This window comes from Staurois parvus, unplaced genomic scaffold, assembly GCF_062004578.1.
Source record: "Staurois parvus isolate SC_StPar_1 unplaced genomic scaffold, SC_StPar_1.0 ptg000734l, whole genome shotgun sequence".
NCBI lineage: Eukaryota > Metazoa > Chordata > Amphibia > Anura > Ranidae > Staurois > Staurois parvus.
The window spans coordinates 1,990,288-2,134,466 of NW_028318530.1; the positions used below are offsets into that span (position 1 = coordinate 1,990,288).

The following is a 144,179-nucleotide window of genomic DNA, read 5'->3' on the forward strand; positions in this document are numbered from 1 at the left end:
GCTGCTGGGTGTCATTCAACTTGCAAGTGAAGTGGCTGCTTGTGAACATGGAGTATCTGCTGGGGACAGTGCTGGGGAGAAGGTAAGGTTTGCAATCAAAGCTATTTTTTTTTCTTTCTGCAGATATGAGGAATAGTGGGAATATGATTACAATGTACAAATATATCAAAGGTGAATTCAGTAACTGTAATAAACTGTTTACTCTAAGGTCCCTGAAGGGGACACGCAGCCACTACTGCAGGTTAGAAGAAAGGAGATTTAACCTCTAATTGTGGAAAGGGTTCTTTACTGTTAGAGCAGGAAAAATGTGGAACTCCCAGGAAGTGACACTAGCTGACAGTGTTAACAGCCTCAAAAAGCTTTTATATGTCGCCCTCAGGTAGCAGAATATACAGAACCATGGGAATTGTAGAGAACAAAAATCACACATGTATACACACACAAGTTGAACTTTATGAACCTGGGTCTTTTTTCAATATTTCAAACTATTGTATGTAGAAATCAAATTGCTTTTCTATGATAGAGTAGAATATATGTTGCTGTTACAGATTTTGCCTATCTTCCTGTCTAGTAAAACTGTTGTCAGCAAGACAGGAAGAGTAAATCTCTTTAATGAACCCCCAGCTAGCAGTAAAAATCCAAGAAGGGTACTAATCCTTCAAAATGTTTGCAATGTTAACCTAAAGGTAGTTTTTCAAATGACTTTAATAGCTTTGAAAGCTTCTTCTTTCGTTTTGTTATTTTATTAAAGCCCAACTCTATATTTTTTTTAAGTATATATTTCTGTAATTACCTGTTTGTACATGTCTTGACAAGGAACATACTGACTGAAGGAGACAGCAGGGGGTTGAGCTTATCAGTGTGTTGCTTTTCTGTCACTGCCAAGCCACTGGCTGGGGGTGGGGAGGTGACTTACTGTAAGGCCTCACTCACACGGGCATACTATAGGGTATGCCCATGCCATGGCTGTGTTTGCCCATGCAGGGTTGCACAGGTGTTAAAGTGTTACTAAACCCAGGACCCTGCATTCACTATATCTGGTCTCCCACAGTACACAGAACATGGAACTGCAATTATTTTAGAAAATATAAACTGCTAAATACCTTTTCTCATCAGCAGTTAGAGCAGTCTTGTGACTTCTATCAGTGTTCAGCAGAGCACTGGTAAGGCTTGTAGGAGGAGTTTTCTTTCTGCTCTAGGAGGATGCAAAACCCCTGACCTCTGTCTGGACAGTGCTGATTGACCCTGTGCTGATCACATGCACTCTCCCAAGAAAAGAAAAAAAAAACTCTCTAGCAATACACACTAAAGTGACCAGGGGATAAGACATGGACATTTAAACAAGAGGAGGGGCAGAGAAGACAGGATCAAGCGGCCTTTTTACACAATGCAGAGGATTAACCTCTTAGGTTCCACAGTGAGTATAACAAGCATGCTTTACTTCATATACAGACTGATTTTACTGTTGTGGGTTTAGTAACACTTTAAGTGCATCCTCATGCAGACAGTCCTATTGCCATCTATTGGGATGCAGCAGCTGCAGGCACACAGATGCTGCTCCCAAATTGGCATGAATGTGTGTGCACAGCATCTAATGCAGTCAGCGCAGGGCTTGCACCCACACCCACATGGCTGTGAAATTGGGAGCAGTGGCTGTGTTCCAATAGAAAGCAATGGGTCTGTGTGCAGGGATGTACAGAACACCTGTGTACCCGTACGGGCAAACATGGCTCTTGCATAGGCATATGCTATAGTATGCTTCTGTGAACGAGGCCTACTGTTTACCTGCAATTGGGATAGTCAGGCCAATAATTTGGAACTGGCAGGGCTATTTGTATCTCAAAACTGGATGTATAGAAATACAAATATTTTGGCATGTAAAACTATTCCCGTATATTTATTTGTCCTTTGTGTTTAGCTGTTTGAGGTTCATCATTAGGTTTGTATGTTTTTCTTATTGTTCTGTCATTTTGCTTGAGCCTCTATTCTCCTCCACCACCAAAAACGTAACCTAAAGTTATGTAGTGTCTGCATTTAATGGATGAGATTATGTGTGTGTGGCACAGGTCACTAAAATAGGCATTTCCCTGGGAAGTCTTGTTTGTTACCTAATATTGTTTCACTATACTGTATAATTCATGGTATCTCTTCTTCTGCAGTGCCAATGGACATGACAAAGTGGTGATATAGTGGGCTGAACAGGGGCAGACTGACCATTTGGAAACTCGGGCTCTGCCTGAGGGCCCGGGGTCAGTAGGGGGCCCCATGAGATGCCCCTGGCACGTTTTTCATAGGCTTTTTTGAGTTTGTGCAAGGACACAGGGGCCCCATGATCCCCTATTGCCCAGGGGCCCCATGAGTTGTCATGGGGTTGAACCAACTGTTATACAGCCAGTCAACTAATTGAAATCAACTGATTTGTTTGCTAAGAATACTGAATTTCCTGGGAGATAACATTGCTTTAATGGCTGAAAAAAAGGTCTTTTAACCACTTCCCGTCCGGCCCATGTACATAAATGGAGCCCGCATTTACAGCCTGTGCGCGATTGCTGTACGAGACCTCTGTGTGAGGTCCTGATTCGTGTGATCACTAATTGGCCAATCAGTGATCACATGAATAGTAGTAAGCAAGATGTCACTTGCTGACATCATTGATTACTACTTGTGAAATCTGTGAATGATCACAGAGGTCACATGGTACAAGGCTGTTCACAACAGCCTTGTACCATGTGACAAGCTGTGACCAATCACAGCTCCCACAGTATTTCTCAATGGCTGCAAGATGCAGTCGGAGAAAAGGCGAAATTATTGCTTTTACAGCCTTTATGGATGTAAAAGCAATCAGTGTAAATTAAAAAAAAAAAAATCTTAATCACCCCCCACAAGTAGTACAGTGTCACTATGGTGACACTGTACTGCTAGGGTGACAGTATGTTTTAAAAAAAAAACAAATAAAAAAAAAAATTTGAAAAATTATAATTTTTGGTTATAAACTAAATTGGGTTATTTTTGTTTGCTAAAAAGATAACTGAATATATTTTGGCCAAGATGTATGAAGAAAGATTATTTATTTGCCAAATTTTATAAGAAAAACAACTTTTTTCAACATTTTTGGACTTTTTCATTTATACTGTATAGCAAAATAAAAATAAAAATCCCAGTGGTGAATAAATACCACCAAAATAAAGTTTTATCTGTCTCAAAAAAAATGCTAAAAAATTCATATGGGTACAGTGTTGCATGACCGCGCAATTGTCATTCAAAGCGTAATTGCACTGAAAGCTGAAAATTGGCCTAGACAGGAAAGGGGTGAAAGTGTCCGGACTTGAAGTGGTTAAAAAAGGGTGCGTGTGGATCTAGATGGTGGGCTCTGTGAAAATAGGGACACAAATAATTGTCTAGATTGTATAAATAGAAATATACACAAACAAAAGTAGAAAATAAGTAATAGGAAGATGTATACCTTCCAGCATGTCTGATACAGCATCATCAACATGTTGACTCCACAGATAGTGATCATATTCCCTCAGATTACTTAAACCCCCAAACAGCAGGCGAGTTGGAACTTCACATGAGGATTGTCATCAAATTGGAAGCTATGTATGGGCAGAATAGGGAGAATAATTTACTGTGTGGGTTTATTATCTAAAAAGTGCGCAAGGTATCCATAGTCATTTCATTGTGAAAGAAATGCTTTTCTAGTCAGCTGCTGTAAAGAAACAAATAAAGAAATCAAATTATGAGATTACGTATTAACATAGCAAGATCTTTAAATAACAGTCCAAATGTGAAAAATTACATCTAATATACTTTTTCCTTTGTTAGAAACAGTAAAAGGTGTGCAGTTAAAAAGATATTTCAAAATCTTTTATTGTGCTGACACCACATATGCATTTTACTTTTTTTTTTTTTTGTACAAATCAGTGATTGTATTAATTATAACATTAAAAGTGAAGACTAATGTAAACCACAAAATCTGCTGCAAGAAACTTGCACAGTATTTAAAGCTGGATCCTTGGTGGATATATTAAACACAAATTAATACTGCTCTCTATACACAATACATAATTTATACATACCTTTTACAACCTAAAGGAAAACACTGTGTGTACCTGAATGTGACCTGCTATCAGTCTCTTGTAGTCCCATAGGGGAAGCGAACATAAAGAATTTTATCTTATTGCAGATACTTACATGGCTCTCTTTTGCAGATTTACAAAGATATTCCTGTGCAATAGCTGGAAATGAGTAGTAAGTGAGAATGCCTTTCTTTGGAGTAACCAGTAGATGAGTCCCAGAGTTGAATATGAAAGAGTACATCCTTGGCATTCCTTAAAGTGTATTTTCACTGTTGCAGCTAAATTGGGAAAACACCTACTTTATATTTGTTATGTTCCCATTCACATAGCATAACATTAAAAATATTTAAAAATTGCTGCTTACTTTTTACAAGCTCTTTTTTAAAGAAAACTAGTACTGAAAAATGATGTGCAGTTCTCCCTTTCTCTAGAGCTGTCTGTACTAAGCTGACAGATTTTATTGTCACTTGTAAATTAGATGTGCAGGACTGTCTGTCCTAACATAAGGTTAAAAATGAGTGGTGCATTATATGCTTTGTTTTTTTTTTTTTTTAAACTGTCCCTGAGTTTGTCTTCTATCTCCATATTGCCATCTATTGAAAGAAATGAAAGCTGCCTATAAAGTCTTCTAGAGGACTCCAAATAATCAACTAAAATGAAATCTGTTTTTAAAATATTTTGAGGTATTCTGTGAAAATAAGAACACATAACAAATATATAATGGGGGGTTCTCAAATCTGACTTCAAAGGTGCAAATACTCTTCAAGGTATCCAGTTTTCTTTGCAAGTATTTTACCAGAGAAAAAACTTCCAATGTGGTCCTAGCAACATCATAATCCATGTAATAGGCTTCCTGTAATTTCACCTCAAACTCTGAGCAGACCACTAAGGGGCACAGTAAATCAATAATATAAGGGGTCGGGCATGAGACAAGAATGTGAAGCTCATGGAAAATCCCACAGATTGAAACTATGTCTAAACCAATCACAAATATTTGGATTTTTGGTTACTTGTAAAATCATTTCTGAGGATATTACAGGACACTGAGCATGCTCATATTCATTATGGCAGGGTTATGCTGGTACCTTCCAGATATAACCCCTCCAAATTAATCCAGGCTCCAGTTTTTGTAGCAACCATCAACCACAAGTAAGGTGGGCAGGATCTCTTCATATTCATAATGACAGAGATGTCCCAAAGCAATGAAATGAGGGGAGGGCACACAGGAACCAACTACCAATTACCAACCCTCAGCGGCATGAACATCCACTAGATAAAACTTAGATGAGCTACTTAAGCCTTATGATAAATAGCCTATGAAGTCCCAACACTCCTAGTAGTAGGGGCTTCCACTAGAAAAGGTGGAATCCCACCCTTTAAGACATAAGCCTGGAAAATACATTGCCAGAACCATTGAGAAATTGAAAAATTATAAACTGCAAGATCATTCTTTTGGCCCTCACGAAGCACAGAGAGGGAATCTGACTACCAAGCATCAGCAGTTGAGTTCAGGTAACACCTGATGGCAACCACATCCAACGTGTGCAAAACTTTGTTCCCTATGGATTCAGACAGAAGGACGGTAGTACAATATCCTGGTTACGATGGAATGAAAAAAACACCTTAGACAAAAAGGACAGCTATGGCCATAAAAACACCTTGTCCTGGTGGAGATACAGGAACAGCTCCTTTAAGAAAAGAGCAGCCAATTCCAAAATTCTGCAAGCTGAATTAATAGCTATCAGAAAAATAACCTTCTGAGTCAGGACTAAAAGAATATCTTGAATGGGTTCAAATGGAGATTTTTGAAAAACAGAAACTTTAAGGTTGGAGCTCCACAGAGTCAACAGGTGAATCTGAGATGCCCCTGTGCTTTAGGTCCCTGGTTTCAACAGCCATGATATCAAAGCCAGCAACTGCAAAGCAGGATGGAAGATTAGATCTTTCAACAACAGATTGGGTTGGTCTGGAAGAATCTAGGGTTTGTCTGACAAAATGTTTACCACATAAGAGTACCAAATCCTCATGGGCCAAGCTGGGCTGATCAGAATCACTGGAATCCCTTCTATTCAAATCCAGCAAAGCAGATGAGGCAGAAGGTGCAAGACATATATTAAGGAGAACTGATCCCATATTGTCACTAGAGTATCCACCGCATGTGCCCGAGGATTGTGGCTCCTGTATATAAACTTGTAGATCTTCGCATTAAACCTGGATGCCAGAAAATCCACATCTGGTATTCCCCAACGTAGACAGAGCTTCTTGAACACCTCTGGGTGAAAAGCCCACTACCCTGGAGACAACTGTTGACAGCTGAGAAAATCCGCCTGCCAATTTTTTATGCCTGGAATGTAAATATTAGACAAAGCTGGAATATAGCATTCTGCCCAAGCCAGACTAAGGTTCAACTCCGCCTGGGTCTCCTGATTTATAATGCCAGCTTGATGATTTATGTACTGTATGTCACTGCTGTGGCGTTGTCTGACTGAACCCTGACAGGAAGGCCTTTCCTGGAGTTCCACCACAGGGACCTACTGTAAACACCAAATGCTTCCAGATCCCTATTCAGTGCAGTGCCTGTAAAACAAATATTACCTCTGAGCTAATTCTGCCCAAATGCAACATCACATCTGGTTCTGCCCTTTCCTGTGCTCAATCCTAAAGCAGAGTAATACAGAGGTGGGAAGGTGCTCTCTGCCTCCTGACACAGCCCAACCTTCCCTTAGTTTCCTTGGTATACACTATCCTGAGCAGCCCAGGAACTAGAGAAAAAACACATAGAGCTGCAAAACAATCCCTCATATCAAAATAGCTCTAATCTGCCCACCAGGAGAAGGGGAACACTAACTAGCACCACCAAAATAAGGAATGTGCTGAGTGGTCCTAAGTAACACCTGACATTTAAAGGACCATGCTTTGACCTGTAGCCCACAGAATAATATTACCAGATGTAGGGGGGGGAGCACTAGCTAGAGTATGGGTACCAGCATAGGGTAAATCCAAGACACTCACCATTCCCACTGCAGGACACTCCTAAAGGGGTCTAATCTTCACCCATCACCGTGAGCTCTGTACCAGGTGCCCTCTGGGACTTGACTTCCCTGCAGGGGATCACTGCCCTGGACCTGTATAGCACCCTACTGGAGGATCCAGTTCTGATCTGCAACTCTACAGGCCGTCCCTGCATGTCCACTGAATGATAGAGAAATATGGATTATTTTGCCCTAAATCTGTATCTAGAAATGTTGAGCTTTAGGGGCAGGCTAGGATATACCTTTGTAAATTCTGGTTACCAAAGAATATAGGGGGATTAGCTCTCCCTCATCCTTGGAGCTACTTCCTAGCTGTTCAATTGCAACATTTAATGAATTGTGCCTTACTAGCTGGTATTTACTCTATTAGCACCATTTTGCTGACATGTACCCCACATACCACGTTACTTAAGGCCCTAGAAGCAGACTCTCTTAAATAATCTCCATAGAACCATACACAATCCTTATTATTGACATTATGGAGAACAATATGATCCTTACTGAACTATAACAGATTTACCAAATTTTCTCCTATTTGAAATAATGAATATTTACAGGAACTCAAACGTTTAGGTACTTTCAACAACTGGAAAAGACATGGGATTACACGCCTCTCCCAATTATATATCTCTATGATGCTAAAATCCTTTCAAGAATTAAAGGATGAATAATTACTCCCATACCAATAGTCAGTTATTTTGTTGCATACTGCTCAGAAACTGATTCAGTTTGGGTGACACCCTGATGCCTCTTGTCCAAGATGTAGGGGCTGTCCTGGCACTCTCATTCATATGGAGGTGTTTTAAATTACATAGGTGTTGGATAGCTTTCCCCATCCAATAAATTCTGTCTTTGAATCATCTCTTTTGTAGGACTTCATATTCTGTATACTTAGCTACTTGGATGAAGAAATTATACCAGCCAACATACAGATGCCAGTGCTCCGATACCGTTTCCACAGGATGACGCACTGATGCCTCTTGTCCAAGATTCAGGGGCTCTCCTAGCACTCTCATTCATATGTTATGGAGATGTCAGATCCCAGCGCTTCTATATTTTTTCCAGGTCTGCAAACATATTGCCCTGAGGAGGTTAGCACCCCTATCTACTACCCACTTAGACTGGCTGAAAGCTGTAAATGAAACTATAGTGAAAGAAAAATGTATCTACTGTATACCAAGTGGGTATGTTCTAGGAAATTGATTAAATGATCAGAGCCCTGGTTAAACACTCCAGGAATAGCTCCTAGATCTCTAGTTTTGGATAGGATATTTGTATAGCCCAGGAAGACTGAGTATTTTTATTTAACTTATGAGCTGTACCTGACATCATGCTCCTCAGGGTTATACTTTTTTTGCAGCCCCTTACAGGTGGAAAATGGTGTCTTATAGGGAGATTAAAGTGACTGGAGTTACAGTATGTCCTGTGGAGAATATGCAATTATTCTTTTTTGATGTACGGCAATAAATAAAACAACTCCAGTCAACAGGTTGCTTTGACAATTGTTTATTAAATGATAACACTCTACAATTCAATTGCATTGTTGTTGGTGTTATTGTAACACATAACACACTGTGGTCTGTTTCAGGTTCCATTGGATGCATCAGCATTCATTTACCTTGGCAACTGTTTGCTTTAGGTATGGAGGTATGGTGTTTCCAATGTTCTAAGAATCCTGGGGGGGGGGGGGGGTTGTGGAGAAAAGGGTTTTTTTGTATGTTTTCTTTTTCTGTTTGTGTAAAAAAAATTTGCAGTAGTAAAAAATGATCTGATTAAGAATAAAAAAAATGTTGAGCTTTAACTAAATCTGTAATAATCTCCCATTGTGTGTATGGGGTACTGTACTTTTGGCAACTTTCTTAAATTAAACGTAAACCAATTCATTAAACTCTCATAAAACATTTACCATGTAAATGTAATTTAAAACTAATTTTCAATCTTTTTAAATCTACAGGTTCTACAGGTTTTATTTTAATTATACCTGGTGATCCTGTTATCATCAGGAAACGCACCCTGAGCAATGACTCATCCACCTTACTAACCGTTCTGTATCAGCCACCCCTCTCTGCCAATCCCTCCACTGGCTTCCCATTGCCCAACGGATACAATTCAAAACATTAACAATAACATATAACGCCATTTATAACTCTGCCCCAAATTACATCACCGATCTTGTCTCTAAATATCACCCAAACCGTACTCTCCGCTCCTCGCACGACCTCCTGCTCTCTAGCTCCCTTGTCTCCTCCTCCCATGCTCGTCTCCAGGACTTTTCCAGAGCTTCCCCCATCCTCTGGAATTTTCTACCCCAATTTATCAGACTATCGCCTTCTCTGCTCACTTTTAGGTGATCTCTGAAAACCTTTCTCTTCAGGGAAGCCTATCCTGCCGTCAGCTAATAATGGAATCTTCTACTCTTCCTACCAGTCCATCCCCCACAGTTGCTACCTTTTGTACCACTAGCCCCTCCCTCCTAGATTGTAACTGTATTGTTGCTGTATTGTCTCCCATTATATTATAAAGCGCTGAGCAAACTGTTGGTGCTATATAAATCCTGTATAATAATAATAATGACATGAACCTGAGTGCATGTACATGTAAAGGCATGAAGAGGCTTTAAAATATCCGAAGCATTTGAAGCAAAAACAAAAGAGAAAAACCATTATCTTCAAAAAGTAATATACTTGGCAATTGTTCTCCGTTACTGACTAGAATAGATATGCAGGTAGGAGCTCAGATTTTTATTCTGAAGTTCCTTATCTGCATGCTTTTTTCAGTATTTCAGAAAGAATTGAAGCCAGACAATTAGAATTTCCAAAAAGAATTCAGCAACAGCAGCCTACATATTGCCTCCATATTGCTGTCCATATTACTGTCAGTAAAGATCGTCTTTAAACTAGTGCATCAAGTCAACTGCAATTTTAGTTATAGCTATAATATCTCCCTAACAAAGTGAGGTTTATCATCAGTGATACTTCTCAAAAGACTCAACATTGGGGCTCCAAAGGCTGGAGCTAAAAGGAAATCTGCCATTGTTAAAAGATGGAGGATGCTACTAGTGTCCTCTGTTTCTAAAAATGTTAGCTGGCTGGTTTGCAACTGACCCTCTAGTTGTAATACTTTGAGTCATTGAGCAAGGATGCACATACGTCCTCATGCACACTGGAAGTTTTTACAGCGGCTGTTTTTGGCTTTTGGCATTTTTTTCTACAGCCAGTAAACTCCCCAGCATGTTATCCTATGTGTCCATGCATACATAGACTGTACTCAAAGTTTTTTGGCAGGGCGTTCTTTGCCTGGAAAAAAAAACAGAACTAGTGGGGTTTCTATGAGTTTTTTAGCTGTAAAAACGGTAATGCTGAAACACACGGCAAAACGCGGTAAAATGCGGCAAACTGGTGGGTTGTTTTAGCAAAAAAATATTTTTTGTTCCTAAAAAAAATGCTAAAAAACGCAAATGTGACAAAACGCCGCTAAACACTAATACAAAAATGCTAATAAAACGTTGCAAAACACATTTTTAACGTGACTTTACACAGCTAACGTTACTAGCATTCTGAAAACGCACAGTGTGCATGGAGACTAAGGATGCCTGATTTTATCTTGACTTACCTGATCTGCATATTTACTAAATGTCAGTGACTTAGAATGCACTGAAGCCACTGAGAGATCATAACAGCCAGGAAAGCAGCATTTTCAGAAGGTCAGCAGTGGTATTCCTATAGATCTTTCATGGCAAGTTTATTTTAAAGTAAAGGCAAAACTTTTTTTTTTCATTTTGGATAAAGTAAGGGATGGTTGTAACCCCTGTCATTTTTTTTAGCCATCTATGTCCCATTGGGGAGATTTCCCTTAAATTTCTGTTACATAACAAAACAGGAAGTGAATGGAAATCCCTCCAAAGTGAAGGAATTCCTTGTTTTCACCAGGGTCCCCAGGAGTACTGACCCTATTGGAAGTTTTCCCCTCTATTACAGTTCTGCGGATAACCCATAATTTGGGATTTTCCTTCACTTTCAGTGATATCGCTAAAAAAGGACAAATAAAAAGGGTGAATTTCCCTAACGGGGACACAGATGGCAATAAAAACCTGACGTGTTTTAATCCCTCCCCACTCTATCCAAAGCTAAAAACGTTTTGCCTTTAGTTATACTTTGAAAGACTGGAAAGTGTAGATTTGCATCTCACAAGGAGAGACATCTGTGATATAAAAAGGCTGTAGAAAGTCTACCAGCAGCAGTAATGCTGGCTCTAATGTCACATGAGGTTTAAAAGGATTCTAAAGCAGTGGTCTCCAAACTGCAGCCCGAGGGTGTGATGTGGCCCTTTGCTTGCCTTTATCCGACCCTCGGGGCACTTTTCCTCAGACTGATACAAGACACTATTCCTTTCCTCCAAACAATGGGGCATAATTACTACTGATGTCAACAATGAGGCACTATTTCTCCCACTGACACCAACGATGGGGCACTATTCCTCCCACTGACACCACTGATGGGGCACTATTTCCCCCCACTGACACCAACAATAGGACACTATTCCTCCCACTGACACCAATGATAGGGCACTTTTCCTGCCACTGACACCAACAATAGGACAATATTCCTGAAACTGACACCAATGATGGGGCACTATTCCTCCCACTGACACCAATGATGGGGCACTATTCCTCCCACTTACACCATTGATGGGGCACTATTTTCCCCCCACTGAAACCAACAATAGGACACTATTCCTCCCACTGACACCAATGATGGGGCACTATTCCTGTCACCGACACCAATGATCGGGCACTATTTCCCCCCAATGACACCAACAATAGGACACTATTCCTCAAACTGACCAATGATGGGGCACTATTCCTCCCACTGACACAACTGGGCACTATTCCTCCCATTGACACCAACAATTGGGCATTATTCCTTCCACTTACACAAATGAAGAGGGGCTATTCGTCCCCCTAATACCAAAGATGGGTTGTTTACTCCCACTGATGCTGGGACAATTTCTACTCCCAATGGCTACAGTCTGGCCCCCCGAAAGTCTGATGGACAGTAAACTGGCCCTATGTTTAGAAAGTTTGAAGACCCCTGTTCTAAAGGTTGTAATTTAAAAAAAAAAATCACAAATCAAACATGTTATACTTATCTGTTCTGTAAAATGGTTTTGCACAGAGCAGCCCCAGTCCTCTTCTTTTTGGTTCCTCTCAGGTGGTCTTGGCTCCTTCCCCCTGCTGAGTGCCCCCATTAGCAAGCCTCTTGCTATGGGGATACTCGAGCAGGTTAGCTCCCGAGCCATGCTCCTGTGAATGCACATTGTCCATTCACACACAGAGTGCTGCTCAGCACCCCCCTCCTCATTGGCTCACTGGTTGTGATTGACAGCAGCAGGAGCCAATTGTTCCCACTGCTGTGTGTGCTAATGAAGAGAGAAAGACCCAGTAGAACCGCGGCATTCATACACATCGCTGGATCAAGATGGAGCTCAGGTAAGTATAAGGGGAGCTGCACCCAGAAGGTTTTTTACCTTAATTCATAGAATGTTTTCAGGTATAAAACCTTTCGCCTTTAGGACCACTTTAAGACAAGTGCTTTAGCGAGATTTTAATTGTAGCAAAGCAATCGCTGATATTGGAATATGTCATGAAAGGCAAGTCTAGTGATATCATAATATTAATAGAACACACTAAACTTATTCTACTAAATATTTGTAATATATAGAAGGAATATTTAAAATCTTTTACATTTCATTTACTTAGGCTAAAGTTAGGGTTTTTATTCAATGTCATTATAGACTATTCTTCTACAACAGATTTCAGGTAACAATGAAGCGAACAGTAACAGTTTATCCCTGAAAATTACTGCACAAGGTAATGTATTTATATCATAGATACTGTATGCTACTACATTCTAGCACATTACAACTCATTGGCAAGTTAAATAGATTGGTCTGTTTAAAGAAGGACAGTATGGTATGTAAATATCACTTGATCTAAACTAAATACTAACTATAAAACATTAAAAAACACTAATTTCAAATACAAAAAAAATTTAAATGTGTGTTATAGTGTTAAATAAAACCAGTAAAAAAAGTAGAAAAACAACAGTGTGTTCAGTGCCAGGGCTTGGGATGTCGGACTGCAGTCCACGGTGTGCTTTCCTTGGTCTTGCCTACAAAAGGTACAGCTGTAATAAAGGGATCTTGGGGACTGCACCTGATGCCAGAGTGCCAGCGCTGGTGATGATAATGGACTGGACTGCGGTTCTTGACATCGGATGGGGAACTGTACTGGAATGGAACAGTCACTGGAGGCAGCATAATCTGGACCGGCTTCAGTGGAATCATCTTATCTTCTGGCTTTGGTCTGATGGCACTTGTCTCTCGGTTTTTGGACAAGAAAGAGAAATTACTTGGATTCTTCATTGTTACAGACATAATGGGAATGCCACTTTGTTTCGGTGCCTTCGTAAACTGTAAAGAGTCGGTATAGTTTTTGTGAGAAGAAGATCGGTCATGTTGGTCTTTTGGTGTTCTTGGGCTCATCAAATTATTTTCACGGTTTAGGAACTCATTGATCTTTGCTTGAGCGTTTGAAATAGCTGGGGTGGTTTTAAGATTTTGTGCTTTTGATTTCTTCTTTTTGTCATCTTTTCTTGGAGATTTTGCAAACTGAATGCCACTAAGCAATCCCTTAGCAGCAGCTCGAGCCAAAATATCTTCAGGAGAGACAGACTGAGAAGGAGCCGTCTAGAGTAGAAGCAATGTAAAGAAAGTCACCTTGGTTATCAGACAAAATAGTCTGCTTCTCAAATATATTGGAGATAAGAACCCATTACGTGGTTAGAGTGTTGAATGTGTGTTGAATGTTTTTTTTTTTTCACAATGCATTTAAGATCATCACAAAACTCAAATATAAAATAATAAAAACAAATGTTTCTCAGTCCCCCTACCCCAAATGTATGAAAGATATTATTTAAGAGGACCGGTCATGATAAAACTAATGCAAGACCAGTTGCTGCCTTGTCAATGTTTTGGTCTCACACAGTGCACACAGTGCAGCCTAATCTCACCCTCTACTTAAGGCAGAAGAATAGGATACAGACAACGTAACTAAAGCTAAATAAGGAGGCAAATGCAAATCATTTATAAGAAATTCTGCACACTTTTGAAGTGATTGAGAATTTTTGCAAAAGCCCAGTTGCAACTGGTTCTCTCAAAGTCAACCTTTAAAAACAATATGTTATTAACATTTTATCATCCCACAGCACTGGATAACCAGGGAGAGCCCCAAGTTTATTAATGTTCATTAGGGCAACCTAATCATTGCATTGCGGTAATATGTGGCAAAACCTGCATGTAAGTTCACCTAAGTACTTTGTGCTGCCATTCATGTTGCCACTGTTACAGTAACAGGCAATGCATCTGCGCAACACACATAGTATACATTGTGGTGTGCCGCATTTATAAAAAGTGTAAACTTTGATTTTCGTGCCATGTATTGGCAGGGCATTAATACTAAAGCTGCTGTCTTAATGCATTGCACAATAATCTATGTGCATGAATGCACTGCAACAGCCTAGAGAAATGTGAATTCTCCCTAAATACTGTAAGGTTTAATTGACACAAATTATTTAAATGTCTATATTGATTTTTTACTTTATTTAATGTCTAAAAGTCTTTGATTGGATGTGTGCCATATACAGTACACCCACACACCAAGTTTAATATGTATTTATAATATATTTACAGTTCTCTCACCTCTCTTGTCATGACAGCAAGAAAACAGCCATTGCAATTATTCGATGGATCCATTTTGAAGAACTTATCACAAGCAGTTTCCATTTCTGCTGGAGGGCAAACAGAAATAACAGGTGGACTCAGCCTGCAAGAAACATCATGACTGGTGAAAAAAAAGCAGAACCGTAATGTGAAAAGATTGTTGGTCATCTCTGAAGTGTTTTAGAATTACAAAAGGCCCAAAGAGCTTACTGCCTTGCGGTCTTTGGTAAAATATGAAGCCAAAGATGCCTGTTTTTGTAAGTACTAGTGGTTATAGAAGGTCGGTATACCCACTGAATTTGTTGTTACTCCAACGGGTGAATTGCAGGCAAATTTACAGTGGTTGAATTTTGGTGCTCACCTATAGTGCCCTGTGTATTCTCCCCCTGGTGAACAAGCTCAGCCCTGGCTGACTTGAGTTTGTTAGGCCCAACCCTAAATTTACTAACCCACAATGCAACATGACAACTAGCAGAAGCGTTTCTTTTCTAATTGATTTATGTGACCTTTAGTGTAATAATAGATATAACACATGCAAGTGCTAACAATGTTTTACCTGTATGGCTTTACTTTGGTTCCATCCATCTTGAACTGAAGGGCCTGGCTGATGACATTTTCATTCTCCTGTTGATACACTGAGCGTGTACAGTATACAATAGTATGCACTTTATTAACTGGAAGGAAAAGACACAACAGATAAACAGAAGCCTTTTTATTGTCATAAATGGAAGGCTGTGAATATGGCATTTGGTCCAGGCCCTGGCCTACTTGTATAGATATCAGTAATAGTCCCTTCCAGTGCCCCATTCCTGGTGTCAGTGGGAGGAACAGTGCCTCATCCCTGATGTCAGTGGGAGGAACAGTGCCTCGTCCCTGATGTCAGTGAGAGGAACAGTGCCCCGCCCCTGGTGTCAGTGGGAGGAACATACCCCCATCATTGGGGTCAGAGGGAGGAATAGTGCCCCATCGTTGATGTCAGTGGGAAGAATAACGCCCCATTGTTGGTGTCAGTGGGAAGAATAGCGCCCCATCGTTGGTGTCAATGCAAGGAATAGAGCTTCATATCAGTGGAAGGAAAAGTGCCCCAAGGGCTGGAAAAATGCGAGCAAAGGGCTGCAGTTTGGGGACCCCTTTGTCCTCTGGATATTTAGGAAGACGAGAAACCCTTTATTTTAAAGTGTACGGCCTCTTCTTTTTTTTTACCAAAACTTCAAGATATAACCTTCTTCCTAGTATTTACAGCATATAGCACTGACCTATTAAGCAGTATTTTATAGTAGTATACTGAGTTAGATAGAACCAGTCACATCAGTCCTACCCTTTAAGAAACTTACAATTTTTTGTTATCTATATCACACTCTTACACTCTTGCATACCAACTAACATGCTAGCATGTTTGTTTGTTTTTTACTGTGGGAAGAAACTGGAGTTGCCAGAGGAAATCATGGTGATCCTACAAAGAACATAAAACATAAAAACATTTGTTGTATTTGAAACCCAGACCCTGAGCAGCAAGAGTTTAATGCATTTTATCAACATTTTGTCCATGAAAAATATCATTTTCATGCTAATCTCTTCAGGAAATTATTTCATTTATATTTATTAAGATGGAATCACGGTGCTGATCCACGTCTATCTTAAGCCAGCCCTGGCTTCCAAACCAACTCTGCAGGCATTTTAGCTAGTTAGGAGATCTTGGTCATATGAGGGATGTCCTAAAAACCATATGCTAGGACATACCATGGACATACCTTGTACACTTGCAGCCTCTTACCCAGTCTTGGTCAAATTGCCACTAAAATTGTCAAGACCCAGCTGTCATTTTGACAGACGGGCCCTTCTCTGTGCTTCAGAATCTCTGTGTAAATGATACCTGCAAATAATGTCTGCATGCATAATTAATGAATATATTGTAAGGATATGATTGTAACAATGTATTCACACTATTTCTTTCATGTGCAGATCAGAGGACTTTCATTTAAGCTGTACATAATGTCAGTTAAAGTAGAATTCCAGTCAACCCTAACTACTCTTAAAAATGTCCCCTCCCCCCTCTTAACGCCTCTTCTGACTAACCTGTGTAAAAAAAGATCTGCATGCTTTCCTTTTTCAAGCTGCTCCAGTCCCATCCCGTGATCTCCCCTGTGTCAGCCAGTGGCAGTTACAGGGGAATGGAGAGAGTGATCGACAATGGCTCGTAATTGCTGAGCGGTGATGTCACCCATAGGCTTACTAGTTTGTGCTCCCTCTACTCCCTTGCAGCCAGAGCTGGCTGACAGAGGGGAGCCGATCACTGGACTGGACCAGAGGAGACAGAAAATACATAAGTCTACTTATGAAGGTTAGTCAGAATAGGTGTTCGGAGGGAGTTACATAGTTAGTCTGGCTGAAAAAAGACAAAAGCCCATCCAGTTCAACCATTAAAAAAAAAAGTTAAAATCCTATACCCACAGTTGATCCAGAGGAAGGCAGAAATACCCAGCAAAGTATGATCCAATTTGCTCCTGCTGGGAAAAAAAAATTCCTTCCTGATCCCCCGAGAGGCAATCAGATATTCCCTGGATTAACTTTACCTATAAATGTTAGTATCCAGTTATATTCTGTGTATCCAAGAAAGAATCCAGGACTTTTTTTAAAGCAATTCACTGAGCTGGCCAGAACCAACTCTTGAGGGAGTCTATTCCACATTTTCACAGCTCTCACTGGGAAGAAACCTTTCCGTGTTTAGAGATTACATTTCTTTTCCTCTAGACGTAAAGAGTGCCCCCTTGTCCTCTGTGATGACCTCAGGGTGAATAGCTCTACACCGAGTTCACTATATGAACCACTGATGTATTATACATGTTGATTATATCCCCCCTTAATCTCCTCTTCTCAAGAGAGAATAAATTCAGTTCCTCTCATTTTTCCTCATAACTGATCTCCTCCATGCCTCGTATCAATTTAGTTGCCCTTCTCTGCACTTTCTCCAGTTCCCCAATGTTCTTTTTGTGACTTGGTGTCCAAACTTTTACTGCAGATGAGGTATTACTAATGATTTGTACCGGGGTAATATGATATCTCTCTCTCTGGAGTCTATACCTCTTTTAATACAAGAGAGGATTTTGCTCGCTTTAGATATCGCAGCTTGGCATTGCATGCCATTATTAAGCTTGTGATCTACCAGAACTCCCAGATCCTTCTCCCCCTAGTATGTATGATGCATGCATATTCTTAGCCCCCAAGTGCAGAACCTTACATTTATCAACATTAAACCTCATTTGCCACATAGTTGCCCAATTAAACAGTGCATTGAGGTCGGCTTGTAAGTTGAAGACATCCTGTAAGGACGTTATTCCATTGCACAGCTTGGTGTCATCTGCAAAGACTGAAATGGCAATTATAATCGCAGACCCTATATTGTTTATAAATATATTAAAAAGTAAGGGTCCCAACGCTGAACCTTGGGGTACACCACTGACACCCCTAGACCATGAAAAGTATGAATCATTAACCACTACTCTTTGAATACGATGTTTTAGCCAGTTTTCTATCCATTTACATACAGATTTTTCCAAGCCCGTAGATTTCACCTTACACATTAGCTGTGTGTGTGGGGAACTGTGTCAAATGCTTTTGAAAAATCCAAGTATACCACGTCCACCGCCACCCCTCTGTCCAAGGTTTTGCTCACCTCCTCATAAAAATAAATCAGACTTGTTTGACAACTTCTGTCTTTCATGAATCCATTCTGTCTGTTGCTAAAAATATTTTTTTCCAGCAAGAACTCATCTATGTGATCTTTTATTAAACTCTCCAGTATCTTCCCAACTACAGAAGTTAAACTAAAAGGTCTATAATTACTTGGTAAAGATTTTGACCCCTTTTTAAATATTGGCAACACATTGGCCTTACGCCAATCCAGTGGTACTATGCCAGCCATTAAAGAGTCCCTAAAAATGGGAAACAATGGCTTTGAAATGACAGAGCTCAATTCTTTAAGGACCCGTGGGTGTATGCCATCTGGTCCAGGTACTTTATTCACTTTTATTCTGTCTAAATATTTTTGGATTATATCAATTGTGAGCCAATGTGGATCATCTGGAGCTATGTCAATACCATGCCCATTATGGACAAGAGCTCCCCCATGCTCCTTTGTATACACAGAGCTGAAGAAGGTATTTAATAAATTTACCTTCTCTTTATCCTCAGTCATCCACTCTAGATTATTTTGTAAAGGGCCTACATGCTCAGACCGAACCTTTTTACTATTAATATATTTGAAGAATTTTTTGGGGTTGGTCCTGCTATCTTTTTCAATCTGTCGTTCGTTTTCAATTTTTGTGGCTTTTATTTCCTTTTTGCATATTCTGTTACATTCTTTGTAATGTTTAAACGATGATAGCGTTCCTTCATTTTTATAAATAATAAAAGCTCTTTTCCTATTATCGATAGCTTTTTTAACTTTGGCTGTAAGCCACATAGGTTTGATTTTTAGCCTTTTAAACTTGTTGCCCATGGGAATATATTTTGCAGTGTGTTCACATACAGTCTTTTTGAAGAACTCCCATTTTGTGTTGTGTTCATCAATGCCAATATTCCCTCCCAGTCTAAGTCTTGGAGAGCAGCTCTCAGCCTTGGAAAATTAGCTCTCTTAAAATTGAGCGTTTTTATTTTTCCCATATGTGCTTGCTGTTTACAGCTAACAATAAAGAGTAGTTAGGGTTTAACAGGAATCTCACAATTGTGGCAAATAAGGAGCTGAGGAGAACAGTGAAAGATGCAATGCAATATAACCAGGGCAGATTTAGTAGCTGTTGGCTGCATACAGAATCCTGGAGTCTCAGAATACTAGGGTACGGTGCCTTTTTTAAGGTTTAAAATGCCCAGTACATGAAAAAGACATGCAATATACTTGTCCTAATCTTGTACAGTATTGACCCTGATCAAACAAAAGAGTGTTAGAATACTGATCACCTACATTTCATAGCATGGTTCATCTCAGACAGCTGCTGTTTGGCCAGATTGTTCAGTCTCTCAGCTGACAAGGACCCTTGCGAAAGATCCTGAAGCAGAGAGGTGTCTGTACAAGAGAATACATACATTTGCTTATTTTACAGGAACATTAAACACAAATGCACATAAAGCATGTTTAGCTGCACCTTTAATATAAGATTCTTATTGTATGGTTAAGGGGTATAAAAATTTGTAATGACACACCTAAAGGTAATCTGTCACAAAGGAAATATGTGAGTGAGAAGTCTCAGGAGGTAGCCAACATACTCCAGCTCCTGAGTTGCGTGTAAATCTGGCCAAACACTGACTGAAATTAGGCTGGTTCAGTAGGGACTGGCCAAATTTTGATCAGTGTGTGCCAGTCACAGCTCACCAGATAGAAAATCTTCTTTGATCAGCGGCTGCAGCTGCTGATTGGTGTTTTCCGATACAAGTCCCACCTGGAAGAGGATTTCTCCATCCATCTTGTTGGCTGAATGAAAAAAACTATCAGTGTATGGCCAGCTTTATTTATGAGGAAGTCATTACAGTGGAGCTAAACAGCTGATGTTTTGCTAACCAGGAACTTGCATGGAGCCTGGAAAACTGAAAAAAGACAGTTTCTTTTTAAGGCTTTTCACAACTGGTTTTCACTTTGGAGCGGAGAACAGGATTTTCTAATCACTACCATTGGGACATTCCCAAGCAAAATAATGAGGGGTGGGAAACAGCCCTATTAAAGGGCTGTCTGAAGGACTTAAGGTCCAAAACTTACATTAGCCAATGTTTGAAAATCCACCTTATAGAATTTTGTAAAGGTATGTTCCATAGGCCCGGTAGCTGCATTACAGACCTGAGATGCTGAGACTTGATATTGAAACATCCAAGAAGCACTTATGCCCTTCACAGAATATGCTCTTACCGGAAAGCAGAAACTTACCCTTGCTGGCTATAAGCCTGAATAAAACAACCTGCCTGACCCATCTAGCAATAGTAGAATGAGAGGCTGTTTGACTCTTTTGCAATCCCTTCTGTAAGATAAACAGTGAGTCCAGCCTACTTAAAGGTGCTGTAGCTCAGAGATGTGCCCTTATAGCTCGAACTCTATCTAAACAACGTAAAGCCACTTCTTTTGGCTTCTTTTTAGGGTTGAGCCAAAAAGACAATGTCTTGATTAATGTGAAATGACAACACTAGGTTCAAATCCTGTGGTTCAGAAAAGGTTTACATACAGAAAGAGCTATGTCCCCCACGCACTGCACAAATGTCTTTACCAGTGAATGCAAAGCCAACAGCTAGATAAGTATAGCTAAAGCCGAAATCTGGCCTCTCATAGTATTCATAGCCAAATAATGACCAACCTTGAATAGAGAAGCCCTAAGATATGCTTTCCATATACAGTTGTGTCCAAAATAACAGCAGTGTGTTGAAAAAAGTGAATAAAGCTCAAAATCCTTCTAATAGCTTTTTTTTCCATACACACAAATGCATTGGGAACACTACACATTCTATTCCAAATCAAAACATGAAGAAAAATATATCAAATTTGTGTTGTTCCTCTAAAATAATTGAAGAAAAGTGAATATAAAAATAGCAGTGTTTGCATTCTTCTTTACAAACTGTTTTGCATGAAGTCAACCAACTTCTGGCACCTGTGAACAGGTATTCCAGCCCAGGATGATTGGACTACATTCCACAGTTCTTCTCTATTTCTTGGTTTTGCCTCAGAAACTGCATTTTTGATGTCACCCCACAAGTTTTCTATTGGAATAAGATCCGGGGATTGGGCTGGCCGCTCCATAATGTCAATCTTGTTGGTCTGGAACCAAGATGTTGCACATTTACTGGTGTGTTTGGGGTCGTTGTCTTGTTGGAACACCCATTCCAAGGGCATTTCCTCTTCAGCATAAGGCAGCATGACCTCTTCAAGTATTCTGATGTATTCAAACTGATCCATGATCCCTGGTATGCGATAAATAGACCCAACACCGTAGTATGAGAAACATCCCCATATCATGATGCTTGCACAACCATGCTTCAATGTCTTCACAGTGTACTGTGGCTTGAATTCAGTGTTTGGGGGTCATCTGACAAACTGACCCAAAAAGAACAATCTTACTTTCATCAGTCCACAAAATGTTGCGCCATTTCTCTTTAGGCCAGTCAATGTGCTCTTTGGCAAATTGTAACCTCTTCAGCACATGTCTTTTTTTCATTTTCAACAGTGGGACTTTGCGGGGGCTTCTTACAGATAGTTTGGCTTCACATAGGCATCTTCTAATTGTAACAGTACTAACAGGTAACAAAAGACCTTCTTGGTCTTCCTGGAGCTGATTGTTGGCTGAGTCCTTGCAATTATGGCTACTCTTCTATCCAAATGGTAGTTTTTCACTTTTTTCCACGTCTTTCAGGTTTTGGTTGCCATTTTAAAGCATTTGCGATCATTTTAGTTGAGCAGCCTATCATTTTCTGCACTTCTTTATATGTTTTCCCCTCTCCAATCAATTTTTTAATCAAGGTACACTGTTCTTCTGAACAATGTCTGGAACGACCCATTTTCCTCAGAGTTTCAGAGAGAAATGCACTGTAACCAGCATGTACAACATTTGCTGCCTTCCTTCCTTAAATAAGGGCAATAATTGCCACCTGTTTTTCAAAGAATGAATGACCTCACTAATAGAACTCCACACTGCTATAATTTTGAAAATGCCCCTTTCAATTAGTGATTCAATTACACAGAACCATCAGCATGCATGTCATGAGTGTTGGGTCTGTTGGATTTCTATTGCTCTACTACACCTGCTAGTAAATTATTTGCCATGTAGAAATATAATTTCTACCAAAAACAGTGACTGATCAGGTTAGTGATGTCTGACTGCTATTATTTTAAACACAACTGTACAATGGTAAACCCTTTGAAAAGACAGCTTTCTGTCTTCTAGAAATCTGTATAACAGAGTCTAAAAGAATGCCCTCTACCTCTATCCTGCTTAGTAATTTTGGCAGTATCTGATGGGAGGAAGAAAAGGCATATATTCGACTAAACTGATACCACAGTTACTGGTGTGTCCAAAGTGAAAGCCCTCTGACTACAAATCTGTCCGGTTTATTATTTAAACTGTAAGTAAGCTTATCCACATCCAGAGTCCCCCACTTGTGATATATCTGCTGAAACACTTATACTTGTAAGGACCATTCCCTTGGATCTAGCTGCTAGTGACTTTATAAGGCTGCCTTCCAATCCTCAACCCCTGCAATGTGCACCACAGAGAAAGCCAGAACATGACATTCCCCCCAAGACAGAATGTGGAATGCCTTGCTGTCTGTTGCATGACTTCTTGTACCTCCATTATGACTTGCATATGCTACAGCAGTTGCAATATTGCAAATCTTTTTTATCTTCTCCCCGCTTGCAGTGGCAGGAATACTCCCTTATTGTGAAGTTGTCTTGTCTCCTGATTTAGGTAATTTTGGGGTCCATTTCGTCTTACAAAACTGAGACTTTTGTTTATTCTAAAAACATGAGATCTGAGCTGAGTGAAAAGAACATTTCTTAGCCCCCAACATAGAAGGCTTACTTACCAATGGTTAACTTTTTTCTATAAGGGCAACAAGGTCCCCCAACAAAATCTTGTGAATGAATGTGTCTAGGCCGTACCAAACAACCTATCTTCCTCAGAAGGCATTTTTTCCAACTGTTTTTTGCAGGGAAGTTTTCCTAACCAGTACTTTAACCACTAAATACACAACAGACATTAGAGCAATGTGGGATGCCTGGTAAACAGTACTTGGTCCCCTAAGGAATTTAAGAAATGTTTAAATATTTTGGTGAGTGTTCTTCTTTAAAGTGGTCTTTTATATTTATACAGCATATTACTAAGGCTCTTCAATATACAATAGTTTCCCTTTGACTGCAATACTGGTATTCAATGTGACCAGACATTTTTTTTGCCTATAAAGTAGGCGAACATACTGTCACCAAGATCACATTGGCCATGAAAGTTACCAAAGAATCCTCCAGAAGGATCCTAGTTCTAGCTACTTGAATCATGGCTTCTGTAGTCACAAACAATACAATTGTGATAATTACCTCCATGTTCATTTAGAATAAACTCCACAGGGTTGCTGACTCCTGATCCAGAGCACTGAGGTAGCAGAAGAATAAGACTGGCCTTTTGTAATCTAGGATCACTGTGGTCAATGTCAGTGAAACTCTCTTTGAGCATCTTTACATCTACAAAGCAAAATACTGGAGTCAGTACAAGTCATGGGTATGATGTACTCTAGCTAGTAAAGTAAACTATAAAAAGAACATAATATATAAAGAAGGTATATGGAAAAAGTAATCCCCCTGGAGGCAAATAGCTACATACAACTAAATACATATAGTACCTAGTTTTACCTTCAAAGCATCTGTATTTCTATTCATCCATTCCTGAGCTTTACAAAGCCCTGTCAGATAGAAGAGCTATGTTGCTGCCCAGACTTTTCTTCACTGAATTTAGGTAATGAGGTTGAGTAACCTTTCTGTCCCCAGCCTGTGACTCGAACATTTGTAAGCACACTGCAGCACACCTGACTGGCCTGTATTGCTGCCCCTCACTCTCCTAGTCTCACCTCTACCATCCAGTGGATTGCAAGAGGCAAATATAAGTCAGATTTAGGAACTTATACATTTTGTATAACAAAATAAATGTCATTTTTATTGTGCTTAACTACATTCACTAGTGTTTTCAAATCTACATCGAGTTGAGCTTTAAAGATGTTTCATCACAAGTTGAAAAGCTTGTTATATCTCAGTGCTGTGCTGTTCTTTAACAGCGTTGTCAGATCGCTAGCCCCTCCCCATCGCCTACCATGATCCAACGACGCTGAATAAAGGAGACTTCTAACTAACAGAACAGAGGAGAGGGCCCTGGAGCACACACAGCCTGCACAGCCCCGTCTGCTTCTGAATGCTGCAGACAGAACATGCATCTCTGTACCTCCTCTGCTCTATTTTTACAAATAAAAGACTGAGCCTACGATCTCTTGTAGGTGCCAACTAATTCAGAGAAGATTGCTACTATGGTAGCTGGCGTTTTGCATTGTGACAGCAGTTGGGGAGCAGTGCCGGTCATTCACCACATACAGTGAAGGAAATAAATATTTTATCCCCTGCTGATTTTGAATGCTTGCTCACTCACAAAGATATGATCGGTCTAAAATTCAAATGATAGGTGTATTGTAACACTGAGAGACAGAATAGCAAGCAAAAATTAAAAAGAAATGCATGTATAACAAATGATGCACTGGTTTGCATGTTCATGACGGAAAAAATTATTTGATCCCCTTCACAAAACATGACTTAGTACTTGGTGGCAAATCCCTTGTTGGCAATCACAGAGGTCAGACGTTTCCTGTAGTTGACCACCAGGTTTGCATACATCTCAGGAGGGATTTTGGCCCACTCCTCTTGGCAGATTCTCTCCAAGTCATTAAGGTTTGGTGGCTGACATTTGGCAACTTGAACTTTCAGCTCCCTCCACAGATTTTCAATCGGATTAAGGTCTGGAGACTGGCTAGGCCACTCCAGGACCTTAATGTGCTTCTTCTTGAGCCACTCCTTTGTTGCTTTGGCTGTGTGTTTTGGGTCATTGTCATGCTGAAACAGCCATCCACGACCCATTTTCAATGCCCTGGCTGAGGGAAGAAGGTTCTCACCAAAGATTTGATGGTACATTGCCCCATCCATCGTCCCTTTAATGTGGTGCAGTTGTCCTGTCCCCTTAGCAGAAAAACACCCCCAAAGCAGAATGTTTCCACCACCATGTTTGACAGTTCTTGGGGTCATAGGCAGCATTCCTCCACCTCCAAACACGGCAAGTTGAGTTGATGCCAAAGAGCTCGATTTTGGTCTCCTCTGACCACAACACTTTCAACCAGTCCTCCTCTGCATCATTCAGATGTTCAGTGGCAAACTTCAGAAGGGCCTGGACATGTGCTTTCTTGAGCAGAGGGACCTTGCGGGCAGTGCAGGATTTCAATCCTTATCGGCGTAGTGTGTTACCAATTGTTTTCTTGGTGACTGTGGTCCCAGCTGCCTGGAGATCATTGACAAGATCCTCACATGTAGTTCTGGGATGATTCCTCACTGTTCTCATGATCATTGACACTCCACAAGGTGAGATCTTGCATGGTGCACCAGACCTAGGGAGACTGACAGTTGTTTTGTGTTTCTTCCATTTGCGAATGATTGCACCAACTGTTGTCACCTTCTCATCAAGCTGCTTGGCGATAGTTTTGTAGCCCAGTCCAGCTTTGTGTAGGTCTACAATTTTGTCCCTGACTTCCTTGGACAGCTCTTTGGTCTTTGCCATGGTGGAGAGTTTGGAATCTGATTGTTTGATTACTCCTGTGGACAGGTGTCTTTTATACAGGTAACAAAATTAGATTAGCAGCACTCCCTGCTTCTAATCTCAGTTTGTTACCTGTATGAAAGACACCTGGTAGCCAGAAATCCTCCTGAATTTCCCTCATGAACATGCAAATCAGTGCATAATTTGTTAGACATGCATTTCTTTTGAATTTTTTGTTGCTATTCTGTCTCTCAGTGTTACAATACACCTACCATTCGATTTTTAGACTGATCATTTCTTTGTGAGTGGGCAAACATTCAAAATCAGCAGGGGATCAAATACTTATTTCCTTCACTGTAGTAAGCTGCTTGCTCTGGGAGAACTTGGCAGGAGAGAGGGCCAGTGGTGGATCTCAGATGAGGAAGACCGAGCTGCTCTGTGCCAAACCATTCCACAGAGCAAGTAAGAATGACTTGTTTGTTATTTTTTTATTGTCTTTAATATCACTTAAATAAAATTAATGATATTCAAGTATGTATTCTTAATTTTAAAAAGTGCCTTCTATTTTTCTCAGCCTCCTCCACATTCCACATTCCTATTTTTCAGCAGTGTGATCTGACTTCCTATTACAGGGTGGCTATACTTGTTCTCCATGTTGCTAATGTATGTAGGAGCGTAGCCATCCTCCCTTGCTTTTTCCCAAGATGGACTATGGGATGTGTAGTGTGTGATACACAGGACCGCAACTACCATTCCATACAAATTGAAGTTAGGGAGAAAAAGAGAGGTTTGCGAGCTCACAGAGGACAAAACAAGGAGGCATAAAACACAGTATGAAGCTATTTCATGAAAAATAGATTACAAGGCCATTGAGTAGTGGATGTGTATAGATTATCTTTGGAGAATAAGGATATTATTCAGTGTTGGCTTTACGCAAATGTGTAAATAAATATTAGAGCATTGTTTATAGCATTTTGCTATAATCAGTGCATTTAAAAATAACTATGCATCCATCCCTTCCTTCCTACGCACAAAATTAAAAATACACTGTAAGTGTCAGTGATGGAATGATATCATGATTGATATATAGTACTTTGCTGAAAATGTACATCAAGCTGTGTTCCTGTAGCATATGTATCTGACATAATATAGTTTTATTTCAGGAAAGACCTACTTTTACACTCCATGTTCTTGAAGATTTCCTGCATTTCTTCATCTCTGGATTCAGACTTAACCCCACATACATATATACTGCACATGCCCTGACTGGTCAGCACGGAGAGGTGGGCGATGGTAAAGTCTGGAAAAGGGTTGGCCACAATAATATCACTGTCCATGTTGTGCAAGGCTTTCACAGTATGTGCTGCAACACTGTGTGACTTGTCCTATAGAGAAAGAACAAATATGGCAAACATGGTTACAGTTGCAAGAAAAAGTATGTGAACCCCTTGGGATTACGTGGAGTTTTGCATGAATTGGGCATAAAATGTGCTCTGAACGTCATCTAAGTCACAACAATAGAAGAACACAGTCTGCTGAACATAATACTACACAAACATTAGATGTTGCCATGGTTTAATTGCACATAACATGTAAACATTCACAGGGCAGGGAGGAAAAAGTATGTGAACCTTTGGACTTAATAACTGGTTGACCCTCCTTTGGCAGCAATAACCTCAACCAACCCTTTTCCTGTAGTTGCAGATCAGACCTGCACAACGATCTGGAGTAACTTTGGACCACTCCTCTTCACAAAACTGTTTCAGTGTAGCAATATTCTTGGGATGTCTGATGTGAATCGCTCTCTTAAGGTCATGCCACAGCATTTCAATCGGGTTGAGGTCAGGACTCTGACTGGGCCACTCCAGAAGGCGTATTCTGTGCTGTTGCAGCCATTGTTTTGTTGAATTACTTGTATGCTTTGGGTCATTGTCCTGTTGCATCACCCATCCTCTGCGGAGCTTCAGTTGGCGGACAGATGGTTGTACGTTTTCCTGCAAAATGTCTTGATAAACTCTGGAATTCATTTTCCCATCAATGACAACAATCCATCCAGGCCCTGAGGCAGCAAAGCAGCCCCAAACCATGATGCTCCCTCCGCCATGTTTTACAGTGGGGATGAGGTTTTGATGTTGGTGTGCTGTGCCTTTTTTTCTCCACACATAGTGTTGTGTGTTCTTCCCAAACAACTCAATCTTGGTTTCATCTGTCCACGGTATATTTTGCCAGTAGTGCTGTGGAACATCCAGGTGCTCTTTTGCAAACTTCAAACGTGCTGCAATATTCTTTTTGTACAGCAATGGCTTGCTCCGTGGTGTCCTCCCATGTACTCCATTCTTGTTTAATGTTTTCCTTATTGTAGATGTGTCAACAAAAATGTTAGCATGTGCCAGAGATTTCTGTAGGTCTTTAGCTGACACTCTGGGATTCTTCTTTACCTCATGCAGCATTCTGCGCTGTGCTCTTGCAGTCATTTTTACAGGATGACCACGCCTAGGGAGAGTAGCAACAGTGCTAAACTTTCTCCATTTGTAGACAGTCTGTCTTACCGTGGACACATGAACATCAAGGCTTTTGGAGATACTTTTGTAACCCTTTCCAGCTTCATGCAAGTCAACAATTCTTGATCATAGGTCTTCTGAGAGCTCTTTTCTGCGAGGCATGGTTCACATCAGACAGTGCTTCTTGAAACCAGTAAACCCAAAACAGGTGTGTGTTTTTTAAGGGCAGGACAGCTGTCAGCAACACATCCAATATCATCACACTGATTGGAGTCAAGGTTGGCTCACTCCTGGCTCCAATTAGCTCTGGGAGAAGTCATTAAGCTAGGGCCTCACATACTTTTTCCTCCCTGCACTGTGAATGTTTACATGTTATGTGCAATTAAACCATGGCAACATCTAATGTTTGTGTAGTATTATGTTCAGCAGACTGTGTTCTTCTATTGTTGTGACTTAGATGACGTTCAGAGCACATTTTATGCCCAATTCATGCAAAACTCCATGTAATCCCAAGGGGTTCACATACTTTTTCTTGCAACTGTATAGAAGATACATCCTAACTTTTGTAGGGCCTAGAGATATGGAATTTTCCTGCAGCACTAAGTCTGCCTCAGCACTCATAGTGTGACATGGCACAGGGTACAAAAGTGTCTTTCAAGCAGACAGAAGTTACCTCCTGAAAAGAGAACTGAGTATACCTTTAATTTTACAGTATATGTGGCATTTAGCCTGGATTCACGCAACATGCATTGTGTGTGGTGTGTAGACATGCTTTAGCCGCTTTCCCGCCACCCTATAGCAGATATACTGCTACAGGGTGGCAGGGGTGCACAAAATTACGTATATATACACGTGATTTTGCATTTCTGGGTACGGGGCGTGAGTGGGCCGCCCATGCACCCTACCCGCGCCGCTATTTGCGGCCTAGGCTGTCAATCACTGGGTCACGCCTCGTTACTTGCTGAGCATTACCAACGGAAGGAGAGAACTGTATGTAAACAACACAGTTCTCTCCCCTGTCAGCTCCTGCAAACTACTTTGTATGGCTCTGCATAGCAGAGCCATACAAAGCAGTGTGCTTACAGTTGAAAACACAGACACAGCCTCATAGTAAAACAGCACACAGTTAACCCTTTGATTGTCCCAGATAATAACCCCTTCCTGCCCATTGCCATTAGTAAAATGTCAGTGCTTTTTATTAGCACTGATCACTGTATTGGTGTCACTGGGGATGTCAGTGACACCAAGTCATTTCTCCCCAGTGTTAAAATGCCCACTGCAGTCTCGCTATAAGTCGCTGATTGCCGCCATTACTAGTAAAAAAAAAAAATCCCAGTATATACAGGTATACCACCATTTGTAAATGCTATAACTTTCACGTAAACCAATTAATTTACTCATATTGGGATTTTTTTTAGCAAAGACATGTAGCAGAATACATTTTAGCCTAAATTTATGAAGAAGTTTGAGTTTAAATTTTTTTACTAGAGATGTATAATAGCAAAAAGTCAAAAATATTGTTTTTTTTCTCAAAATTGTTGGCCTTTTTTTTTATAGCCCAAAAATTCAAAACTGCACAGGCAATCAAATACAACCAAAAGAAAGCTCTATTCATGGGGAAAAAAGGATGTAAATTTAATTTGGGTGCAGCATTGCATAACCGCGCAATTGTCAGTTGTCGTAATGCAAAAAATGGCCTGGCCAGCAAGGGGGTAAATCCTCTGGAAGGCAAATGGTTAAACACACTTGAGTAGAGGTGTGTTGACATTCTTTTTTTACCTGCAGCATTAATGTGTTTTCTTTCCCCAGCAGAAGCCATAATGTTTTATGTTGTTTTCCTTAAAGTGGAACTAAAGTAAAAAAAAATTGTGAGCAGGCAGCCTTTTATTTTATTGCAAAGGATACGTTATGTCTCTTCTGCAAAAAAAACAAACCTAGCTGACTGTTTACAGCCGGGTCAGTAGATGTCAACAGCTGGCAAGTGATCCAATGGTCATATCGCCAGGACAGAGGTAAGTATTTGGTGCACTTTAGTTCTGTTTTAACAAACGCTGTGAAGCGCTAAAGTGTGTTGCAGCATGCGTTAATGTCAAATATTTCATATGCTGCTCCGAGATGATGAGATCGCACGCCATCACTCCTCCATCATATCTTAGGTACTGGATCAGCATCTCTCCGCTAAAGCAAATAACTGTACCAGCAAAAAGAATGCTGCACACCAAGATGCAAAATATTGTTCTTCTTTCATTAAAGCAGAGTTCCAGATGAAAAAAAAATTAAAAAGTCAGCAGCTACAAAACAGTAGCTGCTGACTTTTAAAATACAGCCACTTACTTGTCCTTCAGTCCAGCAATGTCCTCGCCATGGCTGGTTTCACCGACCGTCTTCTCTCCCTGGTGCCGGCATCTTTAATGTGGACACCAGGCTCTGACAGCTTGCGGCTTTACAGTCGGGTGCCCACTGCACATGCGCGAGAAGCGCTGTGCTTTGTGAATGGCCCCGTAGTCTTCTGCGACCAGTCACGTGTCCCAGAAGACTACAGGGAGGGAGTGGGGGAGGACAACTTCCGCTTCTGATCGCCTAGGCATCGCAGCGGAAGTGGGAGCGGGTACCTGTCAAATTTGAGTATCCGTTCCCCCCTGCTCCCAAAAGGATCCAATCCTTAATGGGGAGCGGGGGACAAAGAATTAAAAAGGAACTTCCCCTTTTGGATGGAACTCTGCTTTAAAATAGCCATCAGGAACAGATTCTATTCTGACATGTTTTGCATTAGGCACAGTGCTTTGTCATAAAATTGTACATAGCTCAAAACATGGCAGAATAGAACCTGTTCCCACTGGCTATTTTAATAAAGGAATATTATTTGCATCTCAGAGTGTGGCTAGTACAGTTGGTGTTCCATTACTTTTTTTTTTTTATTTAAGAAAGAAGATACGGATTCCAAGTGGGCTACCCTCGCAGGGGAGAGCACTTGTGTTGAAAGCAATTGGTTGGCTCACATAGCAGTCCACATCATGCCAGGGAAGGCTCTGATTTGTTTCCTCATAAGCAAGGAGGTAAAAGGAATAGGTGGGAGAGGGTGAAGTGGCTTTGAGGCTGGATGGGTTATTATGAGTTCATATCCACTGCTGTGGAGGGGTCTTCCAACCAACAAGCCCATATGTTGCAAAATTTTTCTTTCTACCACTATTCTCATACGTCTCTTGATATAAGGGAAGATTATAAATGCTTCCAAAAGTATTAAGTGAGCAGTTGCTTTCTTCCAATGCACTGCAATTGATTTTACGGCATAGTAGCGTAACAGTACCTGTAGCCTTATAGATCCAATGGCGTATGTGGGGGCCATGCGTTCTACAAACCCCAGTAGGCACAACCGATGTTCCATTTTTACCTAGCTCAAATCAATGCAGCAAGTTAGAGTGAACTGAGCCTAGTGGAAATGTTGAGCAACGTCGCCCAACAGATGTGGTGTAAATGGGCCCCAAAGGCATATGTGGTGCTAAATAAAACCGTCAGTGAGCTTTGACACTTGTGCTCTCCAGGGAGATCTGTTATCTTTCTGGAGACCCTCATACCCAAAAGCCATAAATGTGTGGTGCAGGCCCTCAAAAGGCCCACAGTGCTGCAGAAAATATTTAGGTGTATGGGTACTGAGAGAGAGATTCTAAAACGCTGACATTGTGAAGTAACCACTGAAGCATTAAAGGGTAATAGAAGTAGAACTGATGTCAATGGTTTAAGAGAATTCTACACGATAATAACCCTCCTTCCCCTAGCACATCTCTGTAGGAGGCTGAGGAACCAACAGCATCCCACCAAACAAAGTCAACACGCCAGGTGGGAGGAAACAGGTCTATTAATAATAAAACCAAACTGGTGAAGACTCACATACATCTGGTATATATGAACATTAGTCATTCTCAGTCTGCAGCACCTACATATTTTTCCTTTATGAAAACAAGGTTCACCAATAGTATGTACTCAGTCTAAAAGATAATATTATTGACAATCCAATATTATTATGGATCTGTCAACTGTTTTACATACTAGTTTCTATAGCCTTTAACAATGTTTAATGTGTATCTAAAGCCAAATGCTTTCTTAGTGTTGGATGTGGTAGAGAATAGTATGAACTCCTATCTGGTTTTTATCCCTGTCTGTGCTCCCACTGGGGAGACTAAAGTGTAACTAAACCCAAAACAAAAACATATTATCATTTACTAGTCCATAAATGTGGTTGCTGCATATTTTTTTCCAATATTTTCACTCAGTAATCCTGCCAGTACATTTCCTGTGCTATGGTGACAATATTTTCTCTTGTATTGTATCTATGGAAGAACAATGTAGTCACCCTAGAACATGAAATGTTTAGATCTACAGAACACCTCCCCTTCTCCATAACATGGTAGGTGTTCTGTAGTGCTCAGCAGTGAACTTGGCAGGTCTGATAACACTACTTGAGATTACACGGCAGAGCGCAGAGGTACTTATGAGCTCAACAGATTCCTGTCAGCATGAACAAGTATTTTTGGCACTTATCCAACAGATATTTCAAATTAAATTACATTTAACGGGCCAAAAAGGGGTAAATACAAGAATATAATTGTTAGGGTTTACATACCCTTTGACCTTTTTTGTTTGTCTAGTGACCTTTTCCAAAATGGTGATGGGAAATACACAATTTTACATTTGTCACTGTTACAAAGGCTGAAGGGAAACCTTCCATTGAGGACCTGTTCTAACTCTCTAACAGGGGCTTCCCTTTTGCTTTGGTCTCTAGGACAAGAAGTAAAGTGACATTTCCTACCAATATGCGGAAATAAAGAAAACTTACAGGGGTTTTAACCAATCTGTAATCTATCCTAAACAAAAAAGTTTTAGCTTTAGATATTCTTTAAAAATTGTTAACATTCATACATTCTACACATATCACATTCTGCAATGGATGTCACTTTGCCCTTGTATTTACGCTCAATGCATGTAAACATACAGTACACTCACCGGCCACTTTATTAGGTACTCCTTGCTAGTATCAGGTTGGACTCCCTTTTCCCTTCAGAACTGCCTTAATTCTTTGTGGCATAGATTCAACAAGGTGTTGGAAACATTCCTCCGAGATTTTGGTCCATATCGACATGATAGCATCACGCAGTTGCTGCAGATTTGTTGGCTGCACATCCATGATGTGAATCTCCCATTCCACCACATCCCAAGGGCGCTCTACTGGATTGAGATCTGGTGACTGTGGAGGCCATTGGAGTACAGTGAACACATTGTCTTGTTCAAGAAACCAGTTTGAGATGATTTGACCTTTGTGACATGGTGCATTATCCTGCTGGAAGTAGCCATCAGAAGATGGGTACACTGCAGCCATAAAGGGATGGACATGGTCAGTAACAATACTCAGGTAGGCCGTGGCATTTAAACGATGCTTAATTGGTACTAAGGGGCCCAAAGTGTACCAATAAAATATCCCCCACACCATTACATCACTAACCTGAACCGTTGATACAAGCAAGGATGGATCCATGCTTTAATGTTTTTTACACCAAATTCTGACCCTACCATCTGAATGTCACAGCTGAAATTGAGACTCATCAGACCAGGCAATGTTTTTCCAATCTCCTGTTGTCCAATTCTGATGAGCCTGTGCGCATTGTAGCCTCTGTTTCCTGTTCTTAGCTGCCAGGAGTGGCACCTGCTGTGGTCTTCTGCCACTGTAGCCCATCTGCTTCAAGTTTCGACATGTTGTGCCTTCAGAGATGGTAGTCTGCATGCCTTGGTTGTAATGAGTGGTTATTCAAGTTACTGTTGCCTTTCTGTTATCTCAAACCAGTCTGCCCATTCTCCTCTGACATCAACAAGGCATGTTTGGCCACACAACTGCTGCTCACGGGGCGGACCATTCTCTATAAACCTTAGATATGTTTGTGTGTGAAAATCCCAGTAGATCAGAAGTTTTTGAAATACTCACACCAGCCCGTCTGACACCAACAACCATGCCACATTCAAAGTCACTTAAATCTCCTTTCTTCCTCATTCTGATGCTCGGTTTGAACTTCAGCAAGTTGTCTTCACCACGTCCAGATATCTACATGCATTGAATTGCTGCCATGTGATTGGTTAATTAGCAATTTGTGTTACCAAGCAATTGAACAGGTGGACCTAATAAAGAGGCCGGTGAGTGTATAATAATAGAAATAATCAAGTGGCCAGCCTGATTTCTTAAAATAGAACTGAGCTCAATATTGGATGTACAGTATTCTGAAATATAGCATTCTCTACCCAAGGTTTTGACTTTCTCCTTATAGAAGTGAATTCATTGATGTTACACAACGGGGTTGATTTACTAAAGGCATATAGGCTGTGCACTGCAAGTGCATGGAAAGTGCAGTTGCTCTAGTTCTGAGGGGAACATGCAATGAAAATTAAAAAAACAGCATTTTTGCTTGCACATGATTGGATGAAAGAAATCAGCAGTGCTTCGCCTCACATCAGAGCTTCCCCTTCGGATCTAAAGCAACTCCACTAGCAGTGCACAGTATACTTACCTTTAGTAAATCAACTCCCTAGTGTACTAGACATCAAGGCTCTAAAAGGATAACTAATCCCCCCCCCCGCTCACCCCCCCACACCCAGATGCCCCACTGTGACTGTGGATGGGGTTTCCTCCCCCCACACGCACTGTCAAATTTTAAAATTAGCATGGCTCTGCCCGCACAGCTGCATTATTCATTCACAAAAATCTGGAAATTAAAAAAACTACAAGTCTCATCTGCCATCATGGCAGACAGACTTGTAGTTTGAATGAACTGCAGGCGCACTGATCAGCACACTCATAGTTCATTCACACTGCTTGTAGCTCAGGAACTGTATGCCTGTACAGAGGTACAGGCGGAGAGCTCTAGGAAGTGCCTGCAGGAGCCTGACATTGCATCCACAATTCGCTGATCACAGATCACAGACCACATGCTCTGCAGGCTCCTAAGAAAAAAAGAATAAATGCACATTTTTTTTTACCTGCAAAAATATATGCATTTTTTTTCAAAAGGTGAAATTAGCCTTTAAACAATTTAGGATCAATGAGAGACAACCCTAAGAGTGGCCAGGACCCAGGAGACCTGATTTTGTAGGTGTCCTAATCTGGTGATGCATTGGAAAAATATTGTGAGTACTGGAACAAAGATGTTTGTGACCCCTTAACCTGTGTTCTTGGCTCCTTCCATACAGGGAAGTGACAAACACAGTAAGGTCACGATGGGTCCCTTTTTCTGACATACAAATCGGTATACCTAGCATTGCATGCCCCTACCATCTCATTAATCCACAAAAGTCTGACATCTCTCCTTGAGTCTCATTACACTGTTACAATGCTTTCTTCTACCTGCAGCAGACTGATGACATCATCTCCACCTAGACAATTTCACTTGCCTGGAGTTCAAGAACCGCATTTTAATTATAGTAAGTAAAGTTTAAGTATAAGTTCACCTTTAAGATGTACAAAGCAAGGCTGCTTCCTATACATGACACTGGAATCTGGTGTTTTTTTAGGGTTTTATTAATGCGGATGAGCTGTATAAATATTAATATGTATAGAATTCCAGACAGCAGTTCTTCTGATAAATGATCTTTCATCGTTCTGCTCTTTTACTGAGGTGGTTAAGATTGCTATTTATGTTGCATCCTCATTTGTTATCTGCTTGTTTTTTCTTGTAAAGCTGTAACACTCGCAAATAAAATTGGATTTAAATTTTTTTCTGCTCTGCATTTATTTTGCATAGCTTCCAATAAAATTTGGAATTGCCGAGGGAAGCAATCAAGGTAAGCACTACAATAACTTTTCATAGAGTGTGGGTGAGCAAGTGATCTAAATCCAAAAACAAACATGTAATGTATTGCAGCTTTCCAGTCCTTACATATTCTGGCTGCATTCATTTTTTTTAGTCTTTTTCTCTTTATTTCCTGGTTGCCCTGTAAATAACACACTTCCTGTCCCGGGGTGGCTACATTTACTACCCCACTGTATCTATAGAGGAAGTTGTATTTGACATCCAGGCTGGGTTTCAAATATGTCGGTCTTCGTCATGTGTATTACATGGGAGATGGGGAAGCTAGTAGTTTACAGAAGAAAGATAACATTGCTTTTGCTAACAGTTTATGCCACAGGAAGTGACAAGAACAGTGCATATCTGGCAAAGATAAACAGATATTTTATGAACTTGCTGAAAATGTTTTTTGCCTAAAAAAAAACCTATGCAGCTACTACATCTAAGGACTGGTGAGTTGCGATATAAAACATTTTTGTTCTTGGCTTTATTGGCTTTATCTTTTAAGTTAAAGATTACTGCAAGAGTAGTAGGGCAAGTAGGTTAAAGTTTCCTCTCTCATGCCACTTTGCTCGCTTCTTTTTACCATTCCCACCTGCTTGAGACCTCCCCAATTCAAACTTATATATAAAGTTGGACCTTCTAGAAAGTGGTTGATATCTAATATTTCTAATTTTTTGATCACTTTCCATTCCCCAAACATCAATACATGAAAAAGAGGGAAAAGCACTTGGGCTATGATCATCCCATTGCCATCGGATGCAGCCATGTAAGTAAAATTTCCATCTGCATGTTATACAAGGAAAACACTTATATAATGTACAGTATGTATAAGTACTATTTCATTGGTACTACACCCCAAAATGGCTCCACATAATTTATCCCTCTACCTTCAACTACTACTGGAGATGACAGCTAGGGATAGCCTCCCTCCATATATTGGTCATGTCAAATGCCATGTCTGTGTATAGACATTTTGGTCTATCATTAAAGAAATAATCTCAAGGATTAACAGCTATCAGCTACCCCCCTTGATCCCACCCACTATGTGCTATGATTGCTATTTCCCCATGTACCAAAAGCAAATACATTTATCTCCCACATTTTAACAGCTACAAGTTGTCTGATAGCACTAAAATGGAAGCAACCTGCTCTCCCTCCCCCCATACTGGACCTTTTCAACCAAGAGGTACAAATCATGGTGCTCCTATCAATTAGAATACACAACACTCTCAAAAATATAACAATAATTATGAACCTTGGACCCAAATCTACACATCACTAAAGGAATGGTGAAATTCATCCCTCTCAACTCCTTTTCATGGTTAGACACACATTCTCTTCCTTTTTTCCTCTTTTTCCTCCTAATTTCTATTGTCCTTCAGTATTCTTGGCCTGTCTCTCTGGCAGCAGTGAGTGCCATACATGTTTCACCAAGACCCAATGTATCTTTTCAATCATTTTATATTCTGCATATGTTTCAGCATGTAATTGTCATACAGACAAGCTTACATTATTTATGGACATAAGCCTGGAATTTGTGATCCACACTTAAGTGCTTTGCAGCCTCTACACATCTTGTGGCCCTTCAAGCTCCAGCTGGGCTAGTATCTTAGCATGTATGGTTCCCTATCCTTGTGAGCAAGCCAGGAGTGGTGAAATGTGTCAAAGAAGGTTGGTTTTTGAGTGGAGATATTGCTGTAGGCAGTCAATTCATTAATTATTAAAAAATACTGCAAGAAGAGCTAAGCAGGGTGTGGCTTACATTCTATCATATTCTCAGTTGAGAAAGGAGATGGGCTACTATGGCTGGCGTCCTAGTTGTCCATGTATAAGAGAGGCCAGACCAGAGTGGAGCTATGGGTCCCTGTGTTTTTCTAATTTGAGTACATTGGTAAACTTTTTAAGTTGAGTATTGCATACTTTATCAAAACTGCCATCATTGCACCTTCTGAGTTAGTATGTCTTTCTGTATTTGATAAACTTAATAAAAAAAAACAACTATTCTCACTACTATGGAGATATGTTTCTTTGAGACTGATAAGACTTGGGAGCAATTGTAATAGTTACTTATTGGCCACAATAAGTCTTTCTAGTATTCAAAATAGCACATTCCTTGGCGAAATATTTTCTGGACAACTGAGCAGGGTTGTTATTTCCTTTTATATTTGTCACTTTTAGACTTTTGAGGCGTTACATTGATATTATTAGAGGCATTTTACCATCTTATTAAATCTGGTAGCTAGTTACAATACGTTTAACTTGCCAATTTATAAAATGCATTGAATAAATGCCAGAAGTGACATGCAGACAGTAAAAGGGGGTCTGTAACTTTGCTCCCAAGACATAAACCTGTTAACGTCTCTGTAGACAATACAGTACATGGTCTACGCATATCTTGTGTCTTTATGATGGTTACCATGGTGACGTATTGTACTCCTACACTATCTCAGCCCATGCAGCACTCAAAGTGAAAAACGCTCACAGAAAGGCAATATATTTCATGTTGGCATTGTCCTTCTAGGGATTAAAAGATCAAGCTCCCAAACTGGGCAGCTTCTGTTTCCAGTGATAAACAGCCTGACATAAACATGTTGCTGAGCAACCCTCTCACTGATGCACTGATATTGTGCCTCTGCGTCCACAATCCTTCCAAGTCTGCAGAGAGTGGACAATGTAGTTATAAATCACACACACTCTTCTGGGATCTCTGCAGCTTTTATGTGCGGTTTCCTAAACTAGAGGACAAAAATGCTTCCAAGACAAATATCACTGTCTGGCAGCCCATGTTCGCTGAGTAGGGAATGACGCATGACTATTAAGGTTGCCTAATCAATCGTTTTATGGTCACTAATTGTTAAGCTGCACTTATGCACTTGTACTTGTAATCCTTTTTTGACAATGATCAGCATAACTATTTTCACCATAATCACCTCTACACTTGATTCATCCTTTGCGGAGTTACAATCTATTGTGTCAACACCACAGATAAAGTCTGTGTTGGGGAAAACATAAAGGGCCCTTGTCCAGGGTTCTAACTCTCCTAGGGATCTACAACCTGGACACCTTGAACTCTGTACAGGGACTCTTTAAGATGTCCTGGTTAACCCAAATGCAAACTAGATATGGAATGTATTTTTTTTAAATGTACGTCTACCGAAAACTCTGTTTTATTTTAAAGATTTGAGTAGAGGGGGTACGGATTAACACCCATGTCAAGCCTTTATTGCTTCAGCTAGAGAAAGTGCCAGCAAGCGATTCTAACGGTTCATTTGTTTTTTTATTTTTTGGAAAATAACAAACATGCTATACTTGCCTGCTGTGTGCAGTGGTTTTGCATAGAGCAGCCTGGATCCTTCTCTTCTCGTGTCCCCCACAGGCTCTCCTGGCCCCTCCCTCCTGTCAGATGCCCCCACTGCAAGCAGCTTGCTATGGGGGCACCCGATGCTCCATGTGTCCACTCACACACGGAGCCACGACTTGGCCCCACCCCTCTCTCTCCTCATTGGCAGACTGGCTGCGATTGACAGCAGTGGGAGCCAATGGCTCCCACTTGCTGTCTCAGCCAATGAGGAAGCAGAGACCCGGGACAGCCGAGGCTGTCATTCACATCGCTGGATTGCGATGAGGCTCAGGTAAGTATTGAGGGGGCTGGGGGCACTGCTGCACACAGAAGGTTTTTATCTTCATGCATGTTCTCCTGTTCTTCTGTGCTGCACACAGAAGGTTTTTATCTTCATGCATGTTCTCCTGTTCTTCTGTGCTGCACACAGAAGGTTTTTATCTTCATGCATGTTCTCCTGTTCTTCTGTGCTGCACACAGAAGGTTTTTATCTTCATGCATGTTTATCTTCATTCATGTTCTCCTGATTTGGATCAACTGATCCAGGAGCTATTTTCATCTGACATTAAAAAATATTCTAAAGCTTTGATAAAGGGCAACATTTTTTGCCCCCCGAAACGTGTTGGCTGTCAGTTGTTCTGTTTTTGCTGTCTCCTATAGAATCAATAAAATATCTTTATGGACTCTTTATGAACCTTTGTTCCTGACATGTTCTCTAGCCAAAACACAAAATATTACAATCCAGACACTGATTCTGGGAACAACTGTCTGAGAAGTTAATTCTCCTCACTGTGTAGAGATTTACTCTCACTTCCTGTTGCATCTCTGGGACTAGACTAGGAAAATCTCCCCAACAGAAAATACAGAGCCAAACAAAAAAATGATTGAGCTTTTAACTCTTTCCTACTATATCCAAAACAGAAAAAAGTTTTAGGAATACATAAACCTTAAAGTCTACTTCTGAATGAATGTATAGAAGAGATAACAAAAATATTTTAAATTGTTAAAAGCGATTTCAGAAAATACATTTATTTAAATGTACATTAAAAGATATCTGCATACCTGTAATACAATCTTATAATCAATGAACATGTCCATGCTGCTCAGCTCTTCTTTAAGATGAGTTGGAAACACAAGCAAATCCTGGCAATGCTCATCCAGGCAATACTTATAACCATCCAGGTCTGAGGGAGATTCCACCTGAGTGAATCCTTCTTTTTTCAACATGTTTAATACCTCTGTGAGGCTAATTACAGAAGTACAGATCAGCATTAAAACCAATTTTATATAGAAAACACATCTCAAAGCACACCTGCCATTTGCAGGAAAGCAGGTAAGTTAGGCAGCCAATAGATAAACAGCAAAAGTGAGCAATTCTGATAAAAGTTGTGAAAAGGTGTATAAGAAGACGTGTGACTGTTTCTGGAGACAAAAAAAGATTAATTTTTTATTTTCATTTTATCTAAAATTAACAAGTTGGGGAAAACCATGATGTGCCAGGATGACATTACTAGTATGACTAGATACTGTGGCTTATCTTTTCTATTAAAAAGAATGCATAATAGAAAAAAAGTTTATAAAACAGAAAAACATGAAGGGAAACTTTAAATTGAAATGTCAAAGAATGTAATTATAGATGACTCTAAGGCAGGGGTCCTCAAACTTTTTAAACAGGGGGCCAGTTCACTGTCCCTCAGACCGTTGGAGGGCCGGACTATAGTTTAAAAAAAAAAACTATGAACAAGTGCGGACAGTACAGGAGATGCCCAGAGACTGCAGACATAGTACATGAAATGACCAGAGACTGCGGACATACAACGGCGGTGGGAATACTGGGCCGGTCGCTCCATAAGACGCACAGACATTTCCCCCCAAGTGTGTCTTATGGAGCGAAATAGTGCCCCATCATTGGTGTCAGTGGGAAGAATCGTGCCCCATCATTGGTGTCAGTGGAATAGTGCCCCATCATTGGTGTAAATGGGAAGAATCGTGCCCCATCATTGGTGTCAGTGGAATAGTGCCCCATCATTGGTGTCAGTGGGAGGAATAGTGCCCCATCATTGGTGTCAGTGGGAGGAATAGTGCCCCATCATTGGTGTCAGTGGCAAGAATCGTGCCCCATCATTAGTGTCAGTGGGAGGAATAGTGCCCCATCATTGGTGTCAGTGGGAAGAATCGTGCCCCATCATTGGTGTCAGTGGGAGGAATAGTGCCCCACCATTAGTGTCAGTGGGGGGAGAAATAGTGCCCCAGTGTTGGTGTTAGTGGGGGGAGGAATAGTGCCCCATCATTGGTGTCAGTGTGGGGGGGGGGGAAATAGTGCCCCGTCATTGGTGTAAGTGGGGGAAGGGGATAGTGTCCCAACATTGGTGTCAGTGGGAGGAATAGTGTCCCATCATTGGTGTAAGTGGGGGAAGGGGATAGTGTCCCAACATTGGTGTCAGTGGGAGGAATAGTGTCCCATCATTGGTGTCAGTGGGGGAAGGGGATAGTGTCCCATCATTGGTGTCAGTGGGAGGAATAGTGCCCCATCTTTGGTGTCAGTGGGAGGAATAGTACGTCATTGGTGTTAGTGGGGGGGAATAGTGCCCCGTCATTGGTGTCAGTGGGGGGGGGATAGTGTCCCACCATTGGTGGAATAGTGTTCCATCGTTGGTGTCAGTGGGGGGTGGAATAATGCCCCATCATTGGTGGCAGGAGTGAGGGAGTGGCCGGAGTGAATGAAGGAGCAGCGCTTCCTGGACTGGATCGTCGTGGGACTGGGACACGGAGCCAGGTAAGATACAGCAGCCCCCTGCCCGCCCCTGTACTTAGTGTCCCTTCCTCGCGGCAAATACGCCCCTGCCAGCGGGCCGGATAAATGTCCTCGACGAGCCGCATGTGGCCCGCGGGCCGTAGTTTGAGGACCCCTGCTCTTAGGTGTGTAAGACAGCACAGGACAAGGTACCACATCTTGCAAATCTCACATGACTAACAAAGTTATGTGTTCTTGTCTCTCTGTGGTCACAAAAAGTAAACCCAAACTGGTATTCAGGAAAGTTTCATCATACCTGACTTTGGCTGTATTGATCCATGCATAGAGTGGCACCATTGAAGCTCTTTGTTCCTGTTTCCGTACAGTCTCTGGCAATATATATTCAATGGTCGGAGCTGAATACTTAATTCTGCATTTTGCAAGGGCAGCAGCCAGTTTGGTTTTGTAGCTAAATGAAGTAACATACGACCATATTCATTTTCTTTTACTTGGCATGTAATGCTTCTAAACACAAACCAACTGCTCCTTATGTTAAAACTAACCCTAATGGAATAATTTACAAAATGAAATTGACACTTGAAGAGTACAAGTAATGACCAGTAAGAATAATGCTGCAATGAAAGAAAACACAGGTGATGGATACTTTCTTTGGTCTCTCAAGAGTTTTGTGCATTTGGGAAGTATCCTTTGCTGGCTTTCATTGCAGTATAAGGCTGCTTAACAGTGGGCGAGGTAGGTATGTGAGGATTTCTAAGTGTCATGAGGTACAGTATTATACTCAGTATTATCTCTTTTATATCTATGACATGGCAATATGAAAATATGAAGATCTGCGGCATAAAGTCACTCTGTGGTCATTTTAAAAGTGCTAAACAGGCAGGAGATAAGAAGGCTGACATCCAGAGGTACCTGTTTGTATGATCACATACACTGTAAATTTCGCTGAGAGCTCTAAAATGAGGGTTTTCTAAAATGTAAATAATGTGTCCTTTTGCTTGAGCCTATCCCCTCCTAATTGTGGTCCATGGCTATGATAAAGGACACCAAATGATAATGGTTTAGGAGTGACCAGTATGCTCTATAGCATCTCTTGTCAACCAGGGTTCTGTGGAACCCTAGGGTTCCTCTAGAGGTTGCTAGGGGTTCCTTGAATTGTGGCTGACTGACCTCCAGTCTGATTGTGCCTAGATAGTTTAAGTCCAATGCCACTAGGCAGATCCAGTGGCATGACACCAATTATATTTTCAGCTTTCTGTAAGGTATTCTGACTGCCACTGTATGGGACATACGGTACTTCCCTGTGACCACCAATGTAAGGGGCATTCTTCCCACTGGTCACCGATATAGGGGATATTCTTCTCTTTGACCACCAACGTAGGGGCATTCTTTCCACTGACAGCCAATGTAAGGAGGCATTCTTCCCACTGACCACTAATGTAAGGGACATTCTTTCCACTGACCCCCAATGTAAGGGGATATTCTTCCCACTAACCACCAATGTAAAGGGGGCATACTTCCCATAGACCAACAGAATAGGGGGAATTCTTCCCACTGATTACTAATGTAAGGGACATTCTTTCCACTCACCCCCAATGTAAGGGGATATTCTTCCCACTAACCACCAATGTAAAGGGTGCATACTTCCCACTGACCAACAGAGTAGGGGGCATTCTTCCCACTGATTACTAATGTAAGGGTCATTCTTTCCACTGACCCCCAATGTAAGGGGATATTCTTCCCACTAACCACCAATGTAAAGGGGGCATACTTCCCATAGACCAACAGAATAGGGGGAATTCTTCCCACTGATTACTAATGTAAGGGACATTCTTTCCACTCACCCCCAATGTAAGGGATATTCTTCCCACTAACCACCAATGTAAAGGGGGCATACTTCCCATAGACCAACAGAATAGGGGGCATTCTTCCCACTGATTACTAATGTAAGGGGAATTTTTTCCACTTACCACCAATGTCAGGGACGTTCTACCTACTGACCATCACACGTTTAATATGTAACATGGCAACATGAACTTAACAGAACACTTTAAAACCATACAAAAATATTTAAAAAAATGACACAGCCTACTTATTAACCCATTTGCAGTATAATGTGGGCAATAAAGGCACATACACCCTTTAAGAAAGCATCACAGATTGCATATGATTCACCGAGACTATGACTGTACTTCGTTAGCTCAGTTAACTGAAAAGCTTGAGAAAAGGCATTAAAGTCATCTGAATGAAGGGCAACTTGAGGGGTACATAATTTTGCAAGTTCATACAGGGTCCTGTGTTTTGTTTTGTTTTTTTTGTGGTGCATGCAAATGACTGTCCTCATGAAAGATGAGTCTCTTCTTCCCTCTGGCTTATTAAACATATTGGGACTGAAATAGCTATGTGAATGACACCCAATGCATTCAATAAAAAGCTTTATCTGAACATTATTGTGCTTTGATTATATTTAGCTGTCCACATTATAGATTTCACTTTCACTGCGAGTTTATGGCACATCTTCTACTGGGTAGATGTTTATTACATCCATTAACAATATATATGACTATGGTTCATAAGGGACGCCCACTAGAATAAGTTCTAGTCGAATTAAAACAGAGATCCAGGGAGATAAACACCAGATGAGCATTTGGAAACTGGAGTTTTATTTTATGGTCAAATATTACAGAAAGTAATGGAATGAGAAAATGAAGAGTATAACAAGAAACTAAGACTTGCAATAAGAATCCTCCTTAAGGGGCCCTAACAATAGGAAACAAAGTATGAAGAATTTGTACTTTGAAATAAAAATTTCATGCAGCCAATAAAATAATTCAGTGAACTGCTAATTTAACTCAACACTGCAGCTTGATCAGTGTTACACTTTCAAAGATTTTATGCCGCTGGATTAGGCAGGGACAATGCCTTTACAGGTACTGCAGACTGTTGTCGCTCAAGCTGAGTAACCTGAAAGATAGGCGCATAAGCCCGGGTTCACACTGATGCGGTGCGAAATTTGCACCAGTTTCTGTGCGATTTCTGCACCACATGATAATCGCACCCCGTTCACACGAACCATTGCGGGTGTGTATTTTAAGTTAACAACCCCCCGAAATCAGTTTGCAGAACGTGTTGCGATGTGCAGAATCGGATCACATGGGTGTGAAGATGCAATCTGATTCTTGTGCGGACCAAAAAAAGGGTCCTGCATCTTTTTGGTGCAAATGTGGTGCAATTTGAACCATACAAAATGTATGGCTCAAATTGCACTGCACAGAATTCACATGTGATTTGCACATTCCTGTGTGAATCACATGCGGTATGTTGCACCACACAAGTGTGAACCCAGGCTAAGGGTGCGGTCTGGCGGGAATCACAGCTCTGTACTGCAATGCTTTTTTTTTTTTTTTTTTTAGCAAACTTGTCGCACAGACATTAATTTACTTTAATTGGCCGCCACGTGGTGCAAAGCGGTGCCTCACACTGAGTTGCTGTGCGCTGAAAAAAACGTAGTACATGCACTACTCTTTTTCAGCAAACCGTGCCTGTACACCACTGTAACGCAGCGGTGTGAATGGGGAACACAGGAGGCAAGGGATTTTGCGGTGGGACTGTGCCAGAATAAACGCTCAGCGCAGTCCTACAGCATCTGGTGTGAATGGACTCTAAAAGTGGATTGAGCTAGTGCATTACCATCAAAAAACAATGATAAAACACTGTTGTACTCAGATGTAGCAAAACAGTGAAACGTTTTTTAGTGGCCAGGCTCCTGAGAGGAACATTCAATATTGTAGCCAGTAGTATGGCTCTGTAACAGACTCCTCAGCTCTCCTGGTGTAGAAGGAACCCTCCAAACACTCCTTGCTACATGTGAGCAGGGCCGCCGATAAGGGGGTACCACCGGTCCTCTTGTAGGGGGCCCGGGCCCCATCAGTTTAACAAGGGGGCCCGGACAGCTTCATGGCACATTATAATGTGCAGGCAATGCATGATCAGCTCCTGGAATATGTAGTAAAAAAAAAATTTCCCTGGGCTCCATTATATCATCAGAGGGGCCCAGATAATAGGAACTATTTGTTAAACTTCGTCTCGTAGGGATACGGCGCTGCACCTGTACAGCTCCGTTCCCGGATGGCGGAGGGATATGTGGGAGATGCTCACCTGTTTTGCTCCCTCAATAACTCGTGCCACACTTTGCACAGCTAGGGATCGTGAGTGGCGGCAGCGGTGGCAGCAGGCAGTGCTGATATGTATGTAGAGTTGCCACACAAGGACTTTTATTCATAAGGGTTCCCATACCTGGGTATAGTGTAAGACAGCACACAAGAGGATCATCCATGGCTGCAGAGTGCAGATTATAGCTCTATGAGTGCAAACACTCTGCAGCCATGGATGATACACAGCCACAGCACCTGTCTCACTGTGCTTTTGTGATCATCATCATTATCATCATTATTATTATTATACAGTATTTATAATGCGCCAATGGTTCACTCAGCGCTGATTGTTTTACATCATGATGATCACATAGTACAGGTCCTGTACTGTGTGATCATGATGATGATCACATAAACACAGTGAGATCATTTCTTTTAGGCCACATTTACACTTGTTTTTGGGAGTGGTAAAAACATGACACTGCATTTTTACCGCTACCCTTACGCTGCAAAGGCAGTAGAGGGTGAGCACATAGGCCGTGACTGCAATGCTTTTTGCATAGCATTGCTTCCTACGGTGCCTGGTCAGTGCGGATTTGGTGCAGACTGAAAAAGAGTCATGTCCAATTTCTGAGCTGTGCGGTCCGGTTCAGGTGCGAATTACGGGCTATTGACTTCTATGGGAACCCTTTCTATACCGCACATGTATGAACAGGATTAAACTGTGACCAGAACCTGATGTAAACCTGACCTGAACCACTGAACAACTACTCTGTAGATTAGCTGTGAAACCTGAGCTTCAATCTGCACTGCACATGTGTGAATTAGCATTTACTGAAAGCTGAAAGACTTTGGTTACAAGACCTTTAGCCCTGGTTCACACTGATGTGGTGCGGAATTCGCAGCGTTTTCAGAGCGAATTCTGCACCGCATCACAATCGCACCCCGTTCATATGAACCGATGCGGGTGTGTATGTTAAGTCAACAAAACTCCGACATCGGTCCGCAAAACGCAGTGCAATGTGCAGAATCGGATCACATAGGTGTGAATACCTATGTGATCTGATTCTAGTACAGACCAAAAAAGGGTCCTGCATGTTTTTGGTGCGGTGCGAATAGAGCCATACAAAATGTATGGCTCTAATCGCACCAGATACAAATCGCATGTGATTTGTACAGAAATGCGGTGCGGTTCCTGTGCGAATCACATGGGATTTACTGCACCGCTGTAGTGTGAACCTAGGCTTAGTCCTCAAGCACACTTGACATTTTTACAGCTGCTGTTGTTGGCATTTGATGTTTTTTCTACAGCCAGTAAACCCCCTAGCATGTTATCCTATGTGTCCATGCACACATAGACTGTAATCAACGTTTCTTGGCTGGGACATTGTTTGGCTTGAAAAAAACCCAGGACTAGTGGGTTTCTAGAGGAGTTTTTTTAAAATGCGGCAAGACGCAGTAACATGCTGTAAAACGTGGTAAAACGCTAGTGTCGCGGTATAGGGGCCCTGCCAATTATTCATTCTGCTTAATCCTCTCATTAATTGCTTGTGCCAAACATCCCTAGATTTAATTGCTGTATGTCCTCCGTGTCATCCTGCCAAATGGCCCAAATTCAATTAACATAGTTTCCTCCTCCCTGCCACCTTGCTAAATGTCCTCAAATTCCATTAAACTATTTCCTCCACCAGGTCCTCTTGATGTCCCCAAAAGCCCATTGTCACCTTGGCCCCTCAATGTTATCCCCTCTCCCCACTGTCAATTGACCCCCCTCCACCTCTCATCCTGCCGCACAGGAGAAGAGGTGTGGCTTTCACCACCCCTGTCACTGTCTTCTCCCCCTCCGGCGCAGCCGAAGAGGAGAAGGTAGCGAGGTTCACACCTCTCGGCGGAGAGGTGCGAACCTCCTGTGGGGGTGTTCCAAGCTGCGGCGTCAGGCTGACGCCACCCCAGTCCTGTCATCCGCAGTGCGGGTACGGGAAGTGCCCGCACTTGCGGATGTCCCTGGACAAAGGTCGCGCTCACGAAAAGCGCGGCCCGTGTCCAGGGGGCGTGCCTCGTTGCCAAGCGACGAGGCACGCCAGCTTTGGCCCTCCCCGGTTGCCAAGACGACCGGAGAGCATCCTACATCAGCTTAAGAAGCTGATGCCGGGCGTTCCGGTCATTCTTTCCGCTGTGCAGCCATCAAGGGAGCCCAGCTGCGGCGGGACCCTTGTGGCTATAGTCTGCCAAGACCCCCAGCCTAGGGGGAAATTGCCTGCCCGCCACCTGTGACCCCAGTTTAGGGGGGAGAGTGCCTGCCAGCTGCCTTAGACCCCAGTCTAGGGGGATTGCCTGCCAGTTGCCTGAGACCCCAGTCCAGGGGGGATTGCCTGCCAGCTGCCTGAGACCCCAGTCTAGGGGGAAGATTACCTGCCAACTGCCTGAGACCCCAGCCTAGGGGGAAGATTACCTGCCAGCTGCCTGAGACCCCAGTCTAGGGGGAGGATTGCCTGCCAGCTGCCCGAGACCCCAGTTTAGGGGGAAGATTGCCTGCCATCCTGCCTGAGACCCCCAGCCCAAAGGGAGAGACCTCTCGCCTATTCTGGACCCCAACAGGTACCTGTGTCTTACTTTCTACCCCTGGGAGACCAGGCACCCTGTTGGATCTGTGAGCATATGCTTATCCCTGTTGTACCTGAACTGTTCCGGTGATGACCCCTACCCCCCTGTTGGATTACAACCTGTTACAGAGACTTTTCCTTTGCTCCCGGTACTGGACTACAAGTGTTTTAGCCCCTCCTTGCTGTTCCCCTACTGGCAAGGTCACCCTCCCTGCAGTCCCCCCATTGAGTGACTGTCCTTTTTTGTCTCAATAAACCTTTGTGCGTGTGCCATCTGCTCTGTGTGTTCTGTCCTGCCTACCCTCCGTCACAGCTGCAAACCGGCATTTTTGGACTTTTTTTGAGAAAACCTTTTTTTTGCAAAAAACGCAGTAAAACGCCACTAATTGTGGCAAAATTCCGCTAAACGCTAATGCAAAAAAGCTAAAGAAAGCTGAAAAACTCACGTTTTTAACATGACTTTACACAGCTAATGTTACCAGCGTTATCAAAATGCCCCATGTGCATGAGGAATTATGGACTACACATGGTCATTTTAGACTTTATTGCTCAGATTTTCTATTTTAAGTGTATTTTTTGTCTTATATGTGCTGAGCAATCTCCCTTTCTTAAAGCTACCGCTTTTTTATGTAATGTTTTTGTAGCCTATAGTAGGAGTAAACCAGTGGCACGAATAAACTGTTCTGAATAATCACCAATGTTCATAATTAGGCACTGGGGAGTTGAATCTTTGGCCTATGGAATCACAGGCTGAAGATGGCCAGACACTGTAAGAACTTTCATGTTCCACCCTATCAATTCCCCTATCTATGCTAAATAGCATGGCTGGAGGAATCTTCCATGGCAGCTATTGTTTTCAGACAGCTGGCACCCACGGCTGTCAGAACACCCAAACAGTGATTGCATCTGATTGGATGCAGCCAACAATTTTCCACCTGGCTCCTTCCATTCAGCTGGTTCATCGGGAACTGTCCAAAATTCGCTCTGTGTATGGCAATCTTAAAGCAGAACTTAACCCATAAAAACATCTTTACCTTTCCTTGTTTCTCTCCCCTGCCTCTTACAGAAATGGATGTTCCTCTATTCACTAAAAGACAAAATATTTTTTTTGTGCTGCACAGCAGCACTTCCTGCTTTCTGGCCTAGGCCAGAATGACTTTGTGCCCCACTGCCTCCTGAGATTCTCCATAATTTAATGCAGACCACCAGTGCACTGCAACATTTTGCATATGCACAGATGTACTGCATTTGTTTTGGATAAATTAGAGACCAGTGACACATGTACACACCTGAAGGGCATTTTCACTCATGCGCAAACAAGCCACAGGTCTCTGCAAGGTTCTAAAAATGGAGACATCTGCATATGCGCAAGATAATTAAAAATGATGGTGCTAAAAACAAGCAGAGGGATAACAATATCCCGGGGGGAACTTTAAGGACTTGGTGTTTTACGGAAGACCGAATGCAGTGAAGGTAAGAACAGTATACACTGCTTCTTCATTCTACTATGGAGAGAACCTAGTTTAGGGAAAGTACAGATTTGCTTTAATACACTGCACAACGGGCCTAGAGAAAGCACAGCAAAACTATAATCTCTTTTTATCCATCTCTTTCTCATGTGCATGTAGGCAGCCATACAGAAAAGTCCATAGAAATACTGTTTGTTTATGTAGAATTGGAATGACAGATCCAGTAATACTTGTGCATACAGTGACCGAGGTGGACTGCCAAGTGACGGATGAAAGGATGACTTTTATCACAGAGTAAATATCAGTCTTATTCCTCATGACTTTGGAAACATTTGTCACACAATAAGTCAACAGTGTCTTGATGGCTATAGGAAAAGAGTGCTTGACAGACGTATGGAGCTGCAGCAACACTCATATTTGCCAAATCTATCCTAGATAACATCTAGTCACCTTACTTATCGTAAAGGTGTTTAGAAACGTACATCCTGCTTGAGCTGACTTGGGCTCTAACACAGGGACCATATTTTTCAAACATGCCATTTAGTGTAGTCATGGCTAAATCTGTTGGATGTGGAATCCTTTTGCATAAGGTGATCTTTGGGATTGTGTGGGTGACAACAGAAGTGTGTGCAGCACTATGGCAACTGCAGATCTAAGTAGAGGCTAAGATGGCACCATCTTCGGTAGACAGGAGGATAGGAGGGTTTTGTTTCACTTTATATCTCCATTAGAAAATGCAGTACAGGGTATGAGATCAGTCATTTAGAGATGGCACTGAGTATAATCGTAAATTCCTATGATATTTAGAACCATCTAGTGGCCAAATGTGGTGTTTTCTATTTTAAAGTGATATTAAAGGCTCTCTTTTTTATTTTTTTAAATAACAAACATGTCATAATTCCCTGCTCTGTGCAATGGTTCTGATCCTCTTCCTCTTGGGTTCCCCGCTGCCGACCCCTGGCTCCTCCCCCCTGCTGAGTGCTCCCAGAGCAAGCCACTTGCTCTGGGGGCACTTGTGTCTATAAGACACATACAGCTTGGCTCAGCCATGCCTCTGCTCACTTCTCAGAGGCTGTGATTGACAGCACTGGGAGCCAATGGTTCCTGCTGCGGTTTCTCAGCCAATGAAGAGAGAGAGACCCAGGAGAGCCGAGGCTCCTGTGCACATTACTGTATCAAGATCTGGCTCAGGTAAGTATTAGGGGGGCTGAGGGGGGAACAGCACATAGAAGGTTTTTCACCTCATGCATAGAATGCATGGAGGTAAAAAAAATCTTCAGCCTTTACCACCACTTTAAACCAACAAACGTTCAACCAGCACAGGAAACAGCCTAATACCATTCCTTTTTGCCCTATTCACATGGAATACCCTTTTTGAGTGAATTGCTGTGTAAATGTTTTATAAATACACTCCACGTTTCTGTAAATGCTCCACATAATTATAAAATGACTCTCTAGTTCTGTCTATGTGAGTCTAGCGCTATCTCCTCTAGTATACATTCTGTGATATAAAAATAACTCACCCACACAAAAAGTTTTCTACTTCTCGTACATCTTCTATCACTTCATCATTGTTTGATATGTAGCGTGGCTGAAACTTGTGGTCTTGGAAATCATATAACATAACCACCACTAAACTAGTCATTTCATCTGGCTAAAGTAAAACAGAAACAGATGTCAGTGAAAAGAAAATAATATTACAAGTATCCTCCTGCGCTCAATACAGGCAAGGTCCCTATCTCAACAGCTGCTGTCACTCTACCTTAACCATTAGGTAACCAAATATATACAAAAAATAGTGAAGCGCTTAATAAATAAACATATATAACTATATATATTAAAGTGCCATCAGTGAATATACGTGCTACGTGTTAATAATTCCTTATTAAATGCTGGAGCATTTACAACCAAAATTATATTTAAAGTAATTAAACAAACCAAACTGAATTCCTAATTTATCAGTGATAATAAACACACCAGTGACAAATAATCTTATGACTCCAAGGGGTTCCTTAGTCTCCTTCACTGTTTTAAATGAAAAGTGCAATAATTAAAGGTGAACAAGTGTATACAAATAAACTTTTTTTTAAAAGTGCATATACAGAACATATATATATGTATAAATCATATATCATATATATATAAATAAATAAAAAAAGTCCATGCAAGTGTAGCTTGTGATAGAACAGTGATCTTCACTTCTAGTGCTCAAACACAAATCCTCAAATGGCAGCAGTGCCTGCTCACCTCCCCACACTGACCCTCAAGGGGCCAAAAGGCTACTGATCTCCTCTATGGCCAAACTTTCTCCTCCTCCTCTCGGTAGCTCAGCAGGTGATCACAGGGTCTCCACTTCTCCTCCACTCATATATCATATAGGACACAAAACAGAGCTTCCCATAGTGTAATATTGTTTAATGTAAGCCACTTCTAATTACATAGCGGTTGTACTCACATTGGATTTCCTGTTACAAAAGCCTTCCACCTCATCCCATAGGTGTATCTTATGAACACAGGGGGAAACCAATATGGCCGCTCCGTTCGGACATGCGTCCCACGTGACCGGAAGTGACGTAGTTCCAGACCGGATATGGCGTACCGACGCGTTGCGTCACGTGCGTCGTGACTTCATCAGGGTTCAACCCTGGGAAGCTCTGTTTTGTGTCCTATATGATATATGAGTGGAGGAGAAGTGGAGACCCTGTGATCACCTGCTGAGCTACCGAGAGGAGGAGGAGAAAGTTTGGCCATAGAGGAGATCAGTAGCCTTTTGGCCCCTTGAGGGTCAGTGTGGGGAGGTGAGCAGGCACTGCTGCCATTTGAGGATTTGTGTTTGAGCACTAGAAGTGAAGATCACTGTTCTATCACAAGCTACACTTGCATGGACTTTTTTTATTTATTTATATATATATGATATATGATTTATACATATATATATGTTCTGTATATGCACTTTTAAAAAAAAGTTTATTTGTATACACTTGTTCACCTTTAATTATTGCACTTTTCATTTAAAACAGTGAAGGAGACTAAGGAACCCCTTGGAGTCATAAGATTATTTGTCACTGGTGTGTTTATTATCACTGATAAATTAGGAATTCAGTTTGGTTTGTTTAATTACTTTAAATATAATTTTGGTTGTAAATGCTCCAGCATTTAATAAGGAATTATTAACACGTAGTACGTATATTCACTGATGGCACTTTAATATATATAGTTATATATGTTTATTTATTAAGCGCTTCACTATTTTTTGTACATATTTGGTTAGTGAAAAGAAAATGTATCTCTATATGTATTGCAAGAATACAAATGCAAAGCTTGCATATATCATTGAAATATATCATTGAAATATTGTTATGATGATTTTTTAGTCACAGTTTCTAAATTTAGATCAGGGGTCTCCAGACTTATCAGTATGAGGGCCACATTGTATATTTTATAAATATTGGTAGTCCGAAAAAATCTCCATCAGAGCCCTCTTATATCAGAGAGCCCTTTACATTAGTGCCCCCATCAATATCCCCCATCAACCCCCAGTCCCCCCTTACATCAGGGTCTCCACCACAGTCCCCATTACATCAGAGTTCCCTCTTACAGGGTCCAAATACGGATTGGGGGGGGGGTGTTGAAGCATAGACCATAGAGGGCAGACTCTGCTGACCTTAAACTGATGTTAAAGGCTGTTTTGTTTTGGTTCTCAGGTCCCCCTGCTAGTGCTCCTGGGCTCTCCCTCCTGCCAAGTGCCCCCAGAGCAAGCAGCTTGGTATGGAGGCACCCAAGCAGGCTCGCTCCCGAGTCACTGCTCAGCGTGTCCTTTCACACACGGAGCAGTGAATTGGCCCCGCACCTCTCTATTCTCATTGGCTTACTGGCTGTGATTGTCTAAGACAATGATCGATCGATTGCTTGCAATGGGGCTTAAGTAAGTATTAGGGAGGACTGGGGGAGCTGCTGCACACAAAAGGTTTTTACTTTCATGCATAGAATGCATGAAGGAAAAAAACCTTCACCATTTACAACCATTTTAATCATAATCAATCTGTTCACATTGGGGATATGCCACTGACACTAGCTGAGGGCCAGATAAAATCTTGTAGGAGGCCATAATTTGGAGACCCCAGATTTAGATGCAAGCAAAATAACTCCACTTTACATTCAACCCTCCCTCTTGCCCTCCAGAGCATGTTCCAGCATTCATTTTATACTTTTACCTTATTCCTGTATCTTTTTTTACTTCATGTGACATCATTACCAGGCAGGTAAAATTCAGGGGCAGCTGCTGTAAACTACAGGGTGCCTTGTATCAATTTCCATTGATGTAGGCACACCCCCATAACTACATCTCTCAAGAGCCCTTTCCCTTCACACAGCGTGTGAATGAGATCTTGGGAGTCAAAGCAGCTGCATTATGTTTCTGGGTGAAAAATCAATGTTTGTAAGCAGAGAGAAACAGAGATAGTGGGTCTGGGATAAGTGAAGTTCAGTATTCCAGCAGGGGGAGAACAATGCATGGGATAGCAGTGCAACAGAGGTAGTGTTGCAAGCCTACCACAGAATGTTAGGAGTTCAATTGACTTTTGGCAGGATTTACAAGTATTTTACTGTATTTTCAAGTTTTAAAAATAAAATCATGGGGAAATGTGGATTATAGATGCATTGCACTGTTTTTTTTTATTTTCAACTATACATATATAAGAACTTACCAGTGGCTGGGACTGGTAGAAGCCACTGACCAGCAAAATAGTCTCAAGCAGATCTTGATCTGTTAAAAAATATAAGAATACAAACAAAAAATAAAAAAACACATCAATAAACAAACAGAGTATTGCAGATTTGTAGTGCAAATATAGCTAAAGGGGCAAAAATTATCCATTATACTTCAGAACCTGCTACAAAAGCACAATACAGTATCATGCAATATATATGCAATTATTATATTCAATATAATAAACAGAGTATATATTATAAGTAGGATTACAGAGACAGCTAAAAGACATTATGATTCAACAGCTTCCAAATTTAAAAATGGTGTCAGCAAGGGGAAAGAGCACATTTCTACCCCAAAACTGTAACTACTTCACACAGGCACATCTACTTTAGGATAAATAAAAAAATGTTTCACTGGAAAATCTTTTCAGGTGATAATGAGCAATATTATTGCTTTCACCAATCTATTCTCCCTGTTTTTCACATTTCATGTGCTGTGTATGGTGGAGCTTTTGGGCTTCTTAGCATGTGCTCAGTATTTAGCAGTACTTGTATTTGCTTTCTAGTAGATGTTAGGTTATCATTATTATTATACAAGATTTATAAAGCGCCAACAGTTTGCTCAGCGCTTTACAATATAATGGGAGACAATACAGCAACAATACAGTTCAATACAAGAGGGATAGGAGGGCCCTGTTCCTTGGAGCTTACAATCTAAGAGGAAGGAGCTAGTGGTACAAAAGGTAATAACTTTGGGGGATGGACTGGTAGGAGGAATAGAAGATTCCATTATTAGCTGAGGGCAGGATAGGCTTCCCTGAAGAGATAGGTTTTCAGAGATCGCCTAAAAGTGTACAGAGTAGGCAATAGTCTGATAAATTGGGGTAGAGAGTTCCAGAGAATGGGGGAAGCTCTGGAGAAGTCCTGGAGATGAGCATGAGAGGAGGAGACAAGGGAGCTAGAGACCAGGAGGTCATGCGAGGAGCGGAGAGTACGGTTTGGGTGATATTTGGAGACAAGATTGGTGATGTAATTTGGGGCAAAGTTATAAATGGTTTTATATGTTATTGTTAATGTTTTGAATTTTATCCACTGGGCAATGGGAAGCCAGTGTAGGGATTGGCAGAGAGGGGTGGCAGATATGGAACAGTTAGTAAGGTGGATGATTCTGGCAGCAGCATTCATGATAGACTGAAGAGGGGATAGCCTGTGATGAGGTAGGCCAATGAGGAGGGAGTTACAATAGTCAAGGTGAGAGATAACAAGGGAGTGAATAAGTTGCTTAGTGGTTTCCGAGGTTAAGAACGGTCGTATCTTGGAGATGTTGCGGAGGTGAAGTCTACAAGACTTGGACAGTGATTGGATTTGAGGCTGAAAGGACACATGGGAGTCCAGGATTACACCTAGTACCCTGGCATGAGGGGAGGGACTGATGGTTGTATTATTGATCTTGATGGAGAAGTCAGGGGAGGGGGCACGGGCTGGAGAGAATAGTATGAGCTCAGTTTAGGAAATATTAAGTTATTAATATTGTATGTATAATATGTCACTTAGTAGGTTAGTAATGCGAGAGGAGACTGAAAGGGTGAGGTGAGGAGTAGAAAGATACTTTTGTGTGTCATCAGCATAGAGATGGTACTTAAAGCCATGGGAGTTTATCAAGTGACCAAGGGAGGAGGTGTAAATGGAGAAGAGAAGGGGTCCAAGGACAGCAAACCAACTCCACCACCTTTCTGACCACTGGGTCTGGCTGAGTGGGTCCAGAGAAGGCCTCCATAGGAAAGTGCTGCGGGAGAAGAAGAATCTGATGCTTGAAGCCAGGTTTCTGAGGCATTTGAGTTATCAGTGCAAATTCTAATTCTGCAAAAGCTGGTTCCTGGCTGTGTTATTTGCCCTTTTGCTTTAATACTTTATATCCCTTACCTGGTACAAGAATGCAAATAAGGATGTCTAAAGCTGGCCATACACTAATATTTGTCTAGTTCAGCAGGGACCAGACGAATTTTGATCATTTGTTCCAGCTCAGTAGAAGTCTATCACTTGATCAACTTCTGTCAAAGGGACATGTTGAAAATGTAATTGTTATTCGGCTGTGGCTGCTGATTGGTGTTCTGTAAGTGGCGGGTCCCACTGTCAGAATACAAAGTCCTGGAGAGGGGGATTCCTCCATCCACCTTGTTTCTATGGATGGAGGAATCTGTTGTTTTTTTTTCGATCAGCCTTCTGACTGAACAAAAAAAAAACTGTGCATGGCCAGCTTAACTTTATGCTGATTTTACAAATGTGCATACTTTCCAAAACATTCCATACTCTCCAAGGTTAGTGTAAGAGAGTTCCAGCAAGAAGATTCCCGATCGGGAACACGCATGCGCAAAGAAGATCCTGCAGACGAATTGTCGCTCAGACGCATGCACGCAGGAATGCGCGATCGCACACATGCACGCACATGTGCAGACGCACGGCAAAGATTGGCACCAGACGGGCCATTTAAGGAGCACCTCTGCCCAGATTCAGTGCTGACTGGTCTTCAGCTCCCCCCGTGTCCTGCTTGCTCCTGTCCGTTTACCTTTTTGCTGACCCGGCTTGTTCCTGACCCGACTCTGAGTACTCTCTTGTCCCCGGTTCCTGACTTCGGCTCTGATCCTGACTTTGGCTTTTCTTACTGATCCTGTACTGCGCTGCCCGACTGTTATGACCCTGGCTATCCTACGACTCCGCTCCAGTCCTGTGTCCTACATACATGGCTCTGCTGTGCATCTGGCAATCCACTGAACCTGCCTGGTCTATTTCTACAGTACCCAAATCAGAGGATATCCTGCCTACCAAGGTCATCATATGCAAGAGCCACAAGCAAACTTCTGGCGCTCTTGTCCCCCTGGTCCCTAGACTCCCCCTGTTCCAACCTCAGTGGGGTCAGGGCAAGTGACACAAGTGAGGTCGACTTTGTCATTTTAGTCTCCCATCAGGTACGTGACAGTTAGTGAGTCAAACCTTAATATACCAAGCTGATCAGTGTAGTATCCTAACAACCAGTATCTTCAGAAGGGGACTGGGAATGGTAGCCCCCATGTGTCTCTTAGGAAAGGTTTGCTTTTAAGCCCTGATACCCAACCTGTGGCCCTTTGGCACTTACTGTGCAGCCCTTGGGGCCCATGCAGACAGTGGTCTGTTTTTCGATGCTTACCCAAGCAAGCAATGGAAAAGTATTCTTTAGACTGGAGTAGTAGATAAAGTGTATCTAAATCTGAAAGTAAAAATGTAATATATTGTAGTTTACCAATCCTTGTGTGCAGTTGTTGCATCAGTTTTCTTTTTATATTTCTATTCTCCTTTCTTTTCACCTAGTAAGCTGGCCAATACTACACTTTCTACCTTAGGGTGTCTCCATTCTATTTAGGAGCAGCAGAGCCACGTTTGGACAGCAGCACTGTCAACCTTTGGAGAGGGACTAGCAAATTTTGGTAACCTTGATGAAAATTAAACTTTAACTTCAGGTAGCATGTTTGTTTTTTTTCCTTTCATCTTTTACAATAGATGGTGCTGAAAGAAATATCATATGTGACATAAATCATTTTTAAGATGGCTGTAAGAATCACAAATGTGGAAGCACCGATTTATACCTTTTAGACTGTAAGCTCTAATGAGCAGGGCCCTCTGATTCCTCCTGTATTGAATTGTATTGTAACTGTACTGTCTGCCCTCACATTGTAAAGCACTGCGCAAACTGTTGGCCCTATCTAAATCCTGTATTATATTAATAATAATAATAAAAGGGCTGTAATTGGCATTGTCTCTGACTGTCTCCTGCAGCATACCTCCATTCTCCAGTAAGTCTTATAGCATGTCTGCAGTTATGTCTGTAAAATAAATTGAATAATATATGTGGCCATTTGGTAATGTCAGGGTTCATACTTGAGGCCGTATATGTCTAGTAAGTTGACCGCCACTGCTTTGAAGTAAACTTTGGCTAGAAATCAGCAAACAATTTTTGGCTTCTGGGTTGCTGTTTCTAATATCTCCCCCTCTTACCTCTTCTACTTCACTATTTTCCTAACACTGTGATGGTTAGCTAAACAGTAGTGAGGCTTGTGAACATGGGAGTTGGGGGGTAGGCTAATATGGAGATATTTTATTTGCACCACAGAGAAGCTCATTTGTTTGGTGTTCAAGGATCTGCAGGATATCAGGACTGGTATGCCTGCAATTTAGTGCAAGTCAGAAACTGCTCACTGTGTTGATGTATGTCCTTGGAATATCTCAAACTGTAATTTGTCTCCTTGCTTAGGAAAATCCCATTATGCGTGGCAGTGTTAATTTAGCTTGTGACCAGTGGTAGTTTTTGTTTTCACCTGGTGTGGTTTGTTTTGGAAATACTTTCTGTATTATCAGTATTTACAAAGTCTTATCATTAGAACACAATGCTGATCAAACATACAGTATTGGTGCGCTAGCAACAAGGACTCCATAATTACCAGCAGTAAATCACCTCTTAAAAACTCCTGTTCATGAACTTTTCCACTTATGTAAAAAAGAAGAAAGGTAAAGAAGTCTAGATGGCCCAGCAGGCTGTTAAGACTGCTAAAGCACCTCTAGGTATACCTAGTGAGTATACCCAAAAATAAGAGTGTGGAATACTAGCATTCCAGTTGTAATCAAGCCACTATTCTCTGATGTTTATTTGTAATATAGGAATCTTTGTGTCACTTGTCTTCCTCCACCATTCTCCATTTCACCCTCCAGAAGTACCTGTCCCATCTGAATTATCTGCCCCAATTTTTCTTACCTGTCCTCAACTATGAAACCTAATTTAAATACTCTACAAGTTGACCAGAAGAGTTCTTTAATTTAGTTATATATTTTTCTCTTCTTTCCCCCTTTCTTCCATCCCCTTCATACAGATCACATTAGTTATAATTTCATATGTCTCCTTCCCTTCTCTTTTTTCCCCCTCCTGTTTTTTCTTTCTCCTTTCCACTCTCTTTTTTTTTCATCCACGTGACACATTAAGCTTTTGCTACAAGGACTGTTAGAATTAGTATTGTTTTTTTCGCCCGTATTCCCCTCCCCCTCCTTTTTTTATGGGACTATTTCAATGCATGCAATACAATACTTAAGCATATTGTTGCTTATGCCTAACTGAATGAAAGTTCGTATGTATAAGTTTATGTTCAGCTGTTTTTTTCTACATTCCAAACATGATAGTTTGAGCTTGATTTCACTTTTGTATATTTTAATATCCAGTTCTCTTACACATACTATTGTCCATGTTTCAATACATTGTGATGTGTGGAGATACGTTCATATCATTGTTATACGTATAAAAAATGTTTCAAAAATACTCCACCAGCCCACCAATAAACATCTCCTAATGTATCACACCCTACTTTAATCAGGTTCAAACTGTCATTAGCTCTATATGTTGTACCTTTGTAAAAGGTCAGCCCAGTGCTCTAAACACATTTTTTCAGTTTATCCCCATTCCTTTTTTGGCTGTCAAGTTTTTCACCAATCTATCCATTTTTCAGTTTCTTTACTTTCCATTGGTAGACTATGCTGAAATGAGGAACATTTAGGAGAAGAACGTGAAGTGTAGCAAAACCTAACATCATCATTTGATAGGTGTCTCTAAGTGACTTTTCTGTAATTTTCTCAAAGCACACATAGTTGTTGCCTGACATACAGATGTAAATCTATATTATTCAGTTTTGTGAAGGCAATATGGCTCAATGTATACCTAATGACAATATGCTAAAATTTCCTAAGGAACATCCAAATGAGACACTTTAAGACATTTAAGCCATGAAATGCAGGAATTAAAAGGGACTTGAAATGCACTCTACTAATGCAGTCCTTGCCTTCCTGTCAGTGGCAGGACACTGCAAAACCTGAGGCAGGATTTCTGAGCTCCATTCAGTACAGTACACATACACTGATCTAAACTTAACCTTCCCAACACCTATAAAACCTATTGCAGCTCATCAACAAATTAACTCCTGTAGTTAAAGGTCCCATCCTTTATATCCCCTCCAAAGCTAAGCCCCCAACTCCTAAACCTACTCATATTTACACGTCTCCCCTCTCCTACAGGAGATGTGTATTAATCTCACACTTCATAAGATAAAAAATATAATACAATTCCACTAACAGTGCAAGTGCCACTGTTACACTGTTTAAAAAAACTAGTGAATACATAGTAAAAATGTTGTATACAAAGCTAGGTGCTGGGACTATTATTCTCTATAGCACCTCCAGTTGCAGGCACTTAATGTATTGATATTTTGAAAGTTAATGTGCAGGGTGGGTAGAAAAACAGATTTCATTTTTTTTAATTCGAATTATGATTTGTAACCAAATATGATGCAGCTAGTACACAGCAAATTTTTATTTATGTGAATACACTTCTAATGGAAGAACCATTGTATGAAATATGAATTGCAAAGAGCTTACGTCAACTAAGAATATCTTTTGTCCCAGAAGAAAGACAAAGAACAGTGTTACATTTCACAGGTTTCAAGAACATGTTTTAGGACTCTATACAAGGTTGATCTAAGTAAACAGAAAACTGATTCATTAACAGTGTAAATACAGTACGTGCAATATTGTAGAACTATACTTGTTGCACAATCTATATTGTCAGTTCCACTTGAACATACAGTTCTTTGTAGTGGTTTCTTGTGGTGTTTACCTATCAGATGTAAGAATAGTCCATTGTGTTAATGAACACAGGCAACCAGGAAATAAAGCCTGCTTACCTTTCAAGTTCAAATAATTCATCAACATTTCAATATGAAAAGGGCCAACATACTTCACACAAGTGTACAAGTATACATTTTCAAGACGACATAAGATCACCCACAGGGATCTAAAAGGAAATATGGAATAGAACTCATGGGCTGCTCTTGTTTATATATCTTTTTGCAAATGGTAGTTGCCCAGCATTCAGCTACAACACGTATATGTCTTAGTTTAGTACACATGTATCACATGGAACTAAGGCCTGGTTCACACCTATGTGTTTTCGCAGAAACACACTACAGTCCATTAAATATGGTTTCCTATGGGACACATTCACATCTAGATTTTTTCAGCACTTTTTGGAAAAGGTCAGGGACTTTTTTGGAAGCAAAACAGTGCTTTTTTGGTTCAATAGACTTCAATGGAGATGCTGCAGAAAAGCATACTGTGCATTGTAAACACATTTTTGATGCGTTTTGTGTTTTTTAATCTGGCCAACAACAAATTGGTAAAAAAAAGCATAATAAAACGCAATAATAATAATAATAATAATAATAAAATACAGCAAAAAAAGTGTGAAAAACATGTCACAAACGTGTGCAAAAACGCAAAATTCACCGCAAAAAGCACTGCAGAAATGGATAAAAAGTAAACTGCAAAGGTTTTAACCAAGCATGAGCTACTTAGTCTACACCTGAGCTGTGAACCTAACCCTTAACTTTGACTCAACCACTAAGTTTAACTGTCAACTGTACATGGACCCTACATCTAACCCCTACCTCAGCCTAATCCTTATCAATAATCTGTTAATGAACCTGCCAAAACATGGAAATTGCCACAGTTGCCTTATTTTTGAAGGTGCAAGCTCTGTAATCCTCAGCCTCATCTTTCTTTCATGACTTTGTATGTCAAAGACATGGAAAACGCATGTGCATTTCAGATGTGCTAGTCCTTTAATGGCATATGTTTGTTTCAGAGCAAAGAATCAAAAAGTAGAAGGTGTGAGATAACAGCAACTGAAAATACACCCTCTAGAACAAGCCCTTGAAGTATATATAAACCCTCACCTTGTAAAACAACCCATTCAGTTTAAAATAAAAATAATAGGTGTATAGATAAGATAAAAAATCATAAACACATCCCCCCCTTTTTTATAAGTGATCACAGTCCCTCTGTTCTCAGCTGCATAAGGAGAAACAGCAGCACACTGATCTTCCCAGTGAAAGGCTGTGAATAGGAAGTGTGTTAGCACAAGTCTGATCATTGGAGAAGAGCAGACTTGAGTTCCCAGCACAGCTAGAGAACTGACCACAGTTCTGCTTAGTGCAGTCAGTTTTTAATAGAAAAGCAGGCACCAGAGCTGCACCAGATTTTGCACTCTCCAGTTTTAGTAAATCAACTCCTATATGTCCATGCACACTATAGGCATTTTCAGGAGTTTAGTGGCAGGGGAGTGTACAGGCAGAAAAAGAAACCCTGAAGGGTTTGGGTTTTTTTTTCTGCCTGTAAACTCCCCTGCCACTAAACTCCTGAAAATGCCTATAGTGTGCATGGACATATAGGCTAACATGGAGGTGAGTTAACAGCCAGAGAAGTAAAGCTCCAAACAACTCAAATGCCTGTAAGAGCAGCTTCTTTGAGCTTCAGGGTGCATTAGGCCTAATTATATAACTAATTAGCCTACCAAAAATGCTACCTATATTTCCTGGTGTCCCAGGAGAAAGTTGAGTGACATTACCTTTGCCTAGGCAAGGGGACTGGAAACTGGTGTCTGCTGTACATATCTTGATTTTCTTCTCTTACAGATTTGTAAGATTTAATTAGCACTTTTAGATGCAGAGATGAGGGCTAAAATATAGGGGTCGATTCATTTTTTTTCATGAGAGCTCCATTTTAATGCAAACATTCAGTCTAAGCCTGGTCATACATTATACAACTGTCTTTAGAAAATTGCTTTAGATTTACCAAAAACCATATAATATGAGGTCAAACTTAAACAACACTTTCAATTGTATCCAATTAAGCAGGCCTTTGCACTACATAGTTGAAGGTAACTCTCAAGGAAATTGGGCAGAAATTGGACAGAAAATTGTATAGTGTATGGTCAGCCTAACCCTTAAACATAACTCTAATCCTCAAATCAGGTGTAACTCTACCATTTGTAATTAAAACATGTTCCTAATACTAGTGCTGATAATATAATTGTGCTGAACTTTTCAGGCACCTTGGCAAACCATGAATTACACAAATTCTGAAGCTGCTATACACGGGGACAAATTATCAGTACAGGAAAAACTTTACCATAATAGCTGCACTACATGAAAAAAGTAAAAGTATCCATAAAAGCCCATTCACATGTATGCATTGCAGTAACGTATGGTAAAATGGACACCACAATGTATGGCAATACACAAGCCATGGTGCGTTGGAGGTCTATTAATTTTGAATTGCATCCCAACACATTAATACAACACACCTGTATTGCAGCTCACTATAACACGTGGAATCAGTACATTGTGGTACACGGCTTCACAGAAAATGGGGCATGTCTGATTTGTACTGTTTGTTGTGATGCATTTTCAAAGGCGCACCTTAATGCTATGCACATTAACGCGGGGATAACACATTTTACCGCTCTGCAATGCGCTGTATATCAGTGTGTCCTAAAAATGTATTACTGCAAGCTTTCATGGTGTGTTTATTCTGATGATGTAGAATGTTTGTGTAATTACTTACATTTCAGAGCATTAAAAGCGAGCTCATAGGACCAGCGCTGCAATCTTTCATCTTTGAAGTCTGGCAAAGGCATCCCAGAGTCACTGCCATAACTGACCAGGATCTTATCTGGAGGTTTCGTCCGATGAATATGCTGGAATATTCTGGCAGCATTGAAGAATACCTGGTCGGGATAATTTACTTTTTCTGTTGACCAAGTTGAACTGCCCCCTGTAAAGTCTACAGTGGTAACATTTGACAGTGGCTCCATTGACTGATTTGTGCTGTTTGGAGCTAGATTTCTTCAAAAGCTCAGAATTTTGTTGATCAATAAAATATCCAAAGCCTAAAACAGAAGATTACACCATTTATATTTACTTATCATGATAATTTTAGATTTAAAGTAAACGTCACAAAGGTCACACATTTTGTTCACTAAATTTAATATCTTTTCAGGGAACCATAATACTGTAAATTAAAAAGTATACGTAGAACATAGGTAAAACAGAAAACATTTGCATATCACTAAAAATAATATCTTCTTTTGTTAAAAGAAAATCCCAAAAGTTTTAAGGTAAATGGTCCGCATAATTTCTGCAAAGACGTTTGAGGTTGAATTACTCCACAGTGCCTCTGGCCATAAAGGTCAGTAAGGGATTGTTTTAAACCTCTCTTAGTACCTATTAGGGTTCGTTCACACTTGACTTTATTTCTAACTCTTGCCAAACACCCCTATAGCGTTTGACAAACATTAGACAGGCGTTTGTGAAGCGTTTTTAATGCTCCACAAATGCTCCCAAAACGTCCTATGCACGGTTTTGAGGCGGTTGGTAGGCATTTGCCAAGCATTAAAACCGCACCACAAACTCCTATAATGAAGTTTAAATGGTATTGATGCTCCGCAAATGCCTCGCAACCGCGTCACAACCACACCGCAAACACCAGCCAGGCGTTTGTGGAGCAGCACCATAGACTTGAATGTGAGACTTCAACTCCTCCTGACTTGACCAGAGGCGTCAGTTTTGCCAGGACACAATGCTAATGCTTGCATGTGAACAGCACTGTGTGCTGCTATGTGCAGAATTTTCAGAGGTGTTTGAGAAGCGTTAAAAATGCTTCCCAAACACCTGTCTGATGCCTGCTGACAGAGCGAGTGTGAACGTAGCCTTAAGAATATGTAAATGCTTGAATGTTCATAACCACAGGCTCAAAGTACACCTGAAATTATAGAAATATGTTTGCTTCTATTCCTGATCTCTCCTTTTCAGCATATTAGTTTCCTGGCTTTCATGGTTTGGGTTTAGCTTCAATGCTTTCTGAATCAATGACCTGGAACAAGCATAAAGATAAGATGTTCTGATTCTTTTCTGACACTCATTTTTATGCTTTGAGTCTGTGACTTAAAAGTATTGAAGCTAGATCCAGCTAAGCAAGCAGCATTTTCACAGGGAGGTCAGCAGTTACAAGTGATCAGACCAGGGTCATACCACACCAACTCAAGTCTCACAACTATATATCCAAATACATACAGGTATAATTATCAATAATATATGCATTCTTGCCAACTATCCCAGATTTGAGGGAACAGTCACATTTTTGTACTTGGTGAAGTCATATACTTATTTGAGTCCCCCGCATTCAGGTCTCCCACTAAAGCCTGCAAGGACCACTAGTCCAGTGCTGCACATCAACCCTTGTCGGCTGGTCCTCTTCATGCCTCTTGGTCCTGTCAGTCCTCCACTGGTCAGTCAATAGGAATTGTCTGTGTCATGCAGGCAGTGCCATGGACACTCAGAAACAGGACCTATCCAATTAGTACATAGAGGGAAGAAGGACCTGGCACTGGATAATCACTTGACCATGTCTTAAAGTGACACTAAACAATAGTCGTATTCTCCAAAAAACAATTCTTGCACATCCACAACTTAATGGCCCGGTAATCTATTTTTCATGACATTGTTTCTTACCTTTTTAATCTGTGCCCGCAGTCATATCAAGGTCCTGGATAAGAGTCAATGCTGATTTTGAAACATAGGCACCCATGTATTTGATAAAGCCTTAAATTTGTGTGTTATGAATTCTCAACATCAATTTTTCCAATATTTGTACATCTTTCATTCCAGTAGGTAAGTTGTGCATAGTGGGAGGATTGTGGTTAGACAGCATGTTATCATGGGGACAAACACCTCTTTTTAACCATGAACAATAAAATGCCACTCCAATCCCATCTAAAGACATCTGTATTTAACCAGACTGATAAAACCAAGCTTCTGTTTTCTGTGCCCAATCAATGTATATCTCTGTTTTTCTGTGACTAATCAGTGTTATTAATGTGGCTAATAAGTGTATGCCTCTACTTTATTATGATTAATTGAAGTATCTATATCTCACTACAGCTAGTCAATGTGTGTCTCTGTATTTTAAAGACCAGTCGATGTATGTCACTCCTTCACAAAAACAGTTAAGGCATTCCTTTAATGTATCACTTCCAATCAATGCTTGTCTCTGCTTTACTAGAATTTGTCAATGTATTGCTCTGTTTTATTATGGCCCATTGAATGTATGTCCCAGTTTTCTGTGACCTGTGAATGAGGATCCTTGTTTTATTATGATCTGGTGATATGTGCTTCTCTTTTATTGTGACCAATCAATAGGTAACTCTTCTTTATTAAAACCAGGTAATAAATGTTTGAGCTTTACTATGACCAGTCAATATGCATCTGTGAGCTTTCAAGGTCTGTTTTATTAAGGTCACCTTAAGTATGCCTGTTTTTACCATTCTGAGGGAAAAGTGCCTGTTTTATATCATAATTAGTTAATATGCGCCTATTTTGTATATAGGTAGGAATGAAGGTATTCTAAAATCATGAATGTATAGTGTCAATAAGTGTATAATGGAACTCAGCCAGGGACTGTGGTTAATATTTTTATTACAAACAGGGTAAAAGATCCATGTGGTGCAGCCAATTCTTTAATTTTACTACAACCAAGTGATATTGGTCATATTCTTCCTATTATCCATTAGTATGTGCTTCAATTTTACAATGGAGCTTAAGCCTTAATTGCAGCCAAAACTTTTTATTAAGGCTACTTTCACACTGATCCATAGCATATGCGTTTTTGCCGCATTTTTATCATGCTTGCAGTGCATTTTTTACAAGATATGTGACTCAAAAACCACATTTTCTATTGAGTTCAATGGGCAGGTGCATTTTTGATGCGTTATTTTTAACACACCAAATATGCAGCAAGCAGGATGTTAATAAACTAACTGGATCAGTATGAAGAGTTCCATAGGAATATATAGTCACACATTTTTCTTCTGCTTTTGTTAACGCAAAAACAGAAGAAAAACTGATCAGTATGAAAGCAGCATTAATTTTGAAATGGAAGGGTCAGAGCCTATGTTCTGTTTTTACTGTTGGAACAGGAAGTTATGGAAAATATGCCTAATGGTGGCAAAATCACAATTTCAGTAGCATATGGTAGGGTTAGAACTTCTGACAGTTTTTCAGATTGATATCTGTACTTTCCTGTCCTTGTCATAGCAACACGGCCAGTGAATGGGCATCACAGAGAAAGGAAGTCAGGGAAAATTCCCTAGTTGGGGTCAGATATAAATATCTGACTTCAATTTTAATTCTCCCTATTCTATTTGAAAAAAAAATGGCTTTAACACATGTTCACATTCCGCCTTGACTAATCAAAGTATCAGTGTCATCACTGAATGTACATTCTTTACTACAGTATATTAAAAATCTGAAGAATAGCGGCTGTGTTTCCCATAGCATAGACTGAGAATTTCCAATTTCTGCCTGCCTACTTTCTATGTAACAGAAGATGATACTACATGGAAAGTTTGTGTGGCTTTACACTGCCCTGCTCCATTTTAGCCACTGCGCGGGTACAGTGTAGTGTACCCGCAGCTTTCATGCAGGTTAGCTGCGCATTCCCATATACTTCTATTTTTGTTCAGCAGTTTTGGTGCTCTTTCAGGAAACGTATCAAGAAATAACAGGAGTCTATGAGAAAGCGCAGCTAACCCGCACATAAAACGCCAGTAGACTGCGCTGCGGCCAAAGTGCCGAACAGTGTGCAGTCAACCATAGACACATGATTTTTTTTCAAAGGTTTACTTTCTGAAGTATGAGGAAAAAAGCAAAAAAAAAACAAATGAACAAAATAAGTGAATACAAGAAAACCCCACATAAAATACATTATAAATATATATATATGAAGTGGCAGTTGTATATAGAAATCTGTCCGTTTACCTCCGCCTGCATCCGATCCGCTAAAAACAGATGGATGAGGATCCGTTCCCCATCCGTCCAGCGGATCAGATCAGATGACAGTCGGATGTAAACGGTAGGGCGGTCTGTTTATATCAGACCACCCATAGAGGAAAGCAGGCTCTCATCTGCCTGCTCAGTGGGGATCAGCAAATGGATCCTCTGCTGAGCAGGCGGATCCGCTGGCGTATTCCGCCCATGTAAAAGGGGTCTAAGTAAAAATAGAAATAATAAATAAATAGATAGGTATTAATAAATATATAATAGAAAGTGTCAAAGGGGAATTCCAACCAAACAGTTACACAAAGTTTCATGCACATATGTGAACTATCTCACCTGCAAAGGATTCTATCCAAGACACTTTTGTGATGCATACACCTCTACTAAACAGCACGAGGGTGACACTGACAATTTTGTTAGTAGCTAAAGAGGAACTCCAGTTGTTTTTTTATAAAAGTAAAAGTCACCAACCCAGGAGTCTTGCGTTTCTTAACCAGGACCGGTTCTTTGCTGCTCTTTGGATCCCCAGTGCCACCATCTTGGCTGTGGAAGATGGCCGTGACTTCCTACTGGGCGTGGGCTGACAACTCATTGGGCCCCCAGGCAAAAGAGGATCATGGGGCCCCTGTGTCCTTGCCCACACTCAAACCACACCCAAAAAAGCCTATGAAAGGTACCAGGGGCATCTCATGGGGCCCCCTGCTGACCCTGGGCCCTCAGGCAGTGCCAGAGTGCCCGAATGGTCAGTCCGCCCCTGCTTCCTACTGTTTCACAGCAGACTCCCCACTGCGCATGCATAAGGTGGCACTACTCTGTCAGACTGGTTCCGCAGTCTCCTGGGATGTGAGATGTGCCCCGGAAGGTTGCAAGTGGGCAGAGATGGGTCAAACCTACATAATTCATGCCTAGGCAAGCATTGCAGAGGTGAGAGAGGGTACCTGTCAGAAAAAGGTACCTGCTCCCAGAAAAAAAAACATAAAATAACTAAAAAAGTTAGAGGACTGGGGGGAGAAGCGGATTAGCAGTACTTTCACTTTTAAGTGAAGGTCTACTTTAAAGAACTGCAAGGGTTAAAATGCTTGTTATGTCTAGGGGTTCTACAGAAAAGCACATGTGTAAGCAGCAGAGTCCGAATGGCTCCTAGTGCTGCCCTCCCTCTCCCACTATGAATGCTGCTATGCAAAGGATTACAAAAAGATGATATTAACTACTTGCTGCCTGTGCAGAATAGTTTTATTGTGAGCGGGAGGCAGAGCAAGGCCAGGTGATGTACTGGCACATCATCCAGCACATGAGCACTAGCGCACCCCCTGAGGCAAGCAACGGCATGATCCCATGACTGCTGTGCCCTGTGGACACAGTGGAACACGGTACCTAGCTGCAATAACCAATCACAATATTTATGTAAGCAAACTTTCATGAATGGGTCGCCATTCATGATGGTTTGATTACTGTTGTGATGCTGTGATTGGTCCACCACTATGACATACTACCTAGCTACATGTACCATGTGATTAGCTATAGCCAATCACAGCATGTCAACAATAACTAAACTGTCAGGAATGGAAACCCATTCATGACAGCTAAAACTATTGTTTAAATAGTGGACTTCATTGTTATAAGCAATAAAAGTATTAAAAAAATCCCTGATCACCCCCCCAGAGTAGTACCATGTCGCTATAGTGACACCGAACTACTCAGATGAAAGTATGTAAAAAAATAGCATAAAAAGAAAAAAAGTTTTAAAAAGATGTAAAAAATGAATTAAAAATGATTTATTTATTACATACTGTCACCAGTCAATATCTCTGATCACCACCACACCAGTGATGATAACATTGTACTGCACTGGTGACAGTATGTAAAAAGAAATTGTAAAAAAAAAAAAAAATTTTATTTAACTTCTTATAAAAATTTTACCAAAAAGAATTACAGCTTCAAAAAACTCACCATGCCTCTTACTAAATACATTGGACTGGCTACTTTCCAAAAAGGAGTCATTAAGGGGTATATGTACTGTCCTGGCATTTTAGGGCCCGAGACAGTCAGTACATCATAACTGATCAATTTTCAAATACATATACCATAGTTTATAGACTCAAAAATACACAGACTAAACAATATACACTGAGTTGGGTTCTTTTTACCAAAGCAATGTAGCAAAATACAGTTTGGACTAAATTTATGAAGAAAGATTGTTTTGGTTGCAAATTTTAGAACAGAAACTAAGAAAAACATGTTTTTTTCACAATTGTGGTTATTAAATAGAAAGCTCTATTTGTGTGAAAAAAATGATAAAAATTTAATTTGGGTACAGTGTTGCATGACTGAGTAATTGCCAGCTAAAGAAGCAGTGTTGAATAGAAAAAAATGCCCTGGTCATGAAGGGATAAAGCCTTCTGAAGGTCAAGGGGTTAAAGGATAAGTTCACCTTTTAGAAAAAAATCATAAATGCACATTTTTCTGCAGGTAAAAAAATGTGCATTTATTATTTTTGTGATCAGTAGAACGCTGATGCCATGCAGGTCTCCTGCAGACCTTACAGAATATCTGCTTGCTGTACAGGATGTATGGTCAAGCAGATATACTGACAGGAAGCTTCAGTGAATGATGTGGCCGTGTAGGCGGTGCCCCACACATCGGCGCTGTTTTTAAATTTGACAGATAGAGACTTCTCCCTGTACTATCTGTCAGATGGAGGGGGGGGCGGCAGGCGACGGCTGCGGCTATGGGAACATTTTACATGTTCCACCCTAAAAACGGAGGTGAACGTATCCTTTAAAGCTGGCCATACACGAGTAGAATTTTGGAATAACAATTCTTGGGAAAAGAATGTTCTAAGAGAGTTTGTTCGTTTTTCTAGCAGTGACTAGAAAATAAGAAGTAACAGGATGGAAAATGTTTCAAACAAATTTCTACAGTGTATGTGGTTTTCATTTGGTAAAAACCAAACATTCCAAAATCAAATGTGAAAAGAAAACACATTTTTTGAATGACAAACGAATGTTCTGAGAATTTTCATACAAATTTTCCTAAGACTCTTTCTAAGAACTTTCATTTGAAATTCTATGACCAGCCTTAGACAAAGGTACCTATGCTGCTTGTGAACAAAACATATTTATCTTTAACCGCTTCCCGTCCGCTCTATAGAAGATATAATGCTACAGGGCGGCACGGGTGTGCAAAATCATATATATATATATATATATATATGTATGTGATTTTGCATTTCCGGGTAGGGGGTGTGCACAAGCCACGCGTGCACCCTACCCACGCCGCGGCTGTCAATCACCGGGTCCCGGCCAGTGATTACTCGCCAGCACTTGGTGATTGCTGAGGATCTCCAACAGGGGGAGAACTGTAAAACAAAACAGTTCTCCTCCTTGCCAGCTAGTGCACACTACTTTGCATGGCTGTGCACAGTACAGCCATGCAAACCAGTGTGCTTACAGTGAAGCGCACAGACACAGCCCCATAGTAAAACACACCCAGCACAGTTAACGCTTTGATTGCCCCAGATCTTAACCCCTTCCTGCCCAGTGCGATTAGTACAGTGTCAGTGTTTTTTTATTAGCACTGATTACTATATTGGTGTAACTGGGGGTGTCAGTGACACCAAATCAGTTTCCCCCCAGTGTCAGAATGCCCGCCTCAGTCCCGCTATAAGTCGCTGATCGCCGCCATTACTAGTAAAAATGAGAAAAAAAATCCCAATATATATACCACCATTTGTAAACGTTATATCTTTCACGTAAACCAATTAATTTACACGTATTGGGATTTTTTTTTTAGCAAAGACGTAGCAGAATACATTTTGGCCTAAATTTATGATGAAATTAGATTTTTTAAATTTTTTTACAGGACATGTTCAATAGCAAAAAGTCAAAAATATATTTTGTTTCTCAAAATTGTCTGTCTTTTTTTTTTGTATAGAGCAAAAAATAAAAAAAACGCACAAGTGATCAAATACCACTGAAAAAAAGCTCGATTTGCGGGGAAAAAAAGGATATAAATTTCATTTGGGTGCAGCATTGTATGACTGCGCAATTGTCAGTTAAAGTAACGCAGTATCGTAACACAAAAAATGGCCTGGTCAGGAAGGGGGGTAAATCCTCTGGAGGACAAATGGTTAAGCAGAATTCCAGCCAAAAAAAGCAAAACAAAAATAGCCTATTAAAAGATCAAATAATGCAGTTTCAATGTAGAGCTGTATCCCAATGTACCACTAGAGGCCCTCAGTCTGATGGTCAGCATTTTTTAAACCAACTTACTCTGAGCCCAGGTTGTCATTGACCCATCCCAGCCTGTAAATGGATAGTGAACAGGGAAGCAACACAGTAATGAGGACAGCTCTCCCTCAGTCTGCTGTCTCCTCCTAACAGCATGCTTGTCAGAACTAATAGCCACTTTGTGCTGCTTCTTCATTTCCCAGTATAAACTCTGCTGTACAAGGACTGCAAGAGGCTGATACCATATCAAATTTAGGTAACTTACACTGCTTGTATTTAAAATGTGTTTAACGGTGTATTAATAATTACAGAACTGTATTAATATGTGTCCTTTATATCTGCCTAAAGTTCAGATTGAAATGATTATGCAGTTGCACTGAATTGCTCTTTTTTATATGTGCCTGGAGTTTAGCTATAAACTTCATAATCAGTCTGGTGCCAAATATTCATGCAGAAAAAATCTTTCTCGAGGTGCACTGCAGAGTTTATACCTACAGAGCTGCAGACAGGTCACAAAGATTTACTGCTGGTCCTGACTTAGCTGCTTCATTTCTGCTCCACAGTCACAGCTGTGAATGGGATTTTGATGGAATTGAAGGCCCATAAATGTCATAGTGCATACATTTTTAATTTTATCAGATAGCAAAGGGTATAATGGAATGGCAGAAAACAGGATTAAAATATAATTTTCTTCTGCTCTAGAATCTTTGAGAGGACATAATACAGTAAAGCAAAAGAAAATGCTGACCACAGAAGGCCATCTTTCCAAATGGAACTGCTGTCCATTCGCAAATATATATGACCTGTATGATCATGGAATGAATCATTATCTAGAAATAAATTTTATGGGAGGGGATACAAATAATGGACTTCTCATAGCCAATTGCTTCTTACCCCTTCTTAATAGAAATGTACAGTATATTCGTTTTGTACATATATTTTTATTTATTGTGGTCAGGGATAAAAAAACAATCTTTTATTTATTTTCTATTTTTTATTCAGGTATATATAAAATATTGTTCATTTATATCATGTAATCCTCTATTAATCTAGCAGTTAGAAGTCTAATGCCTTTTTGTGAAGCATGGTGTCAATAAATCCAAAAACAAACATGTTATACTCACCTGCACTATACAATAGTATTAGAGAGAGCAGCCCCGCACCTCCTCTTCTGCGATCTTGGCTCCTCCTCTTCTGTGCCTGCCCCCATAACAAGCCAGCTGCTATGGGCAGACATGCAGGCTCACTCTCGAGCCAGGCTGTGGCTATAGACACACACAGCCTTCCACGGACCTACACCCTCTCTGCTCACAGGATTTGCCAATGGCTCCCACTGCTGCATAAGCATCCTGTGATAAAAGAAAGAGAGGGAAAAAGACCTGCGGATGGGCACAGCACTGGACTGATGAAGGACTCAGCTAAGTCCTGTATCAGTGGCAGTATGCAAAATGTTTTTTTTACCTTAATGTAGAGAACGCATTAAGGTAAAAAACATTTCAGCTTTAGAACCACTTTAATTGGCTTCACTTTTTTAAAGGATAACTTCATCTTTTTAGGAAAAAATAATAAACATGGGCATTACAAAAAAGAATGAACTGGGGTCATATTGGTCCACATACCCAATTCATCATATGCCCATGTTCTCTGCTGTTACATATAGGCCCAACATGGACCATCATTGCACTGGTACATCACTGGACTTTGATTGGCTATACCGGGATGATGCCTGCAGCTACAGGCATCATCCTGATATAATTTTTTGCAGCTGGTGGTCAATTTTCATGTAAAAGCAATCCTAGTGGCAAATTAGCTGCTGAATTGTTTTTATGAGCAGTGGGAAGGGACATTCCCCCGCCGCCTTCCACAGTTTTCTTGGGCTCTCTTGTCCCACAAGAGAATCCAAGAATGCAACCGCAGTTCTGACCATAAAGCTGATCAGAGACCAGAATGGCTTCAATCGTCTCTATAGTCTAAGAAGTCTATAGTGTAAGAAATTGGAAGCTACGAGCATTTCATCACTTCAGTTTCGTAGGATATAAACAGCGCCATTTGTAAATTGGGAAAGCATCTGATCACACCAATCTTGGTGAGATCAGATGATGTAACAGCAGAGGTGATATCTAGAGTCTAATAGGCCCCAGATTTAAAAAAAAAAAATACCTGTTAATGCCTATTGCAGTCGGAGGGGATATGTACATTCCCTGTGATAGCAATAAAAGTGATTAAAAAAAGAAAGGAACAGTGTAATAATAAAAACAAAAATCAAAATAACTACAAAAAAAATCACCTTTGCCCCCATGTGCACGCACCTGCATGCGCAAGCTTTGACCCTGTGCCGGTATGAAAACAGCGGTTGCACCATGCATGTGAGGTATTGCCGTGAACGTCACATCGAGAGCAGTAATCTGTAGCAGACATGTAGCAGAATACATTTTAGCTTAAAGTTATGACTAACTTTGAGTTTATTGGATATTTTTTATACCCAAAAGTGAAAAATATCTTTTTATTTTAAAAATTTTCAGTCTTTTTTTGTTTATAGCGCAAAAAGTAAAAACCGCAGAAGTGAAAAAATACCACCAACAAGCTCTATTTGTGTGAAAAAAAGGAAATAAATTTCATTTGAGTACAGCATTGCACAACCGCGCAATTACCAGTTGAAATAGCGCAGTGTCGAACAGCAAAAAATGGCCTGGTCATGAAGCGGGGTAAATTTTCTGGAGGGCAGGTGGTTGCCGGTAATTAAGTGCAAAACAAGAACATGAGCAATTTATTTTTAAAAAAGTGGCTCATCAGCTTTATTGAATTCCCCCCAGAGTATTTTAAGCCTTGCTGCAGCACTTATCAGTTTAGAGTTCGTAACACAGCAACATTTTTGCTACTGTATATGAAACTTGACTGCATAATGGTAATAAATAAAGAGGGTTCAATTGGAAGTACTCTCTCAACTAACCAGAATTGTAAGACATTGATATTTGACATTAAGCTTATCAGCTTTGGATGTGGGAAACCTGGACAGTCTGTCATGGGGGAAACCATATACTTCAGGTCACCTACTTACCTAGATGGCTGCAGTACCGAGCCCAGCTGCAGCTGTCCCCTGCCGGCTCTCATTGAGAGCTGAGCAATCAAACATCGCTGATCACTCAGTTCTACCCTCTGCTCTGAGCAGAGAGTGGTGACTGTGAGTTCCAGGTACAGGTAGGTATTGCAGTACCGGGCTGTGGAGGGGTGGGAGGACCTGGTTCAGGCTCTTTGTGGCTGAGCCATCTGCTGGTCCAGGCATCTGGGTGGATCTCAACTGTAAAGTCAGGATCTTTGCAGTGCCTGGACCGGCCGAGTGACATTGGCCGGTAGGACGAACTGCACTCTTGTGATCCATAGGAGGAGTAAAGCCAAAACAGCTTTGACTATACTTCTCCTTCAATGCTGTACACGTAGAGGCACATATTCTGTGCAACAGGGGCCATTTCTCTCTTATGTGACCCTTTAACTCCCTGGTGCCCAACCTTTGGCCTGGGGACTGATTGCGGTCCATTGGCATATTTTGTGTGGCCCTCAGGGTCCCTACACACTGATTTGTGTTTCCCAATTGTCCTGTTATAGCAATGATTTCTAGCAGTCTTTTGTAATATGTCTTTAGTCTATAACTGTCTCCCCAGTCTCCAACAACTCTTATAGAATGTTCACAATCTCTGACCGTCTTGTGTATCATGTCCACAATCTTTGACCATCTCTTGTATCATGTCCACAGTCTCTGACCATCTCCTGTATTATGTCCACAGTCTTTGACATTCTTGTGTACCATGCCTCTAGTCTTTGACTATATCCTGCTGTGTATTCTGTCCCTGGCACTGAATATCCACTACATTTTATGTGTGGTCCTTTGGAGATGCCATATCAAGAAGGTTGACCACCACTGCTCTAACTGGTACTCTTATAGTTTGAGTTGGATGGTGCCGACAGAGCCACCCACAGCTAGAATTTCAAACAATTCTGCAGGAATCGGCCTAAATTTGAGCTGTGCATGGCCATCTATAGTGTCAGACAATTCTTTGCTGGTACAGATAAGACACCCAAGAAACCTAGATTTTGGAACATGATCTTTAAGCTTGTGTGTTGCTCTTCCAATAAGAAAAATAAAGTCTAGCCTGGCTTTTACTTGTGTTGCAATAAGACAAGCGGTTATCCTGTTACTGGTTATGGGCCACCCCATTTATTGTATAACTGACATATTTGTTGGAGAACTAATCATTGGTCAAAAAAAAATCAGCTTTAAAGTATAGCTAAAGACAAAACTTTTTTTTAAGTTTGAATAGAGTGGAGAGGGATTACAACACATGTCACTTCATAATTGCTGTCTGGACCCTCGTTATGGAGATTCGCCCTCTCTATTTGTCCCCTGAACAGGAATAATGGGGAAATCTTCCAATGAAGACACTAGTTCTGGTGCCCACGATGACAACATCCCTCTTCAGATGGATTTTCTCTCTTTTACTGTTTTGGCTATGGGACAGGAAATGAAGGGAAATCTCCCCAAAGAGACACAGATGGCAAAAATAAAACATACAGCGGTTACAACCTTCCCATACTCTATCCAAAATGAAAAAAAAAGGTTTTGCCTTTAGTTCTACTTTAAGTAACAAACATGTTTTCCAGTTTTCATGTTGTTTGCTGAGACTGGGAAAATAAATGAACTATGAACTTCCACTTCCATTAAAGTGTTTGTCATCCCTTACAAAATTATTTTGTCTATCAATCTTTTCACAACAGAGGTTTATTTATTGCATGCATTTAGCTATCAAAAAGATGAAATTGTGACCTGTGTCCTCAATTGAAGCTGTTATGTCTGATGAATTTCTGTCTGGCTGCACCACACTCTCCATTCCTGAGTTCTTACATCTGTTATACTGTGATAACACATTACAGAAGAGCTCATATGGTAATTTGCTATCACAGCTAAGCAGAGGGTAGCAACAGTGATTAGAACTAATGTCAGCAATATGGCTCATGTCACTTCTGTATCCTACTAAAATAACTTTGTTTAGAAACTGTGGAAAGAAATGGAAAAAGAAAAAAATTAAGAGTGGCCAAAACTCTGCTGAGATGATAAAATGATTGTGTCTACACGAAAATAGTCATAATCAGGATGTCTAAGAAGGTTCCCCTTTAACTACGCAAGTACCAGCCTGTAATATCCCTTTATTACCAAGGCATTTTTCTGTTTTCAGCGCCGTGATAGTTTGGCTAACAATTACCATCATGCAACACTGTGCCCAAATGAGTGTTATACAATTTATTTGAGACAGATAAAGCTTTTATTTTTTTCTAACTGCTGAGATTTTGACTTTTTACTATAAAAAGGAAAAATTACCAACATTTTTTAAAAGAAAAACTGTTTCCCTTGCCTTTTGCTGAAATAGTGCGAAAACCCCCCATATAATCCTTTTTTAGAAAGTAGACATCCCAATGCGACCTCATTTTTTGCCACAAGTTTTGGAAATGAAGAAACATGCTGGTATTGAGGGGGTTAAAGATTGAGATTGACAAAGGTGCACTAGGTAAGTTAATGTACAGGTTATACATTGATGAAGGAGGGAGTGAAGGCGATAAAGCGATTTTAAACCTAAAATATTCCTATTTTTAAAATATTAAACATGTCATATTTGCCTGCTCTGTGCAATGGTTTTGCACATAGCAGCCGTGATCCACCTCTTCCTGGGTCCCCTGCCGGTGCTCCTGGCTCCTCCTCCCTGCCAAGTACCCCTCTGCAGGGTAAAGATGTCTGATAGCAGAATCCATGTATGAAAAAGAAGGGAGCAAAGGCTGGGCAACCTGCCCTTTCACCAATCCCGACTGAAGATAGAACTCTAGTGCAAGAAGGTAGGATGAGTCGGCTTTGGATCAATAGGTTAGAGTGGAGAGTGCACAGCAGACTGTGGCAGTATTGGCTGTTGGAGGAAAGCCGAGGATGGTGAGCAGTGCAGATGCCTCCAGCCGCTAAGGACAGCTGTGTAGCTGGCACTGGGATGCACGTGTCACTGCACCTATGGTGCTGGTGCAGATCAATCTGTGGACTGCTGCTAGTGTGAGGCTGGATCGCTGTGTCTCAGTGCAGCTGCGAGCAGAACAGCAGCTCATAACTAAGCTCTCATATGTCCTCAGGCCAAGACAGCGAGACCTCCAATAGCAGTCAAATTTATAGACTCTCCCAAGACTCTTTGCTGCAAATCAGGAAAGACCGTCTCCCGCTATAGGCTGGAAGTGATGTAATGTGCATGCTTGAGCATTAGGGGAGAAACAATCAGTTTGTTGTGCATTCTAAAGAAGTCCTTTCCTTTCCATTATTTGGTAGCCCCTGCACCTGGCTGCACCATATTGGGCTACATGCCGTCAACATGGGGCAAAGTATTTTTTAATAAAGGTTTTGTCAAACATTTGGGTGTATTTATTACTAGGGTACATTCTATTTTTTTGTGAATGAGTACGGATTCTATGTACCCCCTACTCATTTGTATGGGGGGTGGGATCTGGTGCCCCCTTATTGTTAAAGGGTGCTTCCAGATTCCGATAATCCCCTCGCCACATCATTGGTGTCAGTGGGAGAAATAGTGCCCAATTGTTGGTGTCAGTGGGAGGAATAGTGTCCCATTGTTGGTGTCAGTGGGAGGAATAGTGCCCCATCATTGGTATCAGTGGGAGGAATAGAGCCCCATCATTGTTGTCAGTGGGAGGAATAGTGCCCCATCATTGGTGTCAGTGGGAGGAATGGTGCCCCATCATTGATATTAGTGGGAGGAATAGTGCCTCATCATTGGTGTCAATGAGATAAAGAGTGCCTAGTTATTGATGACAGCTGCAGGAATTATGCCCCATTGTTGGTACCAGTGGGAGGAATAGTGTATTGTATCAGTGGGAGGAAAAGTGCCCCTGGGGCCAGATAAAAGCAAGAAAAGGGCTGCATCCAGACCCCGGGCCACAGTTTGGAGACCACTGTGATAGACCAACACAAAGTGGCACATAATTGTCAAGTGGAAGGAAAACGATAAATGGTTTCCAACATTTTTTACAAATAAATATCTGAAAAATGTGGCATGCATTTAAATTCAGCTCCCTTTACCCTAATACCCCTAACTAAAATCTAGTGGAACCAATTGCCTTCAGAAGTCACCTGCTTAGTAAATAGAGTCCTGTGTGTAATTTAATCTCAGTAAAAGTACAGCTGTTCTGTGAAGCCCTCAGAGGTTTGTTAGAGAACATTAGAGAACAAACAGCATCAAGGCCAAGGAACACACCAGACAGGTCAGGGAAAAAGTTGTGGAGACGTTTAAAGCAGGGTTAGGCTACAAAAAAATTACCCAAGCTTTGAACATCTCACGGAGCACTGTTCAATCCATTATCCAAAAATGGAAAGAGTATGGCACAACTGCAAACCTACTAAGACATGGCTGTCCAACTAAACTGACAGGCCAGGCAAGGAGAGCATTAATCAGAGAAGCAGCCTAGAGGCCCATGGTAACTCTGGAGGAGCTGCAGAGATCCACACCTCAGGTGGCAGAATCTGTCCACATGACAACTATAAGTCGTGCACTCCACAAATTTGGCCTTTATGGAAGAATGGCAAGAAGAAAGCCATTGTTGAAAGAAAGCCATGAGAAGTCCTGTTTGCAATTTGAGAGAAGCTATGTGGGGGACACAGCAAACATGTGGAAGAAGGTGCTTTGGTCAAATGAGATCAAAATGGAACTTTTTGGCTTAAAGGCAAAACACTAACAGTGCACATCACCCTGAACACACCATCCCTACCGTGAAACATGATGGTGGCAGCATCATGTTGTGGGGATGCTTTCCTTCAGCAGAGACAGTGAAGCTGGTCAGAGTTGATGGGAAGATGGATGGAGCCAAATACAGGGCAATCTTGAAAAAAACCTGTTAGAGTCTGCAAAAGACTTGAGACTGGGGCTGAGGGTCACCTTCCAGCAACACAATGACCCTAAACATACAGCCAGAGCTACAATGGAATGGTTTAGATCAAAGAATATTCATGTGAATGACCCAGTCAAAGTCCAGACCAAATCCAACTGAGAATCTGACTTGAAAATTGCTGTTCACAGACACTCTCCATCCAATCTGACAGAGCTTGAGCAATTTTGCAAAGAAGAATGGGCAAAAATTCACTAGATGTGCAAAGCTGGTGGAGACATACCCAAAAAGACTTGCAGCTGTAATTGCAGTGAAAGGTGATTCTACAAAGTATCGAATCCAGGGGGATGAATACAAATACATGCCACACTTTTCACTTATTTATTTGTAAAAAATTTGGAAAACTATTTATCATTTTCCTTCCACTTCACAATTATGTGCCACTTTGTGTTGGTGTAAGACACCGCCCAGCGGGATCTATAGTGATCCACAGAACGGGATTCCCCAGGACGCGGAGTCTAAGTCCCAGTCTGCCTTTTCACCAGAGCCCCTGATGGTGGGGATGGACTTGGTACAAGACTGAAACCAGTTCGCGACCCCTGAGTGCACCCAACTGTGGTAGAGGGGTCCCGCTGAGGGTACGTGCCGGGGGTGAGCCTGATGTGAAGAGGCTGACAAGTCCAGGTCCCGAGCGGGATGGATGGATGACAGTCGGGAATGAGCTTAGTCAGACTAGCCGGGTCGGTAACGGTGGAGGCAGGTAGGTACCAAGCAGTAGACAGAGAGCAGCCAGGTCACGAGCCAAGGTTCAGCAACAGGAGGTCCAATAGTAATGTAGCAACAGGCAGGAGAGTAGTCAGGGACGAGCCGGAGGACAGAGCAGGAGAAGGTCAACACAAATCAGGACAAGCAGGATCGGCAACAGGAACATACTTCAGAAACACAGGTACAGGAACTAGACCTTGCGGCAACCTGATCACCGCCTGGCCAGTTTAAATAGTGGGCCCTGCACCGTCATTAGTGCCAGGCGCGTGCCCGCGTGCGCGAGTGCGCATGCGCGGCCGCAATTGCAGCCGCCACCGCCCAGGTCCTAGTGCCTGCACATTAGTGCACCTGGGCAATCTGCGCATGCGCAGACCTGTGCGCCGCGGCGAGACCCGCAGTCCCTGACAGTTGGTCTATCACATAAAATCCCAATGAAGTACGTTTACGTTTTTGGTTGTAACATGACAAAATGTGGAAAATTTGTGTGTGTGTCAAGAAAGTACTAGATGGGGGGGAATATATATATATATATATATATATATATATATTCCCCGCCCCCTCTAGTACTTTCTTCCATCCTTCCATACACCTTTCCAATGAAAAAGAAGAGAGCATAGTAACCAAAATGGTGCAGCTTGGGGCTCAAAATAACTAGGAACTGTCAGATCACACCTTTTACCAGTGGCCTATCCCAGCTATCTGGTCCCCTGACCAGTGAATCTTGGAGTTTGTAGGCCTATACTGTATTTATCAAAAACAATAAAAAACGTATATCCGTGCAGACTAGTAATACCAAGCACAATTGTATAAACCTACAAATTATGAATGAAAGTGTTAAGTGCAGCGCTAATCAAATAATATAAAACATCAAATATACTAATACATGTGCTCAAGAAGTAAATATCAATGCAGATAGATGAAAAAGTATTCAGTGAATGTCCATCCACCAACATATAAAAGTGTTCTTGATTGTAGACAACACAATTCCATTTTAAATTAACCACCACTACAGCAGCAACAACGCCCATATAGCCAAGCAGAAACGTATGTGTCTTGTCAAAGAGATCAATAGATAGACGCCATCCTATCTGCCTGGACTCTGGTAAAATAAGGCACAATTAGTTGACTTCTTATAATAAGCAGGTCAAACAACACTTCTCTCCTTGGGTTCAAAGTACTATACAGATGGGTGTCCTCTAATCCAATAATCCTCTCTTTTCAAAGCTGACAACACGATGTATCTCACTGTAGGGTGACATGCTCTGGCTTCCTCAAGGTTTGAAATATGTTGAGAGACTGAACTAGGAACTGTTTACCAGTGGCCTATCCCAGCTATCTGGTCCCCTGACCAGTGAATCTTGGAGTTTGTAGGCCTATACTGTATTTATGGTTGGAAAAAATCCATCGAATACAACCCAAGGCTAGCCAACTTGTGTCTTTTGTAATCCCGTAATTTAAAAAATCTTTTTAGCAAATGTTTTTTTCCAATGCAGGAAGGTGATAAATCTCCCATTTAAGATCCTGATGAGCCCAATGACTTGGCAGGGTTTTCAGGCTTGCTCTACTCCATCCATCATGCAAAAGTTCATTTAAATGGGGCTATTGGTTTAATATGGTGGGGTTGATTTGCTAAAGGTGTAGACAATGTGTCACTTTGCAAGTGAAAGTTCATTTAACTTAAGGAATGAGGATAAATAATTAATTTTGCAGAGAAAACCTAATTAGATTCAAGGAAAATTAAAAAACAGGATTTTTGTTCACACATGATTAGTTGATTGAAGTCAGCTTTACCTTAAGCACTAAGTTAAGTAAAACTGTATTTTGCAAAGTGAACCGTCTCTCCTCCTTAATAAATCAGCTTCATGGTATCATTCTTTTATAACAGCATTCAGCCCATGAATATGCACGTTACTTCTTTATGCACCATATCTTAAAGTACCCACAGGCAATCCTTTCATTAGAATGTGTTTTGAGATCAGCTTGTTATTACACATTGATATAGAAAAAAACAGTTGCATCAGGTAATTCTAGGACAGCCTTTCTCAACCAGGGTGCCCAGGCACTATGGGGTGCCTTGAGGTTTCTTCAGGGGTGCCTTGGCAAAATGTCTAAAATTTGCCCAAAACTTGTATACAAGCCAGCAGGTGGAACAAGCCTGCCTTTTAATTACAAAAAGCCATACTTTTTATTGTGCACCATTACGACCTTCTATACGCCGGCGTCCTGACATCCAATGACATCATCTGTTGATAAGGAGGATGTCAGCTGCCTGCACAGCATCCTAGTTTGACCCTCCCCTGCCCCTCTCCATCAGTGCTGGGGTCAGATTAGCGCAGTGATGGAGAAAAACATAGGGAGAAGAGAAACACTGGAAAACTAGTCATTACTAGTGTGCAAAAGTGTATTTGCTTTGGAAGAATAAATCACCTCCAATGTTGGGTGTCCTACATGTGTGGATGTTGCTGCGTTATGTAAAACTAGTAGAATATTTTTTCACATTTTAGCATGGGGTGCCCTTTTAAAATTATGGACAGTCTAGAGGCACCCTATTTTAGAATGGGGTGCTTCAAGACTGTCCATAATTGTAAAGAGTGCCTTGACTGAAAAAAGGTTGAGAAACACTGTGATACTGAAGTCACCTCGAAAAGTTGCCGAAGTGGGTGGGATTTTTTTGTGCCAATTCTTGCAACATAGATTTAGTCTATTAGGAGCCATTTATACTAAATAAGGTGCTGTGGTAACTATCTGCCATCGTAGATGGTCATCAAACAACCATATACAATATTTTGTCATCTTCATGAGCTAGAAATTTGGCTGCAGACATGAAAGTCCACATCTTCCTGATCTGGTTATACTGTATGTGTATACGTGTTTAACTTTGTTACAGAGTGTTACGTCCGCTGTATGAAGTAACCAGTAAATACAAATACCATAAATGCTATCAAGCAATATCCTATTACTAATGTCCCATTAGAATTACTCAATCATTGGGGAATACTATTAGGTAATCTGTGGTGCTGCTGGAACAACACTATTGCTAAGAAACGCACATTTAGGTCAGTAAGAGCCTCAGAACATTTGGCAAAACCATTATTGGATTAAAACAAATGAATGAGTCACTTATTACATTGTACCATTCTCTCCAGCAACCACGACTGACGGCTCCTCCTGCACTTTATTCTGCTCTAGATAGCTTGGGGGAGAACCAGGTTTCTAATAGTCCCAAATTTTCTACAACAAAACACGACAATGAAAAAACTTTCCACGTCCTGCAGTACATAATATAGCTCTTGAAACTTGGTGATAATATATTGGGTGAATGCATGTTCAAATTATAACATCTGCATTCAGGATTTGTTAAAGAAACTGTCCCAAGGGTGTTCTACCTTTCCCTTTCCCCTGCAGCCCCCAATAGGAGGCATTGTTTAACACTGGAGGACAGATTGGATACAATTGTTTTTTGCTGTCACATACTGTATTACTTACCTCCTGAAGTCTCCTGATAAGGCTCTATTCCCACTTGTGCAACTTGTCATGCGACTTTGGACAGCCCATTCTTTTTAGTCGGTGTAACCTAAAGTCACAGTGACTTTGAAAAGGTGCCTGAACTACTTTGATGCGACTTCTGATGTGACTTTGATCCAGAGAGTGTAAAGTCAGATCAAAAGCACATATACATAGTTACATAGTTGGTAAGGTTGAATAAAGACACTAGTCCATTTAGTTCACCCTCTAGTTCAACCTGTCTTGTAATACATTTAAGAAATGACGAGCCTTTAATGATAGAGCTGTTTATTCTGCACAGTCAATATCTGGATAGTTGAAGTCCCCCACTATGATGACATTGTCCTGCCTTGCTGCCATTTCTACCTGTGATAGGAGGTCCAACTCCTCCTCATCCTTTAGAATTGGAGGCCTGTAACATCCCCCCACTATTAGTTTCCCACTTATGTCTTCCCTTTGAGGTCCCATCCATATGGATTTTACCTCACCCCTTGCCTCATTTGCAGTGTCGTCCCTCTCTTCCACCCATAAATTATTCTTGATATATAGGCACAACCCTCCCCGTTTTCTACCCTCCCTATCCCTCCAATACAAGGAATACCCCTGGATGGTTACCAGCCAGTCATGTGAGCTGTCAAACCCAAGTTTCAGATATTCCCACGAAGTCTAAATCCTCTTTGTGTAACAGAAGCTCCCGCTTGTCCATTTTGTTAGATATTTGTGAAATGTACAGAGTAATCCCTTGTTTGACCATATTATGTTTTAATACAATTCTGTGTAATAAACTATTTATTTTTTTCTATTAGAATATTGAAGTTCATGAGTCTTTCCTTGAACTTAATCACATCCAAACGAAATGGCCTGACTCTCAAATATCGACCTGGAAATACCTGAAACGTAGACACTTTGCTAAATCTATACAAGGCTCTAGGCACACTTAATTTTCCCTTACACCCTTTGACAAATTGTGCGCCTCCAATAAACCCCTACAACACGGTATCTCTATTTTACATAATCTGCTATGGTCGCATGAATCTGCTGCCATAGGAAGAACATGCACATCTTGGGCTCACCATTTACATCTAGACCTTACTGAAAAAAACTGGGAACAAATATATAGACACGTTCACAAGGGATCCATCAATATCTCCATTCAAGAAAATAATTACAAAATCCTGTCACGGTGGTACCGTACACCCTCACTTCTTCATAAATTTGATGTGATTATATCAGACCAATGCTGGAGATGCCACCAAGAAATAGAAACTCTTTTACACATTTGGTGGGAATGTCCATTCATCCAGTCTTTCTGGAAAGAAGTACATAAACAAACGACCCAGATTACTACCCACCCACTGGAATTTACCCCTGCGCAATACCTTCTGCACTACACCCCTTCCCCTTCACCCCCCTACTTCAAATCTCTTGCCATGATGATGGTAAATGCTGCCAAACTGTGCATACCAATACTTTGGGGAACCTCTAAAACGACAACTATACCCGAATGGTACAGTAGAATAAACAAAATAGCGAAAATGGAAGAATTAATCTCTGTGTCAAAAGATGCACCTACGAAATTTACTTCAACTTGGGCATGCTGGCTCCATTTCCAAACCTCTGAGGACTACATCCAGGAAATGAAAATCCCCCCAAGAATGAATAGGGCGTCAGGTGGTTGCCCAGATATATACGCACTCTGAGTCTCTGACCGAATACCGTCCTTTACTCACAATCACAGGCTGAAAAGATAGAAAACGTACTGCATACACTACAGTTCTACATGAGTCCATATTACCCACAGCCATACCTTTCCTACACGCATCCATGCCCGATTAAAGTACAATGTGATGGAACTATACACACAGACCGCTACTAATACAATCAGGGTACCCCAACCCTCTAACCCTCCCACACCCCTCCCCCACCCCTCCTTTTCTTTTAGTTTTTTTCCTTCTCTTCTCTCTTTTTTTCTTTCTTCATCTTTTTCTCTTCCTTTTATCTTCTCATTCCACTCCTCTCTTTGCTGAGACCCCTGCAACCCGGTTACTGCAGGCAGTATACTGGTCTCCGGAAAATACATCTTTATCGACTCTGCCACTTTACACTTCAATGCATTATTGCACTACTACCCTCTGTCTGGACAGCGCTGATTAGCCCTGTACTGATCACATGCACTCTCCCAAGAAAAAAAACAACTCTCTAGCAATACACACCAAACTGAGCATATACAGCTTGCCCCCAAGGCTCTGTACAATCAGCAGATAAATTGAGGACAGTAAAAGAAGGGGAGGATCAGAGAGGGCAGGATCAAATATCCTTTTTACACAATGTGGAGGATCAATCCCTCAAGTTCCACAGTTAGTATAACTAACATGTTTTACTGCATATACAGACTGATTTTACTGTTGTGGTTTTAGAGACACTTTAAAATTGCCAATAAAGGAAATTTCTTAATTATGCATTATACCTAATGAAGAAACCTAAAATGTTTTGAAAATGTATGTTTCTGATAATGTGATAACAATAAAAGGAATCATTTAAAGTGACCCTTTTGCTTATCTAAAAGTGTCCTTCAAAAAACAGAAGAGAAATACTTTTCTGCTGGGTGGCTTGTTGGAATTTCTTGCAGCGTTCAGAGTGGTGCTTTCATGTGACATTTCAGGGTGTGTTTAATAGCACGTACACCGATGCTTTCTCCTGCCAACCCCTACATGACTAAAGAACACAGTAGTGACATACGAGATGGATGGGGGAACCACAGCGACCAGCGGGGAACATGACAGCTAAGTTACAACTTACTACCCACCAACTTCAGTACTCCCGTCTTCTTCAGATTCATTTCCAAGAAAAAGCAACACTGTCATTTTAAACTCCAAACTTTGACCACTGACCAACGGCTAACATGGCACAACACTGCTACTGTAGTGCCAAACTGCAGCTGTTATCTCATAGGCTGCAAAGGGAATTACCGAACCCAACTTTCAGCCATAAAGTGTATGTAAGCTCTAACAAATTTCTCTTATTTGATCCCTTTTGGTCTGTTAAGGATCCATGCACACTAGCATTTTTTTAAGCTCCTAGAAGCTGTTATTAACATTTTTACTGCTACTAGAAGCTTAGGCTATGTTTACACTAGCTTTGTCAGCAGGCGTTAGACAGGTGTTTGGGAAGCTTTTTTATCACTTCTCAAACGCCTATGAAAATTCTGCACATGGTAGCACACAGAGCTGTTCACACTGAAGCATTAGCCTCCTGTCGCGGCAAAACTGTCGCCTCATGTCGAGTCAGGAGGAGTTGAAGCCTCCCATTCAAGCCTATAGTGACGCTCCTCAAACACCTGGCAGGCGTTTGCGAGGCGTTTGCGGAGCGTTAATACTATTTAACTTCATTATAGGCATTTGTGGTGTGGTTTTAATGCTTGGCAAACGCCTCTAAAACGTGCATAGGGTGTTTGGGGAGCGTTTGAGGAGCGTTAAAAACGCTTCCCAAACGCCTGTCTAACGCCTGTCAAACGCTATAGGGGCGTTTGGCAAAAGTTAGAAATCCGCACGTTCCTAACCCCAGAAACCACTAAACAGCTCATCCACTCCCTCATCATATCACGACTCGATTACTGCAACTCCCTCCTCACTGGCCTGCCTCACCACAGGCTATCCCCGCTTCAGTCGATCCTGAATACGGCTGCCAGACTCATTCACCTTACCAACCGCTCCGTCTCCGCCACCCCCCTCTGCCAATCCCTCCACTGGCTTCCGATTGCCCAATGGATTAAATACAAAATCCTAACACTGACGTACAAAGCCGTCCACCATACTGCCCCAAATTACATCACCGACCTAATATCCAAATACCACCCTACACGCACACTCCGCTCCTCACAAGACCTCCTACTCTCTAGTTCCCTAGTCTCCTTCTCCCATGCCCACCTCCAGGACTTTCCAGGACGTCACCCATACTCTGGAACTCCCTACCCCAATCCATCAGACTATCACCTACTCTCCTCTCCTTTAGGCGCACCCTGAAAACCCACCTCTTCAGGGAAGCCTACCCCACCCCCTGCTAATTCCCCACCTCCTCCACTCTTCCTACCACTGCATCCCCCACAGCTTTTCCTCCCGTACCACTATCCCCTCCCTCCTAGATTGTAAGCTCCAAGGAGCAGGGCCCTCAATCTCCTCATGTTTTGCATTGTATTGTTACTGTACTGTCACATGTTCTGTCCCCCTTTGTAATGTACAGCGCTGAGCGAACTATTGGTGCTTTATAAATACTGTATAATAATAATAAAAAAAAAGTGTGAACGAGCCCTCATAGTGTTATTCTGTGTCCATGCACACTACTTTAGGCTATTACTAACCTTACTAACCTTAATAACCGCTCCGTATCCAGCACCCCCCTCTGCCAAGCCCTCCACTGGCTTCCAATTGCCCAATGGATAAAATTCAAAATACTAACATTGACGTACAAAGCTGTTCATAACACTGCCCCAAACTACATCACCGACCTGATATCCAAATACCACCCAACCCATAATCTTCGCTCCTCACAAGACCTCCTACTCTCTAGCTCCCTGGTTTCCTCCTCCCATGCCCATCTCCAGGACTTCTCCAGAGCTTCCCCCATCCTCTGGAACTCCCTACCCCAATCCATCAGACTATCACCTACTCTCCTCCCCTTTAGGCGCACCCTGAAAACCCATCTCTTCAGAGAAGCCTACCCTGCCCTCAGCTAATTGCCGGTCTCCTCCACTCTTCCTAACACTCCATCCCCCACAGCTATTTCCTCCTGTACCACTATCCCCTCCCTCCTAGATTGTCAGCTCCAAGGAGCAGGGCCCTCGAACCTCTCGTGTATTGAATTGTATTGTTATTGTACTGTCTCATGTACTGTCTCCCATTGTAATGTACAGCGCTGAGCAAACTATTGGCGCTTTATAAATACTGTATAATAATAATAATAATTAGCATTTTTTGAGCTTCAGCGTCTAGAAGCAGAAAAAAAAATGTTTGTAGAGTTTTTTGCAGTGTTTTTCCAGCAGAAAAAACACTAAATGCTCCTAAGCACTCCTAAACACTGCTAATGCTGCTGCTTTTTTCTAGCTTTTTTTTTCCTCTACATGTTCTGTAAAAATGCTAATAAAATGCTAACGCTACTAAGACACTACTAAAAACTATATTACCAGCATTTTTTATCCAGTGTTTTTTCCAGCATTTTTTCAACTTAAAAAAAAATGCTAGTGTGCTTGAAGACTAAGGTTAGACTCACATATGTGCGGGTGGTGTGGCTGCGGATCTGCACAAAAATCTGTGCAGTCGCACCACCCGCAGAGGAATGCAGACCCGCGGGTGGGTGCCATTAGTTCTAATGGCACACCGCCCGCACTGGAAAACGCAACCGTAGTGGTAACCGAGATTCCCGTGCGGGCTGTGTTTTCAGAAGAAGTGCAGGGACTTCTTCCCTGCGTGTCATGGGCACGGGAGTCCATTCAAATGAATGGGCTCTCGTGCCTGCGCAAAACGCAGCCTGCAAGGCCGCATATATGTGAACCAGGGGTAAGGGCTCATATACAGTCAGGTCCATAAATATTGGGACATCGACACAATTCTAACATTTTTGGCTCTATACACCACCACAATGGATTTGAAATGAAACGAACAAGATGTGCTTTAACTGCAGACTGTCAGCTTTAATTTGAGGGTATTTACATCCAAATGAGATGAACGGTGTAGGAATTACAACAGTTTGCACATGTGCCTCCCACTTGTTAAGGGACCAAAAGTAATGGGACAGAATAATAATCATGAATCAAACTTTCACTTTTTAATACTTGGTTGCAAATCCTTTGCAGTCAATTACAGCCTGAAGTCTGGAACGCATAGACATCACCAGACGCTGGGTTTCATCCCTGGTGATGCTCTGCCAGGACTCTACTGCAACTGTCTTCAGTTCCTGCTTGTTCTTGGGGCATTTTCCCTTCAGTTTTGTCTTCAGCAAGTGAAATGCATGCTCAATCGGATTCAGGTCAGGTGATTGACTTGGCCATTGCATAACATTCCACTTCTTTTCCTTAAAAAACTCTTTGATTGTTTTTGCAGTATGCTTTGGATCATTGTCCATCTGCACTGTGAAGCGGCGTCCAATGAGTTGTGAAGCATTTGGCTGAATATGAGCAGATAATATTGCCTGAAACACTTCAGAATTCATCCTGCTGCTTTTGTCAGCAGTCACATCATCAATAAATACAAGAGAACCAGTTCCATTGGCAGCCATACATGCCCACGCCATGACACTACCACCACCATGCTTCACTGATGAGGTGGTATGCTTAGGATCATGAGCAGTTCCTTTCCTTCTCCATACTCTTCTCTTCCCATCACTCTGGTACAAGTTGATCTTGGTCTCATCTGTCCATAGGATGTTGTTCCAGAACTTTGAAGGCTTTTTTAGATGTCGTTTGGCAAACTCTAATCTGGCCTTCCTGTTTTTGAGGCTCACCAATGGTTTCCATCTTGTGGTGAACCCTCTGTATTCACTCTGGTGAAGTCTTCTCTTGATTGGTGACTTTGACACACATACACCTACCTCCTGGAGAGTGTTCTTGATCTGGCCAACTGTTGTGAAGGGTGTTTTCTTCACCACGGAAAGAATTCTTCGGTCATCCACCTCAGTTGTTTTCCGTGGTTTTCCGGGTCTTTTGGTGTTGCTGAGCTCACCGGTGCATTCCTTCTTTTTAAGAATGTTCCAAACAGTTGTTTTGGCCACGCCTAATGTTTTTTCTATCTCTCTGATGGGTTTGTTTTGTTTTTTCAGCCTAATGATGGCTTGCTTCACTGATAGTGACAGCTCTTTAGATCTCATCTTGAGAGTTGACAGCAACAGATTCCAAATGCAAATAGCACACTTGAAATGAACTCTGGATCTTTTATCTGCTCATTGTAATTGGGATAATGAGGGAATAACACACACCTGGCCATGGAACAGCTGAGAAGCGAATTGTCCCATTACTTTTGGTCCCTTAACAAGTGGGAGGCACATATGCAAACTGTTGCAATTCCTAGATCTTATAGATACCTTTGTTCTCTCTGCCTCTAGAATGTTATTAGAATGTTATTAGGACTGTTTCTTGCTACCTATCTGTGATCTACAAAATATCTCAACCGCCCTATGGGAAAAAAGGGAGGTGGTAGGGATACTTTTGCACTGCTGTGTTGCAAAATGTAGTAAAAGTGCATATGCATTTTTGGTGGGCTTCCGGTACATTTTGCACCTGTGAAAAAAGGACACATGACCCAAAAAACGCATCCAAAACACAACCGCAGGTGCATTTTTGATGTGTTTCTGCCATATTCTTGATGTGTTTTCCATTCATTTCAATGGGGAGGTGTGTTTTTGGTGCGTTTTTTTACAGCACAAAAAATGCACCAAAAATTCAGCTTGCAGGAAAACGCAACAGACCTGAAACTGAACAGTATGGAGCATTCCATAGTATTTGCTGGTCATGCGCTTTTCTTCTGCTTTTTCAAATGCAAAAATGGAAGAAAAACCAATCAGTGTGAAAGCAGTCTAAGTAGTCCTAACACTCTCCCTCACTGCTCAGTAGAGTTGTCACCCTAGAACAGAAAGTGAGTTAGGCCCCTTTCATAAGGGCGTTCCATTCTTTTCATCAGTTCCGTCATGTTTTTTCCAAGAAAAAAATGGATCAGTTCACATCAGTTATGCATCAGTTTACATCAGTTTTTTATCAGTTTATGTCAATTTTTCATCAGTTTATATCCGTTTCTCATTAGTTTACATCCGGTTTTTGTCTGTTTACATCTGTTTTTATCTGTTTACATCCAGTTTTATCCATTTACATCCGTTTCTGTCCGTTTACATCCATTTTTCGTCTGTTACAGGTTTTTTATTTTATGAAAGAAAAATAGGGGTTTCTTCCATTAAAAAACGGATGTTAACGGATGCAGACATTAACGGGTGTAAACAGATGATCATCCGTTTACATCCACTAGTCCATAGAAATACATGAGTGTCCATTTTTCATCCATAAACAGACAGATGAAAAACAGACATACAGAACGCCCATGTGAAAGGGGCCTTAATAACAGGATTACCAGGCTTAAATTAAAGGCAAAAAATATATATATGAAAAAAAAAAAGAAAATGAATGGCAGCCATCACATCCACAGACCAGTAACTTGCAACAGTATCAATTTTTGTTTTTTAGATACTAAGAAAATGATTTTATCAAACATTGGGAACATCTGATATTTACAATTCTGTAGCAATTTACATGGTTCCAGAATGAAAAAAAACAAATGATGAAATATCAGCAGTGCAGTGATATATGATTGGAAAGGTGCAGCTTGGGGCAGTTTATGTCTAGTTGGATGAGGTGGGCACGAGACTATGATCTTATTTGAGGGGTAAACAATGTGAGCATTCAAATGATGGAACACCTAAACTGGCTCTAAAGTCACAAGGTTTTTCTTAACTTAACAACTTCAAGTCCTGACACTTTCACCCCTTTCCTGCCCAGGCCAATTTTCACCTTTCAGCGCTATCACACTTTGAATGACAATTGCGCGTTCATGCAACACTGTACCCATATGAATTTTTTACCATTTTTTTGAGACAGATAAAGCTTTATTTTGGTGGTATTTATTCACCACTGGGATTTTTATTTTTTTACTATATAAATGAAAATGTCCAAACATTTTGAAAAAAAACTGTTTTTCTTATAAAATTTTGCAAATAAATAATCTTTCTTCATAAATCTTGGCCAAAATGTATTCAGCTATCTTTTTAATAAAAAAAAAAAAAAAAACCCAAATTAGTTAATAACCAAAAATTATCATTTTTAAAACTTTTTTTTTTACATTTTTATTATTTTTTTATATTATTTGTTTTTTTTTAACATACTGTCACCCTAGCAGTACAGTGTCACCATAGTGACACTGTACTACTTGTGGGGGGTGATGAAGATTTTTTTTTCTTTTTACACTGATTGCTTTTACACCCATAAAGGCTGTAAAAGCAATCATTTCTCCTCTCTGGTTGCATTCTTGTAGCCATTGAAAATACTGTGAGAGCTGTGATTGGCCACATAGTACAAGGCTGTTGTGAATAGCCTTGTACCATGTGACCTCTGTGATCATTCACAGATTTCACACGTAGTAAGCAATGATGTCAGGAAGTGACATCTTACGTACTACTATTCATGTGATCACTGATTGGCCAATCAGTGATCACATGATCGGGACTCACACAGAGGTCCCGTACAGTGTTAGGTGTTGCGGTGCCACGTGTTCCCAGGGAGCGTGCAAAGGCAGGGAATACGGGAGGACAGCCACCCGCTCCTGCACTGCTCCCATCCGGCCATTTATCTACATGGGCCGCATAGGAAGTGGTTAATGCATTCTCTGTATTTAGGTGAAAAACTCCTCACTACTTGTTCCTTCCCCATCCCTTAACACTTATCTGCCTCCTCTCACAATCCAGCGCTGTCTTGGCTGCGGCCCCATTCTTCTCTCTTCCTGGACTCACAGGAAACACAGGCAGCAGTGGGAGTCATAGGCTTCTGGTGCTATCAGTCAAATCCTATGAGGACAGAGTGGGGACCATGGTCAAGCCGCACTGTGTGTGTCTATAGATGGCCCAGAAGCTTGCCTGCACAGGTGCCCTCTGAACACATGGTTTACTGTGGGGGAACCCACAGGCAAGGATAGCACTAACGTGCAACTACAGAAGAGAAGGTAAGGTTCAATACCATTGCACAGAGCAGGTAAGCAGAACATCTTTTTTATTTTAATAAATTGCCTTCTCAATCACTTTATGATGCTCTTACACTTGTAGATTTTTGAATGAATGTTTCTCATTAAAGCAGAACTAAACTCATCGATTTACCGGTTTTAAAAAAAACAGTTACATTACTGGCATGCCAGGAATTGTAACTGTCACATTTGCTTGCGCTCTCAACCAAACTGTCAAACCATCAAATGGCTGATGTCATAGCTCAAGGGTGTCAAACTGGCAGCCCTCCAGCTGTTGCAAAACTACAAGTCCCATCATGCCTCTGCCTTCAGAAGTCATGCTCGTAACTGTCAATCTTGCAATGCCTCATGGAACTTGTAGTTTGGCAGCAGCTGGAGGGCTGCCAGTTTGACACCCGTTGTCATAACTGATCACATTTGCAGAACCATGACAGTTGCAGATCAAACAGAAGCAGCTTCCTTGGCTGTAAAGAATAGGAAGGTTTAGTTCCGCTTTAAATTCTCAGTACATTCGATGACTTGATAAATGTTATTCAAAGGTACTTCCAAATTTCTTTTGCTTTAACTTTTGATTTTGGAAGGAATTTCATTTCCTGAAGAAAAACCACATACACCATTAGAAATTTGTCTGTTCAAGAAAAACTGTATATCCTACTCCTTTGTATTTTCTCATCACTGCAGATGAAAACTAACATTGGTTTGACCCCACTAACAGAAAATTGAATGAACATTCTTAAAGTGAAACATCTTGAACAAAATTTTACTAGTGTATGGCCAGTTTACATGTCATTGAAAATAGCTAAATACACCCCCCCCCTCCCCAATCCCAATGAACCAATGTATGGGAAGAAATGTGGGCATGTATTACAGCGAAATAAAAGGCTGTAGAGTGTGATGGATCTCAGACCAAATAAATAAAGTCATGAATGTAAACACATCTTAAATTGGTTGTCAAGGCAGTCGGTTTTTTACCTTCATGCATTCTATGCATGAAGGTAAAAAAAACCTGTGTGCTGCCCCCCCATACTTACCTGAGTCTCCTTTCAATCCAGTGATGTGCATGACAGCCTCAACTGTCCCGGCGCTCACTCTCCTCATTGGCTGAGACAACAGCAGGAGTCATTGGCTTACACTGCTGTCAATCACGGCCAGAGAGCCAATGAGAAGAAAGCAGCGGTGGGGCCGATCCCACATGGAAGAAAAATATATTTGAAATATATTTTAAAAATATTCTTCACGAATATATTGCCATATATTTGAAATGCTGCAATTTTGGCCATATTCAATATATTTCAAAATATATTTAAATTTATATATATATATATATATATATATATATATATATATATATACACACACACTGCATGTTGAAATGCATTTTTATTACAAAATAGATGAAAAATATTTTTAAAAATACATTTCAAATACACTGTATGTATTTAAAAATACAAAGCTACATTTTTGGAATGCATTTACAAATATGTGTAGCAATATATGATAAAATTACTTTTTATATGTAAAAAAAATCTGAAGAATACATTCACATCTGAGCGTAGCATTTTTCAGCATTTTTGGCATGTTTGGTCGTGCGCGTTTTTGAGCATTTTCATACAGCATTTTTAGGCGTTTTTGAACTTTGGTGTTTTTTTATTAGCCAATAGAGAAAAATATCATCTGTTGCATCATTTGTTGCAAGGTTTTTCCTTTTTTTTAGTTTTTCCATCAGCTTTAGTTTCTATTATTATTATTACTCATTTTTTATTATTTGCTTTTTTGTTAGGGTAAAGGGTTAGAGTTAAGATTAGGTTAGGGTTAGGATTAGGGTTGGGATTAGTATTTTATTATTTTCTTATTTATTATTTATTTATTCTTTTATTTATAGCATTTTACTCATTATTTATTTATGTTAAGGTAATAATAATAATAATAATAATAAACACCTAAACCTAAACATCTAAACCCAAAACAAAAAATACATTATTATGAATAATAATAATTAATAAATACATATAAAATAAATATACAAATAAATAAAAATAATCATAAATAAATACTTGTAAAGGTAAATTAGTATATTAATAATCAACCCATAACGTTAACCTCAAAACCTATAAAGTAATAAAATAATAAGAACAATATTTTTTTTATTATTATTAATAATAATGTTTTTGCTTGGTTGTTTATTATTATTATTAATAATAATAATAATAATAATATAATTTCTTTCAGGTTTTTTTTAAGGTTAGTGGTTAATTATTTATTTATCATGATTTTTTATTTATATGTGTATTTATTTAACATTTATTTATTCATATACTATTACTATTATTTATTTTAAAAAAAATTTCATTTGATCAGAAAATCGCACAAAAGGAGTGCAAAAACGTGCACAAACGCGCCACTCGCACATTCCTATTCTTTTCTATGGGAATAAAAATGTGCACATCTGCCCAAATTGAGCTACAAAAGTAACTCCAAAACTTTTTTGAGCTTCAGGCGTTCTGCTTCAGGCGACTTGGAGTGGAGATGTGAACCGTCTTCATAGAGTAATTTTTTTCCCCCTGAGCGTTTTGGAGCTTCAATGGAGCTTTGCAGCCTCAATGCGTATGGCGCAAAAACGCGCAAAACATGCAGAAACATGGCACAATTTTGCCGGCATTTACAACACACAAAGTGTGAATGCAGCTGAGTGGTGTCAGCGAAATGACCTGTATACATATAGCCGACACCTAGTCATCCAATAAGGGGTGAGGAGTATTGGAGCTCCCAGGACAGATAGTGGAACGGAGCTCCACAAATGATGATGGAGCTGTTGTGGAACTACAAGTCCCAGCATGTTCCTGACACCTGTGGATGCTGAGAAGCATCAGATCTCCCCCTCCCCCCGGAGAGCAGAGCCCCTTGCTCCTATTACCTGCAATGTGCGGAGCTCCCGGGTGTCCTCTGTAGTGTGATGACTCCACAGCCAGATAGTGATGATGATGATGATGAGCGGAGCGCACTCCCAACTGACTGGGGCTAGGAAGAGACTAAAGGCAGCACGTGGGCGGGACCTAGCCTGTAAACAATTAGGAATCGCCATGGCAACCAGCGATGCTGCGCTAGGCTTGCAGCCGAGTGGATGGCGGAGATTGCGGGGGCGTGGTCTGTGAGATTCTAACTAAACACGAGGGACCAGAAAGCTGCCAGAGCAGAGCGGGGAGGGGTGTGGCTGCTGCGTTGCCATGGTAATGAGGAGACATTGTCCTTCTAGTACCAGAATTCCCGGAGATCACAGATGTTTTCACGTGATGACGTGACATGACAGAGCAGTGTGAGCTTCCGTGGATGCCATGTGCTGCACATACCCAGAAGGTCAGGTATACCTGTGTGTGTGATGGAGCCGACAATCCTGCTGATGGATTCAGGCTGTGTCTGTGCTGGAGATCACACAGGTACACACGACATGGCTTTATCCCTGGAAAATGGGATTTTTTAGGATTTATACTGAAAATGAATGACTCCATCTGCCCTGAGAGGCAAGTGCTGGGTACAGTAATGGAGCAAAATAACAGAAACATTCCCCACAAAGCTCTTTGTTACAATTCTTACCACACCACTTGTAGTTTCATCGCTGCTGACTCCTGCTCTGTGAATGCTGCTTCCCTGAACATCCAGTCCCCGCAGGAAAGAAAGCTGAACTAAAGGTATTCACACTCACCTGTCCAATGATCCCCCACCACTGCCGATATCTTCTTCTGAGTGCCGGGCTTCAGATCTCTTCATTGTTTGGTGCAGAATGACTTCTTGTCTGTGAGAGCCAGTCATCCCAGAGACTGGCACAGTGCTGTAAGCTGAGCTGCAAATGCACAGCTCAGTTTGGCATGCCTCAGAAAATAGTCTCTTCTGCAATTAAAGCTTTTCTGTTTGCCAGAGGTGTAATTAGAACCTTTACGGCCCTGGTGCAAAAAGCCATGAAGGGCCCCCTGACTCCAGCCCAGGGCCTTTTACTCTTGTTGCGGGGGTCCTTTATTATGAGTTTCCCCCTACAGTACATCAGAGTCTGCAGGGTTTGCCTTACAGTGCAAGGGGTAACTCTGTGGACCTTGATGTAAAGGGGAACTCTGCGTATCTTGATGTAATGGGTTACTCTGTGGAACCTGATGTAAAGGGGAAGTCTGCGGACCCTGATGTAAGGGGAATGTTGCGGACTCTAGTGTAAATGGGTACTCTGGTGTAAGAGTTTCTCTCGTCACCAGAGCTCCTCTTACGTCAGAGTTCGCAAAGTTCCTCCTTACCTCAAAGTCCTCGGAGTTCCCCTTGCACTGTAAGGGTGAACTCTGCTGACTCTGATGTAAGGCGAATGCTGAGAACGCTGATGTAAGGAAGGGGGGGGGGGGGGTCTGGTGACCGGAGAACCTCTTACACCAGAGTTCCTCTTTACACAAGAGTCTGCAACATTACATCAGGATCCACAGTTTCCTTTACACCAGGGTCTGCAGAGTTCCCCCTTACACCAGGGTCTGCAGGGTTTCCCTTTACACCAGAGTCTGCAGAGTGAATACACTAAGGTAAAGGGGTTCACTGATGCAAGAGGGGAGTGAGGACACTGATATAAGGGGGACCTTTATATCAGGGTCCCCCTTACCTTAGGGTTTCCACTCACCCCTTACATTTGTGACCCCCAATAAAGTGACTTACTAACTGTGTCACACACTGACATGTAATTGCCTTAGAGCAGCGGTTCTTAACCTGTGGGTTTGCGATTCCTTTGGGGCTCAAACAATCCTTTCACAGGGGTCGCCTAAGACCATCGGAAAACACATATTTCCGATGGTCTTAGGAACTGAGACACCACTCCTCTATCCGTCTCCAGGCGGGTTCGCCCACATGCAGATACGCCCACATTTCCCTGGACCGCGATGTGTGGGCGGGATGACATGCTGCCTCTGTCATCTGGCTGCACCCCGGGGATCACTCAACAGCTCCACCTCCTCACTGGTGATTGGCTGCCGGAACTGTAGCTCAAGAGAGGCACACAGGCGGCCAATCACCGGCGAGGAGGTGGAACAAAGACGATCGAGTGAAGGAGTGGTCGGAGAAGGAAGAAAGCTGACCAGTAAGTGTCTGTACCGTGCAGATGGTGCTGCTGCAGTCAGGTATGCTGGCTGTAGATGGGAGAGGGAGGGAGCGAGCCCAGGCTGAGGCAGGGGTCAGCAAGGTAAGTATCATTGGTGTCAGTGGGAGGAATAGTGCCCCATCATTGGTGTCACTAATACCAATGATGGGAAACTATTCCTCCCACTGACACCAATGATGGGGCACTATTTCCCCCCCACTGACACCAACGATGGGCCACTATTCCTCCCCCCACCGACACCAACGATGGGGCACTATTCCTCCCCTCACCGACACCAACGATGGGGCACTATTCCTCCCCCCACTGACACCAACGATGGGGCACTATTCCCCCCCCCCACTGACACCAATGATGGGGCACTATTCCTCCCACACTGACACCAATGATGGGACACTATTCCTCCCACTGATATCAATGATGGGGTACTATTCCTCCCACTGATACCAATGATGGGGCACTATTCCTCCCACTGATACCAATGATGGGGCACTATTCCCCCCACTGATACCAATGATGGGGCACTATTCCTCCCACTGACATCAATGATGGGGCACTATTCCTCCCACTGATACCAATGATGGGGCACTATTCCTCCCACTGATACCAATGATGGGGCACTATTCCTCCCACTGACACCAATGATGGGACACTATTCCTCCCACTGACATCAGTGATGTGGCACTACACCTCCCACTGCAAAATTACAGTTATGAAGTAGCAACAAAAATAATTTTATGGTTGGGGGTCACCACAACATGAGGAACTGTATTAAAGGGTCGCGGCATTAGGAAGGTTGAGAACCACTGCCTTAGAGGCTTTGGTCCTTCTTTCCCCCATGCCCCCTCCTTGAAGATGCCTTCAAATTTACTGGAAAGGCATAAAGTACCTTGACATCACCACGCACCTGACCAGAGGCCCACTCCCCCCGTTCAAGCCAATCCCTGCTGAGCCTGAGCCAAACTCAGTTGATTACCAATAGGCTTGCTACGGAACTAAGCATTTGCACACAGCTCTGGAGCCGGCTGATTAGTAATCGGCTGAGCTTGGCTCTGGCTAGGTGTGGATTGGCTTGAGTGAGGAGGGTGGACTGCTGCTCAGATGCACAATTCGGGGAGGAGGGTAGAAGAAGCTTTTGGAAAAGAGTTGTAACCTGCACTTTTATGCTGTTTATGGACAGCATAAAGTGCCCTTTTTTTACTGACAACACTGCTTGGGGCTCCTCCACAGTGGTGGAACACCAAGGTCTGGTCGCATGTGCGACCTTTGCGACCCCCGGTAGTTCTGCCACCGCTGTTCACTGTTCCTTGCTTTATTTCTGCCTTAAAGCAGAAGTAAAGTACATTTTTTAAAATGAGCACCTCGATGGTTTATATCATAATGTACTAGTATTCATTGCATTTTAGTATATTATGGCAGATTTACCTGTCAAACTGTGCCTTCCAGTGCTGCACTGTCAGCACTCCTCCTGCTCCCGAGTGCTTCTGTCTTCATCCAGTCTTTCTTCTGGGTTCTGTCTCTTCAGTCCAGGCCATGGCTAGGGCCAGACTTTGCCTTCATAAGAGCTTCAGTCTTTGGAATGCTGTGATACCAGTCCTGAACTGGATTTGTATCTTTCCCTGCAAAGAAATACTTCATGTCTTCAGGAGGTGAAGGAGCTGGAAGTCTACTTTGTACTTTTGTTCTGGAATTTCCACCATGGGGATTACACAAATACCATTGTAGTGGCTCCCCCTGCACTGCTAGGGTTAAATGCTCATTAAAGTGGAACTTTAGTCAGAAAATTAAGTCCTGCTAGATCAATTCAGGCTGGCCCCTGTTGCAGGTGTATCTATGTAAAACATTCAAAATAAGTGCCTATTAGGTACAACCACTTCGAAACGGGCCTATTTTTTACCTTTTTGTTTACATGTAAAAATCATTTTAAAAATCACTTTTTGTGCTAGAAAATTACATGAAACTCCAAAACATTATATAAATATAGTGGGTGTTTCAATTTTTTATGTCAGCAGCAGTTTTTCAACGCATTTAAAAAAAAATACACTTTAATTAATTTTAATGCACAAAAAGACAATATAATACGCAATTGTTTGGTAAAATATAAAAGATGATGTTATGCCAAGTAAATAAAGAGTAACAGTGCTTGGTGCGCTGCTATAGTCCCACCCAATTCCTTAATTTTAAATAATATAGGGGAAATATAAAAAAAAAAATTATATATGTATATAAATATCCAAACACGGATTGCTGCAACCAATAATTTTGTGCACTCTAACACACCTAACATAAGTAAATACCAACCATGTGGTGCGCTTTGCCTTTAAATCTCTCAATACAAAAATGAAACCTTAAGTGATTGATATGTCTATTCTTAGATACTATGTACTGTAGGTCCATAATATTGTGTATAGTTCATTTTCACAAATTTGGTGCAGTGCAAACAAAATAAAAATGTGATGTCCCTCCTTTGAGTGAAAAATGTATTCACCTTGTGATTAGACCTACAAATTCTGTAAATATAGGTCAAGTGCGCTGTGTTAATCAGTGGTATTGTTTCAAACCAACTCATCCATCCAGACTCTCCTTGATGGCTCCAAATATGTGGACAATGCACTCAAACAAAAAATATATATTTCATAGTGCAACACTAACAATTGAGTACTGTCCGTGATACTTTTTTTATTTGCTCTAACATACAATTTTGAGGACATGCTTTCAGGGTATGTCACCTTCTTCAAAGTCCAAGCAGTACTATTACTAAATCACAAAGTTTAAGCAGAATGTTAGAAGGGATGAATCGGCTACAATCACCTCAAGCATAGTGCAACACTGTATGACTATTATATTGTGAGCAACCTCAATACATACACTCACATAAGTGTTGTTAAAACTGTGCTCATTCTACCCAATTATTCTCTCATATAGATGGTGTCAATTCTCAAACAACACCTCAAAACGTGCTCAATATCCCATCACCACTAGGTGTAATGCATGCTCACCTTCTTGTTAGACCCATATAATCATAGGTCACAAACGTTTGATGTTCATCCAACTCGATATATTAGCTTCTACCTTTTAGCAGATACTTCACTCCTCCTGTCCCTTTAAGGGTCCGGTGTCTTGCTGTATCCACCCAGATAAGTATAGGCTCAAAGGGAGAAAGGATAATTCATAGTGCAACACCGTAAAGACATTAAATAATTTATTTATTACACTCACAGAGTAAAGACAAAAAGAAGGCTGATTCCCTTTACAAAAAAGGCTCCTGCAGTCCCACTTCCGGTTTCCACGGTACCGGAAGTGACGTCACTAGGCTCCTCTCAACGTGTTGCATCACTGCTTACGTGAGGAATCAGCCTTCTCTTTGTCCTTACTCTGTGAGTGTGAAATTTTAACTTCCACTTCAGATTTACACAGGAGGTCTGGTGCTAGAATTATTGCTCTAGATCTGACTTTCGCATTGATACCTCACGTGTGGTATGATCGCTGTTTAAGGCAAGCACAGGATGACGGGGGTGCTTTATAATTTTCTTTATTTGTACACTGTCCCTTTAATTTTTTTCATCATTTTTATTGCTATCACAAGGAAAGTAAACATTCCTTGTGATAGCAATAGGCAGTGACAGGTACTCTTTACTGAGAGATTTGGGACCTCAGATTTCTCCTCTCCCCCTAAAAGCTTCAGCTCATACCTAGCTTTTTTCAAACCATCAGTGGTTTGTTGACATCCAGCTTAACCAGAAGTGACAAAATACTTGTCGTTCTGGTATCTCAGACCATAAAGGTGATCAGGACTATTCTGGTTGCACTGGCTGCACACTCAGACCTACTGATAGGATGCAGAAGGCGTCGGGAAGGGGGAACGTCCCCTCCTGCCATTTGTAAAAGCAATCCAGTGGCTAATTTGCCGCTAGGATTTCTTTTACAAGAAATCAACTGCTGCCTGAAATAACAATAGCGGTTGCAGGTATCATCCCGCTATAACCACTCAAAATCGGTCAACATATGGTACGTCACTTGGCATGAAGTAGTTAAAATATAGTAGTACATTGTCTCACTCTGCTCTGTACATGCTCTGTTGTACATGCACTGTCAAAATTCTAGAGGCCAATCTGCTGACAGCCTAATGATTTACTGCTGCTCAGGTGCTCTGGGTCTCAGCAAAATGGCAGCCTCCAGCAAGAAGAAACGGGAACAATGCTGGAGACAATTTACAGCACACACTAATTTTGGTAGTGTAATTATTAATGTGGAATGTATGTTCCTTGCTAAAGAACATTATTTTTTATCAATTTGGGTAAAGTTCAACTTTAAGTCTAGGAGTGGATTAATAAATTGTAATATTTAGCTTATCATTCGCTCTGGCAAGCTTCTTCCACACTGTGCCAGCAGTCCCTTGAAGCCTCTTCTCTAAGGCTTTCTGGCTGGTGGTCACACTCAGACATCATTACATACTGTACAATTCAGAATCAACAACCTGGTGCTTGGGAGAGATGATCAGTACACCAGAAGCTTGCCATAGCAAGGAATAAGCTAAGTGTCGGAGAACTGAGTGATCAAATGCCACTGATTGCTCAGCTCTTGGTCTTCAGCCTCCCTGCTCTGCCCCTCCAGTGCTCACTGGAGCGCCGAGCTGTGTAGGGGGTGGGAGCAGCTGGATCAGGCTCTCAGTGGCTTCCTGAGAGGCTGAGTCAGCATGCTGTTCAGACTTCTGGGTAGATCTTGACTTTAAAGATGGGATCTTTCAAGAGCATGGATTGGGCTAAAGTCCACCGTCTGCTGATATGGGTCACAGGAGTGCAGAATGAAGTTCACTCCTATGATCCATAGGAGAAGTAGGGTCAAAGAGCTTTCACCCTACTTCTCCTTTAAACCTGTCAATGTGGATGGGTCTCACTGCAAGAGTGTTTTTTTTGTGTGTAATTCTTGGCGTTCAGCTTTAAAGGGAAGCTGAGTTGATATATTTTGGCTATATACCACTAAATGTTCAGATTATATTTGAATAAAGCCCATTTAGTTGAGATACACAACACCTTTTCTCTTTTTAATGTGGAATGTAAGACAGTGATTGAGTGCGTTATCCAATCAGCTAGTAAATACAATCTTGCAAATTGGCTGCAGACAGCTTTTATATAAGAAAAAAATCTACCACTGTGAAGTCTGGCAGTCATATATGGTATATATATATATAAATATATTTTGAACTATATTGAATATGGCCAAAATTGTAGTATTTCAAATATATGTCAATATTACATATATTATAATAATATTATAATATTATTATATTTTTACAATATACTTCAAATATATTTTTCTTTCATGTGCAAACCCCCTACCCACCTCCCATTGCTGCCCCTTTTATAGAATACAGACCCAGGTATCATTTTTTGATGCTAAGTAATTTGTATGGAATTTGGTAATGATAGCAAGAAAAGCAGTAAAACAGATCCCCTGCAGCCAGCAACAGTACATACCCCCCAGCAACAGCAGACCTTCCCACCAACAATGGACCCCCATAGCAAAATACCCTTCCAGCAACAATAGATTCCTCCCAGCAACAATTGACTACCCAGAAACATAAGACCCATCTCAGCAACAATAGACCTCCCCAGCAACAATAGACCCCCCTCTGCAAAAATAGATCTTCTCCAGCAACAATAGATTCCTTAGCAGCCAGCATCAATAATCGTCTCCAGCACACCCCAGCACCCCTTGCAATTACATACATCCAATGCTGGAGCTGCTGGAACTGTGTTCCCGTAGAAAAAAAGCCCTGAATGTGACTATGTCAAAATATTAATACCTGGATCTCTTTTTTTAGAACTATACATCAATATATCTAATTTTCTCTGTCTTAAAAAAGAACAGAAAAATCTCTTTCCAAGTTTCATAATAATAAGGTCATCCTTACACAACAAGATATGTAGATCTAGCATCTTACATTATGAAAGAGGCAGAATATGTCTCCTGGGACAGTGCAGTGCCCTAGATTCATATACTCATGTAGACATATCAAGCAGAAGTAGCTTTATTATGGCAATTGAAAAAGATTCAAACATTCCTGTTTCATGTACTAAAGGGCTTACTAGCAAAGATGTTGTGTATGAAAATTTATGTGAATGAAAAGAATAAACAGGTATACAATTACTAGATATAGAGCATGGGTGGTTGGTATTGATATAGCAATGACATTTTACACAACACTTTACATATTGTGCATTCACACAGTGGGATATGAACCAAACACCCCAGTGCTACAAGGCAGGCATGCCAAGTGGAAACATCTGCATTTACATGAACCCTCTGTTTAGTCAAGTCAGTCCTAAATTGCTGCTCAGAGAGTGGAGATATCAAACTGATTCAAGTTCAATTTATTCAAATGGAAAATCTGATATTTCTGATTGCTGTCAGAAAGCAAGAATCTGATTTGTGGCTGTAGGTAACTCAGACTAGATCTTATTTCTGACCCTTGTTGTAAAACAGGAATACTTTCTTGGTAATCTATGATAGAAATGAGTAAATCAGTCTTCAGTTATGTTTTTCAGCTTGATCATGATTAAGGTGATATTAAAGGTAGATTTTTTTTGTCAAAAAACAAACATGTCTATACATACCTGCTTTATGCAGTGGTTTTGCACAGAGTAGCCCTGATCCTCCTCTTTTCATTTACCCCACTGGTGCTCCTAGCCTCTCCCTCCTGGCGAGTGCCCACAGAGCAAGCGGCTCGCTATGGGGGCACCCAAGCAGGCTTGTTACTGAGCTACTGCTCTGTGTGTCCATTCACACACAGAGCCACAGCTCCTCCTCATTGGCTGTGACTGACAGTAGCGGGAGCCAATGGCTCCCACTGCTGTCTCAGTCAATGGGGAGGGAGAGTCCTCGGAGAGCTGAGGCTCTTGTGCACATCACTGGATTGTGATGGGGCTCAAGTAAGTATTATGGGGGCTGGGGGGACTGCTGCACACAGAAAGTTATAGAATGCATGAAGTTAAAAACCTTGAGCCATTTTCTAGGATTAGGGCTTACATGTCTCTGGGTATAGGTCTTGATATAGGAGGAAAAGTGACTGCTTACTGAGCATAGCAATCTACCAGTCAATGACAGGACCCAGCATGATGGTTCCTGAAAGCATCCAGCATGACGGTTTCACCTCTCATAGCGAATTAATCATAACCAGGGGCATACCCATAAAGGCTGTAAAAGCAATCATTTCTCCTTCTCTCTGGCTGCATTCTTGCAGCCATTGAGAAATACTGTGTGAGCTGTGATTGGTCACAGCTTGTCACATAGTCTGTTGTGAATAGCCCTGTACCATGTGACCTCTGTAATCATTCACAGATTTCACACTTAGGTGTTCTTTTATGACAAAGAGAATAGCTGTGATTCAGAGGATCACAGCTATTCTCTGGTCATTCACAGTTTATAATACTCAGGAGAACATGTTCAGCCCTTCACTGGAGATCTGTGTTCTCCCTCCAGATTCTCCAGCCCAGAGCTGGAGAATCGGAGGGAACGCAAACTAAGGAGAGATAATTTACCTCTGCTTAGTAAACTGATCTTTTACTGTAATCTTGCGAGATTATAGTAAAATCAGCCGTTTTCCAGCGTTTTTAGACCGTTCTCCAGCGTTTGGAGAACTGATCTACATATGCTTCATAAACGGCATTCACAGGAGAACTGTGTTCTCCGAGAATGCCGGAGAACTGAGCAACGATCTATTACTGCTGGTTCATAAATGGACACCTTAGTAAGCAATGATGTCAGAAGTGATTACTACTTACTACTATTCATGTGATCACTGATTGGCCAATCAGTGATCACATGATCGGGACCTCACACAGAGGTCCTGTACAACGGTCGGTGTTCTGTTGTGTCCGGAGGACACAGCGGGCACTGGATTGCGGTGCTGCGTGCTCCCGGGAGCGCACACAAGCAGGGAAGAGGGGAGAACATTTATAAACGGCCACCTGCCCCTGCACTGCTCCCATCCGGCCGTTTATATACATGGGCCGGATGGGAAATGGTTAAAAAAACAGCAAAAAATAATTAAGAAAATATTGTTGAAAAAAAATATAAATAAAAAAAAGGTAAAAAATAACAAAAATAAAAAACTACTGACACCAGTGGCAGAACTACCAGGGTCACAAAGGCGGCACTTGCGAGCTCAAAGGAGTCAAGAGAGCCCATCATGGATTCTTGCTCCGGGGCCCTGAAGGTTTTAGTTATGTCTTTGATCATAACACTTTGAAGTTTTTTAAAATCACAAACAAAAATATGTCACTACAGAATACAGCTATTTCAAAATGGATTGCATTGTTGAAAACCTACGTATCCATGTCAAGAGGTATGTGAGATTAAGCATAAAACACCAATACTTCATAAACAGTAGCTTCAATAAAAAACATTGTTCCAGTAAAGGTAGCACCATTGCCTCTCTGAGTACTGCATTACATATTTCCTCAGCACTTGACAACTCAGTTATTATTCAGGAGGTTAGGGGATTATTAGTGTATGCAAGAGTAATGTGAACTAAGTCAATTCTACGTGATTTTCCCTTACGGACAATAATGGGGGGATCTGCCTGATGTTCTCCTAGTAGTGAATAAAGGAAAAGTAGCAAGATGCTCATTAAATTTTTAAGCCACAAAAGGTGAACATTCACTAAAAGAATACAAAACAGATGAACTTCCCTAGAGTTTTTTTTTTTTGCAAGCTAGCAGGCAGGACCTAGTTATTAAACTTGTCATGCTAAATGCAGAGTTCTCAATTGCAAACATATTCCAAAGCCAGACACCATGATCAAAGTGATTCTGCAATTGTGGCTGCACCCTAATTGATGGGAGTACAGTATTGGGACATTGATAGAAATGACTAATTGTATGCATCTGAAACCAAAGTTTATGTTATATTTTATTGTATGTTACTTTTGTTAATTTTAAAATTGGACCCATTTTCAGATTAACAGAAATTAATATGGACAAATGAATGTGTGTGTATTTTTGTAATGTGTATTTTTAACATTTCTACTAATTTACTTCTATGATATGCATGTTTTCTGGGTATACATTAATGAGCTGCATGTCGCCTGTTTAGCATACAGTTTACATTACTATTAGTATTCTGAAACTGAGATAATTGCTTTGATTTTTATTCTCGAATGTGTTAAATTATATAATTTTTTAATATATTCTAAGATAGCAAAATTAAGGGTGGTGAAATTTGTTGTTTTTTCACTGAACAGTAAATGTGCATGTCACGGGGTGTCATGAGGGGATCTAAACATTTATTTCGAAACACATTTTTATATGTATGACTATTTTTAGTCTTCAGATTCCTTCTGTATGAGTTTTGTGTGCTGTGTGTTGCAATTCAGAAAGACTTCCTAGAATTAGACTAATCAAAGCTGATATGTGATATTGAAATAATGGAGAATGATTAGCATTAGTTGTCTGTAGTGAAAGATGATCTAGAAGTCATTGTTGGCTTTGTGCAACTGTAGTTGTTTGATCATTTCAGTAATTTGTCTGTTTAGCTTGTGTTGTGCAAGAGAATAACTACGGATGGTTATTGGTTACATGCTGAGCTGTTTTTTGTTTCTTAAAGCACTAATAAAAGTACTGTCCGTGGTCTGGAAAGAACTACCACATATGTAAAAACCTTTATCCGCCATTTGACTTGTTAAAGCATTTAAAAAAAAAGCAACCCAGGACACCTAAAGCAGAAAAAATGTAACTTCCCTGGCTTTATTCCTTGACTAGTCCAGCTAAAGTAAACTTTAATCGGATTAATTGCTATGAATTATTATACTTTGGGTTTGTATGGCCTTGCAGTTGGGCAGAATTGTTGGATTCTATGTAATTTCCTGCCAATAGGGGACCCAAAAGTTAATGTCAAGTAGGATGTAATTTAGCTTGGCAGCATTTACATGCACTCTCCTTCCTTCTACATATCAATCAAATAGCTCTAGTGGTTGATTGGGATCTATGTAAAGGGGACAAGAGGTTGAGATGTTACAGTACTAAGGCCCCAAGGGTTTTGTAGCTTGTATCTCAAACCTCAAAAATGGTCAACATGCAAAAACCTATTGTTCTCAATAGCCCTTGTCCACATCTGAACAAAACATCGATTGCTCATAAAAAGCACATTAGCTACTCTTCACATTTGAGCGTTTTTCTCCCCATAGACTTCAATGGAAATGCCTGAAAAGTGTGACATGAGCTTTTTTCGAGCTTCTTCTTGAGCATTATGTCATGCGTTTTCTGCTCAAACAGCAGCACTCCACACCTTTTAGTTGAAAAATACCTGAAAAACACCTGACAAAAGCTGCAAAACCATGCAATTCTGCTCCATAAAAAAAAAAATGAAAACATAACACTTAGGTGTGAATGGAGCCTAAAGAGTGAAAGGAAGTCCACAACAAGGCTGCCCCCAATAAACATTTATACATGTACACATATAATCCAGTATCTATATACTAATGGTTAGTTTTATAGTTTATAGTTCTTTTTGTAGGGGAACTAGCACCAAAAACAATATAAAACACATAATTCTACTATTTAACCTTACTCTTTAAAAGAGAAGTATGGGCTATAAAAAAACCCAAAACATTTATACTCACCTAGGTGGATGAGGCATCGTCCTGATGCTACATCTGTCCCCTGCCAGCTCTGCAGTGAGCACCAAGCAATCAAACACCGCTGATCTGCTCTGAGCAGGGAGACGTGACTGTCAGTCATCGGCTCTCTGCTCTACCCCTCCAGCACTCACTGGAGCGCAGGGCTGTGGAAGAGGAGGGAATGAGAGCCTTAGCCAGGTTCCAGTCCAGGCATCTGGGTGGATCCATATGGTTGGGATATTTTCAGAGCCTGGACCAGCTCTGTGGTGTCAGCTGAAAGTGGGTCACAGGATGCAGAACAAACTGCACTCCTGAGATCCATAGGAGAAGTGTAGCCAAAAAAGCCAAAGTGTAGCCAAAACTTGAAAACCTAAGCCTAACACTTAACCCTTAATCTTAATGATTAATTTGAATCTGACTATACTGGATTTTGTTTTAGCTAGTTTTTCCCTCATCAACATAATGACATTTTGACCAGGTCATTTTGGTTGGCAATTGCTTGGTCATGCAACACTGTTTTCAAATGAAATTTTTAGCATTTTTTTACACAGCTAGAGGTTTCTTTTGGTGATATTTAATTGCCACTGGGTCATTTATTTTTTGTTATATAAACGAAAAAATACTGAAAAGCTTCTGTTCTTCATAAATTTAGGCCAAAATGTTTTCTGCTACATTTCTTTGGTAAAAATAACCTAAATCAGTGTATATTATTGAATCTGTGTGAAAACTATAAAGTCTATAAACTATGGTATATATATTTGTAAATGTATCAATCTTGATGTACAGATGGCCTATCTCATTTCTTTAGGCCCTAAAATGCCAGGACAGTAAAAATACTCCTCAAATTACCCCTTTTTGGAAAACAGACAGTCCAAGGTATATAGTAAGAGGCATGGCACGTTTTTTGAAGCTGTAATTTTTTGTCCCAATTTTTTGGAATATAAAGAAATAAAATAAAATTAGTTTTTCATACCATCAGTAGTGCAGTACAGTATCATCATAAGACTGGCGTGGTAGTGATCAGGGATACTGATACTGATTAAATCTTTTTTTATTAAATTTTTTTTAAATGTTTTTGTTTTTTTTTTATAATTTTTTTTGGGGGAGGGGGGGAATTAATGCAAAGCATTCTCTGATTGGACAAGGTGGAGAGTCAGGGTGCACTCCACCTTGTGTAGTCAGAGAAAGCTTTACATTTATTTAGAACAGTGGCCTCCAAACTGTGGCCCACGGGCCTTTATCCGGCCCTTGGGGCACTGCTCCTTCCACTAATACAAGGCTTTGTTACTCCCACTGATATCAGGCATTATTCCTTCCAAAGACACCAACAATAGGGAACTATTCCTTCCACTGACATCAATGATGGGACATTATTCATTCCACTGACACCAACGATGGGGCCCTATTCCTCCAAATCATACCCTATCCCCCCTCCTACTAACCACCAATTCTGAGACATTTTCTACCCCCTACTGATGCTGGGGCATTTTCTATTCTCACTGACTACAATCCAGCCCCCCTAAGGTCTGAAGGACAGTAATCTGTCCCATTATTTATAAAGTTTGGCGACCTCTGATTTATAAATTGCAAAGCATTCTCTAATATTTGCATTTGCCAAGCATTTGACCTCCTGCGGGGCAGCCGTTGCCCAGAAGCAAGTGTAGCAGCGTCTACTTCAGTGATTTCCAGCTTCCAGGGGCATTTGCTAGGTATGGTTGATGCATAGTAACTTTGGTCCACATTGAACCAATGTCACTATGCATAAAATTGCTATACTTGGAATTCATCTTTAACTCTAAAGCAATGGTATGGCGCTACAACAGCGATACTGTTAATACGTGTGTGTGTGTATATATATATATATATATATATATATATATATATATATATATGGCTAAATGGTTAGCACTTCCTCCTGGCAGTACTAGGGTCATCGGTTCAAATCCCAACCACAGCACCACCTGCCTGGAGTTTGCATGTTCTCCCTGTGCCTGGGTGGGTTTCCTCCAGGTACTCCGGTTTCCTCCCACACTCCAAAGACATGCTGGTAGGTTAATTGGCTCCTGTCTAAATTGTCCCTAGTATGTATGAATGTACGTTAGGGACTTTAGATTGTACGCCCCTAGAGGGTTAGGGACTGATGTGAATGTACAATATGTATGTAAAGTGCTGCGTAAATTGACTACGCTATATAAGTACCTGAAATAAATAAATATATATAAAACATTTTTTCCCGGCAGCCTTTGCATTTTATGAATTTCCAAGAGAGTATGGCATGACACCAGCACTGGTATCTGTGTGACCTGTGGTGTGCATTTCTGGTGTGGGCTGAAGTAGCAGTTGGGACCTGGAGTCCAGAGCCTTGGTAGAGATTTGGAAGGAAAGAAGTCTAAAATCCTGGGTCAAGTCCACCTGATTGGGCAGGGTATGCAGGGCTTTTATTGGAGATGTTACTATGGTTTGGGGCTCCACCCTGGCAAACAAAGGATGTCTCAGCCCAGGAGTCAGAAGGGCTCCATCTAGAAAACAGGAGAGAGCCAAAGCAGCAGGGAGCTGTAAGGTGCATGAATAGAGATTGTATGATATGACTGGAGGAGACAGGCAAGGGCCTGAGAATTGAGGCCAGATCAGCAGCTCTACAAGTGTAATATTTATTTGTGTCAGAGAAATGCTGAAAACCCCTTGTATAAAATATTTCATCTTGTGACAAGTATTCTGAAAAGGAACACATTTTGTTTAAAAAATGCACGCTTAGAAACACATATCATTCTTGTATTGTTTCACTTGGGTTGGGTTACTTATATTTCCCTAATGATAAAATGCATGATTAAAATATGGTCATGGCTTGCAATTGTTCTAAAACACGTTTGTGCTAACAGGTTACCTAACAACAGAACAAAGCACAAGGGTAATTGCGAAAATATCTCATTATAGCCCTGTAGGATCACATTTACACCATTATCATGAATTACCTAGGGAAAGAATGTTTTAAAAGGTCTGAAACTCCATAGATCAAGAATTAGAGGTATGTACAGTCAACACTAAACTAACAGAAGGTCATTTTCAGATACCTTTAAAGGGCTATACAGGATGACCTTGCTGTATTCTTGCAAAAAAATCATACGTTGTATTTATAATTACTAATAACATTTGCAAATCAATATGCTGCATGTTTTTGTCTAGGTGACCATTATCATCGAAAGTGAAAGAAAATCCCAGATTTTTATTGGTCACCAAAACAGGATTAGAGGGGAAATCTTCTAATGGGAACACTAGTTTGAGTCACTCTGGTAACAACCAGGACTTTCTATGAATTTGGAGGGATTTTCTATCACTTCCTGCTGTGGCTGTGGGACACGAAGTGAAAGGAAATCTGCCCCACGGGACACAAATGACAAAAAAGTTGACAGTGGGTATAACCCTTCCTTACTTTAAAAAAAAATAAAAACGTTTAGTCCTACTTTAATTGCTTACTTGTAAAAAAAATACTGTATACATATTGTAACAAAATGTATAACACATCAGTTTATAAACCTATAAACAAATTAAAGTAAAAAAATTAAACCGAATTGTCCCAAAGATATTTTATTATCGCTTTAAAGAGAAACGGCCTTTAAAAAGAAGCAAAATTAAAATCCACTAATATATGTAAAAGTAGGGTTCAGCAGCTACTGTAGTGATATTATTACTTTAGGCCATACATGGGTTGAATTTCGAACAACTTTTTCTTTGAAAATTGTAATTAAAAAATTTTGTTTGAATTGCGCACCATTAGTGGGCCGCAGTATTGGACGATTCGGGCATGTTGGAAATTTTTTGAAAAACTAGCAAATTTCTAATCAATTTCGTGGGAGAAAAATAATCGAAAAAGAAATGAGCATGAGCTGTGACATGGAAAGAAAAGAAGATTCTCAGCCTCAAAAATTATTTTCTGTAGCAACATTGGGTGAAATTCTAAATCAATGTTGGCACCATCAGATTACAAAATGCACAAAATTTCCAATTTTCTAAAGAAAGTCAATTCAGAATTAACCCATGAATTGTTTCTTATAACCAGTTATTATCAAACCTATAAGGGCAAAACTGCTTCTCTCCCCATACAAGTCTTGGTATGCAAAAGCAGCGAGAGCAGGTCAGATGCAAGTGAATTGCATTTCAAATGCAGGTCAACTACACCTATAGTGAATTTTGAATCATCTTAGTTGTGCCTCAAACTGATTTTTAAAAGCACTTTGCAATCACTCATTGAAGCCCACAGGAACAAGCCATTAAATATAATCACTGCTCAGGTTACATTTACACTAGCCAACCTGCGTTTGGTCGATTTAAATGCAGGAAAAATATTTGGGAAGCGTAAACAAGCTAAGGAAGCCTTCTGCCTCCTAGAATAAGTTGTTCTGCATTTTCTGTAAATGTACTTAAATTTACAGAAGCCTGAGTGTGCTTACATGCTTTTAGAAGCTTTTACATGCATTTAGACAGGTTCAGAGTATCTAATCTGCCCTTGGACGCACAGAGTTCTATTTTTGCTAAATACAGCTAAATGGAATCTCAAAGTGTGAATAATGCCATTAAAAATCATTACATGCATTTGTAGGCAGTTTTAAATGTCCTATATATGTCACTGCCAATGTGAAAGCCTTGGGCCCATGGTTCTCAAGTAATTGGTCACGACCCAAAAGTGGGGGTGGAGTGGGCCACGGATCAAGTACCTCCCAGGCCTCTCTAATGCCCCAATAAAATGTCTGGTGCCCTGACAACATAGCTTAATAAAAACCACCAGCCTCACTAATATAAATGTTAAGACGGCCGGGACCGCAACTACGGCCAGCCTTAATATTTTTGTTGTTGCGACAGCCATTAAGGTGGTGCACATGGTGCACTTACAAAGCGGTCCCTCAGCCCTCGCACTCATTCCTCCTTCCCTAGCGGCAGCGCTGGGAGGAAGTGACATATAACTATACTTCATTCAATCCAGTAAGCCGCACAGGAGAGAAAAAAACACCACTGGACGCCAGGGAATGACTCTGCTAGGTAGTTTTCCTGGGTTGTGGATGGGTGATGGACAGCGCATTTTGAAAGGAGTGACAGATAACAGGAAAGCGATGATGATGGGGGGCAATTACTGCACCATCCATTTTGGAAGGAAGCCATCGGCGCCTGGTGATTTCCAAAGATCTCCAACGAGGAAGAGAATTGTTTTGTTTACTAACAGTTCTCCTCCCTGTCAGCTCGGGCACAGCACAGCCATCCAAAGCAGTGTGAGTACAGTGAAGCACACTTGACACCGCCCCCTAGTAAAACACTTCCAGCACACAGTTAACCCTTTGATCGCCCCTCATGTTAACCCCTCCCTGCCCAGTGCCATTAGTACAGTGTCAGTGATTTTTTTTTTAGCACTGATCACTGTATTGGTCTCACTGGGGATGTCAGTGACTTCAAGTCAGTTCCCCCCTATAAGTCGCTGATCACTGCCATTACTAGTAAAAATAAAAAATAATTTAAAAAATCCCAGTATATATACCACCATTTGTAAACGCTATAACTTTCACGTAAACCAATTAATTTACATGTATTGGGATTTTTTAAGACATGGAGCAGAATACATTTTGGCCTAAATTTATGACGAAATTAGATTTTTAGAATTTTTTTTTCTGGACATGTTTAATAGCAAAAATTCAAAAATATTGTTTTTTTTCTCCAAATTGTCTTTTTTTTATAACGCAAAAAATAAAAAAAGCACAGGCGATCAAATACCACCAAAAGAAAGCTCCATTTGTGGGAAAAAAGCACATAAATTAATTTGGGTGCAGTGTTGCATGACCACCCAATTGTCAGTTAAAGTAACGCAGCGCCATAATGAAAAAAATGGTCTGGTCAAGAAGGGGGGTAAATCCTCTGGAGGGCAAGTGGTTAATGACCAAGGACAAATGTGGGTCCTGAGGTTCACATGTTGAGAACCACTGCCTCAGTCTATATACTCTTTACATAGCAATTGTATGCTATCTACTGGCATAACCAACAGAACTCAGGGAAATCATAGTCATGATCATAATCAGAAGCCATCAGGATAATCAAGCTTTGTAGGGCCAATAGACAGAAGAGGAAGTCAGCTAAAATGTAGGGTAAATCCATGAGAACAATCTAAGATTAGACATCTATGGCTAGACCAAGGCATGAGCAGCTAAAAATTATGACTCCAGTGGGTGGCAATGATTCACTGGACATGACAATGCCTGATTTGTGCCAAAACTCCTGGTGGTAGAGTTTGAATTGTGTGACCAACATTCTGCTCTGATGAATAGCATATATCCCTGGAAGCGCATTAGCATTCTTGCATTGGTTTGTGCAGTGTTGCTAAGGTCTTCCACATTAGTCATCCAGGTCTTAGAGGTCTGCTATAAGATTTATTAGAAGCTTGTGAACTTACAACTTTTGTGAGAATCATTTTATATACTTTTTCCAATAAATGATGGCTGAGATAATGCACTAGGCTGGTGCGCCTTCTTTGTTGTTTTCCCCACACTCCCAGACTGAGGCTTTGCTATTGATAAAAGTGAAACAGAGATGGAGAAACAGGGACTGTCTAGGACAGCCTTTCTTAACCTTGGTACCCTAGAGGAACCCATAAAATAATTTTTAGGTCTCAGGGAACCCCTCTTAAAATGAATTTATCGGAGCTCGGGAAAGAATGGCCCTTTACTTTGGATGTCAATGAGCAGATTGCTCCACTTTAGTGGTGGCCAGAATTTCACCCTTACAGCCAGCTAAAAATATTATCTGTGTCTCCATTGACCACTGGGTCTGCCAAGTGGCTTTGAAATTTGAATTATCCAGGTACCATCAAATGAAAGGTCAGTCAGCCGCAGAGCAAAGAACTCCTAGCAATCTCTGGAGGAACCCTGGTTGAGAATGTTTGGTCTATGAGCACATGATACTAAAAGGTAAACCTAGACAAGAAGGACTACAAACAAAAGAATCCCACAGAGGTGAAATAAAGGGATTATTCACTAATTGAATAGAGCAGAGGTGCAAAATTGGCAATCACACAGGAGAGGATGTAAAGAAATAAGAGAGCAAACATCACAGCAAGCCTGATGAGATGGAAACCAAACATTACCATGGGAATAATACTAAACAAAGCAGATACTTGTGTGACAAAAGTCAGGAGTTGAGAACATAGAAACTGGTAAATGAAGAGAATGGAAACCACTCAGAGGTAGGAATGGGGTGGAAAAATATAGGATTGGCAGGTGACAGACAAGATGGGAGGTTGGGGGGTGGGGTGGGGATAACACGCGTCAAACATGCACAAGTAATGGCAGAGCACAGCAACCTGTATATAAATTTGGCCTGTGACCTTCACTTCACATAGGCTTTTGCTTACTTGTATGATTTCTGCTCCATGAAAAGATAAGTCTTTACACTTAAAATTATTGCTAGACAGTGGCCGGTATACATTGGGCTGAACAATATATACCACTTGGGACTTGATTATACAGGTGAAACTCGAAAAATTAGAATATTGTGCAAAAGTTCATTTATTTCAGTAATGCAACTTAAAAGGTGAAACTAATATATGAGATAGACTCATTACATGCAAAGCAAGATAGTTCAAGCCGTGATTTGTCATAATTGTGATGATTATGGCTTACAGCTCATGAAAACCCCAAATCCACAATCTCAGAAAATTAGAATATTGTGAAAAGGTGCAATATTCTCGGCTCAAAGTGTCCCACTCTAATCAGCTAATTAAGCCATAACACCTGCAAAGGGTTCCTGAGTCTTTAAATGGTCTCTCAGTCTGGTTCAGTAGGAATCACAATCATGGGAAAGACTGCTGACCTGACACTTGTGCAGAAAACCATCATTGACACCCTCCATAAGGAGGGAAAGCCTCAAAAGGTAATTGCAAAAGAAGTTGGATGTTCCCAAAGTGCTGTATCAAAGCACATGAATAGAAAGTTATGTGGAAGGGAAAAGTGTGGAAGAAAAAGGTGCATAAGCAGCAGGGATTACCTCAGCCTGGAGAAGATTGTCAGGAAAAGGCCATTCAAAATTGTTGGAGACTTTCACAAGGAGTGGACTGAGGCTGCAGTTAGTGTATCAAGAGCCACCACACACAGATAGACCCTGGACATGGGCTTCAAATGTCGTATTCCTCTTATCATACCGCTCCTGAACAACAATGTCAGAAGCGTCTTACCTGGGCTAAAGAAAAACAGACCTGGTCTGTTGCTCAGTGGTCCAAAGTCCTTTTTTCTGATGAGATCAACTTTTGCATCTCATTTGGAAACCAAGGACCCAGAGTATGGAGGAAGAATGGAGAGGCACACACTGCAAGATGCTTGAAATCCAGTGTGAAGTTTCCACAGTCTGTGTTGATTTGGGAAGCCATGTCATCTGCTGGTGTTGGTCCACTGTGCTTCATTAAGTCCAGGGTCGGCGCAGCCATCTACCAGGAGATCTTGGAGCACTTCATGCTTCCTTCCACAGATGAGCTTTATGGGGATGCTGACTTCATTTTCCAGCAGGACTTGGCACCTGCCCACACTGCCAAAAGTACCAAAACCTGGTTCAATGACCGTGGGATTACTGTGCTTGATTGGCCAGCAAACTCGCCTGACCTGAACCCCATAGAGAATCTATGGAGCATTGCTAAGAGAAAGATGAGAGACATGAGACCAAACAATGCAGAAGAGCTGAAGGCCGTTATTGAAGCATCCTGGTCTTCCATAACACAGGCTGATAGCTTCCATGCCACGCCGCATTGAAGCAGTAATTGCTGCAAAAGGGGCCCAGACCAAGTACTAAGTACATATGCATGCTTATACTTTTCAGAGGTCCAATATTGTTCTGTGTACAATCCTTGTTTTTATTGATTGCATGTAATATGCTAATTTTCTGAGATTGTGGATTTGGGGTTTTCATGAGCTGTAAGCCATAATCATCACAATTATGACAAATCACGGCTTGAACTATCTTGCTTTGCATGTAATGAGTCTATCTCATATATTAGTTTTACCTTTTAAGTTGCATTACTGAAATAAATGAACTTTTGCACGAAATTCTAATTTTTCGAGTTTCACCTGTATATTATGTGTTGCAGAACCATAGGGAATGTGGTTTTTGCATTGCAATGTACAGTAGAACTAGCTAACATTCCTTTTGCAGGAACACAATGTATTCATGATCTTCTAATGCACTTTACACTCGTATAAAGTCATATACAGTTATTTTACAGGTCCTCCAGAAGAAGGTATGGGTTCTGTATTTGCAATGGATCACCAGGTTCTGGTAATATATATTTATGTATATCCAGTGGTGTATTTAGGTTTTGTGCTGCCCTAGGCAACACAAACATTGGCGCCCCCCCCCCACAGAAAGAGCCTGACATTGACTAAGAACACTCCTGCCCTCCACCTGAGCCTTCCACTACCACTGCCCTCCATACACCAGCCACCATCCCCCATGGCGAGAGGGAGAAAGACACTCACCTTCACAGCTCCAGACATCCCCAGGAACGAGAGTTGGGCTGTGCATACACCGTCATGAAACCCACAGCATCTCTCAGAACCCACCAGGTCCCCATGCCACATGTGTCCCTTCTTCCAAGGGGCAGTGCTACCCCCCCCCCCCCCCGAAAAATGCTGCCCTAGGCAAATGCCTTGTTTGCCTTGTGGTAAATACACCCCTGTATGGCTCTCAAAGTAAGTAATTAGCAGAACAGCTTGGTCCACCTCCTTTCTGTCCTAGTAATTGCATAGATGGTACTAAGGTATTATCCTTGCAATTTGGTAGTCCAATTTCCCAACAGTTTTCCTCTAATCCAGGCTTTCAATAAGGCAGACTTGAGTATGAGCTTCCTTTAATGCTTAATTTAGAAATCTCTACATTTACTACAACAAAAATATGAAAGAGGTGACATTTAACAATGCAAACGTCACTGCAAAAATAATGAGAAAAATGTGCTCACCAGAAATATACTATGCTTTCACTCTACAGCGCTGAGCAAACTGTTGGCGCTATATAAAAACTGTATAATAATAATACGTATGTTATATACAAATTTAAGGGACTATTTGTAAAGATTAGAGAAATAGTGGTTTTGATATGCTGTATTCCCCTTGTAATTTGTCACACTGGGAATATTACACTTACTGATAAAGCACCGAAATAGTGACTGTTGCTTTTGAAAACTGCAGTGAAATTAAAACATTTTGCTAGTGTTTTCTGTAATTGTCTCTTAATAACATGTACAAGGTAGTTAGAGTATTGGGACACAGTAATGTGTTTTTACTATTAGCTGACAGTTTAAGCTGCTGTCAATATTCCAATGACATTCAGATTTTACTACTGTAAACAAAAAATATCATGATCATGTGCCTTCACTAATCCTGCCATATGTAATTCTATTTTTTCAGTTCACTCAGCAATCCCTATTAGGATACATGGGGATTGATATATCACCATTAGCATACATCAAAATTGGATTTTTTTTCAATTTGCAGTATACAAAGCGTGCTCTGCAAAAACGCTGAAGATTGTACGCCCTTTAGTGGACTCAAATGAAATAGTTATATATATATAGTAAATTGATGCTTGAGATACATGTAATTTTATATACAATGTAATAGAGTTGTGTGCATAGCATTGTGAGTGCATAATTTTTATTTTTGAATAAAATGATTGGTATTTTAATGGGAAAATATTATAATTTCTCCTATTTTTTCTGAGCACCTGTTGTGGGAATTATAATAAAGGCAATATATAGGAAAAAGTTTGAAGACCTTTGGGAAATAATGCCCAGAGCAAAGGAAAAATAGCCAGATGGGGAGGATGAATGGAAATGTGTAATTCCAACAGAAGAGAGCAGAGAATCATCGAGCATCCATCTATTCCTTAAAGGGAAAGGCACATATTTGACCTATTACAATCATAGGTCAAAGGATAAGATGAGAGGTTAGTGTGATCGGTGGTGGACGCACATGGGGAGACACATGTCTTATACAGAAGTGAATGTGGAACAGAAAAGTCTAGCAACAAAGGACTTTGTTTTGTGTATGGTTTATTGTTGAATATGCAAATGGTGGCACTATATGGGACAGTATGAGGGAGATTTACTAAAACTGGTGCACTCAGAATCTGGTGTAGCTGTCCATAGTAACCAGTTAGCTTCTAGGTTTTATTTAAAATGAAGACAAAAAATCTGCGCTTTGTGCTTATAAACCAAAAAAACACAAATGAAAATCTTGCACAGCTGCACACAGAGACTCAATACTAGTGCATAAGATACAGTGCCTTGAAAAAGCATCCATCCCCCTTGAAATTTTCCACATTTTGTCATGTTACAACCAAAAACATAAATGTATTTGTGACACATAATTGTGAAGCGTAAGGAAAATGATAAATGGTTTTCACATTTTTTACAAATAAATATCTGAAAAGTGTGGCGTGCATTTGTATTCAGGCCCCCTGAGTCCATACTTTGTAGAACCACCTTTAGCTGCAAATACAGCTGCAAGTCTTTTTGGGGATGTCTCTACCAGCTTTGCACATCTAGAGAGTGAAATTTTGGCCCATTCTTCATGCAAAATAGCTCATTTGAGAACCACAGGGCGCATCAGCAGGGATTCACTACCAGCATTCCACCTCCATCATACATGTTATACCATAAAAGAAATAAACAGGCATACCATAGATGCTACCTGTAGCTTTTATTTGATATATACTGTATATTGTATCTACTCACGTATAGATGTAAAGTAATTGAATGTAATAAAACCAGACCCTGATATCATCAGCAGAGGCTCCGCCCCTGACATGTTTCCTCCAAAAGGGTGTTCTCATGCCCCCTCCCCTCCTTCCTCATAATTATATACTATAATGCATGTTGCCAATACACATAGTATCTATTAACAGGAATATGTACATGTATATGAGATTATTTCTGCTAGTATATTTCCTTTCTAGTGTTTAATGTACTTGTGTATTTTATCTTTCTTCTATCCTGGCAACTATAATAAAAGAGGCTGTATACTTTCCTATAGCCGCTTATTGAAACCATGCCTCTGGCTGCTCACTGGCTGCTACAGGTATTGACAGGTATAAAGGAATGAATACCTGTTACCCCACCATAAAATAGTTCATCCTGCCAGTTTGTACTTCCGGTAGTGGCATATGAGCTGGTGGGGGAAACCACAGCATGAAGTGGGGAGCAGGTATCCAATATCCCAGGAAGTGTGGAATATATGCAGCCGTTGGCAAACACTGAAGTGAAGGTGTTTCAACAAACAGGCCATCAGGTAGGTAGGTATAGATCCTTTTACAGTGGGGCAAAAAAGTATTTAGTCAGCCACCAATTGTGCAAGTTCTCCCACTTAAAAAGATGAGAGAGGCCTGTAATTGGCATCATAGGTAGACCTCAACTATGAGAGACAAAATGAGAAAAAAAATCCAGACAATCACATTGGCTGATTTGGAAAGAATTTATTTGCAAATTATGGTAGAAAATAAGTATTTGGTCACCTACAAACAAGCAAGATTTCTGGCTCTCACAGACCTGTACCTTCTTCTTTAAGAGGCTCCTCTGTCCTGCACTCATTACTTGTATCAATGGCACCTGTTTGAACTTGTTATCAGTATAAAAGACACCTGTCCACAACCTCAAACAGTCACACTCCAAACTCCACTATGGTGAAGACCAAAGAGCTGTCGAAGGACACCAGAAATAAAATTGTAGACCTGCACCAGGCTGGGAAGACTGAATCTGCAATAGGCAAGCAGCTTGGTGTGAACAAATCAACTGTGGGAGCAAAAATTAGAAAATGGAAGACAAGACCACTGATAATCTCCCTCGATCTGGGGCTCCACGCAAGATCTCACCCCGTGGGGTCAAAATGATCACAAGAACGGTGAGCAAAAATCCCAGGACCACACAGGGGGACCTCCTGAATGACCTGCAGAGAGCTGGGACCATTGTAACAAAGGCTACCATCAGTAACACACTACGCCGCCAGGGACTCAGATCCTGCAGTGCCAGACGTGTCCCCCTGCTTAAGCCAGTACATGCCCGGGCCCATCTGATGTTTGCTAGAGAGCATTTGGATGATCCAGAAGAGGATTGGGAGAATGTCATATGGTCAGATGAAACCAAAATAGAACTGTTTGGTAGAAACACAACTCGTCGTGTTTGGAGGAGAGAGAATGCTGAGTTGCATCCAAAGAACACCATACCTACTGTGAAGCATGGGGGTGGCAACATCATGCTTTGGGGCTGTTTCTCCGCAAAGGGACCAGGACGACTGATCCATGTACAGGACAGAATGAATGGGGCCATGTATCGTGAGATTTTGAGTGCAAACCTCCTTCCATCAGCAAGGGCATTGAAGATGAAACGTGGCTGGTTCTTCCAACATGACAATGATGTCAAACATACCGCCCAGGCAACAAAGGAGTGGCTTCGTAAGAAGCATTTCAAGGTCCTGGAGTGGCCTAGCCAGTCTCCAGATCTCAACCCCATAGAAAACCTTTGGAGGGAGTTGAAAGTCCGTGTTGCCCAGCGACAGCCCCAAAACATCACTGCTCTAGAGGAGATCTGCATGGAGGAATGGGCCAACATACCAGCAACAGTGTGTGCCAACCTTGTGAAGACTTACAGGAAACGTTTGACCTCTGTCATTGCCAACAAAGGATATATAACAAAGTACTGAGATGAACTTTTGATATTGACCAAATACTTATTTTCCACCATAATTTGCAAATAAATTCTTTCCAAATCAGCCAATGTGATTGTCTGGATTTTTTTTCTCATTTTGTCTCTCATAGTTGAGGTCTACCTATGATGCCAATTACAGGCCTCTCTCATCTTTTTAAGTGGGAGAACTTGCACAATTGGTGGCTGACTAAATACTTTTTTGCCCCACTGTATATTACAGGTATATATATATATTTTTTTACAAGTGATCCTGTCCTGGTGTCCACTGTGTAGCAGCAATGATGAGCTGAGCCTGGCATTTCTTTTTACTTACTTTTTTGTTTTAACTATATTGAAATGTACAAAGTGTTCACTCCATTAAGGTGTCAGCACAGCAGCATAGTGCCTTGCTGTGACCTTGTTTTAATGTGCCCTAGCGGTGACCTGCATTGATCCAGTGCAGAAAAGCGCAGGTCACCAAGTATGTGTGAACAAGCACTTTACTTTTTATATTGTTTATAGTTTTTTCTGATACCTTATTTCCTTCTTTAGCCCAGAGCAGGGGTAGGCAACCCTTGGCACTAGTGCCAGAGGTGGCACATGACAGCAGCAAGGACGGCACCCAAGGGGAGTCCTGGGAGACCCAGCTCCCAAACAATATAGCTGGGCAGTGGTTGTATACAGAAGAAGCAGTGCAGTTGGTTCCCTCCCACCTCTATTCTTGCTGGTTTCAGTTCCTGCGTTGCTCTCTCCACACTGATACTGTGTTGAGTCGGATTCCGGAAGCTGCTTGTTCGCACTTTGAAAGGGTAATTTTATTCAGTATTTTTCCTCCTCTGTTGTACAGCGCTCTTTTAGCCTGAGCCGCCTCATGGCCAGGCTTTTACTATTGGTGGATACAGGAGAATAAACAAAATTGGTGCATGGAGGGAACCCCATATACAGAGCTCCTAATATGAGTTTGTAAAACAAATCACAAATAATGGAGGTAATAAAAGTAACATATAAGGCATAAAAGTCCAAAAATCCAAGGGCCCTATGTGGGGTATGACAGGCGAAGGCAGCTCCCCATAGAGTGAAGTAGTACTCTGCAGGAGATAAAACCGAACAGAAGGGGGCGGCAATCTGAGTGTAGAGTTTTAATAATTTATTGGTAACATAAAGTGTGAAAACTTCTCACAAATGTAAGAAGTTAAAAGGCATTGTTAAAAGTAATCTTCTGGTGAGCTGTCAGTCAGCCAGCGATGTAGTTGTGGGTCCTGGTCATTCAGGATGAACGGGGATGGAGCTGTCAGCTGTCAGTGGTGCAGGGAATTTGAAAATGGCACCATTAACCAGCGTGAACTGCAAGGAAGTCCGGACCCGGCAGGCGACCAATGGCGGCTCCATCCCCGTTCATCCTGACTGACCAGGACCCACAACTACATCGCTGGCTGACTGACGGCTCACCAGAGGATTACTTTTAACAATGCCTTTTAACTTTTTACGTTTGTGAGTAGTTTTCACACTTTATGTCACCAATAAATTATTAACCCTGTGCACTCAGACTAGTGCCCCCTTCTGTTCAGTTTTACTATCTGTATACTTCCCTCCCTCCGAACAATTCTCTCCCTCAGCATCCATGCGCCTGGCTAGGAAGGGATATAGCCAGAGAGGTTGATCTTCAAATGGTGATTAACCCTTTCCACAGCAAAGCTTTTCTGACATAACAGCTAGTGGGAACTACTAATTTAAGATACATTTGCACAGGCATTTAGGCACGCTGAGAATGGCTGATTCCTGCTGCTGTTTTTGACAGCAGTGAGCAGTTAGCTGCAGCCAACAAGCCTGTACAGTACACTATAATGACAGGTTACTGGGTACTGCAGCTATATGTGACTGTTCACACAGTCAGTGATTACCCGTGGTGACTGCTGCTGAACACACACCCTGTGTGAATTCAGCAGCGATCACCATAGGTAATCGCCGGTTGTGAGGTGAGAAGTGAAGGCGCATTAATTAGGTTATCAGAGGTGTGAAGGTTTAGGAATGGAAGTGATCTGAAGTGTGAAAGCACTTGATTTGGGGTGAGCTGAAGTGTGAAGGTGCAGTAATTGGGGTGATATGAGCTGTAAGGGTGTGGGAATTGGAGATGATCAGAGGTGTGAAGGTGCAGGTATTTGGGTGATCTGAGGTGGGAAAATGCAGGAATTGTGACTGATCTGAGGCCTGGAAGAAGGGGAATTGGGACTGATCTGGGTTGTAAAAATGCAGGAATTGGGACTGAGATCTGGAGGTGAAGAAATTGGGACTGACCTGAGATGTGAAGGTGCAGGACTTGGAGCTGACCTGAGGTGTGAAGGTGCAGGAATTGGAGCTGACCTGAGGTGTGAAGGTGCAGGAATAGGGGCTGATCTGAGGCCCGAAGGTGCAGGAATTGGAGCTGATCTGAGGCCTGAAGGTGCAGGAATTGGAGCTGATCTGAGGCCTGAAGGTGCAGGAATTGGAGCTGATCTGAGGCCTGAAGGTGCAGGAATTGGAGCTGATCTGAGGCCTGAAGGTGCAGGAACTGGAGCTGATCTGAGGCCTGAAGGCATAGGTAGGAATTGTCGCTGGAGAATGGGGTGCGAAGTTACAGGAATTAAGGGTGTGCTGAGGTGTGAAGATTCAGAAATCGGGGCTGAGGTGTGATGGTGCAGGAATTGAGACTGATCTGAGGTGTGAAAGTGCAGGAATTGAGACTGATCTGAAGTGTGAAGGTGCAGGAATTGAGACTGATCTGAGGTGTAATGGTGCAGGAATTGAGACTGATCTGAGATGTGAAAGTGCAGGAATTGAGACTGATCTAAGGTGTGAAGGTACAAGAATTGTGGTTGATGTGAGGTGTGAAGGTGCGGAAATTGAGACTGATCTGAGGTGTGAAGGTGCAAGAATTGAAACTGATCTGAGGTGTGAAGGTACAAGAATTGAGACTGATCTGAGGTGTGAAGGTGCAGGAATTGAGACTGATCTTAGGTGTGAAGGTACAAGAATTGTGGCTGATCTGAGGTGTGAAGGTGCAGGAATTGAGATTGATCTGAGGTGTGAAGGTACAAGAATTGTGGCTGATCTGAGGTGTGAAGGTGCAGGAATTGAGACTGATCTGAGGTGTGAAGGTGCAGGAATTGAGACTGATTTGAGGTGTTAAAGTACAAGAATTGTGGCTGATCTGAGATGTGAAGGTGCAGGAATTGAGACTGATCTGAGGTGTGAAGGTACAAGAATTGTGGCTGATCTGAGGTGTGAAGGTGCAGGAATTGAGACTGATCTGAGGTGTGAAGGTGCAGGAATTGAGACTGATCTGAGGTGTTAAAGTACAAGAATTGTGGCTGATCTGAGATGTGAAGGTGCAGGAATTGAGACTGATCTGAGGTGTGAAGGTGCAGGAATTGAGACTGATCTGAGGTGTGAAGATACAAGAATTGTGGCTGATCTGAGGTGTGAAGGTACAAGAATTGTGGATGATCTGAGGTGTGAAGGTGCAGGAATTGAGACTGATCTGAGGTGTGAAGGTGCAGGAATTGAGACTGATCTGAGGTGTTAAAGTACAAGAATTGTGGCTGATCTGAGATGTGAAGGTGCAGGAATTGAGACTGATCTGAGGTGTGAAGGTGCAGGAATTGAGACTGATCTGAGGTGTGAAGGTACAAGAATTGTGGCTGACCTGAGGTGTGAAGGTGCAGGAATTGTGGCTGATCTGAGGTGTGAAGGTTCAGGAATTGTGGCTGAACTGATGTGTGAAGGTTCAGGAATTGTGGCTGAACTGATATGTGAAGGTTCAGGAATTGTGGCTGATCTGATGTGTGAAGTTGCAGGAATTGAGACTGATCTGATGTGTGAAGGTGCAGGAATTGTGGCTGATCTGATGTGTGAAGGTACAGGAATTGTGGCTGATCTGAGGTATGAAGGTACAAGAATTGTGGCTGATCTGAGGTGTGAAGGTGCAGGAATTGAGACTGATCTGAGGTGTGAAGATGCAGGAATTGAGACTGATCTGAGGTGTGAAGGTGCAGGAATTGAGACTGATCTGAGGTGTGAAGGTGCAGGAATTGAGACTGATCTGAGGTGTGAAGATGCAGGAATTGAGACTGATCTGAGGTGTGAAGGTGCAGGAATTGAGACTGATCTGAGGTGTGAAGGTGCAGGAATTGAGACTGATCTGAGGTGTGAAGATGCAGGAATTGAGACTGATCTGAGGTGTGAAGGTGCAGGAATTGAGACTGATCTGAGGTGTGAAGGTGCAGGAATTGAGACTGATCTGAGGTGTGAAGGTGCAGAATGTGGGTTGAGCTGAAGTGTGAAGGTGCAGGAATTGGGGTGATATTAGCTGTAAGGGTGCAGGAACTGGAGATGATCAGAGGTGTAAAGATGCAGATATTTGTGTGATGTGAGGTATGAAAATGCTGAAATTTGGACTAATCTGAGGCGTGAAGGAATAGGAATTGGGGCTGATCTGGGTTGTAAGAGGAATTGGGGTGAACTGAGGTCCGGAGATGCACAAACTGGGGTAATCTGAGGTGTAAAAGTGCAGATATTGGGACTAAGCTGAAGTGTGAAGGTGCCGGGATTGGGGTGATCTGAGATGTGAAGGTGCATAAATTGTGATCAGAGTTCAGGGGGTTCAGGAATTGGGGCTTATCTGAGGCCTGAAGGCACAGGAAATGTCGCTAGTTACTGGGGTGTGAAGTTGCAGGAATTGGGGTGAGCTGAAGTGTAAAGGTGCAGGAATTGTGGCTGATCTGAGGCCTGGAAGTGCAATAATTGAGACAGATCTGAGTTGTGAAGGTGCAGGATCTGGGGTTATCTGAGGTGTGATGGTGTAGGAATCTTAGCTGATCTTAGGCCTTGAGAGGCAGGAATTGGAGCTGATCTGAGGTCTGGAGGTGCAGGAATTGGAGCTGATTGGTTTGGAGGTGCAGAAATTGGGCTTGATCTGAGGTGTAAAAGTGGAGAAATTGGAGCTAATTGGAAGTGTAAGGGTGAAGGAATGGGGCTGATCTGAGGCCTGAAGAAACAGGAATTGGGGCTGTTTGAGGTGTGAAGGTGCAGGAATTGGGGATGACCTGGGGTGTGAAGAAACATGAATTGAACCTGATCTGAGGTGCAAAAGTGCAGGAATTGGGGTGATCTGAGGTGTGAAGGTACAGGAATTGGGGTGACCTGAGGTGTGAAGGTGCAGGAATTGGGGTGATCTGAGGTGTAGGAATTGGGGTGATCTGAGGTGTGAAGGTGCAGGAATTGGGGTGATCTGAGGTGTGAAGGTGCAGGAATTGGGGTGATCTGAGGTGTGAAGGTGCAGGAATTGAGACTGATCTGAGGTGTGAAGGTACAGGAATTGTGGCTGATCTGAGGTGTGAAGGTTCAGGAATTGAGACTGATCTGAGGTGTGACGGTACAAGAATTGTGGCTGATCTGAGGTGTGATGGTGCAGGAATTGAGACTGATCTGATGTGTGAAGGTGCAGGAAATGAAACTGATCTGAGGTGTGAAGGTACAAGAATTGTGGCTGATCTGAGGTGTGAAGGTGCAGGAATTGATATTGATCTGAGGTGTGAAGGTGCAGGAATTGAGACTGATCTGAGGTGTGAAGGTGCAGGAATTTAAACTGATCTGAGGTGTGAAGGTACAAGAATTGTGGCTGATCTGAGGTGTGAAGGTGCAGGAATTGAGACTGATCTGAGGTGTGAAGGTTCAGGAATTGAGACTGATCTGAGGTGTGAAGGTGCAGGAATTGAGACTGATCTGAGGTGTGAAGGTGCAGGAATTGAGACTGATCTGAGGTGTGAAGGTGCAGGAATTGAGACTGATCTGAAGTGTGAAGGTGCAGGATGTGGGTTGAGTTGAAGTGTGAAGATGCAGGAATTGGGGTGATATTAGCTGTAAGGGTGCAGGAACTGGAGATGATCAGAGGTGTAAAGATACAGATATTTGTGTGATGTGAGGTATGCAAATGCTGGAATTTGGACTAATCTGAGGCGTGAAGGAATAGGAATTGGGGCTGATCTGGGTTGTAAGAGGAATTGGGGTGAACTGAGGTCCGGAGATGCACAAACTGGGGTAATCTGAGGTGTAAAAGTGCAGATATTGGGACTAAGCTGAGGTGTGAAGGTGCAGGGATTAGGGTGATCTGAGATGTGAAGGTGCATAAATTGTGATCAGAGTTCAGGGTGTTCAGGAATTGGGGTTTATCTGAGGCCTGAAGGCACAGGAAATGTCGCTAGTGACTGGGGTGTGAAGTTGCAGGAATTGGGGTGAGCTGAAGTGTGAAGGTGCAGGAATTGTGGCTGATCTGAGGCCTGGAAGTGCAATAATTGGGATAGATCTGAGTTGTGAAGGTGCAGGATTTGGGGCTGATTGGTTTGGAGGTGCAGAAATTGGGCTTGATCTGAGGTGTGAAAGTGGAGAAATTGGAGCTAATTGGAAGTGTAAGGGTGAAGGAATGGGGCTGATCTGAGGCCTGAAGAAATAGGAATTGGGGCTGTTTGAGGTGTGAAGGTGCAGGAATTGGGGATGACCTGGGGTGTGAAGAAACATGAATTGAACCTGATCTGAGGTGCAAACGTGCAGGAATTGGGGTGATCTGAGGTGTGAAGGTGCAGGAATTGAGACTGATCTGAGGTGTGAAGGTGCAGGAATTTAAACTGATCTGAGGTGTGAAGGTACAAGAATTGTGGCTGATCTGAGGTGCGAAGGTGCAGGAATTGAGACTGATCTGAGGTGTGAAGGTGCAGGAATTGAGACTGATCTGAGGTGTGAAGGTGCAGGAATTGAGACTGATCTGAGGTGTGAAGGTGCAGGAATTGAGACTGATCTGAGGTGTGAAGGTGCAGGAATTGAGACTGATCTGAAGTGTGAAGGTGCAGGATGTGGGTTGAGTTGAAGTGTGAAGATGCAGGAATTGGGGTGATATTAGCTGTAAGGGTGCAGGAACTGGAGATGATCAGAGGTGTAAAGATACAGATATTTGTGTGATGTGAGGTATGCAAATGCTGGAATTTGGACTAATCTGAGGCGTGAAGGAATAGGAATTGGGGCTGATCTGGGTTGTAAGAGGAATTGGGGTGAACTGAGGTCCGGAGATGCACAAACTGGGGTAATCTGAGGTGTAAAAGTGCAGATATTGGGACTAAGCTGAGGTGTGAAGGTGCAGGGATTAGGGTGATCTGAGATGTGAAGGTGCATAAATTGTGATCAGAGTTCAGGGTGTTCAGGAATTGGGGTTTATCTGAGGCCTGAAGGCACAGGAAATGTCGCTAGTGACTGGGGTGTGAAGTTGCAGGAATTGGGGTGAGCTGAAGTGTGAAGGTGCAGGAATTGTGGCTGATCTGAGGCCTGGAAGTGCAATAATTGGGATAGATCTGAGTTGTGAAGGTGCAGGATTTGGGGCTGATTGGTTTGGAGGTGCAGAAATTGGGCTTGATCTGAGGTGTGAAAGTGGAGAAATTGGAGCTAATTGGAAGTGGAAGGGTGAAGGAATGGGGCTGATCTGAGGCCTGAAGAAATAGGAATTGGGGCTGTTTGAGGTGTGAAGGTGCAGGAATTGGGGATGACCTGGGGTGTGAAGAAACATGAATTGAACCTGATCTGAGGTGCAAACGTGCAGGAATTGGGGTGATCTGAGGTGTGAAGGTGCAGGAATTCGGGTGATCTGAGGTGTAAAGGTGCAGGAATTGGGGTGATCTGAGGTGTGAAGGTTCAGGAATTGGGGTGATCTGAGGTGTAAAGGTGCAGGAATTGGGGTGATCTGATGTGTGAAGGTTCAGGAATTGGGGTGATCTGAGGTGTGAATGTGCAGGAATTCGGGTGATCTGAGGTGTGAAGGTGCAGAAATGAGGGCTGATTTAGGGTCTGAAGGTGCAGAGATTGGGTTTGATTTGAGAGAACTTTATAAGGGTGACCACTATCACCTCACACTTCATTTCCAACTATATGTTTTGAAAAAGTCCTCAGTTGACATATTAATTTCAACCTTATAATACTTGTGTTCCGGAAAAGGGTAAGTTACCATCTACCATTCTTGAAAGCTCGATGTTTTCTTACTATTATTTAAATAGTTTACAGCATTTACTGTATAAAAATTCCTTTTTGTGATCGAGTGTGTAAAGTTGACATTTATCTATATAATTGGCACTCTCAATTTCTGTAGAAACACTTTTCAGAGCATCATGACCAAAAGATTGCCTACCCCTGGCCCAGAGGATACTTTCTAGTATCATTCTTACTACTTTTAGATACAATGTTTTAATATGTGCTTTTCCTGCATAATATACACTGTAGCTCCATCTAGTGGACAACGGGCAGCATCAAATACCTTCATTTTTTATATAGTATATGTAGATAGACATTTACTTTTCAGTTTTTTTTATTTTTTCCTTGCAATTTCTGAATTCCTGAAGCTTATCACAGTGCTGATCCTTGAGTTTGCCTCTGCTATTTTACTTCTTAGATAATCTATTACTATACAACTCATTTAAGCATTTTATCAATCACTGTCATATCATTATTCATCCTAGCATTTTATTAATCAGTTATTCCCATTTCATTTTATGTCAAGCCCTTTTACACCAGATTCCCAGTACTGATATTACTATTTACTTCCATATACCTCCATTATTATGTGCTACTTTTATATCAATCAACTATAATTATTGTTCACTCATTTTTTTACTTTTTAGTAGTTTCACTTTTTATAGGCTACTTGTAACAGAACATCTGCTTCCTACCTTATTTTATTTTTTAAAAATATTAAGTAAATATTACACCACCATAATTTATGTAGTCATCACCCTTGTTTTTTTTATAGGTTTTCCCCCTCTCCAGTGTTTCTGACCAATGGTTTTAGTATTACACATCAAATATAATAATATTTTTACCCCTTAGGTGTAACTGTATGTATGACACATCATTTATGCCTAACTTTGCATGTTTTTAATTTGCATGTTTCTTGTGCATATCCAACCATTATTCTCCCATTGTTGCTACTTTTATGTATACCTTGTCTAGTCACATTTTATTGTACCTTCCACTCAGGGCCGTGGATAAGGGGGTACCACTGGTCCTCCTTTATGGGGCCCAGACCATCAGGGGGGCCCAGGAAGCTGGGTGAATCGGATGTGGGCAGGGAGGGTGATCGGTACAGCGGGGGGGGGGGGGGGGAGAGGGGGGCAATTACTGGAACTGATCCCCTGTATGGCTCTCTCTGCAGCACCTCCCAGTACACCATACAGCTCCCCATGCTACTCAAGCCCCCCTGTGTGCCCTTCCACCTCCCGCAGTGCTGCTGCCAGCTTCTCTCCTCTCCTTCCCACCAGCAGCTGCAAGCACACAATAGGATTCTTAAGATGAAGAGTGGGGGAAAGGTCTGTAAATATGTCACATTTACCAGCACCTTCCTTTCCTGAATGAACACAATGAGTAATTGGTACTGATCACTCACTGTGTTCATTCATAACTGAAGCATAGTAAACTGTTTATTTAGGGGCCCTGTCATGTTGGCTGTACGGGGCCCCCTGGCTTCTAACAGCAGCCCTGTTGCTATGTGTTAGGCAGCCTGCATACTTACCTATACACCAGTGGCCCTCACTATCTCCTCCTGCCTCCCAGCAATAGCCTGTGTCCCAGTTGTGAGACAACAGAACACAGTGCCGCTCTTCCTCTGTTTGGCTATCATCTCAATTGCTGGACAAAGGGGTGCAGCCTTCTAGCTCCTCCTGGTGGTTACTTGCTGCTGTACTGTACTTCCTCCTTTTTCCATGCCAGCTGCAGGGTACTGAGCCTGGCCACACGTCCCCCAGCTCTGGGATTAGTCCATGGCGCAGGAGGTGCCTTATATAAAGTGCATCAGCCTTTGCCTCTGTGCTTGTGAGAATGTTTCCTGCTGACCAAGTGCACATAACTTGCTTGATTATTTGTTCCTGTTGCTGACCTCTGCTACATTCTTGGATTATTTGTTCCTGTTGCTGACCTCTGCTACATTCTTGGATTATTTGTTCCTGTTGCTGACCTCTGCTACATTCTTGGATTATTTGTTCCTGTTGCTGACCTCTGCTACATTCTTGGATTATTTGTTCCTTTTGCTGACCTCTGCTACATTCTTGGATACCTCTACTGTCTGCTGTCTGGGTTGACCTTTGCCATGTTCATGGATAATTACTGTCTGCTGCTTGCCGTGAACTTTGATTAGTTTACAGATTCCTTTTTGCTGCCAGACCTGACCTTTGCTATGTTTAGGGATTATGCCTTCTGCTAGCTACCAACCCTAACTTCTCCAGAGTGCCTTCCCATTGTTGTATGATAGATCTTCTATTGTCTTCTATTGTTTATTTTGGGTCTGCTAGCTGCATTCTACAGCCAAAGTATAACATTTATTCAACCCTGGGCAACCTAGTACTGGTAAGCATGCTTGCCTTGGGGAAAGGAGGGCTGCTGAAGGCATAGTTACACCCATATGCTATTTACTCTGACTGCAGTGTCTGCATCTAGGCCTTAGAGTATCACAGGCCAGACACCGTTTGGGGATTTATCCTATCAAGCACAACTATTTGCTTGGTAGGTCATAGACCTCATTCACCAGATTCAAAATCTCTGCCTCAGGGTGTCAACTGTCCTGTCAACCATCCGACAAGACAAATGTTCGGCTGAACAGTACTCCAATTCAGGCTGGGTAATTCTGATGGCATTTAGAACTCACTTGTTCATTACCCTGCTTACGAGTGACATTTGGAACACAGTACTGCCCTACCTCTGGCATTCTTCTCTATTTTTGAATCAAACCCAGGGGCTGCAACTGTCAGTAATAATGAGCCCATGCAAATTGCAGCCCCGCTAACTGTTTAATCAAGCTGTGAAAAATCAGGGTATGGAACTGAGACTGTTCCTCCTGTCCAAGGCAGCTGAAGTCCTGAATAAATGGAAGACTGAGAAGAATGGGTGGACTATCTTTCCAGTCCACCCAGCAGCACTTGTTGGCTTTGTTGAATTCAGTTGCTGTCAGTAACTTTATGGATTTAGTCTTGTCTCTGTTCTTTTAGATCCCTCTTCCCTAAGTGAAGTGTCTGTTGGCTGTTTTACCAATCTGTCTTGCAGTGTCCCAGGAGGCACAAGGGTGGTCTGAAACGTCACCCTGGTTTGGAAAAACTGTTTATGAAAATCTAACATCTGCTACACAGAAAACTTTAAAGATGCTCATCATTGATCTTCTCCTGTATTCAGGATTGGCGACCCAGTGTAGTTCTCAACTAAACATTTCTCTTAAAATGTTCCCACAGCAGCTCCCACCCAGGTTCACCATCCTCTATCACATTTTTCAGAAGATAAATCCTGAGTTCATAAATCCTGTATATTTTTTCTCAAACGTCCTCCATCCTTTAAGATTTCCAACATGTTTAATATCCCTCTGCTGCAACCAATGAACCCTCTGACTACTGTGGTCATCACATTTCCTGTATTTGTGGAGGGGTAAGAAGAGTATTGAGTTTCAAAGCATCATGGACCCCAGAAGGGCCACTTTTGATAAGAAACGTCCACCAATCTCATCCTGAGAAACCTGTTTCTAAGGGTCTGGCAGCCTGGGTATTAACGTTTGGGAGCCTGCATACTTGTCTATATGCCGGTAGAGTGCGTTGTCTCCTCTCTGGCTCCCAGCTGTGGCTTGCATCCCAGCTACTAGGCAATGGAAGTCAGCAGTGATCCTCATCTGCTTGGCTAGAATCCTAGTTGCTGGGCAATGGTCACTTATTGCCACCCTATAGCTTCTGTCTTCCTCTGTCAGTTGCAGGGTAATAAGTCTGGCCACATGCCCCCCACATCTGGCATTGGTCCATTGTCTGGGAGGTAGCTTATTTAAAGTGCATCAACTGGTGATTCTGTGCCTGTGATGGGGTTTGCTGCTGACCTAGTGCACCTGCCTTGATTGTTCTTGTGTTCCTGTTGCTGTCCTCTGCTACATTCTCGGGTATCCGCATTGCCTCCTGTCTGCCCTGACCTTTGCTACATTCACTTACACCTCCACTCTCTGTTGCCTGCCTTTACCTTTGCCATATTCACAGCCTGACTCCTCCAGAGTGCCTTCCATCTTGTTTCTCCCATCACTATACAATACGTCTTCTTTCTTCTATCTTGTTTCCACTACTGATATTCTACCAGAGTATATACACTTCTCAAAAAATGTAAAGGAGGACTTTTTAATAGGAGTATAGCATCAAGTCAATTAAACTCCTGGGATATAGATCTGGTCAGTTAAGTATCAGAGGGGGTTGTTAATCAGTTTCAGCTGCTTTGGTGTTAATGAGATTAACAACAGGTGCACTAGATGGGCAACAATGAGATGACCCCCAAAACAGGAATGGTTTTGCAGGTGGAGGACACTTACATTTTTTTCCCTGCTCATCTTTTCTGACTGTTTTTCACTAGTTTTGCATTAGGCTGGGGTCAGTGTCACTAGCATCAGTAGCATGACTCGATACTGGACCCTACAGAGGTTGCACAGGCAATCCAACTCCTCCAGGATGGCACATCAAAACGTGCCATTGACAGAAAGTTTGCTGTGTCTCTCAGCACAGTCTCAGGAGCTTGGAGGAGATTCCAGGAAACAGGCAGTTACTCTAGGAGAGCTGGACATGGCCGTAGAAGGTCCTTAACCCATCAGCAGTACCAGTATCTGCTGCTTTGTGCAAGGAGAAACAGGATGAGCACTGCCAGAGCCCTATAAAATGACCTCCAGCAGGCCACTGGTGTGAATGTCTCTGACCAAAAAATCAAAAACAGACTTCATGAGGGTGGTCTCAGGGCCCAACATCCTCTAGTGCAGTGGTTCTCAACCTTTCTAATGCCGCGACCCCTTAATACAGTTCCTCATGTTGTGGTGACCCCCAACCATAAAATTATTTTCGTTGCTACTTCATAACTGTAATTTTGCAGTGGGAGGACTAGCGCCCCATCACTGATGTCAGTGGGATGAATAGTGTCCCATCGTTGGTATCAGTGGGATGAATAGTGCCCCATCGTTGGTGTCAGTGGGAGGAATAGTGCCCCATCATTGGCATCAGTGGGAGGAATAGTGTCCCATCATTGGTATCAGTGGGAGGAATAGTGTCCCATCATTGGTATCAGTGGGAGGAATAGTGCCCCATCATTAGTTTCAGTGGGAGGAATAGTGTCCCATCATTGGTATCAGTGGGAGGAATAGTGCCCCATCATTGGTGTCAGTGGGAGGAATAGTGCCCCATCATTGGTATCAGTGGGAGGAATAGTGCCCCATCATTGGTGTCAGTGGAAGGAATAGTGCCCCATCATTGGTGTCAGTGGGAGGAATAGTGCCCCATCATTGGTGTCAGTGGGAGGAATAGTGCCCCATCATTGATGTCAGTGGGAGGAATAGTGCCCCATCATTGGTGTCAGTGGGGGGAATAGTGCCCCATCATTGGTGTCAGTGGGAGGAATAGTGCCCCATCATTGGTGTCAGTGGGAGGAATAGTGCCCCATCATTGGTGTCAGTGAGAGGAATAGTGCCCCATCATTGGTGTCAGTGGGAGGAATAGTGCCCCATCATTGGTGTCAGTGGGAGGAATAGTGCCCCATCATTGGTGTCAGTGGGGGGAATAGTGCCCCATCATTGGCATCAGTGGGAGGAATAGTGTACAATCATTGGCGTCAGTGGGAGGAATAGTGCCCCATCATTGGCGTCAGTGGGAGGAATAGTGCCCCATCATTGGCGTCAGTGGGAGGAATAGTATACAATCATTGGCATCAGTGAGAGGAATAGTGCCCAATCATTGGCGTCAGTGAGAGGAATAGTGCCCAATCATTGGCGTCAGTGGGAGGAATAGTGCCCAATCATTGGTGTCAGTGGGAGGAATAGTGCCCCATCGTGGGTGTCAGTGGGAGGAATAGTGCCCCATCGTGGGTGTCAGTGGGAGGAATAGTGCCGCATTGTGGGTGTCAGTGGGAGGAATAGTGCCACATTGTGGGTGTCAGTGGGAGGAATAGTGCCCCATTGCGGGTGTCAGTGGGAGGAGTAGTGCCCCATTGTGGGTGTCAGTGGGAGGAATAGTGCCCCATTGTGGGTGTCAGTGGGAGGAATAGTGCCCCATTGTGGGTGTCATTGGGAGGAATAGTGCCTCATCATTGGTGTCAGTGGGAGGAATAGTGCCCCATCATTGGTGTCAGTGGGAGGAATAGTGCCCCATCATTGGTATCAGTGGGAGGAATAGTGCCCCATCATTGGTGTCAGTGGGAGGAATAGTGCCCCATCATTGGTGTCAGTGAGAGGAATAGTGCCCCATTGTGGGTGTCAGTGGGAGGAATAGTGCCCCATTGTGGGTGTCAGTGGGAGGAATAGTGCCCCATTGTGGGTGTCATTGGGAGGAATAGTGCCTCATCATTGATGTCAGTGGGAGGAATAGTGCCCCATCATTGGTGTCAGTGGGAGGAATAGTGCCCCATCATTGGTATCAGTGGGGGGAATAGTGCCCCATCATTGGTATCAGTGGGAGGAATAGTGCCCCATCATTGGTGTCAGTGGGAGGAATAGTGCCCCATCATTGGTGTCAGTGGGAGGAATAGTGCCCCATTGTGGGTGTCAGTGGGAGGAATAGTGCCCCATTGTGGGTGTCAGTGGGAGGAATAGTGCCCCATTGTGGGTGTCATTGGGAGGAATAGTGCCTCATCATTGGTGTCAGTGGGAGGAATAGTGCCCCATCATTGGTGTCAGTGGGAGGAATAGTGCCCCATCATTGGTATCAGTGGGAGGAATAGTGCCCCATCATTGGTGTCAGTGGGAGGAATAGTGCCCCATCATTGGTGTCAGTGGGAGGAATAGTGCCCCATCGTTGGTGTCAGTGGGGGGAGGAATAGTGCCCCATCGTTGGTGTCAGTGGGGGGAGGAATAGTGCCCCATCGTTGGTGTCAGTGGGGGGAGGAATAGTGCCCCATCATTGGTATTAGTGACACAAATGATGGGGCACTATCCCTCCCACTGACACCAATGATACTTACCTTGCTGACTCCTGCTCCAGCCTGGGCTCGCTCTCTCCCTCTCCCATCTACAGCCTGCATACCTGGCTGCAGCAGCAAAATTTGCACTTACCTGTCAGCTGTCTTCCTTCTCTGGCCGCTCTCTTAACTCGCTCCTGCAGCTCCCTCGATCTTCTTCGATCTCCGCGCGCTGCCGCTCGGCTCCTCCTCTCCAAGCTCCACCTCCTCGCCGGTGATTGGCCGCCTGTGTGCCTCTCCTGAGCTACAGTTCCGGTGGCCAATCAGCGGCGAGGAGGCGGAGCTGTTGAGTGATCCCGGAGGTGTGGCCAGGTTACAGGGGCAGCATATCATCCCGCCCACAGATCGCCTGAGACAGGAGCGGTGTCTCGGTTCCTAAGACCATCGGAAATATGTGTTTTCCGATGGTCTTAGGCGACCCCTGTGAAATGGTCGTTCGACCCCCAAAGGGGTCGCGACCCCCAGGTTGAGAACCGCTGCTCTAGTGGGTCCTGTGCTCACTATGCTCACCATAGAGCTCAATTGGCATTTGCCATTGAACGCCAGAATTGGCAGGTCCACCACTGGCGCCCTGTGCTTTTCACAGATGAGAGTAGGTTCACCCTGAGCCCATGTGACAGACGTGAAAGGGTCTGGAGAAGCCGTGGAGAACGTTATGCTGCCTGTAACACCATTCAGCATGACCATTATGGTGGTGGGTCAGTGATGGTCTGGGGAGGCATATCCATGGAGGGACGCAGAGAACTCTACAGTCTAGTCAGTGGCACCCTGACTGCCATTAGGTATCGGGATGAAATCCTTGGACCCTTTGTCAGTCCCTACACTGGTGCAGTGGGTCCTGAGTTCCTCCTGGTGCATGACAGTGACCAGCTTCATGTGGTGAGAGTATGCAGGCAGATCCTGGAGGATGAAGGAATTGATACCATTGAATGGTCCCCACACCCGCCTGACCTAAATCCAATAGAGAACTTCTGGGATATCATGTTTTGGTGCATCTAACGCTGCCAGGTTGCACCTCAGACTGTCCAGGAGCTCAGTGATGTCCTGGTTCAGATCTGGGAGGAAATACCCCAGGACACCATCCGTCGTCTCATAAGGAGCATACCCTGAAGTTGTCAGCCATGCATACAAGCACGTGTGAACCATTCAAACTACTGAGTACCATTTTGAGTAGCAGCAATGAAATTTCAGCAAAATGGACTAGCCTGCTGCATCATTTTCTTCACTTTGAGTTTTAGGGTGTCTTTGAATTCATTCCTCTGTAGGTTGCTAATTTCCATTAACCGATGGGGCATCCTTACGTTTCTAACACATTACCAAGTCTATATCAGTATAGATATCCAGTATGATTTTTCCCCATTGAGATCTGATGTGTTTTTAAAGTGTTCCTTTAATTTTTTTGAGCAGTGTAGTTTTGTGTATCCTAGTCCTAGACATCCTAGTATCAGTAGGCCTGCTTGCCCTAAGGAAAGGGGCTGCTAAAGGTGAAGCTGTACTCACCCACTCTTTACTCTGCTTTGAGTGTCTGCATCCTGACCTTGGCTGTTTATAGCTGAGGCCTGCACGCTGTGACATTGGACCAAGAAAGGTATGAATGCCTTTAAAATGCATTGTGGGGTAACAGGCACCCAGTTATTTGCTTCTTTGCCCAGGGGTTGCTCAATACTCATCAATGAGGTTGCCACCTGTACCTCCTGTGAGTGCATCCTTTGGTGCTCATTCCCAGCCGTTGCACCTGTATCCCACTTCTAGTCATGGAAGGATGAGGACTTTTAACATCTTTATAGAATTTTTATTATATGCGCCATTTCCAATGGATGTCTGTTAGTGTTGTGATATGGGGGAGCCCAGGATCACCAGCCAACTGTGTTGGTAAAAGCAAAAGTCCTTATTTTTCAAAAGAATAAATGAAAGCAGCATATTTCAGCATGGAACAATAAAAAAGTCCATACTCATGGTGCACAAAATAAATATTCAGCCCAGCAGTCCCCGTCTGTTTCATAGTCCACCAAAAAGGTCACCCGAGCTCCGCAGTGTCTCAGGCAGAGAGTCCACAGCCCGCACATACAGTAGCTGTGTCCTGTTCCAATAAACACCTCACAGGCACCTGCTGACTTCTTCCTACTCTTTTCAGACTTCTCTCATAGGAGGGTTAACCCTTACAGGGCCAAGATACTCATAGTCAGGGCTGAAGGCTCTTTCGAACCCAAAAATCTCTCCGAGCCTCTGAATTCCAGGTCCCGTATCAGGACTAACAGTCCTGGGGACACTGAAAGTCAGTTTTCCCCTTTTCCCTGTATCATCCTGGAATCTTTCACCCTGCATGGGTGAGAACCACTTCAATAATGTCTCTTATCATGCCCCTTCATTGGACTACAACCCAAATGATGGGGATACATATCTCCCATTCAGGACACATTCCTGGTTTCCTGTAAAGGGTTAATTAGTTCACCTTTAAAAAAATAAACAGAAAAAGTGAACTGACACTCTACACCTTCCCCAGCCCCCGGTACCCACAAAACCTATCTCTGTGGGAGATAAACTGTCAGTTCCCATATACTTGGTGTAGTGTTCAAGCGATTTGAAACCCCACTCTTCTTCCCCTACTTTCTGTAGGGTTTTCTGGAACATATCAGAGTGATTCTGATTGGTTAGAGTCAGCACATAACTGCTTTGACCAATGGAAATTGCTCTGATCCATCCCAGAAGCCCTGAAAAAAGAAGGCGAAGAAGAGTGCTACACTGGCTGCGTGGGCACTGAAAGCTGATCACCATTATCGCTAATGGTTGGGGGAAGGAAGGGCAGGCTGTAGACCACGCACGCTGTGGACCATGCTAGCTCTGGAGCCACGGTACCCACAAAATTAGAACAAGTGCTGTGTGCACTTTGTCGCCTAGGCCTAGGGAACATGAGGATAATATATTTATGATGTAACTTCTTAACTTGCTCAAAGTCTGTAAACCAGTGTATGTGTTATATTAAAACACTTGTGTACCAATGGTTGATTTTTCCCAAATATATATGGTTGTGTGCAAGGAAGTTTGAATAGGGAGATTCTGAATAACTCTTTAATGTTTGTAGCTCCCACTAGGTGGGGATAGTGTGAAGTAAGTTTTTTTTTTGGCTCATGGTAGTGAGTGAACCTGAATGACTGTGGGTTCAGTGTGAGGTAAGGCTGGATGACTCAGTAGGTTGAGATTCTATCGCCTCCACCTGGCTCTGGAGGTCCATGGAAGCTTCCAGAAGTCAGCGGGCAGATGGGTGCAGACCTTAATCTGCATATTTATGGGAGTCTAACCAATCCCAGGATAAGAGGCCCTGGTAGCATGGTAAGACTAGCCCATAAATATCAGAGAGCCATGCCAGCAGGGGAGTCAGATGGAAGATGGATTGCTGAGAGGTGTTGCTTTGTAGCCTGGGAGGGAGCCCTGGAGGAGGGGTGTTCTGCTTCCAGGCTGTAGGCTTTACGCTAAAGAGAAGCTGAAAGAGGGAGCTCCACTGCCTTGCAGTCCACCAGGGAAGGACAGCCTGCAGAGCTAGGAGAAGAACCAGCCCAGCTAGAAGGCCTGAAAGAAGTTCTATCCACAGTTGCAAGGCAGGGACAGTGTGAATACCTCTACACTCTCAGGGCCTAGAAGGGGAAATGTCTGCTGGATGCAAGTTCTGGCAAGTCTATGGGGGACAGTTCATAGTTTATCCAATCTCCTGTCCTGCGATCAGATACCGCAACTAGGTGGGCTGGTATTCGGTGTACCAAGGGGACTAAGAGCGCTTACACGTTGTTGTATTGCTAAAAATTCACTCGGGGACACCAAACTACTAGAAGGGGATGAAGGGGATTATTCTACTAAGGATGGTGATGGTTCCAGCAGGAATGCAGTCATTTTTTTGTGTGCTAGAGCAGGAAATGTCCTGATTGAGGAATCTACTGTTTCTTCAATCAAACTGGGCATCCCATAATTTCTTTTACCCTATCCAATGTTAACCCCTAAATCAGTGGTTCTCAACCTTTCTAATGCCGTGACCCCTTAATACAGTTCCTCATGTTGTGGTGACCCCCAACCATAAAATTATTTTCGTTGCTACTTCATAACTGTAATTTTGCAGTGGGAGGACTAGCGCCCCATCACTGATGTCAGTGGGATGAAGAGTGTCCCATCGTTGGTATCAGTGGGATGAATAGTGCCCCATCGTTGGTGTCAGTGGGAGGAATAGTGCCCCATCATTGGCATTAGTGGGAGGAATAGTGTCCCAT

The 144,179-nt window shown here is 41.8% G+C and overlaps 1 protein-coding gene across 1 annotated transcript; it reads right to left on the reverse strand.

The window, feature by feature from the left end:
* Positions 1-8,601: 8,601 nt before the first annotated feature.
* On the reverse strand, positions 8,602-98,537 carry NSUN7 (NOP2/Sun RNA methyltransferase family member 7). The gene is made up of 12 exons (XM_089654020.1): positions 98,399-98,537; positions 65,032-65,356; positions 55,557-55,615; positions 52,374-52,504; positions 42,923-43,075; positions 40,935-41,118; positions 27,377-27,587; positions 23,955-24,098; positions 19,851-19,952; positions 15,447-15,564; positions 14,870-14,993; positions 8,602-13,858 (listed from the first exon to the last, which is right to left on the reverse strand). Exons 2-12 carry the CDS (start codon positions 65,279-65,281, stop codon positions 13,223-13,225), a joined length of 2,112 nt encoding a protein of 703 aa, XP_089510146.1. The 5' UTR covers positions 65,282-65,356; positions 98,399-98,537; the 3' UTR covers positions 8,602-13,222.
* Positions 98,538-144,179: the final 45,642 nt, after the last annotated feature.

Excerpts from the sequence above, each read along its gene's own strand:
- NSUN7 (XM_089654020.1), bottom strand. The coding sequence starts at position 65,281 with ATGGAGCCACTGTCAAATGTTACCACTGTAGACTTTACAGGGGGCAGT. Across the intron at positions 55,616-65,031 it reads CGCTTTTAATGCTCTGAAAT|ATCAAGATCTGCTTGAGACT; the intron begins GTAAGTAATTAC and ends ATTTTTTAACAG. Across the intron at positions 19,953-23,954 it reads TATTCTAAATGAACATGGAG|ACACCTCTCTGCTTCAGGAT; the intron begins GTAATTATCACA and ends TCTCTTGTACAG.